The sequence below is a fragment of the Hyperolius riggenbachi genome, chromosome 1, assembly GCF_040937935.1.
Source record: "Hyperolius riggenbachi isolate aHypRig1 chromosome 1, aHypRig1.pri, whole genome shotgun sequence".
Classification (NCBI taxonomy): Eukaryota; Metazoa; Chordata; class Amphibia; order Anura; family Hyperoliidae; genus Hyperolius; species Hyperolius riggenbachi.
In genome coordinates, this window is record NC_090646.1 from 100,903,667 (window position 1) to 101,047,845 (window position 144,179).

The window sequence follows — 144,179 nt, forward strand, 5'->3', positions numbered from 1 at the left end:
TTAGAATTCCCATACTACGACAATTCCTAACTCATCCCTTCTAGCTACCCATAATTCCTATAATGTTGATAACAACAACATATTAAATTGGTTATGCTAAAAGGAGTAAACTTGTGTGATATCGCTGTCGGAAGTCATGTGACAGATGGATATCTCACATGAATGACCGAAATAGAGAACCCCCCACACAGTACAGGAGGTATAAATTCAGCACTGATCTGTATCTCCTGGAGAGGTGAATTCTGTGCAGGGGGGGGGGGGGGGGGGGGTAGGACTCCCTGGAGTGTGATTAATTCTGAATTGCATCACTTTTAGACCCTAAAGTCCAGCACTAATCAGAACACCAGGGAAGTTACATTTGCTGACAGCCTTACCTTGTAGACCATATAAATAGCTAGGTGCTGCATGGAAGCGAGCACTTGCCATTCCTTATGTTCGCTATTAAGAGTTTGCCATGTTTAAAGGGGACCTAAACTGAGAGGGATGTGGATTTTTCCTTGTAAACAATACCAGTTGCCTGGCAGTCCTGCTGATCTCTTTAGCTGCAGTATTGGATGAATCACACACCTGAAACAAGCATGCAGCTAATCCAGTCTGACTTCAGTCAGAGCACCTGATCTGCATGCTTGTTGAGGGGCTGTAGCTAAAAGTATTAGAGACACAAGGTCAGCAAGAGAGTCAGGCAACTGGTATTATTTTAAAAGGAAAAAGCCATATCCTTCTCAGTTTAGGTTCCCTTTAATTTTGGGTTTAGTTGCACTTCAAAGGAAATTTCCACTGTAGTTGAGAATAGCTCATTGCTTTCAATCATGGCTTTACACGTGGCAAGGAATAATGGCAAACATTTTTTCACCTTGATTACATAGGCATAAAACAAAAGCATTCCGGGGTGCTAACAGAAACTGGTAAATATGGAGTATTAAAGTTTGCTTACAGCTCAGTGCAGGAAATTACTAAATGAAAGTGTATTGTTCAGTGCAGCTATTTATGCCTACAGCAAGTAGGGTATTTATAGACAGTTCCTTAGCAACAGGATTCTTAAACATTTTCAGGTCACTGTCCGTTTAGGAAAATCTTAGCTGCAGACTGAGATAGAAAGGGATTTTCAAAGGCAGGAAATAGCAAAAAGACTTGGGAAACATCAAACTACGATTATGGGGTTGTTTAAATATTTTTAAGGAAGAGAATTTCCCCTTAAAAAAAACCTGTACTGTACTGAACTTTAAAAGTCAAAATAAACATACACAAGTCATACTTACCTCCTGTGTAGTCTACTCAATCTATTTTTCCTCTCCTGCGTCCTGTTTGTCCACTGTGATCAATGGAATTCTCCGTCCTCCATTTTGAAAATGGCTATTACCCCATAACAGCTTCCTGGTCAGCACACTGTTAAACTGTAACATCGCCCACTTGAGCCATAGGGAAACATGGACACACCAGTTCTCATCTCAGCAACTGATATATAACTGACAGCAACTGATATATTTCAGTTCTGACAAAATGTTGTCAGAACTGGAAGGGATCACTGTAAGAAGAAAATGTTGAGCTTCTGAGAGGAACTGATGGCAGGGTGACTATGTAATTTTCATTTGAAGTTACCTCATGTGTTTATTTTAAATAATTTTACTCAGTACAGGCTCTCTTTAAAGTGTACCCGAGGCCGTGCGCAGGGGAAAGAGGCAGACAGGACACAGAGGCATGTTCCCTGCTGTAGGACATGCCTCTGAGTAACCCCTGCGCCACTTCCTACCCCCTCCCCCCAACGCCAGGCTATTACCCCCCAAAATTAGCGACAATGGTTTCAAAATTAGTGACAATGGGCATGCCTGCAGGCTTTCCAAAGCTGCCATTGGGCAGCTCTCACTCCCCCGGCCACACTCCCTGCTGCTTCCCCGCCTCCCTGCACACTGCTCTCTGCGAGCAGCTCTTCCAGCATCCCAGGGGTCCCGAAAGTGAAACTGGAAGATTGCAGGCCACAGAAGTGGCAGACGGCAGCAGGGATTGTGGCTAACTGATTCGCACGGCCCCCCGGATCAGGTAGCATAATTTACTTTAACTTAGATCCCCACCTCGAGTTTGCTTTAAAGGAAATGTAAAGTGAAAAATGTCCTCAATTTAACTGACCTAGGGTTTCTTCAAACACCTTGTCGTTCTGGTCCTTCGCTGTCGCTCTGATCTCTGCATCAGCTGTGCTCCTCCAAAAGGTGGACAAGCACACCTTGACGGCTCGCCTGCTCGAACACGTTCCTGTAGTCAGTAGAGTCCTGTGCTTGTGCAGTTCATAAAAATTGGTTAACAGATATCTTGCATAATAAATTAACAACCATACCATATGCCATGAGATCATGGTGTGAATGACAAAACACCCAAAAATAAGGTAGAAACAGTGGCAATAGAAAAATGAATACGCGCCAAAAGCAGTTAATAAAATATAATATATGTCCCAACCACCCAAAGCCAGGACTCAAAGACCACGTATAGCAGGGGTGTAAAACTCAAATACAAAGTGGGCCGACATTGAACACTGGAACCTAGTCGCAGGCCAACCTCAAAGTCTACTGGCCACCTTACTCCCTTATAAGAAAAAAACCCCATACATCCAGGCACATCGCCTCTAGTTAGGACATTAAATAAGTTATTAAGGAAAAGGAGGTGCTGAAGGGGGTGTGGCCAGAAAATTAGCAAAAATCAATTGACCCTTCGCACACTCGCGTGCAAATGTTCAAACAAATGCATTCACAGATTCACTCATCCAGGCACCACTGCTATCCCTACAGCTAAGTTAAAAGCCGGGGTCTTAATTCACAGAAGAATGCATTCTTATGCTTAGTCACCTACACTGCGCAGATGTACCCAGGTAAACATAGGTGTCCTAACTCTGGCCCTGTAACATGAATAGTGCAGACACGCAAATTCACATTTTGTGAATGCATTTGTTTGAACATTTGCACGCGAGTGTGCGAAGGGTTACTGATTTTTACTCCCTTATAGAGTTCCCTGGTGTCTAATGCCCCCCCCCCCCCTTCCAACCCCTATACAGTTCCTTGGTATCTAGTGGTCCTCCCTCCCTAACCTAAACAGTTTCCTGGTGTCTAGAGGTCCCCACCTTCCCCTATACAGTTCCCTAGTGTTTAGTGATTTCCCCCTACCTCCTTCATATGGCTTCCCTGGTGATCTAGGGCTTCACATCTAATATAGCTTCCCTGGTGATATGTAGAGTGGGCCAAACATAATGCAAAGTTGGCAAACCCCTTGAGGGACAAATTTAATGGCTCTGAGGGCCAGATGTGGCCCGCTGGCCAGAGTTTGACATATATGGCGTTTAGAGAGCGGCGCCATCAAAGTAATGGGATTACAGTGTCCAAGAGGAGCACTTATCCCAAATCTTGAGATATCTACTCGGATCCTTGGATCTCTCAGAAGTATTTTTTTCCATAATAAAAACAAATTGTATTCTCCTGATCAATTCAATGCAGGTTGCAATGATCTCCATGTTCTAGCCAGGAGGGCAGCCGAGGCAAAGCACACATGGGGAAACAAACGTATTATCTGCTTTAGATACCTCTACAAACTCGCTATGGAAGAGAGCAGCCCAAGGATCAAGAGGCACCTCACTCTCTAGAACCACTGAGAGAAAGTCAAACACTTCAGTCCAAAACCTCTCAACATGAACACAACTCTACCAGCAGTGGAGCTGATCTGCAGACTCGCCACATCCCCGAAAGCATAGAGGTGGCCATACACTTATAGATTTGCATTCAACCATCAGATAGATTTCTGTCAGATGCTTGTCAAGTCGAATCTGACAGGAATCTGATGTGTGCCACACACTAGGAACAGATTTCCAATAGAGGAAATCGATCTAAATGCATAATTGGATCATTAGATCCAATGCAACTCTATGGGCAATCAATCTGCTGCCAGCAGCAGATAGACTTAGATTTTCCATCCAGTCCGATAGATCAAATTGATCGAAATCGGCCACAAATCGACGGATTGGCTAATTCGATAGGATTGATGGCCGAAATTGACCAGTGTATGGACCCCTTAAGTCATTGGGCATCAATTTCCATTTACATAGTTTGCTAGGAGTCCTAAACCAATCATAAAAATCTTATGCGATTGTTCTCTACCAACGTTATTTACAGAGGACTTGGTCATACCCAGGAAAGATGTCCTCCCATTCTTCTGAATCCCAAATGGCTTGAAGCCTATCCTGCCACCTGAGCATGGAGGGGGAAGTATCAGGGTTTTGCTGATACCACAATTGGGAGTATATACTCGAGATCAAGCCCTGGGATTGTCTGTAAGTAGCCGGAGTGACTTCCCACCTAAGACCCGACTTGGTAATCCAGAACACAAATGCCTTGACTTGTAAATATCTGAAGTATTCAACCCTCTCAAGTTCATAAGTTTTAACCATGACCTAATCTTAGCATAAGCAATTACAGCCTTAATATGGGATATACCCCGGAGCTTCCAGGCTTCCTGTCCCCTCTCCATACAACTCGGCACAAAATCTGAATTGTAGAATAACATACCCTTTTAAAAAGCATATGCAGCTATACAACCGGTTTACCCCCAGCTATGTCTACTAACATCACTTCCTAGAAATCATACACTCAAAAGTTACTGGAGAAAAAGTAACAAAAATGTACCATACATGGAATTGTGCATGATTTAGTATGCCTGTTAAAACAAAATAGCATTGCAAAGCCTCTGGATGGTCCAGAAGCTTCCCAGTTACTTTTTGAGTCCACTGTTTCCCCATAAGTAAGGTCCACAAATGCCCAGTAGAACAAACTGTTCTTACAATCTTTACTCGCACACCCAGTCCAGATGCGCTTGTGCGCGGCAGGAGCACGGCCACGTAAAACATATTAACAAGATCTTGCTGACCCAGCACTGAAACGGCCACGTAAAACATATTAACAAGATCTTGCTGACCCAGCACTGAAACGGTGGGTCCCAAGAGGATTTGGGAAACCTCTGGGCCAACCCGCTAATGAATATCTATTTTTTTTTTTTAATTTCACATCAGCTACGCTTTAACCACTTCACCGCCAAGGGTTTTTCTCCTTAAAAACAAGAGCAAATTTTACATTTCAGCGCTGTGTCCATTCATCTGTCAATAACTTTATCAGTACTTATCACACTAAAATGATCTATAGTTTGTTTGTTTTTTTTGCCACCAATTAGGCTTTCTTCTGGTGGTACTTTTTTCTAATAGCCATTTTATTCTAACTGCATTTGAATGGAAATAATAAGAAAAAAATTCATTATGTCTCAGTTTTCAGCAAATATAGTTTTAAAATTAAATGTTCTACTGTGTATACAACCAACAAGCTTTATTTGCCCATTTGTTTCAGTTCTTACAACAATTTAAATTATGTCCCTAGTACAATGTATGGCGACAATATTCTATTTGGAAAGAAAGGGGCATTTTTTCAGTTTTGCATCCATCACTAATTAAAAGCCCATAATTTGAAATATAACAGTAATATACCCTCTTGACATACATATTAAAAAAAAATCAGTCCCTGAGGTAAACAATTGGTGTATTTTTTTATGCAAAAGTTTTATTAGGGTATTTATGGGAGAGTGTGGGAGGTAAGGAGTTAATTTTAAATTATGCATAGATCTTTTTATTGAAATAAATGTATGTAGGTGTAATTTTACTATTTGGCCAAAAGATGTTTGTCACAATGACCACAGGCATCTCATTAATGCCAGCGATCATGGACACGTGGACTTAGATCAATGAATGGGAACTGTGTTCCCATTCATTGATCTCCCGTCTAACGATCAGTGGCGTGAATGAACTTAAAGTGAACCTCCGGACTAAAAAGCGACTCAGCAGCACTGAAAATGCTTTGTGTTTCTTTAACAGTTTCACAGCATCAGAACTTTGTTTCTCTTCTACAAGCCTCATTTTTAGCTGCATAGAAGGAAACTGCCCGGGCTTTTTTTCCCCTGATGCTGTGCAAAGATGACGGGATTTCTTATTTTGTTGTTCTCGTTCTGCTGTTTTGGTGCAATTTTTTTTTTTTTTTACATTTTGAATTTGAAATTTGAAGCCTAGAGTTGGCAGCTGGGAGGGGTGATCAGGACACAGGGTAGTTGGAACTGTGTCTCCTGCTCCTTGTCACCTCCTTTCAACCAAAAAGATAGCTGCCCCCATGACAAAGATGGCAGCCCCCATGAATCACAAATACTTGCCTGTTCTTTTAAAAAAAGGGTGGGTAAGAGATTATATTACCTATCTATTCTAATTAACATAAGGAATGTAACTTGATGACAGTATGTTTGTTTAGGCTGAAGTTCCCCTTTAAGAGTGAGCGGTGGCAAAGGACGAGTATTTACATCCCTGCGAGATGTAGAGGTGTTTTGCAGGGACGTAGATACTCGTCTTGGGGGAGGGGGAAGTAGTTAGTCCCAATTTTGTCACTTTAGTGTAGAAGCAAAGTCCACAATTTTTTTGACTGACAAGTAGGCCTTAGTTCGTTCTAATCAGCAATTTTATTTACCATAGGTTTTCTTGTACAAAAGTAGCCAGGCAGAGCAGCAGGTGATACCGTAACTAAAAACAACATTTGTAACACCTAGATTTTTTTTTAATTGGAAAAAATATTACTAAGAATTAACCTCCCTGGCGCTAACCCCAACCTGAGTTCGGGGTAGTGTTGGGCGAACACCTGGATGTTCGGGTGTTCGCGCCGAACTCCGAACATAATGGAAGTCAATGGGGACCCGAACTTTCGTGCTTTGTAAAGCCTCCTTACATGCTACATACCCCAAATTTACAGGGTATGTGCACCTTGGGAGTGGGTACAAGAGGAAAAAATTTTTAGCAAAAAGAGTTTATAGTTTTTGAGAAAATCGATTTTAAAGTTTCAAAGGGAAAACTGTCTTTTAAATGCGGGAAATGTCTGTTTTCTTTGCACAGGTAGCATGCATTTTGCCGCCATGCAGTCATAAATGTAATAAAGATAAGAGGTTCCATAAACAGGGACCGGCAACGCTAACCCAGCAGCAGCACACGTGATGGAACAGGAGGAGGCGCAGGAGGAGAAGGCCACGCTTTGAGACAACAACCCAGGCCTTGCATGAGGACAAGAAGCGTGCGGATAGCATGCTTTTTGCCGCCATGCAGACATAAATGTAATAAAGATAAGAGGTTCCATAAACAGGGACCGGCAACGCTAACCCAGCAGCAGCACACGTGATGGAACAGGAGGAGGCGCAGGAGGAGAAGGCCACGCTTTGAGACACAACAACCCAGGCCTTGCATGAGGACAAAAAGCGTGCGGATAGCATGCATTTTGCCGCCATGCAGTCATAAATGTAATAAAGATAATAGGTTCCATAAACAGGGACCGGCAACGCTAACCCAGCAGCAGCACACGTGATGGAACAGGAGGAGGCGCAGGAGGAGAAGGCCACGCTTTGAGACACAACAACCCAGGCCTTGCATGAGGACAAGAAGCGTGCGGATAGCATGCTTTTTGCCGCCATGCAGACATAAATGTAATAAAGATAAGAGGTTCCATAAACAGGGACCGGCAACGCTAACCCAGCAGCAGCACACGTGATGGAACAGGAGGAGGCGCAGGAGGAGAAGGCCACGCTTTGAGACAACAACCCAGGCCTTGCATGAGGACAAGAAGCGTGCAGATAGCATGCTTTTTGCCGCCATGCAGTCATAAATGTAATACAGATAAGAGGTTCAATAAACAGGGACCGGAAACGCTAACCCATCACAGATGTTCATTGTTCATGTTACTTGGTTGGGGTCCAGGAGTGTTGCATAGTCGTTTCCAATCCAGGATTGATTCATTTTAATTTGAGTCAGACGGTCTGCATTTTCTGTGGAGAGGCGGATACGCCGATCTGTGACGATGCCTCCGGCAGCACTGAAACAGCGTCCCGACATAACGCTGGCTGCCGGGCAAGCCAGCACCTCTATTGCGTACATTGCCAGTTCGTGCCAGGTGTCTAGCTTCGATACCCAATAGTTGAAGGGTGCAGATGGACTGTTCAACACAGCTACGCCATCTGACATGTAGTCCTTGACCATCTTCTCCAGGCGATCGGTGTTGGAGGTGGATCTGCACGCTTGCTGTTCTGTGGGCTGCTGCATGGGTGTCAGAAAATTTTCCCACTCCAAGGACACTGCCGATACCATTCCCTTTTGGGCACTAGCTGCGGCTTGTGTTGTTTGCTGCCCTCCTGGTCGTCCTGGGTTTGCGGAAGTCAGTCTGTCGGCGTACAACTGGCTAGAGGAGGGGGAGGATGTCAATCTCCTCTCTAAAGTCTCCACAAGGGCCTGCTGGTATTCTTCCATTTTGACCTGTCTGACTCTTTCTTCAAGCAGTTTTGGAACATTGTGTTTGTACCGTGGATCCAGAAGGGTATAAATCCAGTAATTGGTGTTGTCCAGAATGCGCACAATGCGTGGGTCGCGTTCAATGCAGTCTAGCATGAATTATGCCATGTCTGCCAGAGTCCTGCCAGAATCCTCATCATCCTCTTGTGAACGTTGTGATAGTTGTTGTGATGCATCATAGTCGTCACCTTCTTCCTGGTCTGCTTCTGCTGACCATTCGCGCTGAATTGTGGAAGTCCAACGTGCACCGCTCTGGCCCTCGTCAGTGGTGGCATGAAATTCCTGCTCCAACTCCAGCTGTTCCTCCTCCTCGTCTTCATCATAGCTGCTGGGGCCAGCGTTTCCTAAAGCAGATGGCCTGATGTTGGTATCATCACGCTGATCGTTTTCTCCTTCAGATTCCCCCAGTTGCATCATGACAGCTGTTTCCTTGATTTTCAACATTGACCTCTTCAGTAAACACAGCAGTGGTATGGTAATGCTGACTGAAGAGTTGTCACTGCTCACAAGCAACGTGGATTGCTCAAAATTTTGGAGGACTTGGCAGAGGTCCAACATGTTGGCCCAATCGGATCCACAGAAGCTTGGCAGCTGTCCGGATGCGCCTCGGTACTGCGCCGTCATGTACTGGACAACTGCACTCTTCTGCTCGCAAAAGCGGGCTAGCATGTGCAGCGTAGAATTCCAGCGTGTAGGGACATCACACAGCAAGCGATGGTGGGGGAGATTGAAGCGCTCCTGCATCTTGGCGAGTGCCCCCGAAGCAGTACTGGAATTTCTACAATGTTTGGCCACTCGTCGCACCTTCAACAGAAGATCGGCCACGCCTGGGTATGTCCTCAGGAACCGCTGAACTACTAGGTTCATCACGTGCGCCAAAGCGCAAATGAGATTACTCCCATTATCACACACAACCATGCCCGGTTTCAGGTCCAGCGGTGCCAGCCACAAATCCGTCTGTTCCTTTATTCCCCTCCAAATTTCCTCCCCTGTGTGCTGCTTATCCCCAAGGCAGATCAGCTTCAGCAACGCTTGCTGACGCATGCCAACAGCTGTGCTGCACTGCTTTCACGATTCTACTGCTGCTGGGTTAGCATTTCCGGATGAGGTACAGCTTTGAGATGCGTTGGAGGAGAAGGAGTCAGAGAGGTAGGTGCTGCTGTTGTTATCCAGTGGGAGGGACGGCGGTGCAGCTGTTTGCGGCGTGGGCAACACCTGCGCCGTAGCAGGTGAGGAACCGCTGCCAGGCTCCACAAGGTTCACCCAGTGCGCGGTAAGGGAGATGTATCGACCCTGGCCGAACGCACTCGTCCAGGTGTCAGTGGTGAGGTGAACCTTGCAGGCAACGGCATTCTTCAAGCTTCGGGTTATTTTGCTGACCACGTGCTCATGCAACTCAGGCACTGCAACGTGCGCAAAGTGGTAGCGGCTGGGAACCACGTAACGTGGGATGGCCACTGACATCATGCCCTTGAAGCGGTTTGTCTCCACCACTCGATATGGCAGCATTTCGCAGGCCAGAAGCTTGGCTATGCTGGCTGTTAGTGCCACGGCCCGGGGGTCAAATGCTGGCAATTTCCTCTTGCGCTCAAGCATCTCCGAGACAGACAACTGAACCGTAGGGCTGCACACTGAACGGCTGTTGGTTGTTGTGTTTGATGACTGGGAGACCTCAAGAGCACTATTCCGGAAAGTGACAGTGTCAGCGTCGTCTGATGTTTGTGAATGTTGTTGTGAACCACGCAATGGCTGGGCTACTGCTGCTGCTGAGGAGGGTCTGGTGGTGAGTCTGGTGACCCCAAGGGAGGCAGTGTTGCTGGTACCCTGTCCTGGCGGCCAAAGAGTGGGATGTTTGGATACCATGTGGCGGGTCATGCTAGTGGTGGAGAGGTTGTTAATATGTTTCCCCCTGCTCAGGCGGGTCTTGCACACCTTGCAAATCACCATGGTACCATCCTCACTGCAGTCTTCAAAGAAAGGCCAGACTTTGGAGCACCTGCCTTGCTGGCGATTTCTGTTTGCGCCTCTTTTGAACTTCCACGCTTGTGGTGCCTAAAATTTCGCGACGCCTACCTTGTGGCACAAGGCGAACTCGCGCAGCAGTGGATTCTTCAACAGACTCATCTGTGCTGCTACGACGGCGATGTTCTCCTTCACATATAAAATCTGGGTCTCTGTCAACATTGTCCATACCCTCCTCCTCTTCCATCTCCTCAAACTCGTCATATGTGATTGTGGGCCGCCGCCGTGGAGTAGAGCTCCCCACAACAACCTCTGCGCAGCACACTCCAACGTCGTCTTCAAGATCTTCTCGGCCGACCTCCTGCAATTGAAACCCCTCCTGCCCAACTTGCTCTGGGATTTGGGTTTCAAAGTCCTCCTCGGACTCGCCTTGCATTTCAGTGCGCGGTGCATTTCCCACAGTCAATGGTTGTGAATCCGGGCACAAAATTTCTGGCTGTTCCATTGACCTTTGAAAGGTGGAAGTTTGTTGGGCTGGGAATAGCTCCTGCGAATACCCCATTGTGTCCTGAGGAAATTCTTAGGACTGGTTATTTGGCAGTTGTGTGCGTGGTGTCGCTGCCGGTTGTGTCAGCTTTGTGCCCACTGGCTCCTTGTAACTGGCTGAGGACTCGGACCTCGTGAGTGATGTGCTGGTGCTGCTTAACCCACTGCTGGATGCTTGAGAGGTCATCCAATTAATTATCTGGTCCTGTTCTTTTGGATTTGTGAGGGTTGATTTCCTGGACAACATGGGCGGTATTGAGTGGGTTTTCTTCGGTGCTCCACTGTGGCCTGTACGTGAACCGTCAGGGGGAACACCTCTTCCCTTGCCCCTCCCTCTTTCACAGGATTTCTTCTTCATTTCACTTATCCTTAAAGTACACGCTGACTGGCAGCAGTACAGTGGCAGTACAGAAATGCTATACAGTGGCGGGTGAGCGGTGTACTACTATTCCCAGCAGCGACACAGAGCACAATGCTATACAGTGGTGGGTGAGCAGTGTACTACTATTCCCAGCAGCGACACAGAGCACAATGCTATACAGTGGTGGGTGAGCGGTGTACTACTGTTCCCAGCAGAGACACAGAGTGGCAGTAAACACAATGCTATATAGTGTGACTGAGCGGTGTACTACTGTTCCCAGCAGCTACACATAGCACAATGCTATACAGTGGTGGGTGAGCGGTGTACTACTGTTCCTAGCAGAGACACAGAGTGGCAGTAAACACAATGCTATATAGTGTGGCTGAGCGGTGTACTACTGTTCCCAGCAGCGACACAGAGCACAATGCTATACAGTGGTGGGTGAGCAGTGTACTACTGTTCCCAGCAGCGACACAGAGCACAATGCTATACAGTGGTGGGTGAGCGGTGTACTACTATTCCCAGCAGTGACAGAGCACAATGCTATACAGTGGTGGGTTAGCGGTGTACTACTGTTCCAAGCAGCGACACAGAGCACAATGCTATACAGTGGTGGGGGAGCGGTGTACTACTATTCCCAGCAGCGACACAGAGCACAATGCTATACAGTGGTGGGGGAGCGGTGTACTACTATTCCCAGCAGCGACACAGAGCACTATACAGTGGTGGGTGAGCAGTGTACTACTGTTCCCAGCAAAGACACAGAGTGGCAGTAAACACAATGCTATATAGTGTGGCTGAGCGGTGTACTACTGTTCCCAGCAGCGACACAGCACAATGCTATACAGTGGTGGGTGAGCGGTGTACTACTGTTCCCAGCAGAGACACAGAGTGGCAGTAAACACAATGCTATATAGTGTGGCTGAGCGGTGTACTACTATTCCCAGCAGCGACACAGAGCACAATGCTATACAGTGGTGGGTGAGCGGTGTACTACTGTTCCCAGCAGCGACACAGAGCACAATGCTATACAGTGGTGGGTGAGCGGTGTACTACCATTCCCAGCAGCGACACTGAGCACAATGCTATACAGTGGTGGGTGAGCGGTGTACTACTGTTCCCAGCAGCGACACAGAGCACAATGCTATACAGTGGTGGGTGAGCGGTGTACTACTATTCCCAGCAGCGACACAGAGCACAATGCTATACAGTGGTGGGTGAGCGGTGTACTACTGTTCCCAGCAGAGACACAGAGTGGCAGTAAACACAATGCTATATAGTGTGGCTGAGCGGTGTACTACTGTCCCCAGCAGCGACACAGAGCACAATGCTATACAGTGGTGGGTGAGCGGTGTACTACTGTTCCCAGCAGAGACACAGAGTGGCAGTAAACACAATGCTATATAGTGTGGGTGAGCGGTGTACTACTATTCCCAGCAGCGACACAGAGCACAATGCTATACAGGGTGAGCGGTGTACTACTGTTCCCAGCAGACACACAGAGTGGCAGTAAACACAATGCTATATAGTGTGGGTGAGCGGTGTACTACTATTCCCAGCAGCGACACAGAGCACAATGCTATACAGGGTGAGCGGTGTACTACTGTTCCCAGCAGACACACAGAGTGGCAGTAAACACAATGCTATATAGTGTGGGTGAGCGGTGTACTACTGTTCCCAGCAGCTACACATAGCACAATGCTATACAGTGGTGGGTGAGCGGTGTACTACTGTTCCCAGCAGCGACACAGAGCACAATGCTATACAGTGGTGGGTGAGCGGTGTACTACTATTCCCAGCAGCAACACAGAGCACAATGCTATACAGGGTGAGCGGTGTACTACTGTTCCCAGCAGACACACAGAGTGGCAGTAAACACAATGCTATATAGTGTGGGTGAGCGGTGTACTACTATTCCCAGCAGCGACACAGAGCACAATGCTATACAGGGTGAGCGGTGTACTACTGTTCCCAGCAGACACACAGAGTGGCAGTAAACACAATGCTATATAGTGTGGGTGAGCGGTGTACTACTATTTCCAGCAGCGACACAGAGCACAATGCTATACAGGGCGAGCGGTGTACTATTGTTCCCAGCAGACACACAGAGTGGCAGTAAACACAATGCTATATAGTGTGGGTGAGCGGTGTACTACTATTCCCAGCAGCGACACAATGACCGGGGGACCCTGGCTAGCCTGGCTGGAGAGAGAACTACCCTGCCTGCCTACCCAAAGCTAAACCCACAGACAAATGGCGGAGAAATGACGTGGATCGGGTATTTATTTACCCGAACCACGTGACCTGTTCGGCCAATCAGAGCGCGTTCGGGTCCGAACCACGTGACCCGTTCGGCCAATCACAGCGCTAGCCAAACGTTCGGGTAACGTTCGGCCATGCGCTCTTAGTTCGGCCATATGGCCGAACAGTTTGGCCGAACACCATCAGGTGTTCGGCCGAACTCGAACATCACTCGAACAGGGTGATGTTCTGCAGAACCCGAACAGTGGCGAACACTGTTCGCCCAACACTAGTTCGGGGTAGGAGAAAAAATCCTGCGAGCGGTAAGCCCGAGCTCAGTTCGGAGTAGCGAAATCAACGCTCTACTTTGTGTTGTGGCGTCAGCGCTGCACAGCAGGACTCCAGCCCCTCTCCCCCAGGTGCTGCAGGAATTGTCCGGCTGCCAGGAGACCTGGCGGCCAATCAGATGAGCGGAGCGGCGGTGTGGTGTGACGTCGTGGGGGAGGTGCAGGAAATGTAAAAATTTCAATGCCGATTGGCCCTATTCTGCATGTATTGGATAGACATGTATGAAATACATTTGTATCCATTGCAATGTAGCCATTTGGTTCCCTGCTGCTTGTGGGCAAGTGCTGTGATCTTTGAGATCTGCTGTTCTGCCCGATTTTTGGATTACCTGTGTACCTATTTTTGCCTAGATTTGGTCTACTCTCTTTGCCTGCTGCCTGTACCGACCTCTGCCTGGATTACGACTATTCTTTTTGACTGCTGCCTGTACCGACCTCTGCCTGGACTACGACTACGCTCTTTGCCTGCAGCCTCTGCCTGGATTTGATTTCTCTCTGCCTGTCACCTGCTATGGCGTCAGCCTCAAGGAGTCTCCAGTGACAGTGACGCACCTGGTAACCTGTTGTCTGACTCGGAGAGCGACAGTGACTCCTTAACCACCCACACCAAGGTTAGTGATGTTTGGTTTGGTGCCCAATCGGCACTCCTCAGGCTCCGTTACTTCCCCCATGTTTACCTTTTACTGGGGAGCCCGGCCTGAAGATTGAGTGTTATCACAGCCCCCTGGCCTACTTGCAGCTCTTTTTCAATGATGCTGCCACTGAGAAAATAGTGGTGGAGCCGAACCGCTACGCCACGCAAGAACTGGCTGCTCCACAAGGGCCCTTTTCAAGGAGCAGGAAGTGGGAGCCAACCAACCAAGGAGGAAGTGTGGCTGTTCCTTGGACTAATTATTCTGCAGGGGGTGGTGGGGAAGCCCCTGCAGAAATGATATTGGACGACCAACAAGATTATTACTATCCCCTTCTTTGGCATGGTAATGTCCGAGTACCGTTTTGAACTTATAATTAAGTATTTGCACTTTGCAGACACCACCACCTTCGAGTTCACACACCCTGCACCAAGGTTGAAAAAAAATTTGGGAGGTTTATCAGCTAGCGGTGGAAAACTTCAGAAACACTTATGTACTCGAGAGAGACATAAGTGTGGATAAAAGCCTGATGCCCCTACAAGGGGTGACTTATCCTGGTTACAGTACATTGCATCCCAGAGGCCCCGCTTCGGAGTAAAATCCTATATGCTATGCGAGGCAGCAACGGGATACATTTGGAATAGCATTCTGTATACCGGAAAAGGGACCAAATTTAACCCTGCTTTCAACAGCTATGGACTGGCAACTTAATCTGTGCTGACTTTGGTGGAGCCTTTGATGAACAACGGATACTGTGTGACCACAGACAACTTCTATAGTTCTCCTGAACTTTTTGACATCTTGATCAGAAACAAAAAAGGATGCCTGCGGCACTGTTCAGCCCAACCGGCGAGAAATGCCAACAGCCTTCGCCAAGCAAAAACTAAAAACTGGGGACATTGTGGCTTTGCAGAAGGGAAAAATGTTGGCACTCCGCTGGCATGACAAGGACGTGTGTGTGATCAGCACTGTCCATGATGCATCATCTGTTACCTCCAGAACACGAGGAGGTAAAGTCCTTGACAAACCTCAAGTCATCGTGGACTATAACAACACTGGGTGGGGTGGACAGAGCTGACCAGGCGATCTACCCCGCAGTCCGCAAAAAAAAAAAATTGTCATCGCTGGAACAGAGCCTTTGGAACGTGTTCATCTTGTACAAACAACACAGTGACAGGCCAATTACGCATGCAGATTTTATTTGGAAAATGCACAAATGCATCTGCATGAAGTACCAGACGTCATCAGCAGATGCGAGAGTTGGGCGCCGTGCATCGTACATTGTAAATCCTGAGTGCCTCGCTGGCAGTCACTTTACGGAGTACATGCCTCCCACTCCAAAAAAAAAAAAAAACTACACCAACCAGGATGTGCGTTGTATGCTGCAGCAAGACTGATAGCAAGGGCAAGAAAGTCCGTAAAGAAACCAGATTCTATTGTCCGGATTGTAATGTCGCCCGTGTGTCCTTCCTTGTTTTAAAATATAACACACACGGGAGGTGTACTAGGTATATACTGTACTGAATTTACATACTGTATATATAATCTGCTGCTTTATTTGCACAGTTTTGCTATTATTTTAGTCTATTGATAAATTTAATTACTTCAGCAAATTTGTGTTCCAGTCTTTTATTTATATGCAGAATGTCTACTAGGCTTTTATTCTGGCATATTTTGTCGAGTTATGACTTAAGAATTGGAGGTCTAAAATTCTTGAAAAAAAATGTACAGCTTTTGACTCATTATTCCAGACAGAAATGCACCACCAGGGAGGTTAATGCGCAAAAATACTTTTGCAATGCATACACTAAAGGAAACCATTGTTTGTTTATTTTTTTTCACACAAAAATGGAGCTACTCCTATCTTACCATTAACATCTTTATTCAATGTTGACTGGAACAGAACAGGTCCACAAAAATAAAAACACACACCATAGATTTTTTTTTTTTACTATTTTATAATTTATGTAAAAAAAACATCAGTAAGAAATGAAGATGTTTCACAAAAATATTGACTGTGCAAAAACAAGGGAAATAAAAAAAAAGGCATACACATCAACATATGTGTTATAAATAATAAAAGGCAATGAAAAGCAAATGCTTCAGTAATCAAAATGATAACATTTGGCAACTCGCCTGTATAATACAGGAGAAAAACAAAATACTGATCCAAGCATTAGTTTCTAAAAATAATCTTCTTGTGAGAAACCAGCCAAAAATGTACATGGGGCACAACAGAAGGAAGTTTGGGCTATACAAAGATATATTCAAGGACACCCTGAATAGGTTTACAAATAAAAATTAGGTGGAACGAAAGGCTAACAAGAGTTCTTCTCTGCCTTTCCTTCCCATCACACTGTTTGGAGTGGGAAAAAAGGGTTGGGGAAGACCCAAAACAATGTAGCACATGGCTGTCTATGGGAGAGTTAATCTACTTTATCCACATTTGAAGTGTTAAAGCACAAATCTACTCGAAATATTTATTGTAATTGTGAACACAGTGGAAAAGTGTTATTAACCTCTGGAATTTTAATGTCAGAAAAAGAAATGAGCTATTAGGTCAGCAAAATTATACAGCTCCTGTAAACTGAAGAAATACTATTTTGTCAAACTAAAAGCTTTAGTCAGCAGTCTCCGATTGGACAGAATTTTCTTCATTTCCTGTCCAGACAGGAAGTGGATAATTCCTCAACAGATAAAACCCCTTTTGTAGAATGAGGAAGAAACAGAACGTCTGTCAGGTTTTTTACTGCTGTTCCTCTCCTGGTGACACAATTCAGAGTCCTTGGTTTTAAGAAACCGGAAGTGAGCTGAATTCTCCCCAATGAAGATCCAGACAGCAGTAAGAAACTAACAAAGTTTCTAAGGATTTCACAACTTTATTTACAAAAATAAGTAAAACTTTATTAAAAAAGAAAAAACTGAAGTTTGTGCCTGTAATTACTGCATTATGTTTTTGGTGGAGGGCCTGTGCCAAGCTTGTAGTGTTGTGGGACCCAAGTGGGGAAACCACCTCCACCGTCTATCTGGAAAAAGCAGACAAGATATAATCTCACAGCATTTTTTTCATGCACCGAATGTAACATTCAGTCCTTCTAGTGTGTAGATGAGCAGCACACCCCATTATGCTTTTGTTGAACACAAAAGGGCATAGGTAATTTGAAAGTAGGTGCTGAAGCCTGTCAACATATTTGTAAAATGTCCTTGCCTGTAGAGATTTGCAGCCATCTAGCTTTACTGACAACCAGGAAGATTTCTACCTGAAGATCTGACAAGGTATTCAAGAACTTGATAATACGCCATCTCAAACAACGGCTGGGCGCTGGTGTATTTTGCCATTTCACAAGTTGGCTAGGAGATTCTTGCTAACTCGGGTAAATATTGCTCTAACTCAGGCATGGGAAAAGGTGGCCCTCCAGCTGTTAAGGAACTACAAATCCCACAATGCATTTGCCTTTATGAGTCATGGCTGTGGCTGTCAGACTCCTGCAATGCATTGTGGGACTTGTAGTTCCTCAACAGCTGGAGGGCCAAGTTTGCCCATGCCTGCTCTTACAAATGTTCACTGTCAACTTCTGATGTGCACAGGACCTTTCTACTGTCTAACCACAACTCACCCCCCAGCACTGTCCCTTTCTGAAGACACTTCCGTGAGCAAGAACAACGGAGGTAAATGCAGGTCTTCAGCAGACAGAAGAGGTTCCCTGGGAATGAGCGCTGTAATAACAGCACAGGAGATTTGGGTGCAGTCAGCACCACCATAGACCGTAATAGGAATTACGGCTATAGTGGCGCAAAATGAGCAACTTCGGCGCCGTCAGAAGAAGGAGCTGAAGTTACTTTTAAACACTGTAATTCGTCCGCCAGCAATAGCTGGAAGCCGAATAACATCATTCCCCACCATCCACGTGGACCTAGAGGGGGAATAGTAATTAACGCTGCCGGGACTTGTGCAGGAGCAGGGTAAGCCATATACCGGCTGTATCCTGCGCCCAAGTCTCCCGGCGGCGATTTCATACGTATGCACTGGGAACCACTGCTACAAGAGGAAAATAATCTAACCTTGAGAGCACTAAACAAATAATTGCTTGAAAAGTATAGATTTACAGTCTGATCAATTTCAGCAGACTCAGTGAATTTTTTGCATATTATGGAAACTATTGAAAGCCTGATCTCTACATACAGCAGTGGGTGGACTCTAGTTTATACAGTGCTAATAAGAAAACCATAACTCATTCCCTTCAGATTTGCTAGATCACTTACAATAGCCCTACTGGAGATGCTACAAATCTGGACATGGCTTGGTACATCACCCAATGTGATGTGCAAAGTTAAAGTATATCTGAGCTGAAAAAAAAAAAAATATAAGCTTTACTTACCTGGAGCTTCTGGCCCAGCGTTGCAGCTCCCATGCTTCCTTTGTAAGATAGCGATTTTGCTATCACGCTCCAGTGAATTGCACTTTTGCAATTTAAGTCTCTGTGAACTGCGCAAGTGCAGATCGCTTCCAGACAAAGGAGCTTGATCACGAGAGGTGTGCCCACACATGCGCAGCAGCCCGTGACCCAGCTATGCCCACAAGCCAGCGATCTTACGGAGGAGACAGAAGCACCCTGGAGGGCAGTGGAACTGCAGCACTGGACCAGATAGACTTCTAGGGGACGGAAGACGCCCCAGGTAAGTAAAACTTAACTTTTTGTTTTCAGCTTGAATATCCTTTAAAGCAACCCATCTTCTATTGCTCTGCTTGTTATAAACCCCAGGAAAGGATATATTTGATTGGCTGTTAGTGGATTCTCCATATAACTATTTTCTGCACAGCTTTTTGAAATGGGCAAGATGCAAAAACGGCTATTTTTGAAGCTAAAATGCTATTAAAGCAGATCCGCCTTAAAAATTAAATAATGACAATAATTTGCAAACAGTCCCAATAATAATGAACTCCTTTTTGGAACTGTTAAGAGTCACAAAAAAGCGAGGAGCCTTTATCTGAGGCTTCCCATTCAGGTGTTTGCTTTTCTTTAACGAAAAGTCTTCTCAAGTTAACGGGTTACATAATACATTATGATTTTTTGATTGTTAGGAAAGTGAGAAATCCACTACATGAGTTTCCAGTGGAAGGGAAGAAGCAAGTGTGGTTCTGTACGTTAGTGATGTTGCACCTCCTCCAGGACTAGCTCCATGAAAAGACTAAACACAGGATGTGTATGAAGCTGTAACAGAGTCACCATGCTTTGTCAGAGCACTTGGAAACTAAGTCCTGGTTGCCCCAGAGTAAATGTAAAATGCATATCTACAGTTGCGTCTCCATAACAAAGTTCCTTACATACCGTAAGAGCCAAACTGTAAAAACACTACGCATCTCTCCACAAGGCAGGTCACATACTAGTTAACTAGGTCTTTGCTTCCAGAACTAGTTAACTAACTTCAGCCATCTCAAACAGTATCACTTACATGCAGTCAGAAATGGCTACAGTGTTCCACCCAGGCTCTTTTAGCCAGGTGCTCCATCCGGCTAATTTTGGTGAGCACCCGGCTGTCATTGGGTCACTTCCTCATCTTCCTGCTATGCTGTAAGCAGAGTTGTGCCGGCCCTGTATTTTCCCAATGCGCCCCATCCGCCTACTTCTTCATGCCACCCGGCTGGAAAAAAATTCTGGGGAGAACACTAAGCTACAAGAATCCAGGACTGAAAATGTACATTAAAGTCCTGCTCAGCCCAAAGCCTTTAGTTTTGGATAGAGTATAAAAGGCCAACAACCTACTTTAGCTTTTAATGCAGCCAGTGTACTCATTGTACAGAAATTCCATCAATGTCCAGATATTAAATGGGTAAATCTCATCAACAGAGCCAGCAGCATTGAAGATGATGGTTTATAGAGGTAGTGAGAAGAAATGGAGCTTCTACCAGCTCTTTCTTGCTTCCTTGACTTGTGACACCATACATTTGAATAAATGTTCTTGGTGTCACCGGAACAGGACTAAGGATACCGAAATCCCACTCTACGTACATACACTAGCAGGTTTTAGGAGTAAGGGAACAGGAAGTGAGTAGATTCCTAGATCACTCCTCCCCACCATGAAAACATAGGCAATAGTAGCAAACCACGAGAGGTTCTAAACTCTTGTTCACGGTATCTGAAGCTGAAAAGAAAAGTTTTGGGTGGAGTTGCGCCTTACATTAGGACAATACAGTCAAATATGAAAGATGTCCATGCAACACAATTCTGTTTCTCTCCACAGCAGCCACTAGTGGTCTGTAGACAGACTCCTTAGATAAATGAACTACTGACCTTTTCATTACTAAAATGAATGCTTATGGTCCATGACAAATCGAGACAGAAGTTGTCTGAATTTATAAACTCAATGTTTAGGAATACTGACTGATGACTTTTATTTATAATGCAATCTATATTTTACATATGTATACATTTATATTGCAGTTACCCTATGGGACTCAAAAACTGCTGGAAGGAAATGATCACCTACTGTCCACAGCAACCAGCCGCTTTATTTTCTAACATACCCAGAATGACATCTGAATGGTTGCTATGGGCGATGCCTTTCCTGAACATCAGATATATATATAGCTTGAGGGGTGATCTGTACAGCTATTAAATGCAATGTAACTATGGGGAGCTCCTACATACAGCTAAACTGAGTATGAAAACGGTTTCCCCATATGATAGCAGTAATATAGCATATTAATTTACATGTCTAAGCACCTTTTGACAGACTTTTTACAGAGTGTTAAATTAGAATACAATATGACAAAAATACTTCAAGTAGTATACAATCACTGGCGTTTGATCCTTTTTGCCGCTGGTTCTTCGGAAGTGTGCTGTCCTCGACCTCTTGGTGTTGGTGGACTGCTTTCCAGTTGCCTCTTTGCTTTCCCCGGTGGGGTTTGCTGTGTTGCGGACCTGAGTGAATATGCAACATTTTAAATACTATTATATATGATACTTAATGTAGAAAAAAAGGGAAAAGGCTTAAAGAGTAACTGTCAGGCTGCAGAAGCTAATTTAAACCTCTATTCTCCTGTGTTAAACAGTTTAGAAGGAAGCTCAAAAGCCATTAGTGAAGATAAAAATCTCAGTTACCTTTGATGTGTGCTTATCAGCAAGTCTGTTATAGACCCATAAAGACGCAAGCCGCATACTAAACTGCAAAGCATTCTGGGGCCCTCCCCTCGGCTGCTAATGAGACGTTACAGAAGCTTGTAATCAGTCCAGCGTGTAGCACTGATAAATCTCGGGGCAGAGTACTCTGCAGGAGTTAGCTATTGTTCCTAGCCACATGGCTCATTAATATTCACTGCACACTGTGTTGTTCAAGTAGGAGCTTATCTGTGATCAGGAAGCAGGCAGGACATGACGACACATTTGACAGAAAAACATGGAGCCTGCCATGAGCTGTCAGGAGCATCTATCTCTGCATATACTATATACAAATTCTGTGAAATCCAAACGTGGACAGTGAAATGCATATGTAATGTAAGTACAGCCAATCTTTAGCTACTGATATATGTGTTTATTTTCTCTGAGACCTTATACCTAACAGCTCCTCTTTAAAGTGTACCCGAAGGGAAGAACAGAAAGAAAATTGAATACATAGCAGTAGCAGTGGAAAAACAAAAGCCTTCATCAGTGGAGGGGTGGAAGATAGGACACTGTACTTCAAACTGTTTAGAGAAGTTATACTTGGATTACATTCACACCTTGCCCTAAGGGCAGAGGGAAGCGAATTGGGTGAGGGCGGAGTAAATGGCAGCGCCTACAGCTAGTAGAAACCAGGACAAACTGCAGGGGAAAAAAAAGTGGATTGGATCCATAGGCCAAATACATTGCCTGTGAAGTCAGAGTGTTCTCCCTACTAATTAGTGGCTCTGGGTATTTAAAGTGAACCAGTGTCCAACAGTTTATGGATGGATTTTCATGCCTGAGCTGTAAATTATGCCCCTCAATTAACAGCTCCAATTAGCCAACCGTCAATGAACCACATCCTATCAGCAATATTACTGACTTATATTATGACTAGAGATGCTGACAGTTGACTTAAAGGACAACTGAAGTGAGAAGTATATGGAGGCTGCCATATTAGTTTCCTTTTAAGCAATACCAGTTGCCTGGCGGTCGTGCTGATCTATTTGGCTGCAGTAATGTCGGAATCACTCCAAAAACAAGCAAGCAACTAATCTCGTTAGATTTGACAAAAATATCAGAAACTCCTGATCTGCTGCATGCTTGTTCGGGGTCTATGGCTAAAAGTATTAGAGGCAGGGGATCAGCAGGACTGCCAGGTAACTGGTAATGCTTAAAAGGAAAAACATTGAATTATTGTTGAATGTTGGCAACAACTGGAAACCTGCAGCGATCCCACAGTTACGAATTGATCTAATGACTTTTCAAATAGACTTTGCCGCAGTGTTCTTAATATGTACAGGAATGCGCATTACAGCAGTACTTTAGTAGCATGCAAATGTAACAAATGAGAAATAAAACATGTGCTAAAATAAAATGGCCTGAACACTTGCAAGCATCAAAACAAATTAGCTGCTAAAGGGTTAATATGTTCAGTACTAGAATTCCTTTTACGGAGAACTTAACTCACCTCTTTGCTGCTTTCTCAGTCTTGGAATCAGGAGTTTTGATTTTGCGCCGTCTGTTTGAGGAAGGTGGTGGGCTGTTTAACTTGGCTGCTGCCCGGGTGGTCGGCTTTTTACTATAAGAGAGGCACAATAAATGATGCTCTGATCCCAGCAACTGCAAATGTGATGCATGCTTATCGAATGTATCAAGTAGGATCAATACGATTTAGGTCTACACTGGTTGCAAATATTACATGCCTGTAGAATGTTTAATTGTAATGTTCAATTTCCTTTTATTTGCAAGTAACCTAATGAGCCTGGTTATGCAGAGATAAAATACTTAAAAAGCACCTTCAATACAAAAAATATACGGAATTTGGACTTACCTGAGGCTTCCTCCAGCACCCCGTAGCCCGTGAGGTACCTTGGTGTACTCTAGGTCTCCTCCATGGTCCTCCTGTTAACCCGGCGACTTCAGCTAAAGTCGCACATGTGCGGCCTGTCCACGCACCTGGCGTGATCATGCTCCTGTAGCAGTAAGCTGCCTTTCGAGAACCGTGCATGCGCAGGACGCTTATGGCGCGGATGTGCTGCGCATGTGCGGCTTCAGCCAAAGCCACCGGGTTAACAGGGCCGCCAGCGGGACCATGGAGAGTCCCAGAGAGACCTCACGGGCTACGGGGGCTGGAGGAAAGCCTAGGTAAGTCGAGATTCCGTTTATTTTTTTGTGTTCAGGGTCCCTTTAACCACTTGCCGACCGCACGCTTATACCGTGCGTCGGCAAAGTGGCAGCTGCAGGACCAGCGACGCAGTACTGCGTCGCCAGCTGCAGGCTGATTAATCAGGAAGCAGCCGCTCGCGCGAGCGGCTGCTTCCTGTCAATTCACGGCGGGGGGCTCCGTGAATAGCCTGCGGGCCGCCGATGGCGGCTCGCAGGCTAAATGTAAACACAAACGGAAATAATCCGCTTTGTTTACATTGTACGGCGCTGCTGCGCAGCAGCGCCGTAAGGCAGATCGGCGATCCCCGGCCAATCAGCGGCCGGGGATCGCCGCCATGTGACAGGGGACGTCCTGTTACTGGCTGCACAGGACGGATAGCGTCCTGTGCAGCCCGGATCACCGGGGGGGGGGGGGGGGGGGGGAAAGGTAGGAGAGGGAGGGGGAGAATGTCGCCGCGGAGGGGGGCTTTGAGGTGCCCCCCCCCCCCCCGCAACATGCCTGCACGCAGGAGCGATCAGACCCCCCTGCACATCATCCCCATAGGGGGGAAAAAAGGGGGGCGATCTGATCACTCTGCGTGCACCCTGATCTGTGCTGGGGGCTGCAGAGCCCACCCAGCACAGATCACAACAAACAGCGCTGGTCCTTAAGGGGGGGGTAAAGGGTGGGTCATCAAGTGGTTAATGAAGAACATCTAAATTGAAAGGAAATCGTCAAAGATTTGGTGAATGCTTTAGGGCAGGTGTCCACAACCCCTGGGCCGCAGGCTGTTCTGAGCTGGGCCGTGCTGTCTGTCATGACTCATCACAGTGCAGAGAGAAGTGTCACTGAAGTTTGCCGGAAGCTATAGAGAAGAGCCGTCTGCAGCCATTGTTACTGCTGCCACCCAGTGTCTGTTATTTGTAATGCAGCATGCTAACTGTCTGTCTGGACACCAGGTGGCAGCAGTAAGGATCACTGGGACGCTCTAGTCTTGCCAGCCACAGAATTCAGTCTGCATGGAGGATGACAGCTGATGCTGGAAGCTAGTGTGGGAAGAAGAATGGAGGGGTAAAAGAGAGTGCAGGGAGGAGGGAAGTGGGTGTAGGGAGGAGGAATGGGTGAAGTGAGTGTGGGGAGGAAAGTAAAGGGGCTGTGGGGTGGAGGGAAGGGTAAAAGTGAGGGGAGGCAGATGAGAATAGGAAATGACTGTCAGTAGATAAGGAAGCCCAGGCAGTACCCCCGTTCACATCACCTGAACAACAAATGTACTTTGTGCTGGTGGCTTATTCAGCAGCCTCAGTGCAGCGCAGAAGCATCTTTTCCAAAGTGCTGAGGGTGATGAAGATAGTGGTTAGGTAGGGTTGGTGTTCCCAATGACACGGGCTGTAGAACAAGCCCGCACACCCCCTCTCCCCCACACAATAACACACCCATCCCCCGCATACGCCCGTTCCTTGAAAAAATTGCCTGATGCTGAAGCTGTCCTTGGGTCAAACAAGGTTGGGGACCACTGCTTTAGGGGACTCTTCTTCTTTGTATTCATATGTGGAAAGATGATGTTCATGAATCCAAAGTTAAGCAGGGAGATTGGTGAAGATGACCCACATTCTAGACACAAGTACAATGTCAACAGGATAATTGACAGAGGTAACACTCGAAAAATTATAATATTGTGCAAAAGTCCATTTATTTCAGTAATTCAACTTAAAAGGTGAAGCTAATATATGAAATAGGAACCCTCTGGAGGTGTTTTGGTGGATTAATTAGCTGATTAGAGGCTGACACTTTGAGCCTAGAATATTTAACATTTTCACAATATTCTAATGGTCTGAGATTTTGTTTTTGGGGTTCTCAGAAGCTGTAAGTCACAATCATCAAAATTAAAACAAATAAAGGATTGAAATATCTCACACCTTTGCATGTTATGCGTCTATTTCATATATTAGTTTCACCTTTTAAATTGAATTACTGAAATAAATGGACTTTTGCTCAATACTCTAATTTTTCGAGTTTCTCCTGTATACCAGAGATTGACTATACAAAATCCATAGGATCTACAGGTGTCATAAAGCAAGTAGAATTCAGTTTGCTTGAGGTTGGGGGTGTGAGAAATATTCCACCACTAAGGATGCCTCGAATGTTACCAGCTGATCAGAAGTGACAGCAGATCAGTGTTCTTCCCAGACATTTTTTCCACCCGGGTGGCATGAAAAAGTAGCCGGGTGGGGCAAGATGATAGAATGCAGGGCCGGTGCTTCTCTGCACAAGTCTGCTTATAGTAAAGCAGGAGGTGAGCCGATGACTGCCGGGTGGTCACCAAAACTAGCCGGGTGGAGCACCTGGCTAAAAGAGCCTGGGGAGAACACTGCAGATGTTCATATTTGTAAGGCCTTTCACCAAAAGTAGTTGCCTGTGGTAATGGGTGAAACCTGGACCCACCACTTTGATACAGGGATAAACCAGCAATCTATGAAGTGGAAACACTGGAGGTTACCCCTTCCACCTGCAAATTCTTCACCCAGCTCATGGCACCATTCTTCCGGAATACCAAAGGATTTCTCATAACGGACTTCTTACCACGTAGTTAAACAATGACAAATGATTGCTTCGTCATATTATTTAAAAACTCACATGAAGCCATCAAGAGTAGAGGCAGGTTGAGGCTTGAAACCTGTTTCAAGCCTCATTTCACTAGCCCCAGAATATCTCCCTTTGGTCTGCAGAATGATTATTAGTCACACCCATTTCGTACCTCTGGGCTTCCAGACGTGAAGCAGCTCTTGTCGTTGCTCCTCGAGGTGCATCTTCATCCTCGCTCCCACTTCCCTCCTCATCGTCATCCTCTTCCTCATCCTCCCCAGCAGACTCGGTCTTCTTACGCTTTTTCTCTGGCTCAGACGTTTCTGTGATGGAATAAAGAATATCTTTAAAGATATCTACCACATATTTCTGTTCTTATGATAGCCAAGAAGTATGCATTAGTTGACGTACATTGGAATATGAGAATTTACTTTGAGCATAGAGAAAAGGGAACAGAAATAGGGCAGACGGTACTGGGTGCTTAGGTCACTCAGTATTCTCTGCTCAAGTGTAAAATGAAATGCCTAAGAATTACCACCCATTTATAAAACAAGATTTTTATACAATTTGGTATTAACTTATCCATTTACAGTGGAGAACACGAAGACCTAAGAACAGCAACTGTTTATAAGATGCCAACAATTTCAGCTTGCATGCAAATGAAACGCAAACTGTATGCAGCCTTGAATTGGGCCTGTTACCTGCCTATTATAATTGGACCAACTCCATACCATTTGTATGCAAGCTGGAATATTTTGCCATCTCTATCTTGCCTAATAAAAAAGTCGCTGTGTCCATTGTGTGCATGCACAGCCAACTGCAGGTACGTAAACTACACAAACAACTGTGTGCGTGTGTAGTTTACGTACCTGCGAGCGTAGTTCCATGCATGTGCGGTACGGCTGCAATAGTGATGTATGGGCATTATGACCAAAAGTCAGATTGAATTTGATCAGAGACAAATCTCTTGGATGCCCATACTCTGCAGGCCGATGCCCAATCAATTTCAGCATGAAATCTTCGGGACACCACATCCACCGCTGCCCCCTCCCCCCCTCATGTTATATGTGCCCTCCAGTGCATGTGCATTAAAATATCTCATCTGGCTGATGCAAGTCCACCTGCTCCTCTTCTGCATATTTGGGTCCAGGACTGGTGCACAAAGGACGTGTTGACATCACACACGTGCTGTACACAGTAACGTAGGATCCAAATATGTGAAAAAAGAGCTGGAAGACTTGCGGCAGCCAAACCGGTGAGATATTTTAACCACTCCCCTACTAAGGGGTTTTTCCCCTTCTGCAACAGAGCAATTTTCATCTGTCAGCGCTCCTCACATTCATTCACCAATAACTTTATAGCTACTTATCACAACAAAATGATCTAGATCTTTTCACCTCCAATTAGGCTTTCTTTGGGTGGTACATTTTGCTAAGAATAGTTTTATTCCAAATACATTTTAACAGGAATAATATGAATAAAATATTTCTGTCTTTGAACCATTATAGTATAAATTTAATTTGCCCATTTGTCCCAGTAATTACAACATGTCCCAGTACAATGTAGGGCGACAATATTTTATTTGGAAATAAAGGTGCATTTTTTGTGTTTTGCATCTGTCTCTAACTACAAGCCCATATTTGCAAAAAATAACAGTAATATATACTCATGACATAGATATTTAAAACGTTCAGTTTCCAAGGTAAAGATTTATGTATTTTTTAGGGTTTAGTTGTGATCTGCTGTGTTCGTCCCAACCACATTGGCCTGAGATCTCCCAGCATGTCCGATAGATACATTAGGCAGATTTTAGCCTAAAATCAGTTGAATCATTGATTGGGCATGCTTGTTGCTGCACCAAATTTTTATCCGACTCGATAATTCTCAAATTGGATAGTCAATAAGCTGCAAAACCACACAGTGCATGCAATACAATATAGTAGAGAGGGGTACTACTACTACAATGCTTAGTTTATTATACCTGTTTCAGAAGCACTTTGTGAGAGTCTTTTCCTTCCTCTTCGCTTTGCTGTGTCAGGTCTCTGTTCTGATTCCGTCACCTAAAGCACATAAAAGACTATATCTGAATTGCTCAACAATTTCCGGTTAAAAGAATTTCCAAGTAATCTACGTTGGGAATCAGTGACTTGTCCCTCTCCATACAGCAGCTTTGTTATCATAAGACAACACAGAACTCATAAATAGACACCACGCAATGTGATGTTTGGCATGGCAAATGTGTCTCTTTCTAGGTGTGGTTAGTGAGAATGGATTCACAAGAGGATGAAGAAAGTCTCAAACCAAAAGGGCCACAGAATTTAGGGATTTCTAAACAGGGCAGTTTAGTGTAGTTGGACAACATGAATGAGGTGCAAGCCAAAGGGAAAGAGCCCGTGCTCTACAGATTCCATTGTCCACCTTCAATTGGGTTATTCTCTAGTTCAAAGGGAAACACAAGGAATATGTCCATCCACGCCTGGGTAGCCCTGGCCCAACAGCACAACAGTTGAGGGCGGGCAAACAGTTTGTGGAATTACAGCTTGCACAGCTGTGGAGTAGAAGAAAACCTGTGAGTGAGCAAAATCACAGCTGTCCGATATCAGCAACAACTCATTATCACAGGAGAACATAAACCTCGGATCACCACAGACAACATTTTAACAAGGAAACCGGGCAAGAAAGATGGAGAAGCATGGTATGATCTTTTGGCAGCATGCCATTTTTTCGGAAGAGTCCACATTTGCCCACTTTTCCTGCAGTGGATGCACATGGATGTAGGGACAACCCAGTCAAGAATTCCACGGTCAAACATGGTGGAATTTCCAGATGGTCTGAAGTGCCATTGGGAGCATAGGGCAGTCAGAGTTAGCAGAGTTAGTTAGCACCATCAAAGTCACAAAATACTAATCAAAAAAATCTTATGCCTAGTATGGCATCTACCTTATAAATGTTAATGCAAATCTGAACTGAAGACAAACTGTTTTGTATGTGTAGTAAAAATTGTTTTGAGAACGTTCCTGAAATTTCATTCTTATTTTCAATTTCTTCGAGTGGCACAGTGTAGTGGATAGAAGTTTAAATCCCAGCCAAGGCACAGAGTTTGTATGTTCTCCACATGTCTGCGTGGGTTTCCTTTAGGCACTCCAGTTTTCTCCCACATCCCAAAAACATACAGTTGAGTTAGTTGGCCCTAGACTATGATGGACGTATCACTATGGAAGGTATTAGACAATAAAACTGTCAGAGGAACACTTGGTGACAAGATTTTGTAAGAGTGCCTCAGAAAAGGTCATTGCTATTTAAAAACCAAATAATAAAAGTAATAAAGGCTTAGATGTGAAGTCTGGAGTGTTAACAGCAGCCATGCAAGTGTGATGGACAATCTAATTAATTTAGTTCCAACAGAGAGTTCGTAATTACACTTTGAACTACTCAGCACTAGCCTGCTATCAAGAGTGTTTTTTTTAACCAGATGCAAGTGTTTTGGTTTCTATTTACTTTTCAGAAGAGCTGCCTGCATTAAACTGCTGGTCCAACTGTCTCATTGGAAACCTGCTCCAAGGCTCAGGTCACAAAACTAACTTTTTGTCCATTTTAGAGATCAGCAAAGGCACATGTCTACAGATCCCATGTTATTAAAGGACACCCAAGGTGAAAATAAACTAATTAAATAAACAATTGTATCTATCCTTCTCCTCCTAAAAATGACTTTTTAAGATATTCCAGTTTTATTTTATATTTAAATCTACATTTTACGTTTTTACTGTTTGTTTTTGCTCAATGACACATTCATTGAAGTATGCCAGAGCTAAAATCTATTAACTATTGACCCTTTTTATCCCTTCCCTGCTCTCAGAAGCCAGTTTATGCTAGGAAAGTGTTTTGTAGTTGTAATTTCTCATCAGTGAGGGTCACACTGTAGTCTGACCCAGTCCTGCTTAACTCTTTCAGGCAGAGAAATAAAAATAAAAAAAGGAACACAGCATAGTTATTTGTGTTAAGGTAGCCATACACTGGTCGATTTGCCATTAGATCGACCAACTGACAGATCCCTATCTGATCGAATCTGATCAGAGAGGGATCGTATGGCTGCCTTTACTGCAAACAGATTGTGAATCGATTTCAGCCTGAAACCGATCACAATCTGTTGAGCTGCTCCTTCCGCCTGCCCCCCCTCCCCCCTGTATACATTACCTGAATCTGTCTCCGGGTCCTCTTCTCCGCGCTGCACCCCGCACTGCATCCCAGCGTACACTGTGTCACTCCGTGACCAGGAAGTTCAAATAGAGCGCCCTCTATCTGAATTTCCTGGTCACTGGAGTGACACAGGAAGTTAATGTACGCTGGGATGGAAGCAGGAACAGAGCGGTGCAGCGCGGAGAAGATGCCCGGGAGCCAGCACAGGTAATGTATACCTGTATCGGATAGGCCGCCGCTAGCGACGCGCACCCTACCCCCGGGCGATCGACGGTAATTTCCCGTGCGGCGCGATCGACGGACCGATCTGATTTCGGGAGGAAATCGGATTGACGGGTGCATTTAGCGCGAACGATTGGCAGCAGATTCGATCCCAGTGATCAAATCTGCTGTCGAAACGGCAGCAAATCGGGCCAGTGTATGGCCAGCTTTAGGCACTGTACATACACATGTCTATCTCATGTCACCTTGAGTTTCGTTTAATAGGATCTGTGCACACTTGTTATTTGCAATAGATCCATTGGATTCAGTTCGGGCGGAAAAAGGCCAAGTCCCGACCTGCACAATGTTTATGGATATAGGTGGGTGCATTTTCCATAGAAAAATATGGTTGAAATCATCCACACTGGACTCTACAAGGACCTCAACAGACCACCAGAGCAGAACTTGCACTGTCTGCTCCCGCTGGCTGTTTGTGACCTGGCGCTCGTATGGCCTGAGATTCAATCAGCTGCTGACAACTGGGACTGTAGGAGAAGCAATATGTAATGCCAACATACAGAATCTCCTTTTACATGCATTGGTGAAGAACCTACCTCAGACTTTTTCACTTCTGTGTCATCCTTTTGCTTCTTGGACTTATCTGCATTACAAAGAGAATAACAATCAAATGTTATGTGTTATGCTGCAATCGTAATCCTAAAATTATTTCAGTGCAGTGTTCTTCCGAAACTGAGAAGGTATCCAAAACACCTCACAATCACATTTTCATTTTAGCTTTGGAGAAAGAATATAAATGTTTAACTTTTGACCTTTTTACCTCCCAGGTTTGCTTTAGATACTTGCCGAAGTAGTGTGAAACCTCTGCATGGTCTGCAAGCTGGAATTAACATCTTATCAACCATCTCTAGTTCCAATACTAAACGCAAAATATCCAGGAATTTAACTGCAAGAGCAACTCAAAGTAAACCTGTAGGGAAACAAGTGCCCCTGAGGGGTACTTACCTTGTGAGGGGGAAGCCTCTGGATCTGAATGAGGCTTCCCCAGGCCTCCTCAGCCTCAGGAATCCAGCGTTGGCTCACCTGTAGCAACACTGACAATATTTACATCCAGCAGTGCACACAGGCACATTAGCGACTCCCTACTCGGGCTCTGCAGGAAATTGGCAAGCTATTTAAAGCATATGTGATTAAGCTGAAATACTAAAGAGAGGGAAGCCTCAGGATTCTATTGAGGCTTCTCTCGCTGCTTTGATGTCCCTCGTCGCTGAGCATCCCCCCCCTCCCCAGAAGATTAGGGACAAGGCATTGTTCTTCCTCTTCCTGCATCATTGCCACGCAGCAGTTGTGCAAGCTCGAATGCGCAGTAAACCAGAGCCACAGGCTCCGTGCTATTACTCATGCATGGATGGGCTTGAGTGGCCATGATGTGGAGGGGGGCTGCACTCGGCAAAGGGAGCTTCGGACCAGCAAGAGAAACCTCAATAGGATCATGAGGCTTCCCTCTTTTCAGAGTAATGTCTCATTTTGAACCAGAGTTTCTGCTCAGGATTACTTTAGGTGACCAACTACCTTGTGTCTAAAGTGAATGTTCAGAGACACAAGTACTTCTGTGGCCTTTGGAGGGGATCGGAGGGCTCTTCAACATTAAAATGTAAAAATGTGGGGAGCAGGCATGTGTAGTGGGCTTTCCTGTTGCTCACCGGGGTGAGTGGTGGGCATCAGGAAAGCCCACTACATGTACCCGCTCCCCGGTTTTAAATTTTACTGAAGATTAAGGTAGCCTTTAACTACTCTACGTCCGCTCCACGTCAATGGGCGTGGCCACGGCGGCAGACCCAGGACCGCCTAACGCCAATTGGCATCAGGTCCTGGAGCTGGCTACTGTAGGAGGTCACGCGCAGGATGCACACGCATCTCCTTCTCGGGGGCGGAGCTCCGCCCCGTCTTCAGTCTCCGAGCGGTTATTGCCGCTCGGGAGACTGTTAGACGGCATGATTGCCGTCTATTTACATATTGCAGCGCTGCACTGAGGACAAGAGAGCGATCGGCTCTCATAGGCAGAAGCCTATGACAGCCGATCGCGTGATTGGCCGGCTGGGGGGAGGGAGGGGTTTGCTGGAAAGAAGTTAAAGAAAAAGTAAAAAATATTTTAAAAAGCGAACATAAATATTGATAAAAAACAAACAACTGGGGGGCGATAAGACCCCACCAACAGAGAGCTCTGTTGGTGGGGGGAAAAGGGGGGGGGGGGGGGAGGAAATCACTTGTGTACTGTGTTGTGCGGCCCTGCAGCTTGGCCTTAAAGCTGCAGTGGCCATTTTAGTAATAATCAGCCTGGTCTTGAGGGGGGGGGGGGGGGGGAGGGGTTTACCACTGTGGTCATCAAGTGGTTAAGTTATGTTCAGTAACAGTCCTCTGACTCCACTATCCTGTAAGCAAAATAACAGGGCTGTGGGGTCGGTACAAAAATATTCCGACTCAAACTCCAACTCCTCGACTCAGACTCCTTAGTCTAATATTTAACAGGGCTGTGGATTTTGTACAAAAATCACTCGACTCCTCAGTTTATGAAGCCACGACTCCAACTCCGACTCCACAGCCCTGCAAAATAATCTCTTGGTTTCCTACTGATATTTACTCTATCTAGGGTGTGCATTTATGATTGAGTTCTGTATTAAAGCAGAATGAAACCCAGCATTTCTTCTTTGCTCTAAAAATTATTTACAGCATATTATATACAATGGGCATTTTTTCCCCCTAGAACAGCATTCAAAGGGTTACACACAGGTCTTGAAAGTTCAGTGCAGAGAAATCTAGACGCATCCGAAGTGTAGATAATGTTATCTTGGGGGGCGTGGCCGGAAGTCCATGGAGTAGGATGCAGCAGCGGTGAGCTCCCGCTCCAATACCCGTAATACCTATCCGTATACAAATCCTGTTGACTTTTCTGACCTGCAAACACCACCTGTGCATCGGCAACTGCACCAGTATCCTGTGGACCTAATTTCATGATGGCTCGACCCGGATCGGAGGGAGCAGCTAAACTCCAAAAATTCTGCCTAGACGCACAAGATGGCGACAGCAGAGATGGCAGCGGCATGGGAGAAGAAGACACTCCTCCGCCTTCCCTAAAGCAGATTCTGCAGGGGATAAAGGCCTGCCAAGAGGCTCTCACCCACATCACCACTAAATTGGAGGAGGTAAAATCCGATGTAACACTGCTCAGGGCAGACATGCAAATGCTCTGCACCAGAGTCATTGCAGCGGAAGACCGAGTGAGCGCCATTGAGGACCGGGTAAAGCCTTTAGACTGTGACAACTCTCAAGCACAACACAATGTCCGCATACTAAAGGAACGCCATGAAGATCTTGAAAATAGGAACTGGTGCTCGAATATACGTTTTGTAGGCCTCCCGGAGAAAGCTGAGGGGAGTGCCCCTGAAAACTTCGCAGAACAACTTCTGGTAGACTTATTTGGTAGAGCCACCTTCTCCACAGACTTTATTATAGAGAGAGTGCACAGGGTATCCGCTAAAGTCACTGCACCTGGCCAGGTACCGAGGACTTTCATCATGATGCTTCTCAACTACCGTGACGCCATTCTGCGTGCAGCGTGTGAAAAGGGAGAAGTCACACACAGTAATGCGCGTCTCTCATTCTACCCAGATTTCTCCAAAGGGCGCAGTTCGTTCATGCCAAGAAGAGACTGCGCGATATGGGCCTTACATATGCAATGTTATACCCTGCAAAGTTACGGGTAATAGATTAAGGCCGCACGTACTTTTTTACTCCCCTTGAAGCGGTGTAAACCTGTCTGGATGCTAGGCCTAAATACCGCACTTCATTTGAGCGCTCAAACAAAGCCCATGACGGTCGTGAGTATTTCTACAAGTGCCTTTTTTCCCTCTGTAAACTAACTGAACCTTTTATGTGTTCCTGGAGAGAGCAAGAACTTCCTATTTCCCCTTTCACCATCTCTCTGCTACTCCCCTCCTTCATACATGCTTCGTATGCACGAAGAGACATTGTCGAACAGTTTGCCCACACAGGGAACGTGGGGAGTTGTTTTCAACTTATCTTTTGCCCATGTACTGTAACTGTAACACACTCGCCAGATTCTGATGTCTGGCCATAAGCAAGGGTACGCTGAAGTTAATCGACATTTTTGAATATTATAAGTCCCTATAGAGTAGCAGCACTCCTGCTACTCAGACGGACTGTGAAATATACCTATATCTGAAGTGCAACTACCACGTCTATTCACTGAACAATGTGAAGTATTAGATGCTCCCCCGTCAGTAGATGAACTAAATATAGCAATTTCATCTTTCCCTAATAAAAAGGCCCCAGGCCTAGATGGCATTCCCATTGAAGTTTATAAAACATTTGGTGAGGTAATCACCCCACTATTGCTGCAGACCCTCACAAATGCATTTGAGACTGGCTCTCTTCCCAGCTCGATGCAGGAAGCTCTAATTATTTTCATTCCCAAGCCTGGCAAGGACCCATTGTATTGTGACTCATACAGGCCAATCTCTCTTCTTCCCACTGACATCAAGATTTTAGCCAGAGCGGCCATCACTTAATTCAGTAATACTATCTTATACACCCTGATCAAACTGGCTTCATGCCTGGCAAAAATACTGCCATGAATGTAAGGCGCCTATGGGCGAATGTCCAAGCGCAGCAGATTAACTCCGGTAATAGAGTAGTGGCATCTTTGGACATGGTTAAGGCCTTCGATACACTGGAATGGCCCTATCTTAGGGCTGTCCTTGCCAGGTTTGGGTTCGGTGAGACCTTCTGCATATGGGTGCATATGCTATATGGTTCTCCCAAAGCTAGGGTCTGCACTAATGACTGGATTTCCGATTCCTTTGCCCTAGGACTTGGAACGCGTCAGGGGTGCCCGCTCTCTCACCTACTGTATGCCCTCGCTGTGCAACCCCTGGCCTGTCGCATTAGTACCCACCCTCAAATTCGTGGCTTCTGTACCTCTCATACGGAGGAAAAAAATAGGATTGTATGCTGTCGACACGATCCTCTACCTTGCTGATCCGGGTAAATCCTTGATATGTGCACTTAACACTATTGAGGAAGCAGGCTACTACTCTGGCCTTAAACTTAACAAAACTAAGTCAGTCCTCACGCATTTGGACTAGGCTCCCTCCAACACCTTCCCTTCCCATCAGGTCCTCCAGACAGTCCAATCATTTAAATACATGGGTGTTCAAATAAGCCTTCCTCCACACACTTATTTACAATCTGAAGTTCTTCCCTTAATACAATTAGATTAATCTAAATGCAAAGTATGGTCCAAGCACTACCTCACCATTATAGGTAAAATTAATCTAGTTAAAATGGTATTGCTACCCAAATTGTTATACATTCTGCACCAATCCCCTATATATATCCCAATACACTTCTTCAAATGGCTCCGCTCTCTTATCACTGCTTTTATTTGGAATAACAAGCGAGCTAGAATCAATCACTCCTTACTCATCAATCCCAGTGATATGGGTGGCCTTGCCCTTCCATCAATGCAACATTATTACCTGGCAGCTCAGTTACAACATGTGTCCTCCTGGTTTGTAACTGGGGACCTTTACAATGCTGAGGCCCTGGGGTATAGCTTGGACCCTAATAAGGACAGTGTAGCCCTTGATTTGCTTCGAGGTGTAAGTCCATCATCGCGTAAAACAAATACTATCCTATCCCAAGTCCACAATATCTGGAAACGTGCCTGTAAAATGTACTTTCCCGAAACGTATGACCCGCAGACCCCACTGTGGCGCAACCCATTGCTTTCCGAATTCACTACAATACCGGACCCGTATTACTGGGAAAGGGGGGGGGGGGGATATTATTTTCCTGGGACAAGTGGTTAACCAAGGGAAATTAATTACTCTCTCCAATTTACTTAAGCAATTCCCAACCTTCAGTATACAGCAATTTAGATATATCCAACTACATCATGCCTTTCATAGACAATTTGGGAAAAACTTAGTTCGCATTGCTCTCTACCCTCTCCTTGCACTGTTGGAAAAAGGCCCAGCTAAACACCTTATTGGTGACCTATACAAGGAGATGGTGTCCAGCAAAGCACTAGATCGCATGGAACCAATTAAAGAGAAATGGTCAAAGGAGGGTCTTGAGCTACAAAATGAAGACTGGGAGGATGCGTTGGAAGCCCCTAAGAAAGTTTATGTATGTATCAAAGACAGAGCTACTCAAATATAGGTTTTACATCAGGCATACTTGACCCCAGGTAGAATAATTAAATATAAACAAGGCGCTTCTGACACCTGCTCAAAATGTAGGGCCCAATCACCTACCTTCTTGCGTTTAATCTGGCAATGCCCCCCAATCCAAGCTTTCTGGCTCCAAGTAATACATTTTCTACACGATAAAATGGGATGATCAGTAACTATGAACCCTAACTTGTGTGTTAAGTATAATTTCAGATGAGGGCATACAACTAAACACTAAAACATTTATCCATGAAACATTGTCTGCAGCCAGACAGGAAATCGCCCTTGACTGTTTGGCACCATCGTCCCCTACTTTTGCACGCTGGCGTAAGAGGCTTAACAGAGACTTGCCCTATGAAAAATTGGTATATCTGCACAGAGACCGTTTGAAGCAGTTCCACTTACTTTGGGACAGGTGGAAGGAAGGGACCTGAGCTCAAATACGGATACTAAACTGCTATATAAAAAGGTACAGCTATGCTCCTTGTTCTTCAACTATTTGCTATGGACTCTCCAACCATTTTACTGCACATCACCTGTACATTCACTTGTATCCAGAATTGCAGAATGTAAAGTACATGATAACTATTGCTGTACATGTTTTGTATGCCATAAATCATCAAGTTATGCTCTTTTGTAACAACTGCCCTAACGTATGCTTGACAGTCCCGAATGTTCAATTGCATTTTGTATACCATGACAAACTTGACCAATAAAAACTTGTTTTTGTTTAAAGGCTCGTTTCCACTATTGCGGTGCGGAGTCGCCTGGATTCCACCGTTGATGAAATCGCATGCGGATGCGATTCCGCGTGCGTTTTTGCCGCGAATTCGCATGCGAATTCGCATAGGTGAGGGTATATGCGATTTTAACCATGTCACTGCCTGTGCGAATTTACATTGGTACCTATGTGAATCCGCATGCGAATTCGCGGCAAAAACCGCATGGGGAAAACGCATGCAATTTCCCTATTAAATACATTGTGTGCGATTCGCCTGCATTCCACACGCAGGCGAATTCTGCAGGGTGTTCCGTGCAGATTTTCTTCGCACAATAAAACGCTCCCGCAGACGCATAAGTGGAAACCGGCCCATTCACTTATATTGTCTATGCGAATACGCATACGCAAAACGCATGTGGATTCGTGACAGTGGAAACGAGGCCTTAAAGATAATGTTATCTTGTGTTTACTTAATTGTATCAAGTGAGGAATGTGACATTCTCGGACTGTGCAGAAGCTGCTGGACACAGACAGGAACTCAAAGCATTTCTGCCTTCAATACATAATGAATGAAACCAGTTATAAAGAAAATACAAAGTCAGCACTCAAAGCAAAAAAAAAAAAAACTATACTTTTGAGAAAGTATAATTTCTAAATGAATAATACTTATGCACAAATGCAAATATGATAACCGTATGGCATATAAAAAAGTAGGAAAACAGGTTTTTATTGCATATTATGTCAGGGTTTTATACCGCTTAAAAGAGACACTGAGGCGAGAATCATTCTCGCTTCAGAGCTCATAGTTAGCAGGGGCACGTGTGCCCCTGCTAAAACGCCGCCATCCCGCGGCTAAAGGGGGGGTCCCTTCACACCCCCCCCCCCCCGCAAAATCAACGACCAAATTGGTCGTAGATTTTGCTGCTCCTAGAGGCAGGGCTAACGGCTGCAGCCCTGCCTCACAGTGTGTCTATCAGCGGCGCATCGCCGCCTCTCCCCCGCCCCTCTCAGTGAAGGAAGACTGAAAGGGGCGGGGGAGAGGCGGAGATACGCGCGTGGGACAGGGCTGCGGCGGTTAGCCCTGCCTCAATCCGGAAGAGATCCCCCGCTGCTCGGAGGGGATTTCGGGGGGTCAGGGACCGTCGTTTAGCCGCGGGATAGCGGCGGTTTAGCAGGGGCACACATGACCCTGCTAACTAAGAGTTCTGAAGCGAGATTTATTCTCGCTTCAGAGTCTCTTTAAGATTAAGACAAAAGGTTCTGAAAACTTGCCTTTGTAATAGCTCAACCGATAAAAACGCATCATCTTTACGCTGTGTAATATGTTGGCGCTTTATAAATACAATAAATAATAATAATAATACGCTAAGGCTTTTACATCAAATAATAAAAAGTGACCTCACTAGTGTAAGACACCTTACCGTCATCTGTGTTTGCAGAGGTAGTTAGATTGCGGTTCTTTGGAGGTCGTCCTCGTTTTCTTTTTACTGGCTGTTCCTGTAAAATGGAGAAAGCATGTGACTAAACTGAGGACAGAGCGAAAGCCCTAAGGGACAAAACAGGTAAACTGTAAAAGTTGCAGAACGGCTTATGCAATACACAAGCTTGAAATTATGGTAGGTATGTGGAAGTGAAGGAATATCTCCAACAAGAGTTATAATAAAAACCAGTACTAGTACCACTATCGTGAAAAATGTAAAATTTAAAATGAATGTGCACACATACATATAAGATGTACATTTCTCCCAGGATAATATGCACCAGAAAATGACTCTTCTCCTATGTTGCTGCTGCTTGAAGTAGGTAGTAACAAATCTGACAGATCTGGCTGGCTGTTGACTAGTCCATTCCTCATGGGGGATTCTCATAAGCACTCCCTGGAAAGGATACATACAAAGTTGCTAGCCAGCCTAGTTACTCGTTTGCACACTATTGTGGCAGATGGACTGAGCAACTGCTATTGCGAAAGTGCTTTTGAAAATAAACAGAATCCTGAAAATCCCCCATGGGGGGGATGGACGACTCCAAAATCTGTCAGATTTTTACTAACTAATGTACAGTAAGTGACAGCAACATAAAATATACCTTTCTAGAGCATTTTCCTGTGGAAGAAATGTACATCTTATACACATGCATACGCGTGGATTTTAAATTTGACAATTTTAGTGATAGAGGTTCTTTAACCATTTCCACACTATTAAGAAGCTTGGCTGATGCCTATAGAGAGTTTTACATATCTCGTCTCAGTAACTTGAGGAAATTGTGGAAAATCTATTCCCAAAGGGGAAAAATCTGAATAAAACACAAATAGTAGTTCAAAGCCTTAAAGTGTACCTGAGATGGAATAAAAAAATAAGTGTACCTGGGGCTTCCTCCAACCCCTTTCAGGCTAAAATCCGTCCATCGCCATCTTCGCGGGCCACCTGGATCCCACCCAGTAAATCCGCCAGTCAAAACAGGCTCAATCCAGCCGTGCACACTCCCGCGGCTTGTGAAGTACAAGCGCAGAAAATTTTGCGACAGGGCACGCGTGGCCGGGCTGTGCATGTGCAGTGCGCCCCAATTAGCTGAAGTTCCAGGCAGCCCGGGAGGACGTTGAGGAACCGATTAGCCTGAAGGGGGCTGGAGAAACCGCCAGGTATGTAGAATGTTTTTTATTTTTCTCGGTCTCAGGTTTCCTTTAACCAGCCACTATGGAAAAAAACAAAATAGAAAAAGGACATGTGAAATGCAAGTTTGCTCACCTCCTCAGGCTTTGTATCTGAGCGAGATTCTTCCTCATTTTGCTTTTTAGCTGGACTTTCTTCTTTAGAATTATTGCCAAGCTCTAATGAAAAAATTAAAGATAAACAATTAATTTAGAACACCCACCATGCTTCCTCACAAAGCAGCATCAAGTCAGGTTCCTGAACAAGACAATGCAGCACTTCTAAAGGTCCGTACACACGCCGGACTTTAGGCAACGACGGGTCCGTCGTTGCCTCCCGCTGGGTGGGCGTGCCAGCGACAGTCCGGCGTGTGTACGCTCTGTCGTCAGACTGATACGGCTGTTTCTGAGCGATCCGCCCGGCGTGTGTACGCTCTGTCGTCAGACTGATACGGCTGTTTCTGAGCGATCCGCCCGGCGGATCGCTCAGAAACAGCCGTATCAGTCTGACGACAGAGCGTACACACGCCGGACTGTCGCTGGCACGCCCACCCAGCGGGAGGCAACGACGGACCCGTCGTTGCCTAAAGTCCGGCGTGTGTACGGACCTTTAGGGATCTGCTCCCTAACTTTTCTCAACCACTTCCGTTTTTTTATACGCAACTCTCACATTTGTCTCCCTAAAGAACCCGGGCGTGCACCAGTTTAAAACTGAATGATTGCTCTATAGCAGCAATCGTTCATTGAAAGAAAAAAAAAAGTGTAAAGTGAAAGTGTCTTATTAAAGTGGATCCGAGATGAACTTTTACTCATTGCATAATTGTGTTCCTTTCCTATTGTTTATAAGGCGTTCCTCAAGCCAAATACTTTTTTCTTTTAATACTGTAATTCTCTATAAATTAAACAAGCCATGCCCACAGGTTTTCAGAGTGCACTTTCAGACAGTAGCAAGGGCTCATGGGAGCTCAGTCTGGGCAGGAGGAGGGGGAGGTATTACTAGTAAGAGATTTCAGAGGCAGAGGGAAGGAGATGCAGATAAGCCTGCCTCTGTGTAATGTTTCCAAACAACATGGCTGCTGTCATTGTATCACAGGAAGAAATAATCATATTCTATCAAAACTGTTTGCAGCTAGATTTACTGTGTAAACTATCTAAACTTTAGATAGTATATATAGACAAGTTACTTGTTATAGTTAGTTTTTCATCTCAGATTCACTTTAAATATCATTTTTCCCCACTGTGGTTAAAGTAGTCTGAAACTCTGACATAACATTCAATAAAAATGTGTTTTGCTACTTTTTATTACCCATACAGTTATCATATTTGCATTTGTGCACAAGTAATATTGTCTGTCTACAAATTACAAGTTTCAAAGTATAGTTTATCTTGCCCTGAAAGTTGCCATTGCATTTTAATCCAGCTGCTTTTTATTATATATTAAAATCTTCTAGTGAGCTGTTCTGAACTGTGTGTGCTTGAAGCAGAGAAAGCTTCTCAGAGTGTTTACAGTTTGTTACACAAATGTAACAACATAGGAATGTAAACAAAGATACTGTTATCGCCAGTCTGGATGCGGATTTCAAGCTGAATAGCCTTTCCGTGGCAGGGTAAGGTGCCGTTTAACTGTTTCAATGATGTTCTGCTACAATTTTTTTCTGAGATAGTAGCTTTAAAGCTGTAAGGAATCTTTTAGAGCAAAGTAGAAATGCTGACTTTCAGACCGCTTTCAATGTTAACCCCTACCTAATTAATCCCTTGTGTCACCTATACTTGGCCTTAAAGTGGATCCGAGATGAACTTTTACTCATTGCATAATTGTGTTCCTTTCCTATTGTTTATAGGGCATTCCTCAAGCCAAACACTTTTTTTTTGTTTTTGTTTTAATACTCTAATTCCCTATAAACTAAACAAGCCATGCCCACAGGTTTTCAGAGAGCCAAGGCACTCTCAGACAGTAGCAAGGGCTCATGGGAGCTCAGTCTGGGCAGGAGGAGGGGGAGGTATTACTAGCCAGAGATTTCAGAGGCAGAGGGGAGGAGGGGGGGGGGGGGGAATTAGGTTTTTTTGCTCAATATGCAGATAAGCCTGCCTCTGTGTAATGTTTACAAACAACATGGCTGCTGTCACTGTATCACAGGAAGAAAGTATCATATTCTATTAAAGCCGTTTGCAGCTAGATTTGCTGTGTAAACTATCTAAACTTTAGATAAGATATATAGACAAGTTACTTGTTATAGTTCGTTTTTCATCTCGGATCCGCTTTAAGATTCATGGACACCTGTGACGGCTGCCGTCCACAGTGATCAGATGCTTAGCAATGTCTGCACAGCATTAGGGTCATCAAACTATGCGCCATAGCGATCACATCCAGGCTCTACAGACGCACAGAGTGGAAACAAAATTCTTGGGAAAAAAAATATTACCCAGATAGCCTAACTTGTCCTGAAAAAAACATTATCTGTATTACTTTGGTGGCATAGGTAAAAACAAGTTATTGCTGTATGAATAGTAACACAGCCGAAATGCCAGAATTGTCAGGAACCATAAAAAGGTAAAAACACAGGATTGCGGAGTGGTTAAAGGGAATCGAGCACCCATTAAAAAAATAAAAAAATAATATGTTACAATAACCTCTGCATAAGGGTGGTTCTAAACTGACACTGACAGTTCAGTCTTCCATCTGCCACCCATCAGTGCAATTTGGGTGCAATTTAAATGCAGCTGAATAGCAGCAGTAGTAGTGACACCGCGCGTGCCAAGCGTTGACATGCGGAGGTGTCACTGGGCAAGAGAGGACTGCGACATGCTGAGTTTGAGCGCAGCCACCCTGTGGGAGAAGCTATCTGCACAGCAACGGTAGGAAGCAGTAACGAGCATCTGGCTGGTGCAGGAGAGCAGCTGACAGGGAGTGAATTCACTGTTTGTCAGCTGCCCACGCGAAGTGGCCTTTACAGCGATGGTATTTACAGTGGGTTGCAAAAGTGTTCGCCCCCTTGAAGTTTTCCACATTGTGTCACATTACTGCCACAAACATGAATCAATTTTATTGGAATCCCACATGAAAGACCAATACAAAGTGGTGTACACGTGAGAAGTGGAACGGAAATCATACATGATTCCAAACATTTTTTACAAATAACTACAAAGTGGGATGTGCGTAATTATTCGGCCCCCGAGTCAATACTTTATAGAACCACCTTTTGCTGCAATTACAGCTGCCAGTCTTTTAGGGTATGTCTCTACCAGCTTTGCACATCTAGAGACTGAAATCCTTGCCCATTCTTCTTTGCAAAACAGCTACAGCTCAGTCAGATTAGATGGACAGTGTTTGTGAACAGCAGTTTTCAGATCTTGCCACAGATTCTCGATTGGATTTAGATCTGGACTTTGACTGGACCATTCTAACACATAGATAGGTTTTGTTTTAAACCATTCCATTGTTGCCCTGGCTTTATGTTTAGGGTCATTGTCCTGCTGGAAGGTGACCCTCCGCCCCAGTCTCAAGTCTTTTGCAGTCTCCAAGAGGTTTTCTTCCAAAATTGCCCTGTATTTGGCTCCATCCATCTTCCCATCAACTCTGACCAGCTTCCCTGTCCCTGCTGAAGAGATGCACCCCCCGAGCATGATGCTGCCACCCTCATATTTTACAGTGGGGATGGTGTGTTCAGAGTGATGTGCAGTGTTAGTTTTCCGCCACACATAGCGTTTTGCATTTTGGCCAAAAAGTTCCATTTTGGTCTCATCTGACCAGATCACCTTCTTCCACATGGTTGCTGTGTCCCCCACATGACTTGTGGCAAACTGCAAGCGGGACTTCTTATGCTTTCTGTTAACAATGCCTTTCTTCTTGCCACTCTTCCATAAAGGCCAACTTTGTACAGTGCATGACTAATAGTTGTCCTATGGACAGACTCTCCCAGCTGAGCTGTAGAGCTCTGCAGCTCGTCCAGAGTCACCATGGGCCTCTTGACTGCATTTCTGATCAGCGCTCTCCTTGTTCGGCCTATGAGTTTAGGTGGACGGCCTTGTCTTGGTAGGTTTACAGTAGGGCCATACTGCTTCCATTTCTGAATGATCATTTAAACAGTGCTCCGTGGAATGTTCAAGGCTTTGGAAATCTTTTTGTAGGCTAACCTTGCTTTAAATTTCTCAATAACTTGATCCCTGACCTGTCTGGTGTGTTCTTTGGACTTCACGGTGTTGTTGCTCCCAATATTCTCTTAGACAACCTCAGTGGCCCTCACAGAGCAGCTGTATTTGTACTGACATTAGATAACACACAGGTGCACTCTATTTAGTCATTAGCACTCATCAGGCAAGGTCTATGGGCAACTGACTGCACTCAGATCAAAGGGGGCCGAATAATTATGCACACCCCACTTTGCAGTTATTTATTTGTAAAAAATGTTTAGAATCATGTATGATTTTCGTTCCACTTCTCAGGCTTGATTCACAAAAAAGAGTGCTGTTAACACGGCTGTTTTCGTGTGAATTTTCGCATTGCGTGCGAATTTCCGAGCGAAACGATAAAGTTTTCGCGCGCAAATGCGAATTTTCGCGTGAAACTGATATCGTTTTGCGCAAAAAAAATGCGTTTGCGCGCAAAAAACTATCGTTTCGCGCGAAAATTCGCGATCACGCGCAATGCGAAAATTCGTGCAAAAACGGCCGTGCTAACAGTTAGCACTCTTGTGAATCAAGCCCCTCATGTGTACACCACTTTGTGTTGGTCTTTCATGTGGAATGCCAATAAAATTAATGCATGTTTGTGGCAGTAATGTGACAAAATGTGGAAAACTTCAAGGGGGCCGAATACTTTTGCAACCCACTGTATTTTTATGCATTTGTTCAATATTACACACACACGTTTTCCTTTAGATACAGCTACAATACACTAAAAGGAATCTTTACTGACCTTCATTTTCAGCAACATTTTCACCTTTGCTTGGACTTTTCTCCACATGCTTTTCTGAGCTTGGCAACTAAAAAGAATAGTATTCAAACTTTAGGAATAATGATTATTTAATAGCATACCATAAAAGTGCACTGGCCCAACCCACCACCCTGGTGTAAACAGTAAAGGCTGCATCTGAGCACCGTCTCCCTCTGGCAGGAGGCCTACACAGTGCCCCCTCTTCCACCCGATCATGTGTGTGCTGTACAGGAAAAGACAAAATGGCGTCACCTCATGAAGCGCACACAAATGGTGCACACAAATGTGTGGGAACAGTCAGCTACTTCAAAATAGTGGCTGGATAGCGTAATGGTTAAAGGGGAACTGAAGTAAGAGGTATACGGAGGGTGCCATATTTATTTCCTTTTAATCAATACCAGTTGCCTGGCAGCCCTGCTGGTCTATTTCTCTGCAGTAGTATCTGAACACCACCAGAAACAAGCATGCAGCTAGTCTTGTCGGATATGACTTTAAAGTCTGAAACACCTGATCTGCTGCATGCTTGTTCAGGGGCTATGGCTAATAGTATTAAAGGCAGAGGATCAGCAGGGCTGCCAGGCAACTGGTATTGCTTAAAAGGAAATAAACATGGCAGCCTCCATATACCTCTCTCTTCAGTTCCCCTTTAAGGGCTATGCCTCTGACACAGGTGACCTGGGTTCGAATTTTGAGCCAGCACCTATTCAGTAGTAGACCTTGGGCAAGTCTCCCTAACACTGCTACTGCCTAAAGAGCAGGGCCATGCAGAGGATCCCCAAGGGGGTGGTGCTCAAATTTGAAAAAGGGGCACTAATCAATTAACCGTGCTAAATTGTGTATGTAACACCCCAACTCCAGAAAGCAGTATTAGGCCATCTTAAGACCCCCACCCCACCCTTTCCTTTATAGCAGTATCAGGCAGACTGTCTCTCTCTCCAACCAAGTATTTTGGCTCCACCATGCTCAAATCGGCAGTGATGGGTGCCTACTCTTAAAATGGGCACAATGGAACCTGTTGAAGGCACTGCTCCTCTATTAATACTGGGACCTCTGTCCCTCTTGATCGGCACACAAACTCCTTTTAGGCAAAGAAGAAGTGGTTGCTAAGCATAAGTAGGTGCACAATTGCAGTAAGTGCCTGCTAAGGTGCAGTGTGTGCCCAGGGGCAGTGGGTGGTAAGATGCAAAGGTCCAGTTTGTGTTAACTTGAGGTGGATGCTGAGGTGCCAAAGTACAGTCTGTGTCAAGCTGCAGTAGGTACCAAGGTCTAGCTTGTGTTGGGTGTTTATTTGCAGTGGGTGCTAAGCAGTATTGGGTGCTGAATGCATAGCAGTCGGTAATAAACAGTAGTCAGTGCCATGTAAGTACTAATTGGCACAGGGAGCCATTTAAGTGCTGGGTACAGGCCAAGAGTGGCTACTGGGTGCATGTAGGTGCAGTGGGCAGGACATGAGTGAGTAGGGAGTGCCATGTGTGGTCTGGTTATGTGCCATGGGAGAGTATTGGGTCTCATATAGGTTCAGACCATGGGTGGGTACATGGTGCTATTTGGATGCTGGCCATGGAAGGGTGCTAGGTGCATATAATGACTTAAGATCTTGGTGCCCTGTGAGTACTGTGCCATATGGGTGTGGGTGTTGATTATGGGGGTTGGTGTTGGTACTAGGCGCCAAGTGGTAGCTGAAACTACTGCAGATAAAACGTGTGTGCAGGTACTGAATGCTACATGGGTGAAACACTTAAGTGGGCATTGTGTGTCATGTGGGTTCTGAGTGCAGGTACTTCAGGTGCGGGTACTGGTTATGTGAGTGCAGATAGTAGGTGCCATGTGGAGGCTGTGTAGGTGTGAGTACTGGTTTCCATGTCAGGGCTGGGTGCAAGTATTGTGCCATGTGGGTGCAAGTACTGGGTGCCAGCAATCGGGGGAATGAATGCAAGTACTAAGTGTCATGTGGCTGTTTGATGCAAGTACTGAGTGCAATATGGAAGCTGGGTGTGAATGTGTGGGTGAAGGGGTGGAAGGTAATCTGAGTAACAGTAACTGTGGGTGCTGCTGTGGATGAGAAAAGTGCTGCTAGGAAAGGGAGAGTTCACTGTAGTCTCTGGGGGAGGTAGAGGTCAGTGTGGGTGCTGGAGGAGGGGAAGGTCACATTGGGCCCCCGTGTCCCCTCCTGGCCTCCTGTGACCCCTCCTGGCCCCCTATGTCGTTTCCTATGACCTTTTCAGTGTGGGTGCTGCGGGAAGGGTAGGTTACTGTGAGTGCTGGGGGAGGAGAGGTCACTGTGGGTGCTGGGGGAGGAGAGGTCACTGTGGGTACTGGGGTAGGTAGAGGTCAGTGTGGGTGCTGGAGGAAGGGGAGGTCACCGTGGGTCCCGTGTCCCCTCCTGGCTCCCCGTGACCCCTCCTGGCTTCCTATGTCCTTTCTTGTCGTCCCCCTCCCCCCCAGGTCCCCTCCTTGTCCTGTGTCCTTTCCTGCCCCACCCGGTCCCCTCCTAGCCCTCACGTCCTGTAAGTATCCCAGATGGGGGCGGAGATTCCCAAAGTGCTGGTCAGGGCTTTGTGTATGCAGTGGGCGGGGCTTATAGCGTCTGGGGCCGGAGCTTATGTTGCACCACGAAAAGGGCCTGCTACTGAGTGCTTCCTAGTAGCTGCAGCTCTGGTGCTTTGAGTCCACCAGGATAAAAGTGCGATATAAATGTTATTTGTCTTGTCAAAGTAGCTGCTCTTTGTAGCACTGCAACCCAGCGACAGAATGATCCAGCAACTGTTTTAATTAGATAAATGTGGTGTTTTTTCCCCCTAGGATTTATAAAAAGTAAGCAGGATAAATATACAGTAATTCCGATTTAAGCATTGGAATGTTTAAGTTTGAAGGAAAACTCCACCAATCCCCACAGGATGGCACAGGTCAACATGCATGCAAATATTATATTGATGCTCAGCTCCCTGAAGGCCTTGTTAGCATTTTATTTATAAAAAAAAAAAAAAAAAAAAAAAAAAAAAAAATCAGTGTCTGACTTAAAGGGAACTTAAACCACTTGAGGAGCAGAGGTTTATACCCACCTAGTGACTAGGCCATTTTTAACCATTTGGCACTTCACAACTTTAAAGACACACTGAAGTCTCTGAAAATAAAGCTTTTTATTGCAAAAAGCTGTTCAACATGATTGCCCTAACTAAAACGCTGCATCCCCGCAGCTGTAATCTAACTAAATCCCCCCCAAACTCCCCTCGCAAAATCCACGACTTTCTTGGTCATGGATTTTGCTGCCCCGGGAGGCAGAGCTTTCAGCTACAGTTCTGCCTCCATGCGCGTCTATCAGCGCGCATCTCTGCCTCTACCCCGCCCCTCTCAGTGAAGGAAGACAGAGGGGCGGGAGGAGGCGGACATACGCACTGATAGACGCATGTAGATGCAGAGCTGCAGCTGGAAGCTCTGCCTCTCACGGAAGCGCTCCCCGCAGTGTGCCCCGGGGAGTTTGGAGGGATTTAGTTAGATTTCAGCCTCGGGGATGCAGCGTTTTAGTTAGGGCAATAATGTTGAACAGCTTTCTGCAATAAAAAGCTGAATTAGTCTCTTTAACAGTTTATTGCTCGGTCATACAACTTTGCACCTAAATTAATTTTTCCTCCTTTTCTTATCACAAAGACAGCTTTGTTTTGGTACTATTTGATTGCTGCTGCTGCTGCTAGTTTTATTTTTTATTATTTTAAAGCGGAATATAACCCTGCATTTCAACTTTGCTCTAAAACATTATTTACAGCATATTATATGCAACTAGCATTTTTTTTTTACTAGACCAGCATTGGAAGGGTTACACACAGAGCTTTAAAGTTCCGTGGAGAGAAATGCTGCAGCAGCCGAAGTTTAGATAGATACATTTAAGTAAACACAAAGTAACAAGTGAGGAATGTGACTCACTCTCTCTCTGTGTCCGGGAGCTCCTGCACAGTCAGTGTGTGTGTCACATTCCACACTTGTTACATTGTGTTTACTTTATGTATATATCTAAACTTCGGCTGCTGCAGCATTTCTCTCCACGGAACTTTAAAGCTCTGTGTGTAACCCTTCCAATGCTGGTCTAGTAATAAAAAAAAATGCTGGTTGCATATAATATGCTGTAAATAATGTTTTAGAGCAAAGTTGAAATGCAGGGTTATAATCCGCTTTTATTAAAAAAAGGAAATACCCCCCCCCCCCTCCACCAAAAAACAAAACCATACAGATAAGTTAAATGGCTTCCCCCCTAACTGGCCCTAGACTACGATACAAACACTACATGACACATGCATAGACATATGCCTATGGTAGGGATTAGATTGTGAGGCCCTCTGAGGGACAGTTAAGTGACAAGACTATACTCTGTGAAGCATTGCGTAAGATGTTAGCGATATAAATAAGATCATGATATACTAAAAAAAAAAAAAAACAACAACAACAAAACAAACAACCTGCCAGCTTCAATCGCTGGCTAACAGATCGCTGTGTTTACTGATGGGAGCTTACATTCATGTGAGCGTGAGCTCATGTCAAATCTCGTTCCTTGGGAGATGATGCCATATGGAGTCGCTGAGACCTGAGAGAGCCGCAATCTCGCTGCCATCCTGCATTAAGCGGACTGGAAGCGGTTAAAGGATATATTAACTGTTAAAACCCTATAAAGATTTTGTTATCTGGGGCTTCCAGCCCCTAGAAGCCTGTGCGTCCATCACTGCAAGTCCACTGTGGCTCAGCACTCTGCTATTGCCTTCGTAATGGCCTCTAGCCCGCACGCATGCACAGATTGTTTCAGTCTCTGGGAGCGCAATTGTGAAAGAATTTTTAACTTACCTGGCGCTTCTTCATACCCTCCCTAGTCTGGCAGGGCCCTCAGCGTCCTCCAAGCCCCCTCCGTTCTGCTGACAGCTATGAAATTCCTGTGATTGGCGTTCCACTGCGCATGCCAGGTTCCGTCCATGCACGGTCCATGATCATGGAACGTGCATGTGCAGTGCAGCTTCAGTGACAGGAATTAAAGAGATTCCAGCAGGAGAACGGAGGGCGGAACCTAACGGAGTAGTGAGGAGGACGCTGCAATAGACGACAGAAAGTGAGAGAAGCCGTGGCCCTAGACCGGGGGATCGGTATAGGATTTGTGATATGCTTTTAAGAAGTTTTTTTACATGTACTAACACTACATTTAAGTCTTTATTAAATTGGTGTATTTAGTGTTTATTTTGAGGTGTTCTATGCAATAAAGATAATCGGTTTTGGAAGAACGTGGATCTGCATATGTATGGTCTGAGCGCTTCTATCCTATGTGTATTTTTTGCGATAAGGGGCTCGGGGGACGCCAAGGGACTTGCCGGACTACGGGGGTTGGAAGGAGCTCCAATTATAGAAAAATGAAAAAAAGTTGATTCTTACTTATCTGAAGCTTCTTCCAGCTCCCCTCAGTCTATTAGGTCCCTCACGGTCCTCCCAGTCTGCTCCACGTTGCTGCTGTGACCCCCGTTAAAGTCCACAACTGGCTTAGTCATGGACTACTGCACCTACTCGGCTCTGGTCACACACCTCCTTGATCGTGTCCCCATTTCCAGGAGCGTTCTTCACTTGCGCAGTTTCACAAACTGTGCAGGTGCAAATAGTCCCAGCAAGAGAGTACGATTTAGGAGAAGCTTGCGGCCAGGACAGCACATGGTGTGACAGCGACACGTTGATGTGGACAGGAAGGAAAGTGAGGGACCGGATAAGACTGCAGTGGGCTGGAAGAAGCCCTAGGTAACTCAACTTTTTCCCCCCACTCAAGCCTCTTTTTAACAAGTGTGTCTCTTCCATCCATAGATTTATTTCTAAACATGCAGAAGAGGAAATTAAGTGGCTGGATGAGCCGGGCAGCATTGTTTCACATGTGCATGATGTCATTCACCAAAATCATCAAAAAACAAGCTACTGAGAAAGTCTATGGAGAACAATTAAAGAGTAATGGTTAGAGTCGGGCTTTGAGAAAATGAAATCTTATGTCCATATATGGTTCAATAAAAAAATAGCTTAAAGGACAACTGAAGTGAGAAACTGTTACAAATGGACTTATCCACACAAGTGCAGTTAACTGATGGCCCCACAAAGTGAAAAAAAAAAAAAAATCTAAATTGGACATCCTGTTTAGGGTATTTGGGTAGAAAGCTCCGACTACTGCAGCCCAGTGGTCCCAAAATCCATGTTGGCAGTTGTAAACGAAAGCAATGACCTCTCCCATTTACCAGCGGAGATCGGAAGACCACTAAGCCGCAGTGGCCAGATCTCCATCTTTAGACATACTAAACAGCAGACCCATTTTAATTTTTTGATGCACTCTAGGAAGCAAACTTATAACCTTGTTGATGTGATACAAGTATGGTTATTGGTTATCCTTTAAAATTAACTTGGCATTTTCTTGTAGCTGAATAATCTCTCTCTAATGGCCCTTCAGAAAGTACCTAACCAAATTGTGTAAACCCAGAGTTTCCTGTGACTCAGCGATTTTCATTAGATTTGCAATATACCACAAATTAATATTTTTATGGTAAAGGGTATAGTGTTCCTAATAAAGTCCCAGTGAGCGTTTATTAGAGGAACTCAATGGACACAAGTCACCTGCAGGTGTAGCTATAAAAGAACCTGAGAATCTTACAAAGATGTATAAGCTTTAAAAAAAACAAAACAGTATATTCGACCAAAAAAACCAAAGAAGAGGAGTGGAAAACTTACATGATCTGCTCTCTCTGGCTGAGGAACCTCTTCTACCACACAGCCTGAAATAAACACAAGGGTTTTACATACATTTCACCTGGCTGCTTCAAGATTTTAGAAAAGTAGCTTTAAAAGTAGCACAGGAATAAAAAGTAAAAAAAAAAAAAAACACAAAAAAAAAAACAAAAAACACAAAAAACAAAAACAAAGCACAAGAGACCAGAAGAGCAACACCCCATAGGTTAGTGATGCCCTTCCCCCAACACACACCATTATGAACACCCCTATAGGAGGTTATTTGTTTGTTTCTAAATTCCGGTGCTCAGGTCACTGTAAAGAATAATGACACTTAAATTTCATCTCTAGTCTAAAACATTAACCACAGCATAATGTCCAGGGGGTATCTAGATTGTGTGAGGAGGGCTTTTATGGGGTTTGTCTGGCAGAAAAATATGGCGAGGCTAAAATTTTCATTACTGTCACAACCTAAAGACAGAGGCCGGCTGGTAGTCCCTGACCCACACAGATACTATACTGCTGCAGTAATCACGAGAGTAGTGGACTGGAGCAGGCATGGGGAAACCAAGCAGTGGGTGTCTCTGCAGCAGAATTTTATAGATAACCCCTAGCTATCACACCGTGGCTCCCATATATCCCAAAATATCAGTATCCCTCAGAGATGTTGGTTGACCACACGCTTAGAGTATTAAACAGGGCAACTAGGAGAGGCGACATCTCGCCGCACCCCTCGCCCTTGATGCCTATCCGATAGAATAAGAAATTCGATCTACGATGTCAGAGGGGGGCCTATAGGCAATGGAGAGAGGGGAGAGAGGCTGCAGGTATGTACACCGATTACAAACAATAATTGGAGATATGGGGAGGAGATAACTGAACTGTTGCAAGTCGACGAGGTCGATGTCTGGAGTTTATTTCATTTCAGGCATTTCCTGCTCACATAGGGTAGCAAGGAGGAACTCTTGAGGGAAATGACATAGTTTGAGAAACTTTGTGTGGAGAAGGGACAATCAAGGGGCACTTTGGCGAGGATCTATGCATACCTGGGGGAGGGAGCAGATCACACACAGAATTACAGATGGGAGAGGGAACTGGGCAGGGAGCGGACACCTTCCCAATGGTGGTACAGAATAATTAAAATGACTTATGGTACAGGAATCATGCTACAAAGTGGCAATGAGATGGTATTACACAACAGCCCTGCTGAATAGTATGTGTGTGGCGGACCGCCTCTGTTGGAGATGTAGAGAAGGAAGAGGAGAGTTGTTGCCAGGGATGGGCTTCCAAGTAATTTCGAGTAGCAAGCTACTCAGAATTGAAATAGTAATGAGTTGCTGATTACTCAGCTGTGAGCACGGATGACTAGTTTAAATTACCCAGAAGTCTGTGCAATACTCTGCGGAAGCCCATCCCTGATTGTTGCACATAATGTTGGGGTGCAGGGGACTGAGACATTTTTGGAAGGAAGTTAAACATTATTTGTGGGAGTTGGCAGACGTACCCACCACCGAAGACCCAAGTGTATACTTGCTACATCTTAATTTGGTTTACTTAAAGTACAGAGGCTCCTTGGGTATGCATCTGATGAATGCAGCTAAGATCTCGAATCTCCAATTCCTCTCCAATTGGAGATCTCGAATCGCCCCCTCTATACTCGATTGGTTTGACAAGGTGATGTATATACAAACAATGGAGGAGAAGACGTATATAATACATGGTAGAGAGATGGGAAAGGTGGATGGAATTCACCAGCTTTGATCAATATAAAAGGAGTCGAAGGAGGGAACAAGGAGGGGGGGTTGGACGGCCCAGACCTGGGGTGAGCAAATAACACAGCCGGTTGCAGAGATGGAAGTACGGGGACACTAAGAATATAGATGCCATCTACTGAATAGGGGAGGGAAGGGAAATTCTCTATACTTATTTTTGTTTTGTCTTTCTTTGTCTTTTTTTCATCCATCTTAATTTGCGTCCACAGGTGGATAATAGAAACCCCCCGCCCGTACGTAAGGGATTAACTGGGTGGTATAAGATTCTAAACTGGAAGATGTGGATGTTATTTCATGTTACCCATTTTCACTTATTGAAATATTTTAAAAACTTTTTTTATAGAAAAACAGACTATAGGAAAAAAAAAGATTGGAAAAAATATATGACTGGTTTAATGGTATTGGAAGGGTTATTAGCTCAAACTTCCACTTCATTCAGAATCTAATAATTAAACTGCGTTGAGCTGTATTTGAAAGAATAAACAAAGCTTCTGCTGTAACCAGGGGAAGCAGAGAACCTCTGCTTTGATTGTTCTTCAAATTAATTAATTACATTCCGATAATTTGTTTTGCAACTGGCAATTATATTAATTAGCCTAAGTGAAGTGGAACTTTGCCTTCCAGTGGCTTTATACTTTTTTTTGTTTGTTTTCTATTAGTTTTATGTTGTGTTTAATGTTTTACAACATAGATGCAGTTTTGAGTAGGGATGATCCGAATCTAAAAAGGTTCTCGAATATCTCGAACCTTTCGAATCCCGAATCTAACGAATCCTGCACATAAAAATTGTGCGATCCGTGGTATAGTTGCCCGCAGTATAGGTACCCAGGCATAGGTAGCGAGGTAAAGGTGCCTTCAGTATAGCTAGCTAGGTATGGGTGCCTTCAATATTGGTAGCTTTCAGTATAGGTAGCAAGGTATAGGGGCCTTCAGTATAGGTAGCAGGGTTTATGGGCCTTCAGTATAGGTAGCAGGGTATATGGGCCTTCAGTATAGGTAGCAGGGTATATGGGCCTTCAGTATAGGTGGCAGGGTATATGGGCCTTCAGTATAGGTGGCAGGGTATATGGGCCTTCAGTATAGGTGGCAGGGTATATGGGCCTTCAGTATAGGTGGCAGGGTATATGGGCCTTCAGTATAGGTGGCAGGGTATATGGGCCTTCAGTATAGGTAGCAGGGTATATGGGCCTTCAGTATAGGTAGCAGGGTATATGGGCCTTCAGTATAGGTGGCAGGGTATATGGGCCTTCAGTATAGGTAGCAGGGTATATGGGCCTTCAGTATAGGTAGCAGGGTATATGGGCCTTCAGTATAGGTAGCAGGGTATATGGGCCTTCAGTATAGGTAGCAGGGTATATGGGCCTTCAGTATAGGTAGCAGGGTATATGGGCCTTCAGTATAGGTAGCAGGGTATATGGGCCTTCAGTATAGGTAGCAGGGTATATGGGCCTTCAGTATAGGTAGCAGGGTATATGGGCCTTCAGTATAGGTAGCAGGGTATATGGGCCTTCAGTATAGGTAGCAGTGTATATGGGCCTTCAGTATAGGTAGCAGGGTATATGGGCCTTCAGTATAGGTAGCAGGGTATATGGGCCTTCAGTATAGGTAGCAGGGTATATGGGCCTTCAGTATAGGTAGCAGGGTATATGGGCCTTCAGTATAGGTAGCAGGGTATATGGGCCTTCAGTATAGGTAGCAGGGTATATGGGCCTTCAGTATAGGTAGCAGCGTATATGGGCCTTCAGTATAGGTAGGTAGCAGGGTATAGAGGCCTTCAGTATCGGTAGCAAGGTACATGTGCCTTCAGTATCGGTAGCAAGGTATAGGGGCCTTCAGTATAGGTAGCACAGTACATGTGCTTTCAGTATTGGTAGGTAACTAGGTATAGGGGCCTTCAGTATAGGTAGCAGGGTATATGTGCCTTCAGTATAGGTAGCAGGGTATATGTGCCTTCAGTATAGGTAGGTAGCTAGGTATAGGGGCCTTCAGTATAGGTAGTAAGGTACATGTGCCTTCAGGGTAGGTAGGTAGGTAGGTAAAGGGACCTTCAGTATAGGTAGCAGGGTATAGGGCCTTAAGTATAGGTAGGTAGGTATAGGGGCCTTTAGGTAGGTAGGTAGGTAAAGGGACCTTCAGTATAGGTAGCAGGGTATAGGGCCTTAAGTATACGTAGGTATGTAGGTAGGCAGGTATAGGTGCCTTTAGGTAGGTAGGTACGTATAGGGGGCCTGTAGGTAGGTAGGTATTGAGGCCTGTAGGTAGGTATAGTGGCCTGTAGGTAGGTAGGTAGGTATAGGGGCCTTTAGGTAGGTAGGTATAGGGGCCTTTAGGTAGGTAGGTAGGTAGGTACGTATAGGGGGCCTTTAGGTAGGTATAGGGGGCCTTTAGGTAGGTGGGTATAGCGGCCTGTAGGTAGGTAGGTAGATAGATAGGTATAGTGGCCTGTAGGTAGGTAGGTAAGGATAGTGGCCGGTAGGTAGGTAGGTAGGTATTGAGGCCTGTAGGTAGGTATAGTTGCCTGTAGGTAGGTAGGTATAGTGTCCGGTAGGTAGGTAGGTATAGGTGCCTTTAGGTAGGTAGGTATGTATAGGGGGCCTGTAGGTAGGTGGGTAGGTATTGAGGCCTGTAGGTAGGTATAGTGGCCTGTAGGTAGGTAGGTAGGTATAGGGGCCTTTAGGTAGGTAGGTATAGGGGCCTTTAGGTAGGCAGGTAGGTACGTATAGGGGGCCTTTAGGTAGGTATAGGGGGCCTTTAGGTAGGTATAGGGGCCTGTAGGTAAGTAGGTATAGCGGCCTGTAGGTAGGTAGGTATAGCGGCCTGTAGGTAGGTAGGGATAGTGTTAGGTAAGTAGGTAGGTAGATAGATAGAACCCCCCTCCCCCACCAACCCCCCCACGGCCCCCTCCATCCCCCGTGCCTCCTCCGCTCACCCCTGCATAATAATCTACTCACCTTTCCCGTGGAGCGCAGAGCGGCAGACCTCTTCGTTACTTCCCTGTTCCCTCTAATGGCCGGACCGGCTCTTACTGATGACGTCATTGTAAGAGCCGGTCATTGGGGGGAACCAGGAAGTCGGCGAGAGGTCTGCCGCTCTGCGCTCCGCTATGGATAGGTGAGTGGATGGTAACTATGCGGGCAGGGGGGGGGGCGAGCGGAGGAGGCGCGGGTTGGGGTCGGAGGAGGACGAGTGCGAGCGGCGAAGCGGCGTCGGGATTCGGCGGATTCGTATAGTGGAAAATGGCGTCGGGATTCGAATCCACGAATCTCGAATATTTCCTAATATTCGAGGGATTCGTGGATTCGCCGGATTCGTCGTCCCACCCCTAGTTTTGAGTTTTATGCCACTTTAAAAATAAAGTTACACACGTACAAAATACTAACCTTGGTCAGGTTTGAGGGCAATGCCTTCACAGGAATCATTTGAGGTAGTCTGTGTTTCGTCTGCTTGTTGAATATTACTATCTGAACTTCTAGATCTGGCAGGTCCATCTTGATCATGGTTTGGTTTGTCTGAACTATCTAAAGTACTTCTAGCTTCTGCCTCTGATGAAGCGTCCTTGCCATTATCAGATGATTCGGCCACAAAAGCTGTGTCTTTTACCATATCAGCAGTGACATCAGAATCTTCTTCTGAGATTGTTTGGGCTTCTGTTGAAGAGGAGTTGTTCACATCGTTTAAACTGACTGACTGTGCCTCGGGTTCTACATCAGACATTTGATGTGCCATTTCTAAATTATCTGAAGTTCTGTTATTTAAATGGTTATTGTCTATGGTATTACTATGTTCCGGTGGACAATCTTGAGGTTTCTCAGAATCATCTGAAATGAATTCTTCTGCAGATTCAACTTTGTTTTTATTCTCTGAATCACAGGTGTCTGGAGCTTGAACATTGCCAGATGAACCAGCTTCGGGCACAAAATTAACACTTTCTGTTGAAGGACTAGTACTTTCTTTATCGCTCAAGGGTATAGTGCTATTACTTAAAACTTCTGGTGCTGTGGTAAAGGTTGTAACACATTCCGTAATTCCTGAACTCAATTCATCCACATCCCGATTGACTATTTCTTCTCCAGTGTTCTCAGCCATGTTTTCACAATGCTTTTCAATATTATGAAGCAAACTGGCTGAGTTGTTCTCTGGGGCATTTGAGAATGAAGAATCTTCACCTGGTGTTCCAGAACTTGTAACAAATCCTTCACCCTCTTCTTCATCTTCTTTAGCGCCAGTACTTGTAATGGCACTTTCATCATCTTCTGTAATAACCGCAGGGCCCGTTGTTTCTGATATGTTGACAATACCACTTTCATTAGTCTCTGTACCAGAGCATGAACCCTCATCTTGTCCTTGCATGGCTTTTTCACCATAGTTTTCTTCAGTTATACCTGTACTGGTCACAGTCCCTTCACCTTCTTCTGTCAGAGGTTGACTACTTGTTCCTGCAAGCTCATTATCTGTACCTACATCAGCAATCATTTCAAAAGATGCATTTTCAACCTCTCCTTCAAGATCTTCAGACATTTTGTCATCTGCAGAGGCTTCTGACACTTGGTCTTCATTTAGATCTTGATTACTTGTATGGGAAACAGCCGCTTCCTCTAAAGGAAAATGCACTGTTACATTACATACCTCAGTATTAATAACTTCTGTATCTGCACATGTGACATGACTAGAGGCTTCAGGGTTTTCTTGGCTTACAGAAGGCTCTCTTGCATCTGTTCCAGCACTAGTCACAATGCCATCAGTTTCTCCATCTCCAAGCTCCCTTGTGACTTGTCTCGATGCACTACCAATAAGTTTTTGTTCTTCTGAACTTGCACTGCTGACAGCGTCCTCTTTTTCCTCAGTGTTTTCAGAACAGACATGTATTCTATCTTCAACACTCAGATCAACAGGACCAGCACCATCATTAACATCTGCTTGTTGTGGCAGAACTACCGTTTCCTCAGGGGTACCAAAAGTGGCAGTATCACTATGGAGAGCAACAAAACTTGACTCAGCATCCATCTCATTAGCTCTACAGCTACTTTCATTGCTTTGACTTTCATGTACACCACTAACAAATAACTCATTTTCTCTTTCAGTGCTAGAAGAGGTTGTAGCATCATCAACCACTGGTCTGCCTGTGGACTCTTCAGTGTCAACGGCTTGGTGCCTACCATCACTAAAACCCGAAGAACTAGCTGCTTCAACGTTGTTCAGCAGATCTGAAGCCTGCGTCACAACTTCTGCACTTCGGTCCACTGTATAATCTGAGGATGTTGCATTATCGTCACCACTATCAACTGAAGACCCCATGTTATTGCTTGAACTAGCAGCTGTAGCTTCACTGTTCACATCAGATCCATCATCAATATCTTTAGCAACATCCAAATCAATTGTTGTGCCTGTGGATGTTGTGGCATAGGGGTTACTATTGGAAAGTGCATCACATGCTTTATCATCTTCTATACTGCTATCCATCATATCACTTGAAGTAGCAGTTTGCTCACTTACTTTATCTATATAAACAACATTATCCAAATTTTCTTTAATGCCATCAACCACCATTGTGCTTGAGGAGGCTGGCCCTCTGTCTTTTTGAGTTGTACGGCATCCACTATCCAAAATATTTGAGGATGTTGCAGAAGTTGGCCAGCTACTCAAACCTGCAACATGTCTGCTCAATTCCTCTCCTGTACTGCTGTCCATAGCAACACTTGAGGATGCTGTAGGCTGCAAGTTGTGGTTTACATCTGTAAAGGGTACCCTAGTAAATGAGCTACTTGATGAAGTTGCTGTGGTGTCCAAACTATTTCCCGGAGAACTTCTTAAATACTGCTCCCTACTGTTATTTGTAGCAAAGCTCGAAGATGCTGTGGCTTCGGTGTTGTCAGAATTTAACATGGCTCTTTCTTGCCTGTGCTGAGTGTTATTATTTGTGAAAGAGCTTGAAGATGATGCTGCTTCATCACTAATAGTTTGTGTAAGAACTAAAGAAACTCCGCTACTGGAGGAAGCAGCATTGTCCTTTTCTTTTGCCTCTTCCACATATTTGTCATTGTCAGGACTTTGATCTCCCCTACTGCTGGAACAGCCCATGGTATTTCTAGAATAAGCCTCATTGCTAACAGAGATTGATGCTTCAGTGCTACTATCCATTGAAAGATCAGATGAATTTCCAGGAAAGTCTTTAAATGTGCCCGAAGAGATGACATCTGTACCTGACTCATTTAAATTATGCTGTTGTGTGCTGGAGGTGGCACGAGTATTTTTACTGTCTTCCACATTGTTAAAGTTATGCTCATTTCTGCAGGTGCTACGCAAGCTACTGGAAGAACTTGCAGCATCTTCACCCTCCCTTTCTGAGGGATCTTTAAGCCATTCACCAGAGTCATCACCCATGCAGCTATCCATGACATTACTTGATGATGCAGCTATGTTTTCATTATCTACTTCAGAGGAACCATCAAAGTTCAGTTCCCTACTGCTATTAATCATGCTGCTTGAAGATGTGGCCGGCTGCCCCTCCGACATCCCAAGGCCAAAATTAATACCCGTTGAAGAGCTTGAAGAGGTAGCTGATTGGGTTGTGGTATTTTCAGAAATATCAAATGCTCCATCACTTTGTGAAGAAGTCGCAACATGGCTTACTATTCCAGAAGCTCCACAAGAGCCAGCATTTTCTGTATTGCCATCAGATGATGAAGCTGTTTCACTAACATTGTTGGAAACCTCTGCTGAAAGAAGGTTTCCTTCTGTATTGTCAGATGAAGATGCAGCATTCTCACGGGAGTTTTCTGAAAGCTCCCGATTAATACTTGAAGTAGCAGCTTTAAGTGTAACAGAACCCACTTTTTCTGGAGAGGTGTCTGTTGTGCTCTGAGAACAGGTTGCTGTACCTTCTCTGCTTTTTTCTGACAGAAGTAAAGGGTTCATAAAACTATACTCATTGTAATGTTTTCTATCAGAACTTGAAGAGGTTGTGGCATCTTCAAAGCTGCTTTCCGATAACATTGTAATGTCTCCATCATCTTCAACAAAATTGCCATCTGCAGAAGCAGAAGAGGTATACTCTCTACTGTTATCAAGATTCGTAGCTTCCATTTCAATGCAAGTTGCATCTGTGCTGTTAGCCAGTGGAGTACCAGAAGATGATGCAGAGTCCTCACTGCCAGGCCTTAATTCATTTTCTGTTGCAAAGCTGGAGGAAGTTGCGGCTGCTTCACGTTCTGTCTCCTTTTTAGGGTGGACATCCTCTCCAGGAACAACACCGCTAAAATCTTCTTGACAAGCTCTCATCGCGCTGCTGCCTATATTTTTTTCCATACAGGTCTCGTTCTCAATTTCTTGGGAAGTATAAACACTGTCACTTGCAGTGCTTCTAATACTTTCTGCTACAGACTCGTCATTCTCCATGACGGAAACTTCCCCTACAACCTCATTACCAGTCACTAGGTTATCAACTTCCAAAATTGCTACTGGAATGCTGGCGTTTTCATTTTTGGAATCTTTTATACACCTATCATCCTCTTCTGCGAGGTCACTTGTTGAAATATCACCATCATTTGAATCTGTTACTTCAGAATAGATTTCAGGAGACAAATTGGATGGATCAACACTATACGGGATGGGGGCATGTTCCCTCTGTTCCCAAGCACATCCTTTCTTCCTGCCAATAACTGAAAGGTCTTTGCTAGCTCTTTCATTGTCAGTGTTATTAGATGTTATAGGAGGAACACCAGAATGAGTCTCTTCTAGGTTGAAACTACGCTTTGAACTTAGAATGATTTTTTTACCATCGTCAATGTTTTTGGAAGTTGAAGCATTTGAGTTTTTCGAAGAAACTGGATCTTTTCCAGGACCAGCATTTTTAAAAGTGCCCGTAGATCTATTGTCCTTCGATTCACTTACTCCATATTTTGATTTGGGTTTCATTAAGACAGACTGTTTGGAAGAAGGAGCTTCATTAGAAAGTTGAGGGGCACAATTATCAACATTTATCATTGTAGTTAAATTTGTACCCCTTAATTCTGCAGATGCAGCTTCATTCTCCGGGGCAGAATTTCTTCCACATGTTTTATTTTCCTTGAGATCTTTAGTTTCACTAGACACTGACGTAACAGAAAGCCCATCGCTTTCCGCTTTTGATGCTTTCTTTGAACCATTTTCTTTAGAGCCCTCACCTCTTGGCTCAGAAACATTTTTTCTACTCGACTTGCTATCTGAGCTACAGCTTCGCTCTTTTATCCTTTTGTCATCTGGATTCTTAGTAGATCTTTCTTCTGGTCGCCTTCCATCTCCGTCTTTTCGTTTAGTATCTTTGTGACTGTACTTGAGGTTGGAACTCTTAGAATTTTCTCCAGATGATTTCTTGTCTGTTCTAGAGGATAAGTGGTCTTTGCTGTCTAGGCGAGACCTCTCCTTTGGTTTATCACTTGAATACTTGGATTTGTGGCTGAAGTCTTTTGCTGTAGTGCTTGATGCCTGAGAATGAACACTGTCCCTCCTTTCTCCATCTTTATCATCAGATTTAGGTTTTCTATACTTCTCAGCTGAACCATCAACTACACCCTTATCCTTTTCATTCTTTTGATGTGAACTTTCTTGATCATTTGTCTTCGAGGTCTTGCTATTGCTGCTTTTAAATTTTTCTTTAGACTGGAATTTTTCATCTGAAGAGCTATGCTGTCTTTTCTTTTCTTTATGAATAGATTCCTCTTGCCTGGAATGATCAGAACTGGCAGAGTCAGCCTCATTTTTATCATCAGCAGAATTCTTCGGCTTTTTCTGACTTGAACTATGTGGTCTGGGAGAATTTTGAGATTCTCTATGGTCCTTGGAATCACTGTTTGACCGTTTATAACGGTGTTCAGTTCTGATTTTCTCAGTGGATCCAAGTCTGTCTTTTTTACCGATATCACGTTTAACACACTCTTCTTTTTTGTTAGCATTTTCTGTAATTCTCTCTTCTTTACTGGACGACGATGATTTGCCATCACTTTTTGGCATACTTTTCCTATCAGATCGCTCTTCTGAACTGGTTTTACTCTGTTTGCGTGGATGGATGTCAATTTTTGAAGATTTTTTAGATTTCTGAAACTCAGATTCATCTGTCTTACGTCTATTCTTGGAGTACGAGCGCTCATCCTGCTTGGAGGCTGAACGCTCATCTTGCTTGGAGGTAGAACGCTCATCTTGTTTCAAAGAAAAAAGCTTATCCTGCTTGGATGAAGGGCGCTCATCTTGCTTGGATGAAGGGCGCTCATCTTGCTTGGATGAAGGGCGCTCATCTTGCTTGGATGAAGGGCGCTCATCTTGCTTGGATGAAGGGCGCTCATCTTGCTTGGATGAAGGGCGCTCATCTTGCTTGGATGAAGGGTGCTCATCTTGCTTGGATGAAGGACGCTCTTCTTGCTTGGATGAAGGACGCTCTTCCTGTTTTGAAGACGGACGCTCTTCCTGTTTTGAAGACGGACGCTCTTCCTGTTTTGAAGAAGGACGCTCTTCCTGTTTTGAAGAAGGACGCTCTTCCTGTTTTGAAGACGGACGCTCTTCCTGTTTTGAAGACGGACGCTCTTCCTGTTTTGAAGAAGGACGCTCTTCCTGTTTTGAAGAAGGACGCTCTTCCTGTTTTGAAGAAGGACGCTCTTCCTGTTTTGAAGAAGGACGCTCTTCCTGTTTTGAAGAAGGACGCTCTTCCTGTTTTGAAGAAGGACGCTCTTCCTGTTTTGAAGAAGGACGCTCTTCCTGTTTTGAAGAAGGACGCTCATCCTGTTTTGAAGAAGGACGCTCATCCTGTTTTGAAGAAGGACGCTCATCCTGTTTTGAAGAAGGACGCTCATCCTGTTTTGAAGAAGGACGCTCATCCTGTTTTGAAGGACGCTCATCCTGTTTTGAAGAAGGACGCTCATCCTGCTTTGAAGAAGGACGCTCATCCTGTTTTGAAGAAGGACGCTCATCCTGCTTGGAAGAAGAATGCTCATCCTGCTTGGAAGAAGAATGCTCATCCTGCTTGGAAGAAGGGCACTCATCTTGCCTTCTGGAAGGGCGCTCATTTGGCCTGGAAGGAGCGTGCTCATCTTGCCTGGAAGGAGGACGCTCATCCCGATTGGAAAGAGGACGCTCATCTTGCTTGGAAGAAGGATGTTCTTCTTGCTTTGCAGATAAACATTCATCCTGCTTGCAGGCCGACCGATCTTCTTGGTGGGATGTTAAAAGTTCTTCTTGCCGGCTGGATGAACAGTCTTCTGAGTAAGTCCGTTCACTTCTAGATTTAGATTCTTTTCTTTGAATAATCTTTGCATTATGTATATTACCGTCATTCATTTCTCTTCTTATCTGTTTTTCAGCTTTGTTGGAAAGCCTGAGTTTTTGTTGTTCTTCAGAGTTTGAGTCAATTCTCTCTAATTGCTTCTTTGTATCCTGTATCTCAGTGTCCTGCTGCGTTCTTTCTGTAGATAAAAAGATTTTCTTCTTAATCTCTTTTTCTGTTTTGGAGTCGCCTTTATTCTCCTCTTGTTCTAACCCTTTTTTTAAAGATTTGTCACTTTTCCCAGAGTTCGATTTGTCTCTGGCAGATGAAGGCATTCTCTCCAGTGACTAGTAGAATGGAAAAAAAAATGTTAAAAAAACCAAAAACTTTTGTAACAGGCAAATCCAAACAAATATACAAATCATATGGATAATGAACTGTTTAACTTCATATGTTGACATCACAGTAAATGTTGACTTGAAGGATACATGACAATACTGTGTGGGATTTAAGGATACAGAGATGTCCGGGCATGTCTGTAGAGCTTAACCACGCTTTCTGATCAGGGATGGGCTTTCGAGTAATCACTTGTGATTTAAATGAGGGTTCACTGGCGCAGGTGTGTGGCAGGGATACAAGAGGTTATTTACCCATAATCCCGCCATCTGCCCTGCATTCCTACCAGCTTTGCACGCATCCTATTCGTCACGTTGCAAGCTTCACACCGGCGCACTTCCTCCTTCCCGCTTGAAGGAGGAAGTGTGCCGATGTGAGGCTTGCAACGTGACCAATAGGACGCGTGCAAGCTGTTTGGAACACAGGGAAAACGGTGGAATTATGGGTAAATAACCCCTTGTATCCCCGCCGCACACCTGCGCCAATTAACCCTCATTTGAATCACGAGTAATAACTCGTGATTACTCGAAAGCCCATCCCTGTTTCTGATGTCTCCTGAGAGGCTCTGTTTCGCCGTCAATTTAGTTGGTAGCAGCCGCTACTATAGTAAGTTGCCGACCTTTGACTCAGAGGTACTCGCCTGCCTATGCACAGTAGGTGACGGGACTGCACGCACCAGGAACACAGGAGAAAGGCGAGCATGGACACACTGCACAGGCAAGTACCTATGAGTTCAAATTCAGCGGCTTACTAAAGTCAAGGTTGCTACCGGAGCAGTTAATAGTGAAACAGAGCCTCTCGGGAGACATCAGAAAGTGTGGTAAGGCTCTGCACACGTGCACCCACATCTCTGTAGCCTCAAATCCCATACATCAGTTTGCCTCAGATATTTTTAAAGCTGCTGACATTAAGATCAGGCCTAACCTATTCCACTCCTTGTCATAAATATGAAGAGTAGTCTTACTAACAACCGGTGAAGTAGAAATAAAGTTTAATTTAACAGAGATACCCAGCTTTACAGATTCCAGGGGTAACTTATTAAAAAAGACTAATGCTTCATTAACGCACTGCTGGGTGCTTGTTCAGAGGTTAAACACAAATGTACATAGCTAATTCCACTGATTCTGACACTAAGCATTTATATATATATATATATATATATATATATATTTTTTTTTTCTTTAATTTTGCATGGTTTTCCATCAATTTTTTACTGCTTTACTTTTCAATGCAGTTCAGTATTGTGACTGCAGTGGACTTGCTGCCAGGACTGGGCTCTTTACTCTTAGCAAAATAATAGTCCGCCACTTGTGAACTTGCTAATGTTCCACACCATCCAACTTATCTTTATCCTACATGCTGAGTATTTTCTTATAGCAGTCTGTGAATTAGTGGTTTCTGGAAGAGTTCCTGACCTGAGATTAAATGGCATAGTCGAATATGCACACAGATACTTGTACAAGCATTTACTGGACAAACATGGTGGCATACTAATGGACCCCGACCCCTGAACCAAGTAGTATACCGCTATTGTTTTTTTTTTCCAAGAAAGGAGCATTAACAAATGTGAGTATACATTTTTCCAGATTGCTGCTCTGTAGATAGAGAGAGAGAGAGAAGAAGATAAAATGGCTTCCACTGCTAGCAAGCAAAAATTACCCAAAACAGCTGATGGCAACTCCCATTTATTAAGATCGGGTCCTAGAACAACAGGCAACACCTGTACAGACCTCAGAAAGTTACTTGAAACAGTCGTGGCTTTTGAGGACAAAATGCTAATATCAGTGCAATACTTTACACCACACATTCTCTCATCAACCGTGATGTAAAATCCTACAACTGCCCTGTCGAAACCATCCCTACGAACATTAAAACATCCCATGTTCAATTACAAGGGTTAATGAGAAAAAAAAAATAGATGCTTTGAGAACTCCTTACGTGTAACCCAAAAATATTATAGTAGACCACACACCTCACTTGATTTTTGGGTATCTCTAGAGTCTTCATCAAGAAGGTCATGCTTTATCTTTAAAGACCTAAAGAGAGAAATAATTCATTTTAAATGCATGAACAACCAAACCAACCTTTATTAGATAAAATTATGTAGCCCAATGAATACTGATATTATTCTAAAAAACACGTCTGTAGTATTGGGGACTGCGCATAGTAAAATCTATGCCAGGCTTGTAGTAGCTCCAGTCTAAAGTAGCATAGTCTTAAAGGACTCACAAGGTAAGCTCTTTACTGAATTACCTGCAGCCTCTGAAGATCGCTGACCCCGCATGGGTTGGGGTCTTCTGCGCATGCGCAGTACGCTCCTCGTGATTTGCATAGTTGCACAACCACACGGCACAAAAGATGTCGACCCATCCGGGGTTCGTGATCTTCAAAGACTGACAGGAGAAGACCAGAGCTGTGGCGATGAACACACGTGACTTGTAGGGGCTGCAAGAAGCCCCAGGTAAGTAAAGTTCGTTTTATTAACTCACCTTGTGAGTCCTTTAAAGTGAGACTGAAATGCGGACAGAGAGGGAACATTCTAGATACTATTGAGCCTTCCCTGTTCTGTCTGGGTCCACTCGTTTCAGGGCTGTCACCCGTTATAGCTATTCGACTGGTCAAATACACCTTTAACACAAGCTGTTCTCATAAGGCTTCAGAAGCACTTGTGCCCCCGTGTGCTCCGGAAGATGTGCACCTCCGTAATTTGCTGGAGTTGCCCGTCTAAGGCTGGATTCACAGTGGTCAGTTGAATAACGCAGGTGTTAAAATGTGTGTGAACTGCAACTGAGACTGGACATAGACTTAAATGCAAAGCCTGTATGGAGCAAGTTAGAATAACGCAACCCAATACTGTGAACAGCCCCATAGAATTGTATGGGCTGTGCGTTGGCATGCAGAATTCTTTTGCAACGCAACTGAGCACTGTGAACTTAGCCTTAGAGAGCATTGGGGGAAACAAATGCCTCCGAAGCCTTTCAAGGGCCCACAGAGGTGGCGTAACTTCAGCGGGGGACCAACCCCACCGAGAAGGGAAAGAGAAGGCTTAACCTCCTTAGTGGTAATCCCAAATCAGGCTCGGAATGGAAATTCGCACCTCAGAGTGGTAATCCCGTGCCTGAGTGAGTTATATGCAGGAGCTGCTGCAGATCTCTCTGTGGTATGTTTTTTTTTTCTTTTTCTTCGGTTCTAAAAGCTTGTGAAAAAATTGCATGGATTTTAGACCCTAAATCTGGAAAACAAAATCTAACGCCAGGGAGGTTAAAGAGACTCTGTAACAAAAATGTCATCCTGTTTTCTACCATCCTACAAGTTCCTAAGCCTATTCTAATGTGCTCTGGCTTACTGCAGCACTTTCTACTATCACCCTCTCTGTAATAAATCAATGTATCTTTCCCCTGTCGGACTTGTCGCCATGTGTCTGGAAGGCTGCCAACTCTTCCGTGTTGATCTGTTATGCACACCCCTCTCCAGGCCCCTCTATGCACACTCCAGTGTGTTTGTTATTTACATAAGCCAGCAGCGTCTCTGCTCTTATCAGTGAAAGAGAGCTGGATAAAAGTCCTCCTCTGTTAGGCTGTGAAAGGAGCTGGCTGACACATACTGAGAAATTACAGACAGGAAGAAACGATCAGCCTCACAGCCTGTCACTAGTATTCAGTGGATGAGAGCTGCAGGGGGACAGAAGGTAAACACACAAGTGATCTCTTGAGATTTAAAAGGAAGGCTGTATACAGCCTGCTTGTGTATGGATGTATTTTCTATGTGTGGACATACTGTACATCAACCTACTTCCTGTTTTCGTGGCCATTTTGTTTGTTTATAAACAAACTTTTAAAAACTGTTTTTGACCACTTTTAATGTGGCGGGGAGCGGCGAAATTGTGACAGAGGGTAAGATGTCCCCTAACCCACTGGTAGGTTTACTTTTGTGCGATTTTAAACCTCTTTAATAGGACCCAGAGACTTCCCTCTCCAAAGGTAAGTATCTGACTTTTTTCTCACTACAGATTTGCTTTAACTATGCTTAAAGCGGATCTGAGATGAAAAACTAACTAGAACAACAAGTAACTTGTCTATATATCTTATCTAAAGATTAGATAGTTTACACAGCAAATATAGCTCAGTGTTCTCACCAGAAATATTTTCCAGCCGGGTGGTATGGAAAAGTAGCCGGGTGGTCACACTGTTTGCTACTGGGTGAGGAAGTAAACTAATACTGAGGGCAGAGGGAGAGTTACGCTGGGTCGGAAGAGGTTGGCACCAAGCTGGGTGGAGAGGGGGACATCTCTTTTGGGAAAGAGTCACATTGTGAACGCTCCCACAATGCTGCAGGCAGCACATTAGCGATTTTAAACAAATCACAACTGCAGTATTATTGCTACCATAAAGTAACATTATCCTAGCACTTTGCTGATCACTGTTGATCTGCAAAGCGCTGGAAAACCCCCCAGTGTGAATGGGGCCTTGGTGCCATAGCCCTATCATCACATGAATGACTGACAATGACCAGATAACATTCACCGTGCATGCTAAGTACGGTACATGACTCCTGCTGCTGGACATGCACTAGGAGCCAGAGAAGAGTGCTGACTAACTAATCACACAGGCAGCACCAGGGGTGGTGAGAACCCCAGAAGGGACTAATGCTGGGCATACACGGGTCGATCCGGCGGCCGATTAGCCGCCGGATCGACCCCCGCCACGTCTGCGCGGATCGATTCCCGCTCGTCCCCGCCGGCGCTTCTTTTCACCAGCTCGATTTGCCGCTACTGTCCGCCTTCGGGGAATAGATCCCCGCGGTGATTGGACACGTCGGATATTATCAATCGAGCCATCCTCCCCTCGACGCCGTGTATGCCCAGCATTAGTAAAAACTAGGCTAATTTTAAGCACAGTTATTTGTGAGCATACAAGTTAGATTGTGTGTACTAAGCATTATAAAGACAATGCAATTTTCTGTCAGAATTGACAGTAGTATCGATTATTTCTGACAGGTCTGATCTGATTCTCGATCGTTTTTCTGATTCATTTTGTATAGACATGATTAGAAAAGCGATTGGGAATCAGATCGGACGTGTCGGAAATAATAGATTGGACCGTCAATCAGAGAAAATTGAATTGTTGTGAACTAAGCATAACAACTGAGACCAGGCAGGCTAAACTGAACTTTAAGGGCTCATTTCCACTATCGTGAATTCGCATGCGTTTTTTCGCATGCAAATTCGCATAGCAATACAAGTGAATGAGACTGTTTCCACTTGTCAGGATTCCTTTACGTTTTTCTGTGCAGAAAAAATTTGCACGGCAGAGCCATCAGAATTCGCATACCGCTATGCGAATTGCATACAATGTATTTAATAGGAAATTCGCATGAGGTTTAAGTATGCGAATTTTCATGCGAATTCGCATAGAAACAATGGAAAAGCACACCAGCACTGCCATGGTTAAATTCGCATACATCGTCATCCATGCAAATTCGCATGAAAATTCGCATGAACATTCGCATAGACCGGCATGCAAAATTCACATCCGCATGCGAATTTTTACCGCAGCCATTCACACCGCACAAGTGGAAATGCAGCCTTAGCCATCCATGTGCAGATTCTGAAAGCTGGAGAATCAGGGGTTAATTTATACTAGGGAAAGACATTTGGTGTTAGATTACAAAGGTGTGTGTAATGAGATAGGAGGCTGAGTGAATGTCATGGACCAGGCTTCTCTTGCAGCTGGCTGTAAACTGCTTGTTATATTTCTCATGACACATCCCTGGCATGGGGGTAGGTGCCCATACACTCGTCAGATTGGCAGCAGATAGATAAGAAATGCATCTGATGATCTATCTGATGCGTTTTTAGAACATTTTTTACCAGGATAGAATTCCAATAGATTTCAGTTTAAAATCTATTGAAATTCGATCTGATGGCATTTTTTTTGCCATCAGATTTCCATTAAGGCCAATGCAAACTGATAAGCAATCTCATCAGATCGACCTAAATTTTCCACCCTGCCAGTTCGATGGAAATCCATCAAAATCGATCGAAATCGGCCATCGATCGGTCGATTGGCCAACCGATTTGCAATCGATCTATCGATCGGGATCGATCGGTCGGCCAGAAAATCGGCTGAGTGTATGGGCCCCTTTTAACTGTTGTAAACTCTCATTGCTTAAACGTTTTGATTTGTTAATGAACTCACAGACACAATAAAGCTTATCTGATGAAGGGAAGAGAGGGGTGAAGAGGAAGGGGCTTTGTGTCTCTGCACTGACAGAGAGAGGAGGAGGAGAGCGTCTGCAATTGCAGTGGCCTGGGAGATAACTACTCACTAGAAGGAATAGAGTCACAACCTCTATGTTCCCCCTCGATGTACACCCCGCCCTCTAGCTCCTTCAAAGCTCCCGCGGTCAGACTCCTCTGCTCTGTGCTGTTGGCAGCTTTCCCCGCCCCTCTCCCACGTTGCTGATAGGAAGACGTTGAGGAGGAGGGGGAGATCATGTCTCTGACTGACAGCAGTGGGCTGTCTGCTCTGCGTTGACACAGCCGCCGCTGCTCACTGAAGTAAATAGAGTAGTGAAGAAGATCAAAGACCTTCAGCCAGCCATGGAAGGAGGCTGTAAATAACGTCCGGGCGGTAAAAGCATTTACCCGGGCGGCCCGCCCACTTAAATGGCTCTAGGGAGAACACTGTAGCCGCAAACAGCTTTAATAGAAAATGTGTTTTTCTTCCTGTGATACAATGACAGCAGTCATGTTGTTTGTAAACATTACACAGAGGCAGGCTTATCTGTATCTTGAGCACTAAGCCTGTGAAAAAAAACCTAATCCCCCCTCCTCCTCTCTGCCACTGAAATCAATGGCTAGTAACACCTCCTACTCCTCCTGCCTAGACTGAGCTCCCATGAGCCTTTGCTACTGCCAAGGTTCTCTGAAAACCTGTGGGCGTGGTTTAGTTTATAGGGAATTAGAGTATTAAAACAAAACAAAAAAAGTATTTGGCTTGAGGAATGCCCTATAAACAATAGGAAAGGAACACAATTATACAATGAGTAAAAGTTCACCTTGGATCCACTTTAAAGTGAATGTTTACCGATAAAAAAAAGAAAAAGTCAGATACTAACCTAAGGAGAGGGAAGGCTCGGTCCTAATGAGCCTTCCCTCTCCTCTCCCGGTGCCCGGTCCCGCGCAGGGTCCCCCGTGGCAGTATTCGACCAGTTCGGTCAAATACTGCCACTTCCGCATGCCTTCGGGAGCTTTCGGAAGCCTTCGGGAGCACTCGGGCTCCCGATGACACGGCCGCTCCATACTACGCATGCGCGAGCGCCCTCTATGACGCGCGAGCGCCCTCTATGACGCGCGAGCGCGTACGTAGTATGGAGCGGCCCGTCTTCGGAAGCCCGAGTGCTCCCGAAGACCTCCGAAGTCCCTGCGGCGGTAGACGCGAACGGGGGAGCCAGCGCAGCACCGAGGGCACCGGGAGAGGAGAGGGAAGGCTCATTAGGACCGAGCCTTCCCTCTCCTTAGGTGAGTATCTGACTTTTTCTTTTTTTTACCGGTACCCATTGGCTTTAAAGACAAAGTAGAGAAACAGAATATAAATTTAAAAACAAACCCAGTGTCAATCTTCTTCTTCCTCATTGCAACTTTCTTTTCCAAAAACATTTGTTCTTTGAGAACCTCTTTCATACTAGCAGATTTTGGCTTCTCATCTTTGGAAGATTTTTGATTGGAGAGAGATAAACCTAAACAATGCAGTAATAATAAAAACAGAAAACAGTTTATATATTTAGTATAGTAAAACCGATCTCAGAAAACTGGAGCTGAATTTCTGCACACAATTCACCCTTCAACCTGTATTTAATACATTAAATTTGTAGGGGTAAAGTGATCAATTAATCTTTTGGAAAGTAATCCACTAGATACCCCTGCAACCAATTCTTGCAACCACAGTCGTGTCACATGGAATTGTAACCGAATTTTACTTAAACACTGAAGAAAAAATACTGAGATAATGAATTGTACGTGTAGTACGAATAGTTGATAGAAAATTAGTAGTATAGAAAAGATAATACCATGGCACGTCCCAACGTCGTGTCATGTGATGCCCTGTTTGCATGGAGACGTGGCACGGAAACCGGCAATCAGGTGAGTTTTAAAAAGACTCTGAAGTCTCGAAAAAAAACGTCTTTTTATATAACAAATATGTTTAACATGTTAGCCCTAACTAAACCGCCGCATTCCCGACGCTCTAATCTATCTAAATCCCCCCAAATTCCCTGGGGGGCAATCCGGGCAGCGCTTCTGTGAGAGGCAGAGCCATGAGCCGCAGCTCTGCCTCTCAGCGCGTCTGTCAGCCCGGATTGCTGCCTCTCCCCCGCCCCTCTCAGTCTTCCTTCACTGAGAGGGGCGGGAGAGAGGCGGAGATCTGCCACTGACAGAAGTGTGTGAGGCAGGGCTGCAGCTCGTAGCCCTGTCTCACACGGAAGACTAGAGGGCAACAAAATCCATGTCCAAGAAAGTCGTGGAATTTGCAGGGGAGAGGGAGGGCGAGATAAGGGGGGGATTTAGATAGTTTACAGCGGCAGGAATGCAGTGGTTTAGTTAGGGCTAATATGTTAAACACATTTGTTTAATAAAAAGATTGGTTTTTTTGAGACTTCAGTGTCTCTTTAAGTTCCCTCATTACCGCTCCCCTCGCGACTCTGCAGGGAGGGAGGGGAGAAGGAGAGGAATTCGGCTGCCTGTTGGCGGGCCGGAGTTATAGTGCACTGACCCGCGGGCCGTAGTTTACCCAGCGCTGGGCTAACCTATACTAGTGGCAACAATACTAGCTAACTTAACTGGGGCAATTATACTATCTATACTGGGGCAACTATACTAGCTACCCATTGGGGCATTTTATACCACCTATACTAGGGGCAACTATACTAGCTACTGATACCGGGGAAATTATACTGGCTTCCTATACAGAGGGCAGCAATATTGGCTACCTATACTGGGGTCAACTATATTACCTACCTATACTGTGGGCAATTATACATGGCTAAACTATACCTTGCTGTCGAAAATCATGAATCAAAAATCACAATTTCTGACAGAAAAATGGCAATTCAATCTTTTCCTAAAATCGTCCAGTCCTAGCTGGAAGTATAAAATGTTTGGTGAGAACTACTGTTCCAGTTAAAGGGAACCAAAACTGAGGCCCAGTGCACATCAAAAGCGCTAGCAGATCCACAAAACGATAGCGGTTTTTGGAGCTGATTTCAGAGCGACTCTAGGTATGTTTAGAGAGGTTTTCTAAACATACCTAGTGGTTTTGGGTGCGTTTTTGTGTAGCAGATTACACATATTGTTACAGTAAAAGCTGTTACTGAACAGCTTCTGTAACAAAAACGCGTGGCAAACCGCTCTGAAGTAGCGTTTTTCAGAGCGGTTTGTGTTTTTCCTATCCTTTACATTGAGGCAGAAACGCTTCTGCAAACCACAAACGTGCTGTTTGCTACAATCCTCAAACCGCCGGTGTGCACCATCTCATTGAGGTACATTAACCGAGCGGTTTGACAGGCGAATGCGGCCGGCGGATCGCATCAAAATCCGCTCTGTGTGCACAGGGCCTGAGAGGGATATGGATGTTTCCTTTTAACCACTTAGGTCTATCTGGACAGATATACCCGTCCAGATAACTTGCACTGCTGTGGCGCAGCTCCCGCCGCCTTCCGCTGCCCCTGCAATCAATGAATGGGAATACAGATCCCATTCACTGATCTGTGTCCCCCTAAGAAAAACCTCTCTCTGAAAAGCTGTGATTTTTCTATGTTCCACGTTACCCCTTCAGTTCCTGTAAGTGAGAGCTCTCGCTTACATGACGAAAAATCATAAAAAAATCACTGTGGCCATCTTGTGGCCAAATAGTAAAACTACATCTACATTTTTTTTTTAAAAAAAAATATACACAATCAATTACATTTAAAATCACCTGTTTACATGCCCACTTTAAAAACTCCCCAAAAAATGTTTAAAAAAAAAATTACAATAAAAAAACACCAAAACATAAATAGTTACCTAAGGGTCTGAACTTTTTTAATATGCATGTCAAGAAAGTATATTACTATAATTTTTTAAATTATAAGCTTGAAAATAGTGATGGACGCAAATTGAAAAAAATGCACCTTTATTTCCAAATAAAATATTGACGCCATACATTGTTATAGGGACATAATTTAAATAATGTAATAACCGGGACAAATGGGCAAATAAAATCGTGGGCTTTAATTATAGTAGCATGTATTATTTTAAAGCTATAATGGCTGAAAATTGAGAAATAATGAACGTTTTCCATTTTTTTCTTAATATTCCCGTTAAAATGCATTTAGAAAAATTCTTAGCAAAATGTACCCCCCAAAGAAAGCCTAATTGGTGGCGGAAAAAAACAAGATATAGATCAATTCATTGTGATAAGTAGTGATAAAATTATTGGCTAATGAATGGGAGGTGAAAGTTGCCCGGGTGCATAAGATGAAATTACACTGTAGGCTGAAGTGGTTAAACAATAGCAGTTGCCTGGAAGTCCTGCTGATCTCTTTGGCTGCAGTAGTGGCTGAATCACACACCTGAAACATGCATGCAGCGAATCCAGTCTGACTTCAGTCAGAGCACCTGATCTGCATGCTTTTTCAGGGGCTGCGGCTAAAAGTATTAGAGACACAGGATCAGCAGGAGAGTCAGGCAACTGGTATTATTTTAGAAGGAAAAATCCATGTCCTTTTCAGATTAGGTTCCCTTTAAAGTGTAACTGTCGGATATAAAATCAAAAATCAATTCTTTATTTTTATCTAGTAAACAAGTAATAAGTATGCTAACCAGGCAATCCAAAAGTTAAAATCTCTATTACTTTTCTTGTTTATAAATTATCATTCCCCAGTTACTGTTATTTGGTACGTTGCCGCACAAAGGAAGTCGCAGGGCATGCTGGGTTGTCTTTTTGCTTCTTTATCCCTCAGACTTAACTAATGTACAGAAGCAAAAAAGGACAACCCAGCATGCCCTGCAACTTCCTTTTTGCGGCAACGTACCAAATAAGAGTCAGGTAAACTGGGGAATGATCATTTATAAGCAAGAAAAGTAATATAGATTTTAACTTTTGGATTGCCTGATTAGCATCCTTATTACTTGTTTACCAGATAAAAATAAAGTATCGATTTTTGATTTTATGCCCAAAAGTTACACTTTAAGCAGTTGCACAATTTCTTAGCATTCATCCATACAGTTTAGGGCGCTTATAGAAAATACTCCCTCTGATGTACCTTGAGACTTTAGTTTTAAAGCCTTGATTCTCTCAGCAGCTTTCTGTTTGCGCTTTTCCTCCAATCTCTCTCTCTTAACTTGTCTCCTTCTCAACCGCTCCTCCTTTTCTTTGGCCTGGAAACACAAAAAGCACAAAGGTCAGATCTCCGGACTTATACCAGTACCAGAAGCTTACACTAGTACCAGGAGCATATACCACCTGAGTTATTCATTACTACAATGCATTAAAAAGAATCTGTAAAACAAACAAACAAAAAACAAAACACAACAGCCCCTGGGGGGTACATTTGCTATTATTATTTAGTATTTTTATAGTGCCAAAATCTTAGGCAGCGCTGTACAATATATATATATATATATACTGTCTTGTCAATAGCTGTCCCTCTAAGGAGCTCACAATGTAATCCCTACCACAGTCCTATGTCTATGAATGTATCATGTAGTGTATGTATCGTAGTCTAGGTCCAATTGAGGGGGAAGCCAATTAACTTATCTGTATGTTTTTGGGGTGTGGGAGGAAACCTGAGGGCCCGGAGGAAACCCACGCAGACACAGGCACCTTACAGATGTTGACCTGGCTGGGATTCCAACCCGGGGACCCAGCACTGCAAGGCAAGAGCGATAATCACTATGCCACCGTGCTGCCCTTATCTCAAGAGGGGAGGCCTCTGGATCCCCCGTCCTCTTCACCTTCCAGGATCTAGCGCCGGCAGCCCCCAAACAGCAGCCATCTATTTACCTTCCACATTCCTGCGCATGTACAGTAACAGCTTTCCAATGGGCAATGCCAGAAACAGCCGAACCCGATCAGGACCGCTCTACCTAGCAGGCGCAAGTCCGTCTTAGGCCATCGCAAAAGCCACTACTGCGTCTGCTCAGAGTGTAGGAGGTAAATATTGCAGCCAGTACTGCGCCACAGCAGACAAGTCTGTCGCCTGATTTTTCAGGGCCTGCCAGCGCTAGATCCCGGAGGGTGAAGAGGATGAGGGAAGTCTCTTTAGGATCCAAAAGCTTCCCCTCCTGGAATGATCCCTTGGGCTCGTCGTACGTAGAGCAAGTATCTATCTACTTATATATAGTAGAGATAGTATGGCTGACAGCTCCTCCCCACGGAGAGGGGTATGGATGTTTCCTTTTAAACAATACCAGTTGCTTGTCAGTCCTGCTGATCTCGTTGACTGCAGTAATGGCTGAATCACACACCTGAAACAACCATGCAGCTAATCCAGTCTGACTTCAGTCAGAGCACCTGATCTGCATGCTTGTTCAGGGGCTGTGGCTAAAAGTATTAGAGACACAGGATCAGCAGGAGAGTCAGGCAACTGGTATTATTTTAAAAGGAAAAATCCATATCCTTCTCAGTTTAGGTTCCCTTTAAACAGGACATTCTGTAAACCCCCCACCACCACTACCAAGAAAAAAAAGAGATCTTAATTGCATATAACAATTCATAAAATTGCTTTTTTTTTTTTTTTTTTTTTTTTACATTTACCCCAAGTTCACCCACTGTAAAACATCTTACCTCACCCTGATTTACATTCTCACATTTATCAGTGATGCCAGCATTTTTAGTGCTGGAAAAGTGAATCACTGTAGTATTTTCTCCCCTTTGTGTACTGGCCAGGAACATCAGCCGATGTCCCAGAGTGCTCTTGGGCAGAAAGCTGCATGACATCACAGTGTAGGCTAAACATCACTGGGAAGATGTTACATACCAATATCAGTAATATATAGTCATAAAAAGGGTTTCCATTGACAACACCAGGATAATTAAATGTTAAAATGGGAATCCTGATATTATATTTTTAATTTTCTGTTTTGAAATGTCACAGGTGCCCTTTAAAAACTTACCACAGATAGTCTGCGCTGCTCCACAGTCACTTCATCATCGGAGTCACTGTAGTATTTAGAATACAGGTATGGTTTGTGCACATAGGAATGTCGTGTTCCTTTTGTCTTTCCTTCAGCCTGTTCACCAGCTGATTTCTCTTTGCCGTCTGCACCGGCTTTGTCTTCATCTGTGATGATGGAAAAGGCTGTTTTCAGAACTCTTTCAAAGCAGATTATAGTAGGAAAAGAGTATTTAAAAAGTCATTGCAATAACCGATCTAAGTTGGGTTCACACAAAGAAGAACTACAGTTATGAAAACAACCCACATGTTTATATCTCTTGCTCGGACAGAATTGTGCAGTTTAACCACTTCAGGACCGGCTGCCTAACCCCCCTTAAGGACCAGGGCAATTTGCATGGAGGGGCGTTTTGGGGTGGGGGGCGCGTTTGGGGGGGGGAGGGGGAGGGCGGCCGGATTCCGTCTGTGGCTGGCTGGGCATGGTGTCCCCCATGTAGGCAGGTGTCCCTCCCTGTAGCTGGCAGCCATCACTCACCTTCCAGGCTCCAGCGATGAGCCGCAGAAGCCTCCTCTTCTCCAGCTGGCATCTCCGCTCCAAATGACACTCAGGTCGGGTTGCGGCTTGATGACTTCATCAAGCCGGGACCCGGCGCTGACAGACGGAGCAGAGATGCCGGCCAGAGCAGAGGGGGGCGCCGATCGTCGCTGGAACGGCAGGGAGATGAGTGGATCCTCTTCTTTCCCCCCCTACCGCCGCAGCTGTCAAAGTGATCACTACGATCCGACGGCGATCGTAGTGATCAACAGCAATACGCGATGGCTGCTGATCACTCGGGGGAGATGCCAGCTGTCATATGATAGCTTAATCTACCCCTCCGGGTGCGCAAGATCGTGTCGGGGCGGTTTATTAGCGCGGACGTTGAATCAACGTCCGGTCAGAACCGTAGCACCACCTGCTGGACGTTGATTCAATGTCCGTGGTCCCCAAATGGTTAAGCTAGATTTGCAGGCAACAAACACCTACATGTAAGCTCCTCCATAATGGTGTCCTTAGATGCAGTTATTACCTTATCCATAAATTCAGTTGGAGTGGTTGCTGGCTACAGATTATCGTTTCACACACACCCCCACGCACCATTCTCCATCTCACAGAAAGCAACAGTGCTGCACCCACCGATACACAACCACACAGTCTCCTTACCTTGGCTGTACAGTGTACTGCATGGAATGTAGATTCTAGCTGACATCAGCCTGCAGATGCTTTCATACAGGTCATTTGCAGAAAGCAAACTCACGGTTTACTGCATTTGTCTATACTTGTAAATATAGTAAAGTATAATGTAAACATTTTGGGGTTTTGGAGGGTAGGCTGGAAGCACATGGCTATGGTTTTACTTTAGTATCACGGAGGTAAGTTGTGACATACACATACATCTTTGCTAACAAAAATGTGTCTTATGATGGCCATACACTATACAATAAAACCGTTTGATTTTCCCGTTTATTCGATCTAAATGATCGAATCGAATGAAAGTTGAAAATATTTTTTTTTTTTCGATCAAGAAATTCGATCGATTATCCAATTTTTTTCGAGAAAAATCTCATCGGACATGGTGGAAAAATCTTTTTATTCGATCTAACAGAATAATCGAACTAAATTATCTAATCGAAAAAAAATGAAAAATTGTACCATGTATGGCCACGTTTAGTGTAGCAATAGATTTGTGTTCATCTAATTCCAGGATGTAACAATCCCATCCCGCGTGCATCCCCGTCATCACCGCATGTGCTCGTACTCGCTTAAAAGTGGATGATTGGCTAGGGTGACAGTTCGTGGAGCCAATGCTCTAGAGATGCATCGCTGTGCTGTTGTCTAGCAAGACAAGACAAATAACATTTATATTGCGCTTTTCTCCTTGCGGACTCAAAGCGCCAGAGCAGAGCAGCAGCCACTAGGGCGCGCTCTATTGGCAGTAGCAGTGTAAGGGAGACTTGCCAAAGGTCTCCTACTGAATTAGTGCTGGCTTACTAAACAGGCAGAGCCGAGATTCGAACCCTGGTCTCCTGTGTCAGAGGCAGAGCCCTTAACCATTACACAATCAGCCAACTGCAATATACAGTATCTGTAAAGCACTGGGGTCCCCAACTGTTCACCCTAGTGATCCCATCCAATTGCTACAGACAAAGGCTAGCCTTAATCGTATACTACATGCTCAACTGGTGATGAAGTACGTAATATCATTTTAACTGGGACAAGCCAAATAATATATTTTGAGGTCTTTTCTAACTATGGCACTTGTCATAGGAAAATTCGGAAGAATTAAATATGAATAGAATTCTCTGCATTTACAGGTATTTCTGTGCTGTAAAATGACTATGAAATTAAATAATTCTTGGGGAAAAAAAAATATATTACCAGTACTTAAAGAGCCGTATAAAAATCCTATTTTATCTTCTGCAATATCACCAGTCCTAAAACACTGCATGTCCCCGGCTGTGAACATTATAAACGTGCATACACATCAATACTCTCCTGCACTGTATACTAGACACTTGCTTGACACATTTTGGCAAGTTACAGGAAAAAAAAAAGTTTTAAAAATACATTTTATCACTTTTTGCACAGAAATCCTGGGAAAATTGAACGCCAGGGTGGGTTAAACGCCCCAAATACTGGGACAAAATTCCACGACTTGGAAAGTCGTGGATTTTGCTGCCCGGGGGAGGTAGAGCTTAGCGCCGTAGCTCTGCCTCCATTAGCATCAATCCCTGCTGATCGCCGCCCCTTTCAGTGGAAGAAGACTGAGAGGGGTGGGAGAGGCGGCGATCAGCAGAGATTGATGCAAGTAGAGGCAGAGCTTAGTGCTGTAGCTCTGCCTCTATCAGGAAGCGCTCCCCACATTTTGCACTTGATTCACACTGCACAGATTTTAGTGCGTTATATTGCAACATTATCACGCGATGTGTAGTTTTTTTCTCTTTATAGGCAGACATTACCCTCATGTGAGAGCACAGTGGACTTACAATTATTGACTGCCTGGACTGGATATACCATAGTGAACTCACGGGATTTTTAAATTAGGACTTATGTTGGAGTTGATTATTAAGTACTTGGTCTGTATTTAAGGTGGCGCAGCCTATGGTACTATAGAACAGACATGATGAAAAAAACAGTTAAAACAGATGCTCCCCATAAAATAATGAGCTGATTTGCTTGTACCTTGTTTTAAATGGGAAGCAAAAAGATGTAAGTTCAGCTCTCCTTGTTTTCGTTTAAATCAATGTTTCATAGCTACTTCTGTCAAATTTGAATCAATATTTGAACAAGTGGCCGTCCCACTAAGCTAACTGCCGCTACAATTAGTGGATGGACCTGGTGCCAAAATTACAGCTGATCACGGCTCTTAACATTGCTGTCAATGGCTGCACCCTTTTTACCTGTTTCCTGGTGGGAAAAAAAGCAAAGACACATAAGCCAGATCTTCAACCTGACGGGCCTGTATTTTTTAGACAAAAATGATGGCTTATGCACAAGAATAAAGAGTATATTTTAGGAAACCCCCACTATGTTTTGATATGGCTTACACAAGCAGTGCTCTCCCCAGACGCTGGGTGGCATGAAAAGGTAGCTGGGTGACATGAAAAAGTAGTGGGGTGAGGCGAGATGACAGAATGCAGGGCCGGCGCCTCTCTGCTCACAGCAGAGGAGGCGGAAGAGGAGGTGAGCCAATGACAGCCGGGTGCTCACCAAAACTAGCCGGGTGGAGCACCCGCCTATAAGAGCCTGGGGAGAACACTGCACAAAAATTGTACGTTTTGTATCAACAACCTCATATTGGACAGGTTCAGGTCCGCTTTCTAGGGATTATTTTAAGAAAATATTAGTAACAGGCAAAGTGTGGAAGTTATTTTACCTCTGTAGGGAATTTGGGACTTTTGTTTTAATCAGCATTGAAGATGAAAGGGATGACATAGGAGTTCCATTGCGGTTTATAAGTGAAATATGGTAAAGGTAACCGCAATGTTACTATAATGACCACTCGTAGCAAACGTTCAGAGCAGAAGCAGAACCCCATGTTACAAATCACATGATCACAGCTTTTGGGCTTTGTATTTACCATCGGATGTAATTTCACCCTCTTCTGTACTATCTGACATGGCTTCATCATCATCAGAATCTTCCTCAAATGAAGATAAGTCGCTGGTGTGAACTGAACTCACTGTGATGTCCGAGAGAGCATCCAGGTCTGAATCAATAGACGGGCATTCTGCAATACAAACCAAGAGAGCGGATATTAAGTTTCCCAATTAACTAGGTACTGCAAATGGACAAAAGTCATTTTTTTGCAACATAACAAGTGGTGTATGTCTACAGAGAGGTACTGGGAAGGCCGTAACACAAATCATATAACTTAAAGTGGGATGAAACTCCATATTAACTGCAAAAATTAAAATGAATCATCCAATAAGAATTTATTTAGCTTCTGTCCAGGTGGAAAATTTCGCTCAATCGCTAGCGGGTGGGAGTGCGTGGTAAGCGGCATTCGATGACGACCGACAACAATAATCTCTGCAGTTCCGCCAGCGCGAGTCCCCGGGGCCATGCTGTCCCTTTCTCCGGCTGGCCTTCTTCATCTTCACTTCCTGTCCCGACCTGTAAGAAGGGGAAGTTCAAACAGTAGAGCGCCCTCTACTGTTTGAGCTTCCCCTTCTGACAGGAAGGGACAGGAAGTGCAGAGAAGAAGGCGGCCAACAGGAGAAAGGAACAGCATGGCACCGGGGACTTGCACCGGCGTTACAGGTAATGTATTGCTGCTGCTGGGGGGAGCAGAGTGACCTGAGGCAGGCGGCAGCTCTACAGATCGTGAATTGATTGCATGTTGAAATCGATTCAAAATCTGTGTGCAGTGTATTGGCAGCCAATAGATCCCTCTCTGATCAGATTAGATCAGAGAGGGATATATCTGTTGGTCGATCTGGTGGCAATCGACCAGTGTATGGCTGCCTTTACTGTAGAAAAAAAAAGAGAAAAAGAAGCTTCCCACAATCGTGTTGACACTGCAGAGTTCAGCAAAGGCATATAGATCAGAAAAAAAAAAATTAAAGCTCAGGGTACATATAGGGACCTATTTTAGAAAAATTAGGTTTACATATATATATTTAAGACATTAATTTTAGGCAATTGTTTATTTTTGAATGCAACAACCCCCTTTTAAAAAGGTTACAGGGAAGAGTCTGGATGCTGTAGTGGCTTCCGGTATCCTCCTCACCACACTGCACGGCCGGGCTGCACCCAAGTGGCATGTCTTTTTTAACCCAAGGTTTACCTCAGGTACAGTTTAACAAATAAAATTAATTATATTTTGCCGTATTCCTTTAATATATTATGTAGTAGGTGCTTGCCCACTGTAAAAATTTTCTTCACCCTGATTTACATTTTTACATTTATTATAGGTGGCAACTAGAGATGTGGCGAACATCTCTGGGGGGTTTACAACTTTCCAGGTCGCTCTGACCCGGAGTAGTACGCCTGCGCTGCCCGGCAGAGTGCGTCCTAGATCGCGCTCCTGTTGCCGGGCACTCTCTGCGCATGAGAGTGACGTTGTTCATGACGTCATGCACACGCACAGAAAGTGCCCGGCAACAGGAGCGCGTCCTAGACCGGGCAGCGAAGGCGTACTACTCCGGGTCAGAGCGACCCGGAAGTAGTAAACCCCCCAGGGATTCAGAGATGTTCACCGATGAACGGTTCGGGAACCGTTCGCCACATCTCTAGCGGCAACATCTTAACTGCTGGCAAAGTGCATCACTGCGGAATGTATGTTTGTTGGGTGTTCAGAAGTGAGCAGAAACATCTCTTCTCCCAGAGTGCACTGGGAGGGAGCTTTGTGCCATCACAGTCTAGGAAAAACATTACTGCAAAGGTAGGATTGCATACTAATATACAGCCGTATATAGATTTAGTAAGTGTTTCTAATGCTCAAATTAGGATAATCAATGTAAAACTTGGTAGGTGAACAGAGGCGCCAGAAGGATAAAAGTACATAAAATGTTTAAAAAATTGCTGGAAGTGGTGGACTTGCCTCCGTTAAAAAAGCAGACACCAAGGACTGTAAATATATAGATATACACATTTATTGAAAACTCCCCAAAAATGCAACGCGTTTCGCAGGCACAGCCCACTTCTTCAAGCAATAAGCAGGGGATAAACAACAGCAATTCAGTTATAGCAAGCAGAGCACATCTGTGCTTTTATTTTCAATAAATGTGTATATCTATATATTTAGTCCTTGGTGTCTGCTTTAACGGAGGCGAGTCCACCACTTCCTCCCAGCAATTTTTTAAAAATTTTATGTACTTTTATCCTTCTGGCGCCTCTGTTCACCTACCAATATATTTGAGTCCACCCCAGGTGGAGGGGTGATCTACCACCTTTCTTCCTATCTACAGAGAGCGACTTCTTAATCCTGAGTGAGGACAGGTCTAATCTCCTCACCTGCCTAATGAGTGGTTACCTAGGTGGTAACCCGTGTTTGTGAGTATTACCATCTCACTGTTTCATTTATCCAATCAATTTTGACATACTACACCATATTGGGCTCTCGATTTCTCTTCAACATTTAATGTAAAACTTGATATCCTGAAAAATGTACTACACTCTTTTATATATAGTTGTAGTGCACCTTTAATTAAACCAACTTGTCGACTATAGTTTCACTTAAAAAATGTATTCTATGAGAAGGATGAAAATAGTTACTAACCATCTTTTACAGCTTCAACCACTGCCTTCTGCTTAATGCTGCTCTTTTCAGTGTTGTGCTTTGCGGATTCTGCTTCTGCCTCCCTCTCCTTCATGGACTTCTCTTCCTTCTGCCTTGTGGCCTCTTCAGCCTTTTTCGTGTGGTCATTCCTTTTCTCTGGCTTGCTTTCCTTCTTCTCCTCTTTCTTTTCTGCTTTGTCACAGATCTCCACTTTCTTCTCTAGTTTCTCAGGACCTTTGCATCGCTGTTCTTCTCCGTCGGTAAGAATGTCTTTGCTTAGAGTGGAGCTAACTGCATCAATGACTGGATTTTTTAGGTCTTCCATCGGAGGTGGAATATCATTTGTATCTTCCTGCTTAAAAATCTGCTCAAAGGTTTCAGTTGGAATTTCAGGAAAAGGTCTATCTGTGTCTTGGGTCTCCTCGAACAAGCGGTCTTTCTCCAGAGATGTGTCTACACTCTGCTGTAGAAGTCTTCTAGACACCTTCTCGCTACTTTTATGGATGGCATTTTCAGATAAAGCCCGGGCAGCTGTAGCTTCTTGATTCAAGGAACTAATAGTTTCCAAAATAGACATAGCATCATTGGCTACACTGGTGCTAGGTCCAACTGTAGAGAGAGAGCCTTGGGGAACAAAACAGAACATAGGACATTATTATAATGCTAAATAATAAGGGCCCACTGACATTACGCATAAGAACAGAACAATAGTGCCTTCTGAAGAATGGACACCAATGTTTTAAATGTGGCAGGTTTTACTTTCTACACTGCAGCACACAACACACATACTACACACATTTGTGCAAATGCTTTCCCATATATCAGTATGAACGGCATTGCGCCCACATCGCACTACAATGCTGTTGCAATTAAACATAACCTTTAAACTGAAGTCTGTACTCCTATAACACTGTTGTAAACTCGCTCTTGGTTTTTGTCATTGGTAGAGATGATCAATGAAAGGCAAATTTGTTTTGTAATAGAAAGTGAAGATTCATAAATACATATGGTCCAGTGGGGCAGGTATGAAGACTTCAAACCAACAACGCTATTACATTGTTTATTGCAAGCTTTCAAAACTTTAAGTTTCTTCTTCAAGCATGTTACATAACTGGATCAGAACCATACAAAAGACTCAATTCTGTACACACCTGATCCAGTTCTGTATAATGCCTGAAGAAGAGACTGTTTCAAAAGCTTGACTAAACTATGTAGTTAGTCATTACCTGAATCAACATCGTTTGTTTGATGTCGGCAAAGGTCTACGGAGTGTAGCTCAACATTGAAATAAAATGGGAGGGAGACATCTGGCTAATGTGGCAGGGAGGGAAGCAAATGGGGCAAGTGTCTCCTGTGTAATCTGTCATCTGCCAGTCAACAAAGTGCTGTACAAAGCTAGTGCTCTCTTTGAAACTCCACGGTGGATAGCACTCTCACCTTGCAGCGCTAGGTCCCTGGTACGAATCCCAGAAAGGGCACTATGCGCCAAGAGCTTGCATGTTCTCCCCGTGTCTGTATGAGTTTCCACCAGGCATTCCGGTTTCCTCTCACATCCCCAAAGCACACAGATAAGTTAATTTAATTTCCCACTAAACTGGCCCTAGACTACAATGGAAATATAGCTATAGTAGGGATTAAATTGTGAGCCCCTGTGAGGAACAGTTGGCAACATGACTCTATACTCTGTAAAGCACTGCAGAAGATGTTGGCACTATATAAATACTAAATAATATTAATAAAATAAATGCTAGTGGTAAACATGCATATAAATAGATAAAACATACTGTATTTTATTAAAAATAAAAAATCTACAGTTGTGTTTTGGGATAGTGTTCTGTGGACTGATGAAACAAAATTAGAACTGTTTGGGCCCATGGATCAACGCTATGTTTGGAGGAGGAAGAACAAGGCCTATGGAGAAAAGAACGCCTTGCCTACTGTGAAGCATGGCGGAGAGTCAATCATGCTTTGGGGCCGTTTTGCTTCCGCAGGTACAGGGAAGCTTCAGTGTGTGCAAGGTACCGTGAATTCTCCTCAGTACCAGGAGATATTAGATGAAAATGTGATGCAGTCCGTCAAAAACCTGAGGCTTGGGAGACGTTGGACCTTTCAACAGGACAATGATCCCAAGCATACCTCCAAGTCCACTAGAGCATGGTTGCGGATTGAAGGCTGGAACATTTTGGAGTGGCTATCGCAATCACCAGACTTAAATCTGATTGAGAACCTCTGGTGGGACTTAAAGAAAGCAGTTGCAGCGCACAAGCCTAAGAATGTGACTGAACTGGAGGCTTTTGCCCATGAAGAATGGGCTAAGATACCCGTAGATCGCTGCAAGACACTTGTGTCAAGCTATGCTTTACGTTTAAAAGCTGTTATAACTGGAAAAGAATGTTGTGCTAAGTACTATGAATGAATGTCACTTGGGGGTTGAATGAAACGGATAATGTGAGCACAGAAAAGACATTTGTGGTTATTTCATTATAAATGTTATATTTGTCCGACATACAAGTGCCTCTTTGATTTAATTGTAAACAAGATGACTGAAATGATCAAAATCAATGTCAAACTGGCCAAAACACTCAATTTTAGTGGGGGTTGAATACCGTACTTTAGAATTACAGTATGTGTGAATGATATCCATACAGTTTAAAGCCACTTACACTCCTGTGACACTCAAAAGCTAAAAATGGCCCCAAACACTGCTGATAAAAAAAAAAAAAAAAGTATTAGGACCTAAGCAGCACATACAGTGGCTTGCAAAAGTATTCGGCCCCCCTTGAAGTATTTCACTTTTTTTTGTTATTAAAGAGCTTTATTGAACAGATTATCAAATACAAAAGTGCTTGAAGTAGCAAGACAAATAACATATCCATTTCAATTGCAATTGGCAAATGTGAACACAAACAGCTAATACAGAGATATGTTACTAACACATGCGAAAAAGAAAGAAAATGACCTGAGAGCATAGTCCAGAGAGCTGGACCGCTCAACCTGGGAAATGGGGCACAGGAGTACCTCCGGCTGAGATCCTAGGGATCAGTCCATATCTTGAGCCTTTATGATGATATCATAGTGCTCTCTTTATTATACGTTGTAGAAAAGAGGGAAGACAGAGAGGAAGGTTATCTGATGAAGGCGTGGAACGCCGAAACGCGTTATAACGCAGCCAGCACACAGTTTTCCTTGGGGCATCCAGGGTCACTTTCCATCAGACCCTCTCGACTCCGATGGCCACGGCAGTCTGAGGTGCGACCGCCAAGGAAGGACTTTTAAAGGATTTTACATGCTTGTATTCACCTTACATCTAGTAAGTGAATTTTTATTTTGCGCAATTGTTTTAATAAAGCGATGTTACACTAGGAGCGCTCCTCCTTTTATTTTTTGTCTCTTATAACAAGCCTCTGACAGCCGGGCTCTAAGAGGTGCAGCTAAAGTGTGACGTCATTCGGCCACCCTTGATGAAGGCGTGGAACGCCGAAACGCGTTATAACGCAGCCAGCACACAGTTTTCCTTGGGGCATCCAGGGTCACTTTCCATCAGACCCTCTCGACTCCGATGGCCACGGCAGTCTGAGGTGCGACCGCCAAGGAAGGACTTTTAAAGGATTTTACATGCTTGTATTCACCTTACATCTAGTAAGTGAATTTTTATTTTGCGCAATTGTTTTAATAAAGCGATGTTACACTAGGAGCGCTCCTCCTTTTATTTTTTGTCTCTTATAACAAGCCTCTGACAGCCGGGCTCTAAGAGGTGCAGCTAAAGTGTGACGTCATTCGGCCACCCTTGACTACTGCCCTAGCAGCACAAGATTTCACATCTTTTATACACACTAATGCCCAGGGGAAACTAAAGTCGCCTGTATGCTTTCCAAATATCCCAGATAAGATCAAATCTCTACATATTCTCAAATCTGTAGTAATACACACGATCCATCAACATCATTAGATCTAGGCGCTGAATGACCAGTGCTAGCTCTAGATCAGTGGATTTCCATTTGAAGGCAATTGACCAGTGAGCGGCCAGCAGCATATATCTATATAGAGATCTAAATCTGCCTGGAACATCGCCGTCAGATATATACAAGAGGGCCTGGGGAGCAGCCAAGGAAACAAGAAAGCCAAACACCTCCCGTATCAACGTTTTCCATGAATCCCAAAAACGCTGCGCAATGGGGCATTCCCAAAAAACATGCATCAGTGTTCCTTCCATATTGCAACCTCGAAAGCAAGTCGAGGGGGCTGAGGGGTAGAGTTTATGAATTTTAGTTGGGGTATAATACCACCGACACATGAGCTTGATTGCAGTATCTTTCACCATGTTTGATTTGACTACCCCAGAGACAGCGGTCCAAATAAGAGACCAATCAGTGCGGTCTAGCTGTATTCCCAGATCCTGCTCCCAGGCCCTCATGTATGGCATTTTCTCCTTATCCTCACGACCAAGAAGCAAAGCGTACAATAAAGAAATTAGGCCCTTGCGTCGCGCAAATTCGAAATAAAGTGATTCGTACATCGTGGGGTCATACATTGGGAATTAGGGAAAAATGGATGAGAAATAATGTTTAATTTGACAGAATCTGAATGCCTCTTCCAGGGGAGCATCTTGTCCAAATCGAAGCATATTAAATGTGACTGAGACATCCCTGATCCAAAATTTGTTGGCCGTAAAAAGGCCTCCACCAGGAAAACATCTGTGGGCTCCTAAAGGCAGGAACGAATCGAGGATTGCCGAAAATAGAAATCCTGGAGGAGGGAAAGGTCATGAGTTTGTATGGAGTGGCCACTGAAATCCACAACCTGGCTAATGACACAATCCTGTTCTTGCCATTGAGGTCTGCGATATCTCTTTTAGATACGACTGTAACCAATGAGGATAAATGAAAGGGAAAATTGAGGTAGACTCGAGTCGATACCAGGCAGGAGGGTTAGAAGCTATGCCCCAATCTAAAATTTGACTGAGTTTGGAGGCTAGATAATAATGCCATAAACTAGGTTATCCAATGCCACCTTGCAGGGGGGGGGTCTGTAAAGGACTTGTGCTCGAATTCTTGCCGGTTTGCCATCCCAAACAAAATTTGTTAATTTGAGATTGTAATTTAGACAAGGATTTTTAGCTAAAGTTATTGGAAGCATACGGAACAGGTACAATAATTTAGGTAGAATAATTTTGCATGCCACGCATCTTCCGAGCCATGAGACCCGATATGAAGACCAAGATTTCAAAAGTTGAGTAATGATATTAGTCACATGTCTGAAGTTGACACCATACAGATCCCCATAGCAAGGTGTGAGAAAGATTCCCAAGCATTTAAATTTGGATCTACTCCACTTAAAACCGTAATTTGAGTGTAACGAATTGATCGTTTGAGGATATAAATTAATCGAAAGGGCTGTGGACTTGGATGGGTTAACCTTTAGACCTGAGAAATTGGCAAAGAGATCTAACAGCTGAAATAAATTAGGTAAAGATGTCAAAAGTCTGGTCAAGAATAGGAGTCATCAGCATATAGAGTCAATTTCACATTGTCTGTACCATACCAGCGTATATCAGGGTGTCAGGTATCAGGGTCTAATCGCCACCGCTAGAGGCTCTAACGCGAGTGCAAATAGTAGTGGGGAGAGAGGGCATCCCTGACGGGTGCCCCGTTGGAGACGAATAGGGGCAGAAGAAGCTCCAGGGATGCGTATGACAGTGGACGGGGAATCATACAGAGCTGAAACAGCAGTAATTATAGGGCCAGACAGGCCAAAGCCTTCTAAAGCAGTAGTTAAATATTGCCATCCCACCGAATCAAATGCCTTACTAACATCAAGACCTAGCATCAAAAATCTGGACTTCTTGAGTTCAGCATCTTGAAGAACATTAGCTGCCAGTCTCACATTATCAGAGCCTTGTCTGAAGTTTTCCACATTTTGTCACATTACTGCCACAAACATGAATCAATTTTATTGGAATTCCACATGAAAGACCAACACAAAATGGTGTACACGTGAGAAGTGGAATGAAAATCATACACTATTCCAAACATTTTTTTTACAAATCAATAACTGCAAAGTGGGGTGTGCGTAATTATTCAGCCCCCTTTGGTCTGAGTGCAGTCAGTTGCCCATGGAGCACTGTTCAAGCGATCATTCAGAAATGGAAGGAGTATGGCACAACTTTAAACCTACCAATACAAGGCCATCCACCTAAACTCACAGGCCGTACAAGGAGAGCGCTGATCAGAAATGCAGTCAAGAGGCCCATGGTGACTCTGGACGAATTTGTACTTTATATGATTATGTGCCCTTGTGGACTCAAATACGTGGGGGAGACAACACGGATCTTGAAATCCCGAATCCAAGAACATGTTAGTAATGCGAAGAATTGAAGTTATGTGATTGGTTGAATCTGAAACATCAATAAGTCTTCTAGCTGGATGCTGGTGAAAGACTGCTGCAATATCTGTATCTGTATATGCATGAGACGAACATTAACCAGCTGAGCGGTCTGGACGAGCTCAGCTCGTCCAACACCGCCAGCGGCTGCCGCTCAGGCCCTGCTGGGCCGATTTTGATGAAATAAAAAGCAGCGCACGCAGCCGGCACTTTGCCAGCCGCGTGTGCTGCCTGATCGCCGCCGCTCTGCGGCGATTCGCCGCGAGCAGCGGCGAAAGAGGGCCCCCCTAGCCGCCTGAGCCCTGCGCAGCCGGAACAAAAAGTTCCGGCCAGCGCTAAGGGCTGGATCGGAGGCGGCTGACGTCACGACGTCGGCTGACGTCGATGACGTCACTCCGCTCGTCGCTATGGCGACGATATAAGCAAAACAAGGAAGGCCGCTCATTGCGGCCTTCCTTGTTTATTCTGGGCGCCGGAGGCGATCGGAAGATCGCCTCCGGAGCGCCCTCTAGTGGGCTTTCATGCAGCCAACTTTCAGTTGGCTGCATGAAATAGTTTTTTTTTTATTTAAAAAAAACCCTCCCGCAGCCACCCTGGCGATTTAATCAGAACGCCAGGGTGGTTAATCAAACCGACTCCCAACTTCATAAGCTGCTTTAACAAGTTCTCCATTTTTTGTTCCATTTTTTACCTTTTGTGTCTGTTTCTCACACTCAAGCTGGTGACTTGTTACAATTCAGTGACAGGATTGTGCTCCATGTAGCTACTGATCAGCACCTAGAAGTAGCTAAGAACACTGATTTGAAGTCCTATGTGTTATAGGAAAAACATCTCAGTTTTGTAATGTTTGATGAGTGCTGTGATTGTGAGTGTGTGAAGTCAGCTGACCAGTAGAAACACTGCCGTGTTTTTAAGGGGGGATAAGGGTACACTTATGGGGGTTGTTCAAGATATCCAATAAAATTTTGATACTGTTTTGAAGACACTCTCTGCAAGTCTTTTTTGTTGACTCTGGACGAGCTGCAGAGATCTACAGCTCAGGTGGCGGAATCTGTCCATAGGACAACTATTAGTCGTGCACTGTACAAAGTTGGCCTTTATGGAAGAGTGCAAGAAAGCCATTGTTAACAGAAAAGCATAAGAAGTCCCGCTTGCAGTTTGCCACAAGCCATGTAGGGGACACAGCAAACATGTGGAAGAAGGTGCTCTTGTCAGATGAGACCAAAATGAAACTCTTTGGCCAACATGCAAAATGCTATGTGTGGTGGAAAACTAACTCTGCCCATCACTTAGAACACACCATTCACACTGTTAAATATGGTGGTGGCAGCATCATGCTCTGGGGGTGCTTCTCTTCAGCAGGGACAGGGAAACTGGTCAGAGTTGATGGGAAGATGGATGGAGCCAAATACAGGGCAATCTTGGAAGAAAACCTCTTGGAGTCTGCAAAAGACTTGAGACTGGGGTGGAGGTTCACCTTCCAGAAGGACAACGACCCTAAACATAAAGCCAGGGCAACAATGGAATGGTTTAAAACAAAACATATTCATGTGTTAGAGTGGCCCAGTCAAAGTCCAGATCTAAATCCAATTGAGAATCTGTGGCAAGATCTGAAAACTGCTGTTCACAAACGCTGTCCATCTAATCTGACTGAGCTGAAGCTGTTTTGCAAAGAAGAATGGGCAAGGATTTCAGTCTCTAGATGTGCAAAGCTGGTAAAGCCTTACCCTAAAAGACTGGCAGCTGTAATTGCAGCAAAAGGTGGTTCTACAAAGTAGTGACTCAGGGGGCTGAATAATTACGCACACCCCACTTTGCAGTTATTTGTTTGTAAAAAAAATGTTTGGAATCGTATGATTTTCGTGCCACTTCTAACGTGTACACCACTTTGTATTGGTCTTTCACGTGGAATCCCAAAAAAATGGATTTATGTTTGCGGCAGTAATGTGACAAAATGTGGAAAACTTCAAGGGGGCTGAATACTTTTGCAAACCACTGTATTACATAAAGTATATCAGTGTAAGACAATGCCTCAACCAAATGGTAATCTGCAGCAGTGTCCAGGATTATTTGCTCTTCATTTTTTTCTTTAAAGTGACTGAGAACTGCCACTTTCAAGGAGAAGTTAGGAGGAATCAACCCCCCCCCCCCCCACCACCACCACCACCAGTTCCCCAAGACTCCAGTTCTGTGGTGTACTTACAACACAAATCTACATTTCCCAGTATGCTCCGCTGCAGCCAGGAGATTACCACGATTCATGTGGCACATGATGGCAACCTGGACTGAATCATTCAATTAGGTATAAATAAGACCTATTGTTAATATGCATTTTTAATAAATGTTGACATGCCCTGATGTTACAAAACACTCAGTGCCCTTTAAGACAGAAGTACCTATGTTGGAAATAGACGATTCGGATCTTTCTTCGGTTTGCTCATAATTTGCATTGCCTTCTTCCTTGTTATGTAACGTAGCCAGGAAATCTTGTACCACCTTTTCCACTTGCGGTCGGAACGTGTGGTTTATCTTTGGATCCACCACCTGTGATATGATGCGGTCAATGCCGGCTTCGAGCATTCCCGACCTGAATGGAAAAAGAGGTTACAAGGAAGAAAAAACAAAGTGATAATATATTTGCCACTACATATTACAGTCTAGAGTTTTCACAGATTAGTAAAGAAAAACAATTAATTGGCTGAGTAGTTTACATTTTCCCAGCTAATGACCATAGCTCCCCTGGAGTTAGGGCAACACTGTTGGTGTCTGCAGAAAACAAAACATGTAACAAGTAGTGTACATGTAAAGCTGACCATGCATTGTTCCATCTGCTACCAGATCAACCATAAAGGTGTCCATTAACGATACAATATTTGCATCAAATGTGATTATTCAATTAGATTTGCAGGAACAAAAGTAATCGGAAGGTAATTATCGATTGTTCGCATAAACCGGACTTTCGCTCAATGCAATTTTCTACTCCAATCGACCATAGATTCATTTTACAACAATTTTTTTACACATTGTTTTCACAACAATTCGAGTAAAAATTTGATTGAAAGATTACATGTGAGGAAAACATTGTACTGTTAACGGCCACCTTAAAGGAAACATCCAAGCAGGACAAAAAAACAAAATCCACTTACCTGGGGCTTCCTCCTGCCCCTGACTGCCGTCCTGTGCCCTCGCCATTGCTCAAGTGGCTCCTGGTGTTCCCCGCTGCAGAAGCCGACCTCGCCAGGTCGACTTCTTGTGCGCTCCACGGTGCGGGCCACGTGGTCCGGCTGACATCAGATCTGTACTGTGCATGTGCAGAAGTTCTGCGCATGCGCAGTACAGACCTGATGACGTCGGCCGGACCACATGGCCTGCGCCATGGAGCGTACAAGAAGCCGACCGGACGAGGTTGGCTTCTGCAGCGGAGGCCGCTGCGGCGATGGCACAGGACGGCAGCCAGGGGCTGGAGGAAGCCCCAGGTAAGTGGATTTTGTTTTTTTGTCCTGCTTGGACCTTCCCTTTACGATAGATCCCTCTCTCCCTCTTTAATCGAATATGATCAGAAAGAGATCTTTTGGCTGCTCAAACACCGTACACCAATTTACATTAGATTTCAGCATGAAATCGATTGGAAATTGTGCTGCTGCCACTCCCCAGCTGTATGGTCTGACCAACTGCTTATTGAGTGCATTAGGTTTGGCACAGAAGATGGAGAGTGCCTGTAAGGACATAAAGCTGACTGCTCTGTCTTACTGCAGCCTTTCCTAGTTGCACAGTGGCTGTGTTATCTATGTTATATGATCTAATCTTTTCTCCTCTGTTGGGCTCAGGCAGTCAGACTGGAATGTGCTGTGTTGCTTGTGATTGGATAGAAGCTAAACACACCCTCTCCAGGCCCCTTGCACACTCTGTATGACTCACACACTGAGCTACTCTCAGCCTATCACTTGCTATGTATTTTGTTTGTAAACACTGCATACAACTGGCAATTACAAGCCAGGATTGCAGCAGGGAGAGGCAGAAACAGCACAGAGGGGCCCAGGAGAACATAATGAATAGAATGGTATGCTTTTATTGTAAGAATTTTGCAGTACGGATTCTATTTAATGTCCAAGAATCTTAAGCTCATGCATGGTATTACTGGCTAGCTCTACAATATAACAGTAATGAGAAGCACTAGAATATAAGGCCCGCATGGTTAATAAGAACAGCAGACCACAACATTTCCCGCAGGCATTCTACTCACTTGAGCACTTGCTGTCTGATGTTATTCCTCAGCTGATTCTTGTTCAGATGAGGGCTCCACGTGTGGTTTGCCAAGTGGTTGGAAACAAAATTATCAACTCGCTGTCTCAAATTTTGGTACGCAGGCTGCAGGGGATAGAAATGAAACAACAATATTAACTGCTATCATACTTGGAAGATTCTAGTACTAATACTACACACTACAGAGCACCAGAATTTAAAGCAGTGATGCAGTGTGATGGAGTAGCTAAACATCCCACATGATAAATATCCAATCAAATAAACCTTCACATCACATGGAAATCATGTCATTATAAGGAATCCAGCAGCAACATTTCCTCCTGATTGTGTCTTCACCGCTGTGAAATCCCATACAAAATTCTGATGCCTTCTCTTCATGGTGAAATACATGAAAAAAAGTAATAAATAAATGATCTCTTGAGGATATGGATGGGAATGTGTAAGAAGAGAGCTTGGGACCTGGTAAAATTCCTGCTCATGCAGGGCATGGACATGCAGAAGTGACTCTTGTCCCTCAACACTGGGACAAAGGCAACATGCGAAAAAGAAAATAGAATTTGCTAGCCTGCCTCATAAGATCCCCCCCCCCCCTTTTTGCTGGAAGCCATGTTGGTTACCATTAGATTAGACACAGACCAGACAGGACACAGAACATTGATAATGTGCTTTTCTCCTGGCGGACTCAAAGAGCCAGAGCTGCAGCCCCTAAGGCGCGCTCTATAGGCAGTAGCAGTGTTAGGGTGTCTTGCCCAAAGTCTCCTCACTGAAGAGGTGCCAGTTTACTGAACAAGAAGAAACGAAATTCAAACCCAGGTCACCTGTGCCAGAGGCAGAGCCCTTAACCAGTACACTATCCAGTCACTTAATAGGAAGAAGGGCTACAAAGTTGGTACAGGCTCTCTCTTCCGTATGATAGTATAAGGTGTGAAAGGGAACCTGAGGTGAGAGACATTTGGAGGCTGACATTTATTTCCTTTTATACAATGCACATCGCCTGGCCGTCCTGCTGATACTTTGCCTCTAATACTTTTAGCCATAGACCCTGAACAAGCATGCAGGTCAGATGTTTCTGCCAAAAATCTGACAACTTCAGCTAACTGCTTGTTTAGGTGTGTGATTCAGACACTACTGACCCTACTAAGGATTCACACACTACAGACGTCACGCACATGCGCAGAAAGTGCCCGGCAACAGGAGCGCAATCTAGGACGCGCACTGCCGGGCCAGCGCAGGCGTACTACTCCGGGTCATAGCGACCCGGAAGTAGTACAAGGCCCACAGATTCAGAGATGTTTGCCCGCAACATATCTACTGATAAGCAGGACTACCAGGTAACTGGTATTGTTTAAAAGGAAATAAATATGGCAGCCTCCCTATGTCTCTCACCATCAGGATCCTTTGAATGACTTTGGAGGGGGAAGGAGAGAGGGCTGGTGCGCACCAAGAGAGCTTCTGAGCTCTTTGAGGGTGTTCCCACAGCAGTGTTGTGATTTTTTTTACAAAATTCGAAAATGTGCTGCATGTAGCATTTTTGGAGCGATTGAAGAATGTGCAAAAACGCTCATTGAAAAATCGCTCTGCAAAAATCGCTAGCGATTTCAACTGCGATTTTGGTGATCACTAGCCCAGAGAGAGAGAGATGGCTAAGATAGTAGTCCACGAGGCAGGCACTGCCAATGGCATAAAAATGCTCTTTTATTGAATTGTCATTAAAATGACATCAAGTCAGTAAGTATAGCTCTGGCAACAGCCCACTGTTTCGAGCTAGTTGCTTTTTGTCAAGCCATGCAGCCATGGCTGGATGGCTTAACAAAGAGCAACTAGCTCGAAACAGCGGGCTGTCGCTACAGCTATACTTACCAGAGCTGTGGAGTCTGAGTTGGAGTCGAGGAGTTGGAGTCTGAGCAATTTTGGGTACCTGGAGTTGGAGGTTTCATAAACTGAGGAGTCGGATGATTTTTGTACTGACTCCACAGTCCTGATACATACTGACTTGATGTCATTTTAATGATGATTCAATAAAAGAGCATTTTTATGCCATTAGCGGTGCCTGCCTCGTGGACTACTTGTCATTTGGTCACAAGGTACTATGTGCCAAGACTTGGGAACACTGAAGTCTTGCTATATGTGGCTGGGTAGTGTAATGGTTAAGGGCTCTGCATCTGACACAGGAGACCTGGGTTCAAATCTCGGCTCTGCCTGTTCAGTAAGCCAGCACCTATTCAGTAAGGAGTTTCTTGGGCAAGTCTCCTTAACACTGCTACTGCCTACTGAGTGCGCTCTAGTGGCTGCCTCGCAAGAGCTTTGAGTCCGACAAGAGAAAGGCGATATACAAATACTGCTATTATTATTAATAATAATTATTATTATATGGGTGCTTCTCCAACCTGGTGACAACTTTTTTTTTTTTTTTTTTAATTATAAACATTTTTGTTTTTGTAAGTCACACTGTTTACACACAGCACATGACGCACATGCACACAGTGTAAACAAACATATTTGCCAGGTATCACATGGTATGGACACAGCAGTCTGAACGGGTATGACGAAGAAAACATTCATGTATAAGTACTATTCCATAGTCAGCGGGTCCGACCACAGCTCGTGAGGAGTCAGCAATTCTCTTTAAAATGCAAACTGGGAAACATATGTGCAGCCTGCCTAGTAATCGTGTTTTCTTCTTTCTCATAAGCTCTGTTAGCACTGCAAGGATCGGCTGGTGTCAGTCCATAAGATAACACATGATCATGAGACATGGCTGCTAGACAGCGGCAGATATCAAGGAAAGAACAGGCATTTCATCTTTCTTACATGGAAGCTGTGGGTGCAAAACTGTCATTCTTTACTGATCAATGATGATTTCTCTGAAAGTGCACCTGAACTCTTGCACAGAACAGAATGAAAACAAAGAGAAATGCACCCTGTATGTAGAGAGTTTAGCCTGTCTAATTTCCCTGTCATCTGTGACTAATCAAAAGTTGTAATTTGATCTCAGTTGAGGCAGCTCAGGAATCTCCTATGCTTTGGCAGAGAGCTAATTTGTAAACACAGGATATTAACCTTGTATCCGCTTCCATGAAAGCAGGAAGCAGAAACACTGCAGATATATTGCAGGATTTGTATCAGCTGTAACAAAGATTTTTTTTATTTAAAAGGTTAATATGCTGTTGCTTATCTTTTAGAGCAGGGAAACAATTCTAAGTTCAGGTCTGCTTTAAGCTCCCTGCAATTGTTCTATCTATATTTCAATCAACAGGATTTCCCTCATGCTCATAAATCATTGACATACATTAGTGAAAGCTGCATTAAGCTATAGCTCTGCTCCTCCAGAGCCACATTAGCAGAGGCTTGTCAGCCAATAGAAAATGTTTTCTCCATCTATTTGGTAAACACACAAAAGGAAACATATTCAATACAGACTACCACAAAAACACTATTCCTGTAAATACCAATGCAATTATTATTACCTGCCGATTCACTGCATAAGTTCTGCTTGTTAAAAGGACAATTGTAACGAGAGAGATATGGAGGCTGCCATATTTATTGCCTTTTAAACAATACCACGTGTACACCACTTTGTATTGGTCTTTCACACGGAATTCCAATAAAATTGATTCATGTTTGTGGCAGTAATGTGACAAAATGTGGAAAACTTCAAGGGGGCCAAATACTTTTGCAACCCACTGTATGTGAATTAATGCAGCTTGAAAATAGACCAATCACATTCCACCTTGGAGAAATTCGATTGATCTGTATACAAGCTGCATAAATTTGTCTACAAAATTTGCATTACCTTGCATCACTTCAAAATTATTTACATCTCAATAAGGGTCGGGCAGAGACGAGAGAGGCTCCAGCCTCAGGGCGCAGTGTAGGAGCTGGGCGCAGGGCGGGGCAGAGGTGAGAGAGGCTCCAGCCTCAGGGCGCAGTGTAGGAGGGTGCGCACAACTCACTCAGCTATCATTCCCCTATTGTATTTGAAGCAGAGAAATAGGAAAAGTGCATACATAGTAGTGATTGCAAGCCAGATGACTAGAGATTAAGGTGTTGTGGGCCCTGGGGCGCCTGTTAGTCTAATAGCAATCAGTGTATGATGGCTGAGGTGGGAAGCATGGAGGGGCACACTTTGGTGTCTCAGCCTTGGGTGCTGGAGGACCTTGTCCCGCCTCTGGTATCAATGACCATCCCTAGTCACCATTAGCCTTCCAAATCAGATCTAGTACAGTGTTCTCCCCAGAATTTGTTTCCAGCCGGGTGGCATGAAAAAGTAACCGGGTGGAGCGTAATGAGAGAATGCAGGGGCAGCACTTCTGCTTACGGCATAGGAGGAGTTGAGCCGATAACAGCTGGGTGCTCACCAAAAGTAGCCGGGTGGAGCACCCGGCTAAAAGAGCCTGGGGAGAACACTGTAGTACTCCGGGCACTTGTCTACCTTAGAGGACTCATCAGGAACCATCATAGGGAACATTTTTACAATCACAGTACCCTCTTACAGCACAAAAAGTATTTTCATTGGCCAAATAGAGTTAGTGTAGTTTACTACAACCTATTAGAAACCTAGCAGTTCGAGAGGGTGCCATCCACCTAATCACGTTAGCTGATGTAATCCATGAGGTTTCTACTGGTTCCCCTAATGTTGACTAGCGCCATCCTGGGCAAAAAAAATTGGTTTTAACACTGAGTTCACACCCAACATAGATGCTACAGCTCTAGTCTACTTTAGGGGATTTAGCAGAAAAACTCATAGGGAAATTCTGCTAAAGTGATTAGGTGGAAGGCACCTTCTCAAATAGCTGGGTTTCAGATAGGTTATAGCAACCCGCAATGCTTTGTGCTGTAGAGCAGAGGTCCCCAACCCTGTCCTCAAGGCCCACTAACAGTACATGTTTTGCAGGAAACCACAAACACTCACAGGTGAGGTAACTAGAGTCTCTGCAGAACTGATTACCTCTGTGGATTTCCACAAAACATGCACTGTTGGTGGCTCCTGAAGACAGGGTTGGATAACTGTGGCTAAAAGTATTAGAAACACAGGATCAGCAGAAGAGTGAGGCAACTGGTATTATTTTAAAATGAACAATTCATATCCTTCTCAGTTTAGGTTCCCTTTAAGATGATCCATAAGTTTCAATTAGACAAACAGCTTGGAATTGAACCAAACTCAGAGGCTACTGATCTTAGGCCTCCTTTCCACAAACTGTTGAGCTGTGTGCTCAGCAAGCAGTTACAAGGCATCAACAAGCAGTTACCAGGCAGCAGTGAGCAGTTGAGAGATTTTATTTCACTGCCTAACAACAGTCCGTGGAAAAGAGGCCTTACTCAACCCAATACATTCTGCAAGCAAATCTGAGATGTTTGCACCTGATCATCCCTACAGGCAGGTTTCAGCTGTTCACACCAATTTGCATTTATCCTCACTCAGTTTTAACTGGAGAATCTCCCTCTTAAAGAGGCTCCGTAACAAAAATTGCATCTTGTTTTTTATCATCCTACAAGTTCCAAAAGCTATTCTAATGTGTTCTGGCTAACTGCAGCACTTTCTTCTATGACAGTCTCTGTAATAAATCAATGTATCTTTCCCCTGTCAGACTTGTCGGCCTGTGTCTGGAAGGCTGCCAAGTTCTTCAGTGTTGTGGTTCTGCTATGAACTCACCCTTCCTGGCCCCTCTATGCACACTGCCTGTGTGTTATTTAGATAAGAGAGAAGAGAGAAGCTGCTCTAATCAGCTGGATAAATCCTCCTCTGAGCTGGATGGGCTTTCACATACTGAGGAATTACAAACAAGGGCAAAGCTGTTTGCAGGAAGAAAAGAGCAGCCTGAAACTTCAGTGCATGGGGGAAAGAAACACACAAATGATCTCTTGAGATTCAAAAGGAATGCTGTATACAGCCTGCTTATGTATGGATGTATTTTCTATGTGTGGACATACTGTACATCAACCTACTTCCTGTTTTGGTGGCCATTTTGTTTGTTTACAAACAAACTTTTTAAAACTGTTTTTAACCACTTTTAATGCGGCGAGGAGCGGCGAAATTGTGACAGAGGGTAATAGGAGGTGTCCCCTAACGCACTGGTATGTTTACTTTTGAGTGATTTTAACAATACAGATTCTCTTTAAGGCTGGTTTCACAGTGGGACGTTACAGGAGCACGTTAGAGCAGCCTGTAACGCACCCCACCGCACAGCACAGCAATGAAAAATCAATGGGCTGTTCACAGTGCCCACGTTACGTTACATAGTAATGCTGCGCCACCAGACAACGTACTGCATGCAGTACTTTCTAGCGGCAGAGCCGCGTTAGACTGCTTGCACATGCTCAGTAACGTTGGGGAGGAGCGGAGAGCGGCCAGGCACATGGCTAATTAATATTCACTACACTCAGTGACGTGCAGTGTTTACTTCCTGGAGCGGCCGCTCTGTGCAGCGATTGGCCGGCGGGACCACGTGATGCCGCATGCGCACAAGAGTACGCATCATGGACGCCAGAGTGAGCTGCACAACGCGGCTCACTCCGACGTCCAAAGCAGGGAGCACCAGGCGTTGTGTTAGGGGCACGTTATGCGACCATAACGTCCCCTAAAACGCAACGTCCTGGTGTGTAAGTAGCCTTAGTGATGCTGACATCACCAAGATGCATATAACTGAAATCTGTCAATTACTTCTCACGTTCACCCAGCAGGCACATCCTCTATAATAAAACCCCTGTGTCTCTGCGTCCCGTGTCCCTGCACTTGCGCTACTGCGCATGTGACGCAGGGACACTCTTTGGACAGGGAGCAGGAGAGCCAGCCGGACGTGTGCACGTCGAACGGGCGGAGGCGCACGCGGCGTGTGGTGGGGCATGCACGAGCGCTGGCAGCGGTGACAGACCTAGCCCGTTTTTAAACAGGCTAAGGTCACTAATTTGATATAATGCTGGATACACACAATTTAATTTCTTGTCCGATCAACGGGCAATCTGTCAGGAACATGTCTAAACTGCTCCCAATCAATAAAGGGATCTTTTTCCACTGACAACTTCGTATAATCAATCCCATTATCATTCAGAAAAAGACCAGACATATCAGAAATAATTGTCGATTGGATGGCAGATTGAGTCACGTGTACCTAGCATAGTACACACCATGCAATTTCCCATCAGATTTCAGGGCGAAATCGATAATTTCCCACAGGTGTGATATGATTTCCAAACATTATACTGATCACGTCTGTTCAATATTGATCATAGCACAATCAGTATTCAGATCAGATCTGACAGAAATTATCGATTTGACCCCAAATCTAATAAAAAGGCACACATTTGTCCTTGTCTGCAGGGGAGGACTAACTCCCAATCTAAAGGTGGCCATACACTGGTCGATTTGCCATCAGATCAACCAACAGAAAGATCCCTCTCTGATCAGAGAGGGATCGTATGTCTGCCTTTACTGTAAACAGATTGTGAATAGATTTCAGCATGAAATCAATTCACCATCTGTGGAGCTGTCACACACCCCCTGCATATATTACCTGATCCGGCCGGCGCAAGTCCCCCAGTCTCCGCTGTCTTCTCCGCTCTGGGCTCCAGCTTCACTGTACTTCCTGTCCGGGGAAGAAGTGAAGACTGCCGGAACCCAACGGAGAAAGAGCAGCGGGGACACGCGCCGACGGAGCAGGTAATGTATTGCTGCTAGCGGTGGTCGGACATTCGAACGCCGCTATCAACGCACTCCCGACCCGCTGGCGATCGAGCAAAATCTTCCACACAGACAGATCGATGGGAACGATCGATTTCAGACAGAAATCGATCATTCTGTCAGCGTTTGCGCAACAATTTCACAGCAGATTCGATCACAGTGATCAAATCTGCTGTATATCGGCGGGAAAATCGTTAGGTGTATGGGCCCCTTAATGCTGCATGGCAGCCAATCACAGGAGGGCAGCTTTGTATCCTCGCAGCACACACACGGGTGTCCTCACTGTTCCCCTAGAAGTGACGTCACGCCCACAGCAAGCAGCAGCACAGTGCAGCCTCCCCTCCCCCGGCCTCACCTTCGTGTCCACATCGGCCAGGCAGTCGCGGCGGAACTGGTCGAACAGGCCCTGGCTCTTCAGGTGGCTGACGATGAGGGACACAAGCTTGGGGTCTCCGGGCGGCAGGTTCGCCATGCTCAACACACAGGAACCTCGGGCTTCATCAACCAAAACAAACGCAGCCGCGACATCCGACAGCTGCGCCGGAACTACAGGGGAATTGTGGGAGAGAGCAGAGAGCACAGGAAGCGCAGCCGAGGGTGTCTGGGGGACGGGGAAGGTGGGGAGCGCCCTCTGGAGGCGCCACGTTTAGCTGCTATATGTTTGCTGGAGCAACTTGAAGCCAAGGTGCATGACTCGACATAATGAGGTCTGCACTCTGCACACAAACGCTGTGAGGCAGTGGGGGTAGTGATAGTGGGATGCAGAAATTGCGACTGCACCGGGACCCTTGGGCTAGAGGGGCCCTCCTTCAATGGCAGACAGTATTAGCTCTTTATTGGTCCTGTGCTAATAATGATTACTTCTATAGATGCTATGTATAGTGTTAATCATTACACTGCTTGCACCTATGACACTGGTTGTCCTCAGCAGGTTTTGGAGTGTCTCATCAATAGTTCTGAATAGAGTGCTTTGGGGGGTGGGGGCAATGTAAATTTGCACAGGGGCCCAAAACTCCTCAAGGGGTCCATACACCAGCGGCAGCTTCACAGATTGTGATTGGTTTCATGCTGAAATCGATTCACAATCTGCTTGCAGTAAAGGCAGCCATACGATCCCTCTCTGATCAGATTAGATCAGAGAGGGATCTTTCTGTTGGTCGCTTTGATGGCAAATCGACCAATGTATGGCCACCTTTAGATACGCCACTGCTTCTTGCACACTACATGCGATTCCGATTTTTTTTTTATATGTCCGATTAAAAAATGTAGCAGCATGCAGTATGTTTCTTAATCGGAATCAAAAATCGGATCAGATAAAAAAATCAGAATCGCATGTACATAGCTCCCAACTGTCCCTGCTCGGCAGGAAGTATGTCACTGGGATTCCCGTCAGTCCGCGCTTGCGCACTGAATCGCACCGCTCTTACGTTGTGCACATTTACTGCGTCACCCATTGACTTGCATTACTGCATAATCCGTGTCGTTAGTACAGGTCATGCGATAATGCACTGCATCCTTTGTGTCAGCATTACTGCGATATGGATATTTCCGGCGCATCGCATTATCTTTGCAAGTCTTCTTGCAGTGCAGGAGTGTGCAAGGGGCCTCAAGGTTCTCAGTGGGTGTTGTGTTGCACTCCCTGTAATAGGAAGGCAGCAGAATGGGAAAGCAGCACTCACTTTAGCTGCACATTGCGTCGTCACAGAGAAGAATATAGTCAATGGAAAGTATGCTTTACTGTTAACACGCAAGTTTTGCAGCATTACAATGCCACACATCATTATACCGCACAGCACCCGCATAGGTGTTGTAGTGCGGCAAGCCACGTTGTTATGCACCGCTGAATGTAGCCTTATGAAGGCAAATCCATCTGTACCTCCATCCTCCTCTAATTTCCTTATTTTTTTACCTGGATGTACGTATTTGTATAAATGAATGTAAAGTGTAGTTTCCAAATAAAAAGTGATTTTGCTAAATTTTAAAAATAATCCACCTTTCTCACTAAACAGTAACTGCAGGGACCCAGTAGAGCGCTTTTTGTAGCATGATTTAAAAAAGCACTTTGCCAATGAAAGTGTATATAGTGGGATTTACAAGAGTGAGGCCTGGAACCCACTACAAAACGCTATCGCTAATCGCAATCGCTAGCGTTTTGTATGAGCGGTTTGCAAGCGATTTCATGAGACATTTCAGGAGCGATTTTAAAAAGTGTATTCTGTTTGCCAGGGGTTGTGTAGCGATAGCGTTTTAATTCTGATTGGTCCTTTCAATTAATTTTAATTTTGTTACAGTGTGCAGTAACTTCCAAACGCTAGCAAAATTGCTGTGTGCAGGTTTTAATGAGTGATTACGCCAGCGTTTATATACTTTACATTGCAGAAACACTGATCGCTGACGCTAAACGGCAAAAATGCTGCATGTCCTGCGTTTTGCGATTTGGTAATCGCAATCGCTCCAGTGGAATTTGGCCCATCCATTAACATTAGCTGAGCGTTTAGGGAAATCGCTAGCGGTTTGAATCGCTCCCTAAACGCTCATAAAATCTCTCTAGTGGGTGCCAGCCCTGATTGCGGTTAGGGCAGGGGCCCTGCAGCATTTTGGAAGTGATTGGGCTCCAAATGCTATTTTGTAACGATTTGGGGAATGATTGTGATTTATTATTTAAATAAAGTTTAATACAACTATTGGGTGTCCCGACATCCCCCTGGAGCCCCGCACACTAGCAGAAGTGATCACAAACGCTTCTCTGATTAAAGCTAGAGAAGCACCTATGGCCTCTTGTGCTAGGGGGCAGGGCTACGGGGAGAATGCAGGACATTGATAGAACTGGGAAGTATAATAAAGTTTATTGACACCGCAGATCAGAAGCGCTATACAGCTTACTGTACTTTCGCTTCCAAACATCCAGGAATCGCAGTCGCAGTTGCTATGGGGATCGCTGCACAAAGTGCTTGTGCGATTACAAAGAACAGCAGCAGTCCCCAGAGGATCCCAGGTATGAGGCTAGGTTCACACTGGGGCACTGGTTCAAACTGGGGCATTGTGTTACTTGCATACCCTGTGAAAACAGGATGGCAATGGAGGGGGAAAAATGGCATCATGCGTTACACATGCAGTGTGATGCATACAGTGAAGCATACAGTTCATGAAAAGTATGCTTCACAGTACACGTTGTCCGGTACTGTCCAGCATACCCTCATTTATACTAGTGGATTCTACCTCACTGAACTGCTAACTCGGTAATGTGAACACACCATTACAATATAATTGCATCATGTTAGCAATGCAGTCATATTGTCCAATGCCTCAGTGTGAATGAAGCCTAATGGCTGCATCTGAGATCAATACTAGTGAATAGCCATTTCGATGTTACCACTCGTTCATCCATGAGGTGTGCACGCCCGATTTGTAACATGTTTTCACTAAAGAGCTTATTATAATTATAACTGGTGGTGCCAACCTCTTCTGTTCTTTGGATTCCTGTGTCCATCCTGGTGCACAGGTCTTGGCTCACCACTATTTTGGTCCCTGGTTCATGGTTGCTTGCTCCATCCACATTGGGCTCTAGTCACAAAGGACAGTTCGGTAAGATCCTTTTGTTTGGTAAAATACCTAATTTGGTATAACACTTTTTTCCCAAATTCGCTAGTTTTTCCGCATGAGGCAGAAGTTCTGTAATTTACCGAACAAACATGCCTCAATTCACTAAGCCCTGCTCTGTTATTGTCACTTACCAGCCGTCTAGCTGGGCATTGGGCAGGCAGGGAGCTGTGTGTATGACTCGGAGGCAGAGGCGGGACAAGGTCCTCCAGCACCCAAGGCTGAGACACCAAAGTGCACCCCAGCCGTCACACACTGATTGCTATTAGACTAAGAGGTGCCACAAGGCCCACAACCTCCCCAACACCTTAATATCTAGTTATCTGGCTTGCAGTCACTGCTATGTATCCCCTTTTCGTATTTCTCTCTGCTTCAAACACAATTAGGAATGACAGCTGAATGAATTGTGTGCCCCCTCCTACACTGCGCCCTGAGGCTGGAGCCTCTCCAGCCTATGCCTCGGCCCGACCCTGCTCGGAGGTTTTCTATGCAGCGTATCCTGTCATCCCTTTAGATGTGCTGAAGCCACCAGTGGATCTCTTATGTATACTAGAATACAGATTTTCACATCTAAAGAGATGCAGAAAAGCCCTAAAAATTATCATCTTCCTCTGCTTTGATACAGTGAAAGACCCACCAGATACCCTATTGCATGAGATCAGAGTGAGAAGCGGGCTGTGTGTCTTTCCCTATTGGCTGCCTGGCTCTCCCCAAAGGCTGTCTGTCAAATCCACCGCACAGAGACAAAATGGGGAGAGAAAGTTATCGGGTGCTGTGAGCTGGAGAAAATTACTGAACACTTTTGCCTGGTAAACCAAATGTGGAAATCTTTGTGAATTGCATTTTCTTGACATTTCCTGAGGCAACTACCGCACAGTAATTATGTCAGTCGGTAATTTACCTCACCATAGTTGGTGATATTAATTTTCTGTGCGGTGATGGGTTTAGTGAATTGTAACTTGGGAAGGTAATCTGTAACATCAGCTGTTTTCAGCATTACCAAATGCAGTAATGCTTTGTGAATAGAGCCCATTGTTGATGTTACCACAGGTTCATCTGTGAGGTCAGCTTTGCATGGTAATTTGAGAAAAAATCGTGAGAAGGAGGAGTGAGCAGAAAGCACAGTCACGTGGGGGAGGGGTGGAGCAAGATGGCATTTAAAGGAGAACTGTAGTGAGAGGGATATGGAGGCTGCCATATTTATTTCCTTTTAAGCAATACCAGTTGCCTGGCAGCCCTGCTGGTCTATTTGCCTAAAGAAGTGTCTGAATCACACCAGAAACAAGCATGCAGCTAATCTTGTCATATCTGTCTAAATTTGTCAGAAACACCTGATCTGCTGCATGCTTGTTCAGGGCCTATGGCTGAAAGTATTAGAGGCAGAGGATTAGCTGAATAGCCAGGCAACTGGTATTGCTTAAAAGGAAATAAATATGGCAGCCTCCATATACCTCTCACTACAGTTCTCCTTTAAAGTGTACCCGAGGTGAATCTGGTACAAAAACACACAACTAAGAAGAGGGAAGCCTATACATCCTATAGAGGCTTCACACACTGTCCTCCGGTCCCCCATTACAGAGTAGAAACCCCCTAAGAATTCCACAAGGGCTTGTTGGAATGAAGATGGGGCCTCGCTCCTCTTCAGGCACGAGCACGGTCGTATTGCGCCTGCGTGAATACAGCTGTGCCTGCACTGTAAGCTCATGCTCGTGTGGGTGCAGCACGGCCATGCTCATGCCTGAAGAGGAGCGAGCTCTATGGCATTAGCACCTGCAGAGAAAGGAATCTAAGGCCCTATTCACACTTAAAAGCGCAAAACACTGGTGATTAACGGCAGCGCTTTGCGGGAGTGATTTGTCCACGATTTAACGCGGAAAAATCACTGGACACTGCAGCAATTTTTCCGCGACCGCGTTTAGCGCTTCTATTGCACTGAAACGCGATCGCTGGGAAATTGCCTGAAAATGGTGCAGGCTACACGTTTGCTTTTGCCGATTTGCGTTAATCGCCGGCGATTAACGCAAATCGCCCAAGTGAGAACGGGCCTATAGGGTTTCATTGCACTAGCGCTTGAGCTTTTTGCAGAAATTGCCGGCAAAACGCTCTAGAGTGAATTGGCTATTACTGTTGAAGGAGTCATGGTATAAAATAGCTTTAAGTCTCATTCACAGTGGCATGTTGCGGAGCTGCGTTATAAAGTCTTATAACGCAGCTTACCGCACTGCAATGATAATCCTATGGGACGTTCACAGTGCCACGTTAAAGTCGCGTTGAAAATTTTGCGTTGTGGTAACTCACTGCTTGCAGTGCGTTACCTCTTAACACAGACACGTTGCAACTTTAAAGTTGCATTAAAATGCAACGACCACGTTTTTTTCCTAGACGTCTCCTTTTTCCAATTTCCAATTTCTTTATTTAGGTTCTATTTATTTTACCTGTAAACATCCCACTTAAGTGTGTGTGTGTGTGTGTGTGTGTGCGTGCGTGCGTGCGTGCGTGCGTGCGTGCGTGTAACCCTTTAACCAGTTCAGGACCGTAGGCTTACACCCCCCTAGTGACCAGGCTATTTTTTACAATTTAGTGCTCTACAGCTTTGATAGCTTGCTGTAATGCCATACTACATAGCACACAAGTTATTCCCTCCCCCTCATTTTCTGCCCAACAACAGAGCTTTCTGTTGGTGGGCTCCAGGGCCGGCGCGTCCATAGAGGCAAAGGGGGCAATTGCCCCAGTGCCCCAGAGCCTGTAGGGGGCCCCAAGGTGTGATTCCTCTCCCCTCCAGCTATGGTGACCCCATACATGTCTGCAGGAAATGAGGAAAAGGGGCGTCGTGGGGAGAAGTCCATGTAGAGTGTAGACCATGGTTCTGTGTCCTGTGTCCTACCTGGATTAGGTAAGTCCCCGCTGTGTGTACACTGTGCATTTGTAAAGGAAAGGATGGGAGGAATAATGGGGTGCCCAACTTTTAGGGACATATGATTGATGGACACCTAATGATTTTGTGGGGCTGGGAGTGTGGTGGGATGGGTCCTGGGAGTCGGCTCAGAGGCTTGGGGGGAATTGCTGGGGGGTCCCCCAAGTTACTCTTCCCCCGGGGCCCCATTGTAGCTAGAACCGGCCCTGGTGGGCTCTGATCACTGGTGAAATGTTTGTTTATTTTTTTATTTGTGTTTTTTTTTTTTTTTAATAAATGTGTCTGTTTTTTATTTATTTTTATTACTCATCAGCCTATGAGAGAGGATTGCGATCCTCTCTAGGGGACAACCGAGTGACACAGCTGTCCCCAGTACATCGCTGAAGTACATTGCAGGGCTGTACAATGTAAATAGATGGCAGTTTCACCATTTAACAGTCTGCTGAGCTCCGTCACTCAAGCGGGGATGTGCCCGCGATCCCCTGTAATACCCCGCCCCAGGACTTGACACCTTTCGGCGTTACGCGGTCCTGGGGCTGCCACCTCCCCAACGCCTATCGGCATTAGGTGGTCGGGAAGGGGTTAAGCGACTCTGAAATCTCATTTGTTTACTAGCTTTTTTTAATCTAATCTTGTTAAGCATTATAGCCGCAATCCCGCCACAAAACAAGTGTTTCTTCAGAGAGAAAAAGCCCTGCAAAGCTCCCAGGCTCGCAGGACTTTTAGCTGTAGCTCTGCCTCCTCCGCAGTCAATGTCTGCGTATCGCCGCCTCCTCCCGCCCCTCTCAGTCTTCTTTCAATGAGAGGGGCGTGGAGGAGGCGGAGATCCGCAGAGATTGATTGCAGAGAGGCAGAGCTACAGCTCAAAGTGCTGCCTCTCCAGGGCAGCAGGATCTGCGACCTGCGAAGTCGTGGAACTTTGCAGCAGGTCTTTTTCCCTATGAAAAAACACTCCTATTGCGGCGATTCAAGTAAGGCTATAATGCTAAACAAGATTACATTTAAAAAAAAACTAGTAAAAAATGAGACTTCAGAGTCTCTTTAAAAAGGAACTGTAGTGAAAATGCCATAATAAATAACATTGCTTATTTTTTGCAATATTAACTTATAGATCATTTAGTCACTATTTCTCCATTGTAAAATCTTTCCTCTCCCTGATTTACATTCTGAAATGTATCACAGGTGGTGACATCTTTAGTTCTGCCAGGAGATCTGTGTGGAATGTTAATTACTGAGAGTTCTATGCAGAGAGGGAGATAGCGCTTGCTTTGCAGTTGGAAAAAAAACTTATATTTCCCACACTGCAATGAGGTTTATCAACAGCAAAATGTCAGGGCCATAGTCATGGCATCATACTGTGGGAGAGGTTTCACTACAATATCAGCCACACAGACAACCACCCCCCAATTCACCCCCCCCCCCCCCCCCGGTGGTCTGTTAGAGGTAAATGTTTTTTGTGGGAAAGGGGGTATCGGCTACTGATTAGGTCAATCCTTGGTTAAAGTTCCTCTTTGAGGCCCAGTGCACGCCAAAACCGCTAGCAGATCCACAAAACGCTAGCGGTTTTGGGTGCGGAGTGCAGCTATTTAGGGCAGTGCACACCAAGCGGATTTGGATGCGATCCGCCGGCCGCATCCGCCTGTTAATCCGCGTGGCTATTGTATTTCAATGAGCTGGTGCACACCGGCGGTTTGAGGTTTTTAGCAAACCGCAAACGCACAGCAGGAGGCACGTTTGCAGTTTGCTACAAACCTCAAACCGCCGGTGTGCACCTGCCCATTGAAATACAATAGCCACGCGGATTTACAGGCGGATGCGGCCGGCGGATCGCATCCAAATCCGCTCGGTGTGCACTGGGCCTAAGTCCACTCTCTAATTAGTTGCCTTGTTTCCTTTATTATCTTCAAAAACTAATAAGTGAAGTGTGATTTGAGGAAAAAATGAAAATATGAATTCTTCATGGAGTGTCATGAGTGCCCAGCTTGTAATGAAAGTGTGACAAGAGGTGTGGTGGGGCAGGGGTGGCTCCAGAAATATTTTGGTGATGGGGCTGTTCTTGCTTAGCCAGTAGGGATGAACAATGATATACAAATACTGCTGAATTTATGTACATTTTATGCAAATATAGGCTATTTGAAAATGGACCAATCAATTTAAACATGAGTTTAAATTGATTGGTCCATTTTCAAACTGAATATATTTGCATAAATATGTGCATCAACATGGAAATATTTGCATCTCGTTGATCATCCATATTGGCCAGTGGGGTAGCTGCTATACTTAAGGTGCATACACACATCAGACTATAGTCTTTGGAAAATGAAAGATCACAGACCAATCTTACCACCCTTCATGTAGTATGAGAGCCATACTCTGCACAGTCTTTTCTATTGAGCTGAACTCCCCATCAGAAAAAAATCTTTGCAAGATGCTGCACACACAGATGCTGTACAGACACACAAGATCAGTATCTTCAAAAGATCTGTTCCTGCCAAAAATCCATTCCTGCAAATTGCAATGATAGTCTAGGAGATCTGCAGATCATCATACACACATGATTTAACTGACATTCATCTGCAGATCAGATCTACCAGGATGGATTTTCAGATCTGCAGATGATTGCTTGATCTGCAGATGAATGTCTGTTAAATCATGTGTGTATGATGATCTGCAGATCTCATAGACTATCATTGCAATTTGCAGGAATGGATTTTTGGCAGGAACAGATCTTTTGCCTACACTTGTAGCTGTTGATTGCCTTAGACAGGAATTGATGAAATTCAGCAGGCTTGTCATGCTGCACCACCGACCAGAAACAGTGAGGCCTCTTTTCCACGAACTGTTGAGTTGTGTGCTCAGCAAGCAGTTGCCAGGAAGCAGTGAGCAGTTACCAGGCAGCGACAAGCAGTTACCAGGCAGCAGTGAGCAGTTGTGAGAGTTTGAGAGGCATTTCACTGCCTAGAAACAGTTCGTGGAAAAGAGGCCAAAGCACAAATATCACTTTGTAAAGTGATATTACTGCTTAAAGAGAACCTAAACTGAGAAGGATATGGATTTTTCCTTTTTAAAATAATATCGGTTACCTGACTCTCCTGCTGATCTGGTGTCCCTATTACTTTTAGCCACAGCCCCTGAACAAACATATGCAGATCAGATGTTTGACTGAAGTCTGACTGCATTTGCTGCATGCTTGCTTCAGGTGTGCGATTTAGACACTACTGCAGATAAAGAGATCAATAGCAAGGAAGGTCAATGAGATGCAAATACGGTAATTCCAAGTTGATGCAGGATTATGCACATTTTGTATGAAAATATATTCATCTTAAAAATGGACCAATCAAATGCTCCAAAGGTGGAATTAAATTGGTCCCTTTCAAGCTGCAAAAGTTTGTATACAGAATTTGAATATCAACTCATTTCAGAATGATTTGCATTTCATTGACAATCCCTAATCAGCAGGACTGCCAGAGAACGGGTGTTGTTTATAAGGAGATAAATATGTCCCCATTTCAGATGTACTACAATCACTTTTGGCAGCACATGAGGTGGGTGGGGTCAGTTCTGTGCTCACAGTGAAAGACTAGCTGATACTCCTTCCCATCTCCTCCTTAACTACCAAATTGTGGAGATGACTGAATATTCATGGAGTAGTTTAGATTACTCAGAGTGCTGACTAGTGTATGTAAGCTACCTCTGACATTTGCACAAGAAAAAAGTTTTGCAAACCCAGCAATCCAGGTAATGATAATTAACAATGCAAAAATTATTTCTGTGCAATGCACAAAACTTTGTTCCTTGCAAATTCAGATATACTTTATACAATGAGGTTTATTCAGTAAACTATGTTAATTTTTACGTGTACAGACAGCAGGAGTTACGCATACTACATAATGCACATTACGTAAACAGAGTAACTCGTGTTATAGTGTAGCTGACATGAAGATAATGACTATATTTATACTTACCTGGGCGTGCGCTTCTGCACATGCACGGACCGGTCGTGTGCGCATGGCTACACTCCCGTCCCCCAGTTAAGCATACAGTGGTTTGCAAAAGTGTTCGTCCCCCTTGAAGTTTTCCACATTTTGTCACATTACTGCCACAAACATGAATCAATTTTATTGGAATTCCACGTGAAAGACCAATACAAAGTGGTGTACACATGAGAAGTGGAACAAAAATCATACATGATTCCAAACATTTAAAAACAAAAATAACTGCAAATTGGGGTGTGCGTAATTGTTCAGCCCCCTGAGTCAATACTTTGTACAACCAGCTTTTGCTTCAATTACAGCTGCCAGTCTTTTAGGGTATGTCTCTACTAGCTTTGCACATCTAGAGACTGAAATCCTTGCCCATTCTTCTTTGCAAAACAGCTCCAGCTCAGTCAGATTAGATGGACAGCGTTTGTGAACAGCAGTTTTCAGATCTTGCCACAGATTCTCGATTGGATTTAGATCTGGACTTTTAATTGGGCCATTCTAACACATGGATATGTTTTGTTTTAAACCATTCCATTGTTGCCCTGGCTTTATGTTTAGGGTCGTTGTCCTGCTGGAAGGTGAACCTCCGCCCCAGTCTAAAGTCTTTTGCAGACTTCAAGAGGTTTTCTTCCAAGATTGCCCTGTATTTGGCTCCATCCATCTTCCCCTCAACTCTGACCAGCGTCCCTGTCCCTGCTGAAGAGAAGCACCCCCAGAGCATGATGCTGCCACCACCATATTTGACAGTGGGGATGGGGTGTTCAGAGTGATGTGCAGTGTTAGGCCTCTTGCACACTGCAAGCAATTCAGATTCAGATTCCGCTTTTTAATCTGTTTTTACTTCCGATTCAGATTTGCAGTTTGCTCCTTGCACACTGCAAATCTGAATCTGAATCGGAGGTAAAAAACTGATTAAGAAGCGGAATCTGAATCTGAATTGCTTGCAGTGTGCAAGAGGCCTTAGTTTTCCACCACACATGGCGTTTTGCATTTTGGCCAAAAAGTTCAATTTTGGTCTCATCTGACCAGAGCACCTTCTTCCACATGTTTGCTGTGTCCCCCACATGGCTTGTGGCAAACTGCAAACGGGACTTCTTATGCTTCTTCTGTTAACAATCGCTTTCTTCTTGCCACTCTTCCATAAAGGCCAACTTTGTGCAGTGCACGACTAATAGTTGTCCTATGGACAGATTCCCCCACCTGAGCTGTAGATCTCTGCAGCTCGTCCAGAGTCACCATGGGCCTCTTGACTGCATTTCTGATCAGCGCACTCCTTGTTCGGCCTGTGAGTTTAAATGGACGGCCCTGTCTTGGTAGGTTTACAGTTGTGCCATACTCCTTCCATTTCTGAATGATCGCTTGAATAGTGCTCCGTGGGATGTTTAAGCCTTTGGAAATCTTTTTGTATCCTAAGCCTGCTTTAAATTTCGTAATAACTTTATCCCTGACCTGTCTGGTGTGTTCTTTGGACTTCATTTTATTGTTGCTCCCAATATTCTCTGAGGCCGTCACAGAGCAGCTGTATTTGTACTGACATTAGATTACACACATGTACACTCTATTTAGTCATTAGCACTCATCAGGCAATGTCTATGGGCAACTGACTGCACTCAGACCAAAGGGGGCTAAATAATTACACACACATCCCACTTTGCAGTTATTTATTTGTAAAAAAAAAAAACATTTGTTTGGAATCATGTATGATTCCACTTCTCACATGTACACCACTTTGTATTGGTCTTTCACGTGGAATTCCAATACAATTGATTCAGGTTTGTGGCAGTAATATGACAAAATGTGGAAAACTTCAAGGGGGCTGAATACTTTTGCAAGCCACTGTAAATATAGCTATTATCTTCATCTCAGGTTCCTCAACACATATGTTGCTTGTGTAATGTCCATTACTGACTGACACCCAAAATTTACACGTACACATAACATTTAATGACATTTAGTGATTACACCCCCAATATGCATTAAAAATACACAAGACTAAACTAGGGTTTTCAAACTGCATACAGGTGACAGGCCAGCTTTAAACCACAATTCGGTTTGTTATTACATCACCTGCATTCATAGAAAATACATATGATATATAATCTTTCTTTTCTCTCTGTCTATCTTTGCAGAGCATTATGCTCCCTTTGTGATATACCTAAAGAGCTGGGAAACAGAGACAATGCACACTTCTCCTTTTCCTAGCAGAGTAAACTGAAAGGACATGTTTGTTTTTCTCTGTTAACCAAGGACATGGCTGTTTTTTTTTCCTTTGAGCACCCTGCATAAAACATTTCTTTCTAAATTGAATAAATCTTTTTTTTTTTCTTCCAACCAAGCTTTATTAATGCACATGAAAGATAAAGTTAATGTTACAACAGCATCCATTAAAGTAATAAAGCATTGGTAGATATTCAATTAACAATAAAAAGAACAATAACAACAAATCAGCACAAATCTTTTAAAAAATAGTCTATATCATTATTGTATTTTTTTGAAATTTTCAAATGTTCTTTTTAAATAAAATTGTATGCGAACCGTATTGATGTACCGTATGTGTCCTTTAAAATATATGCATTTATTTAGCTTTATTAACCAGGCAATTAAGAACCAGCAAAAGAATCAACAGTGTTCTCCTTTATTTACAAAGGGAGAAGTAATTTTATACAATTCGGTGAAAAGCCACAGTTCTTAAAGGAAGGCCATTGACAAGCTGAATAGTTGGCATAGATGAGAATGGTGACTAGACAACAGGTCTGTTACTCTGAAAAGAAGCCTTTGATTCCAACTGGCATGTAATGGCCTCGGCGCTGACACCTTTAATACTTCTCAATAAAGTTTCTAAGTGATTTCTGGAACAAAACTGAAATCACGGAGAGGTCTTGCTTCCTGGTTCTCACACTGAAATTAAACAGAGCAATTCTTGTCACTAGCAATCTGTGTCAGACAGTGGCCCAAACTTTGCGGCTCTTTCAAGTGACTGAAGAAAGGATAGGGAATTAAAGGAGGGTTTTTAGAGAGAGCCAGTTCTCAGATGATGATTAAAATGTCCAGTAAGTAATACTTCAAATTGTCATTATCTTTCTGAGAGATAACCCTGCCATCTCTCCATGGATGGCTGCATGAGCTATCTGCCCGATCATTGCTTATGAAAGGCTATTTGTCTGAGCTAGGATTTACTGCCTCATAATGGCCTGTATACAAGCAAGAGGAGATTACTGTACGGGTTCGCGAGAACATAATATTACACAGGTTATTGTACAATTCTGAACTGACACAATAGGTTTAAGGCTATCTTTAGGAAAAGATCTAAATATTTCATCTTACAGCTTCATTGAAAGCCTATATGTTGTTTTTTGTGAGATGAGGCTTCTTTAGCTAAAAATCCTTTATTGAAAAGTTGACAACGTGACCTGACCAACCTTAGTTGAAGGCGTTCTGAGGTTCTGGAAGAAGAGATGCAGCATCAAACTGACAGGGACAGACTGAACTCTGCAAATATTGCAGTCTTCAGGAATGGAGGTCTGTGGAACAGGAAGAGGCCTCTAGCTAGACATGAAGTTTATATATACAGATTATAAAACAAGATTAGGGCCCAGATGCAATTCAGTTTTCTCCCGAGTTTTCTCCTAGGTGATAATTTTTCATCTTCTCTTTAAAGAGAACCCGAGGTGTGTTTAAAGAATGTTATCTGCATACAGAGGCTGGATCTGCCTATACAGCCCAGCCTCTGTTGCTATCCAAAACCCCACTAAGGTCCCCCTGCTCTCTGCAATCCCTCATAAATCACAGCCGTGCTGTGAGGCTGTGTTTACATCTGTTGTGTCAGTCTTAGCTGCTCCCCCGCCTCCTGCATAGCTCCGGTCCCTGCCCCCGTCCCTTCCCTCCAATCAGCATGGAGGGAAGGGATGCAGGCGGGGACTGGAGTTCTGCAGGAGGCGGGGAGAGCAGCAGACTGACACTATAGAGATAAACACAGCCAGCTCTGACAAGCTGTTTGTCAGCAGCGTGGCTGTGATTTATAAGGGATTGCAGAGTGCAGGGGGACCTTAGGGGGGTTTGGGATAGCAACAGAGGCTGGGCTGTATAGGCAGATCCAGCCTCTGTATGCAGATAATATTCTTCAAACCCACCTCGGGTTCTCTTTAATGCAACTTTTCAGCATTTCACAATTGAAATAGTACCAAAAGTAGAAAAAAAGTACTGTCAAAATTATGAGTAATTTCTTGCTTGCTGGGGTTTTTTACATTACACAAGATTATACCTATCCAGAAATCAATGTTTCCTAGAATATAAATTTTAATAGGTAAATAATTCAAAAGCCTGTCTCTGCAGATAACTCAATCATATTCTGGGCAAGGGAGGTTTACCCCTGACGAAGCCCCTTCTTTTTAAAGGGGTGAAACATGTTGGGTTGTGGTGGGGTGATTTGTTTATAGATTATAAATTGTTATATCAGTCTAGGTAAAAGGGCTAGACCACTTAATTTAACTAGCTAACGACTGCTCAACGCCAGTTGGCATGAGCAGCGCCAATTGGAGATTGCAGGGGATCGCGCGTGCCGATGTGCGCGCATCTCCGCATGAATGATGGAGCTCCGCTCCCCCATCAGTCTCCCAGCGGCAATCTGTTAGACAGCAAAACCGCCGTCTATCGTGTACAGAGCTGAAATCTAAGGCAGCGCTGTACTGGGGACAGCCATGTGACATGGCTGTCCCCCTGGGAGAAAGGAGAGCGATCGGCTCTCATAGGCTGAAGCCTATGACAGCCAATCGCCGTCATTGGCTGGCTGGGGAGGGAGGGTGTTTAAAAAAAAATTCATAAATAGGGACATTTATTTAAAAATTATACAAATAAATATTTATAAAAAAAAAATAAACACCCTGGGAGAGATCATTGCCCACCAACAGAAAGCTCTGTTGGTGAGCAGAAAGGAAGGGGGATTCACTTGTGTGCTGAGTTGTACGGCCCTGCAGCGAGGCCTTAAAGCTGCAGTGGCCCATTTTGTAAAAAATTGCCTGGTCACTGGGAACAGGGGGTTTAACACCGTGGTCCTTAAGGTTAAAAGAAGCCAAATACTGGGGTCATGGTCTATATGGTGACTCCTAAGCTCCCTTACCCAGAATAGGTGTTGAAATATAAACTTGGAGAAAGCTTGGAGTTTTCTCCTAGATGATATTTTAACAACTTGTCAGTAAGATGCCTTTTAAGCCACCAGCAAGTGAGCAAATACTCAAAATAAATGTAATAGTACTTTTTCACCAACTTTTGTGTACATCGCCTATTGTAAAATACTGAAAATTTACTTTAAAGAGAAGATGAAAATTATCTCCTAGGTGATAACTTAGGTGAAAAAGTTAATTGCATGTGGGCCCAGGTCTCTAATGGGCTCCTATTGATGCCATGTAGGCAGATTTTCTCCCAGCATGTAAAAATATATTAAATTCACAATAGTGTGATACCGTGTAAATTGTTTAATCTCTGCATAAAATTCAAATATAAAACTCACACCGTTTCATTGTATGTCAGTCAGAGGCATACCAAAAAAAATACATATATCCAGGCACATCGCCTCTAGTTAGGACATTATATAAGTTATTAAGGAAAGGGAGGTGCTGAAGGGGGTGTGGCTAGAAAACAGCAAAAATCTATTAACCCTTTGCACTCTCACATGCAAATGTTCAAACAAATGCATTCACAGATTCACTCATCCAGGCACAACGGTTATCCCTACACCTAAGTTAAAAGCCAGGGTTTTAGTTCACAGAAGAATGCATTCTTATGCTTAGTCACCTATACTGCGCAGAAGTACCCAGGTAAACATAGGTGTCCTAACTCTGGCCCTGTAACATGCATAGTGCAGACATGCAAACACATTCATTGCATCAAACCTATCAGTGGATTAGGAGCACACATACTGACGTCCTCTCCTGGGACAGATAGTGCATCTTACCAATCGCACAAGGGAGCTAACGTTATGTATCCATGTGCACCATGCACATACACCAGCATAAGCTGTGTGCATGCTGACAAACACATACAGGGGAAGGAGGGAGTGCACTGAATTAGACCCTAGCCACAGGGTTCAGTAACAAGAAAAAAAAATACATATATCCAGGCACATCGCCTCTAGTTAGGACATTATATAAGTTATTAAGGAAAGGGAGATGCTGAAGGGGGTGTGGCTAGAAAACAGCAAAAATCTATTAACCCTTCGCACTCTCGCATGCAAATGTTAAAACAAATGCATTCACAGATTCACTCATCCAGGCACAACGGTTATCCCTACAGCTAAGTTAAAAGCCAGGGTTTTAGTTCACAGAAGAATGCATTCTTATGCTTAGTCACCTATACTGCGCAGAAGTACCCAGGTAAACATAGGTATCCTAACTCTGGCCCTGTAGCATGCATAGTGCAGACATGCAAACACATTCATTGCATCAAACCTATCAATGGATTAGGAGCACACATCCTGACGTCCTCTCCTGGGAGAGATAGCGCATCCTACCAATCGCACAAGGGAGCTAACGTTATGTATCCATGTGCACCATGCACATACACCAGAGGCATACAAAAGAGTGCAGGTTTTGAGGGTAATTGGAGACTGACTTGCAAGCACATTAATCCCCTGTTGGCGTTTCCCTGCTCACTTCTCTCATACCTGGCTTGCTAGCATGAGCTGTACCCGACTGGTTTTGTCCACAGTACTTTTTTAAAGCCTGCACTCTTTTGTATGCCTGTAGGTTTCATCACGGCCTCCATCTTGAGCGATGTGGTGCTGTGTGCATCTTGGGCAATGTGCACATACCTAGAACAAACGTTCAAGGGTGTGTACTGTTGTTCTTGATACATGCATCGTGCGAGTTGTTGAGTTAGAAACCCTGATCAGGGATCTAAATGGGCAGCTCGAAACAGTGAGATCCATTAACAATATGGAGAAGAGCCTTGTTCTCACTGAACAAGTATTAGCAGGGATCAGTGGAGAGGAGGGTGGAGTGCAGTGGGGCAGGATAGCGAAGTTGGTCCCTGGATCACAGTAAGGACTGGAAGGGGAAAAAGTTTTACAAATATGCATGATGTTGGGGATACTTATGCCGGAGTAGCAAGTCTGCAGCAGGATATGTCCTCTAGCAACCAGGAGATTGACTGATGCAATGAGAATGGGAGATTGGAGTAGAAAGTGCAGCTAAAGCCAGGCTGGTGTTTGTTGTCAGGGGACTCTTTTATCAGGAGGAGAGAAAGGGTAATTTGTCAGAGAGACCATGCATGCCATGCTATATGTTGTCTCCCGGGTGCTTGGGTTTAGCATGTGGTGAAGACTTCTCACGTACCTCACCCCTCCTCTGGAATGCCCTTCCACAACACATCCGCCACTCTCCCACCTTTGAAATCTTTAAACGCTCCCTCAAAACCCACCTTTTCCGAAAAGCATATTCTCTAGCTTAGGCCATGCACCCACTAAATAACCTAATTGCGCACTGCCTGTACATATACTGTATACATCCCCACCTCTTGTTTCCACCCCATTCCTTTAGATTGTAAGCTCGCAAGGGCAGGGCTCTCACCCTTTTGTGTCATGGAATGTTATTAATTTAATTGCTTGCACACTGTTAGACATTTATACATTTTAGTCATCATGTTAAATCAAATTGTAATCAGCAGTTCTGTATTTTGTATCAGTGTTTATATTTGATGTATATCATTGTCTGTATCATTATGTATCCCTTGTTTGTTTTCTTACATTGTACAGAGCCACGGAATATGTTGGCGCTTTATAAATAAATAATAATAATAATCACAAAGGAAAATTGATGGGCTGGGCTGGATAGGACCCAGCTGTCTTAGTGCACATTGGTACCAATGCAAAGTTAGTGGAAGATGGAAGGTCCTAAAAATTATTTCAGGGAACTAGGAGACAAACTCAAGGCAAGAAAATATGTGGTTGAGGAGTTGGTGCAGGAAGAAAGGGTTTGAGTCCCTTGGGGAACTGGGCAGACTTTTTTCAGTCGGCTACAGGCTCTACTGTAGGGACTGCCTGCATCTAAATGGGGAGGGTGCTGCTGTGCTAAGGAGAAAAGTGGTTAGAAGGTTGTAGGAGTTTTTAAAGTAGGACCTGGAGGAGGGGGGTGAGAACAGAGACTACATGGGGATTAAATAGAGTAGATCAAAAGTGGGATCCTGGGATTATTGAGGCTGGAGAAGCGGGTATGGGGAGCTCAAGAGTAAAGAGGGGAATTACTAAACGAAGGTGAATAAACCTTCTACTGCTTCACTCTGTGCTACAAAAATTAAGTGTGGTAGTAATAACATAAAATGCATGCTAACCAATGCTAGAAGCCTTTCAAATAAGATTGATGAACTTGCTGCAGGGCCATACAACTCAGCACACAAGTGATCCCCCCCCCCCTTTTCTGCCCACCAACAGCTTTCAGTTGGTGGGTTGGGCTCTGATCCCTGCTGGTATGTTTGTTTATTTTTTAACAAATATTTATTTTCTTTTTCAATAAATATTTATATATATATATATATATATATATATATATATATATATATATATATATATATAAATATATATATAAATATATATATATATATTTTTTTCCCAATCCTCCCTTCCCCCACCAGCCAATCACAGCGATCGACTCTCATAGACATCAGCCTATGAGAGCCGATTACTCTCTGTACCTCCAGAGGGGACAGCCGTGTCACACGGCCACGCAGTACAGCGCTGCCTTAGATCACAGAGCTGTAGAGTGTAAATAGACGGCGGTTTCCGTGACGGCGTAGCGGAGCTCCCTCATTCAAGCGGAGATGCGTGTGCATAGGCGTGTGCGATCTCCTGCAAAACTGGGCCCAAGGACTTGACGCCAATTGGCGTTAGGCAATTCTTGGGCTGCCACCACATTCACACCCATCTGCGTGACGCAGTCATTAAGAAGTTTAAGGAGTTGAGTTCAGTTATTGATACGCCACTTTATCATATCTTCTGTAAATCTCTTTCAAGTGGGTTAGTTCCTTATGATTGGCATAACAAAAACAATAATATTTATATAGCGCTTTTCTCCCTGGGGACTCAAAGCGCTGGCATACAGATGATGTTTTCCCCTGCCAGCTGCAGGAGCACGATGGGTAGCGCCACTGCAGCCCAGCCAAATGAGAGCTGAGAACGGGAGAACTGAGGGGAACATTTATCAATAGTGTCTGAGACAAAATATTGGTAGGTTTTTAGAAATCCGTGCAGAACAGTCTCAGGCACCTTAAAGAAAACCTGAACAGAAAACTAAAAGTCAAAATAAGCATACACAAGTCATACTTACCTTCCATGTAGTCTACTCCTCAGTGTCTTTCTCCTGTCCCACGTCCTGTTTGTTCAATGTGATCAAGGGAATTTTCCGTCCTCTATTTTGAAAATGGCCATTACCCACAACAGCTTTCTGGTCAGCACACAGTTAAACTGTAACATCGCCCAATTGAGCCATAGGGAAACATGGACATTTACCTGGTACATCAGTTTTCCTCTCAGCTATAACTGACACAGCAACTGATATTTTACTGACAGCAACTGATATATTTCAGATCTGACAAAATATTGTCAGAACTGGAAGGGATTATTGTCAGAAGAAAATGGTGAGCTTCTGAGAGGAACTGATGGCAAGGTAACTATGTAATGTTCATTTGAAGTTCCCTTATGTGTTTATTTTAAATATTTTTACTCAGTACAGGTTCTCTTTAAGAAATCATTAGATAGTGCAGATTCCTTCTAAAACTCTAAAACTGTTGTAAAATAGGAGGAGCTAGGAAGGTCTCTCAGACAGTGCAGTGTGTGAGAGGGAATTGCTGTTGCTGAGGATTTAAGAAGGTTCTTAGTATCATGCAGAACTGTTCTCCCTGCTGGTTAGAACAGATTAAGAACAAAAAACTGGCGGTAATGCGTTGATAAATCTCCCCCAGAGTGACCAGGGAGGCCCGGCGATGGAGCCCATGGTCCTCATGGGGCTGTAGATCCTCATGCAGTAGGTCTCGTCTCAGGTTTCCTTTAAAGAGAAACTTAGATCAAGAATTGAACTTTATTCCAATCAGTAGCTGATACCCCCTTTTACATGAGAAATCTATTCCTTTTCACAAACAGACCATCAGGGGGCGCTGTGTGACTGATATTGTGGTGAAACTCCTTCCACAAAGAAATTCTGAGTACGTACTCTTGGCAGTTTCCTGTCTGTGAACCTTGCTGCATTGTGGGAAATAGCTGTTTACAGCTGTTTCCAACCGCCAAAAAAACATGCAGCAGCTACATCACCTGCACACAGTAAAAATGTCACCATGTAATAAATGTCGGAATGTAAATCAGGGATTTATAAGTTTTTACAATGGGCAAACACTGACTATATCATTTATACATAAATATTGTAAAAATGAAGCACTTTTTTTATTACATTATTTTCACTAGTGTTCCTCTTTAACATCAGTTGTTTGTAAATTGTTTGAAGGTATCCTAACGGATGTTGTACAAAGTTACTGTATGTATCGCAGAATATTCTTATTTCCGTTTGACAGCATGGTTTTACAAAAGACATGTCCTGCCTCACAAATATGCCCAGCTTTTATGAAGTGGTTAATGAAGATTTAGATCTTGGGAAAGCAAAAGATGCAGTATACTTGGACTTTGCTAAGGCTTTTGACACTGTTCCTCACAATAGCCTGGTGCAGAACCTGAGGATACAGGGACTAAGAGAAAATGTGTGAAAACGTTGATTAGAGCGCAGAGGATTTGGGCGCAGCCGCCACCACCATAGACCGTAATAGGTAATATGGCTATAGCAGCGCACATGTAACGATCGGTGTCAGCACACAGAGAGTATCTGATTATTGGTGATCTGCAGTATCACCGACAATACAGATATATACCTGATTATTAGTGATCTGCAGAATCACCAATAATACAAGTACGGCTAACCTCTGGACACCAAATAAAGTGTAAGTGTTTGGATGCAACCATAACTTTAATAGTTTGAAGAAACCTCACCAGAGGGGCTGGTGAGGTACTATCAGTACACGCAGCGTGCACTAGCGTACAAGTTCCAGTAATCTGGAGAACTATACTGAAGAGGCTGAATCTCCCTGGGAGCGGGTGATTCAGAATATACTGCTGGCAAATGAACACCCGAGGGGCGGGTGAGTCAAGCTGTACTGCAGCCTAAGAGATACAGTAATACTAAAATGACAGATACCTAGTGAGCAGGTAATTAAGGCTGAACTATAGTCTAGCAGAGTTGCTTAACCAGCGGAGCTGGCGCAGTACACACCTCACCAGTGGCGAGGGCCCACTGGCGAGTAGAATGGTCGAGCAGGCAAGGGTCGGTAACAGAGAGGTACGTATCGGTACAAAATCGTGAGACAAGAGAGTAAACGGTAATCACTCAGAGGTTCAGCAACAGGTAGGCAGATAGGCGAAAGTACAGGATCAGAAGGCAGGATCAGAGTCAGAGGTAATAGCTAAGAGTCATACACAGGAGATCAATACAGTAGTAATATCCTAGTCTGGGTGTGAAATCCGTGGCATCAACACCCGGGAACTAGTCTACAAATAACAATAGCAATACAGCAATATCCTAGACTAGGTGTGAAAACCTTAGTATCAACACCAGGGAACTAGCCTAAGGTCTGCGCGCTAACACACAAGTATTCATGACAACAGACAATCCTACAATGAAGCCCGGAGGCTTATGAAGCAGAGGAGACCTCACTGGCACGCCCCCTTGAATCAGCCAATCCCGGGCGCCTAGGGACTCCTCTGACGTCAGCCGACCGACAGGTCAGCTGACCGGCTTCCTCCCCGCATAAAGGTCCCGTCTGTGCGCGCGCAACCCCCTGCCCGAAAGAACGTTCCGTCCTCGGCATCCTGGATGCCGAGGGTATGGATGGCCACATGGGGGCAGCTGCGGCGGCGGTGCTGTTCGCCGCAGCTGCCTTGTTTCTCACAGTACCCCCCCCCCCCTCTAGGCGTGGACTCCGGACATGCACCACCCGGTCTATCGGGATGCAATCTATGAAACTCCATCCTGAGTTCCTCTGCATGCATGCGAGAGAGTGGTACCCAGGACCTCTCTTCAGGACCATACCCTCGCCAGTGGACCAGGTACTGTAAAGATTTCCGTACTCTACAAGAATCCAAAATCTTTTCTATTTCATACTCTGGTTCTCCGTTAATCACCACAGGGGGAGGAGGAGTAGCATCCACATAAACTGCAGGCTTCAAAAGTGAAACGTGGAATGTCCTACCACCCCTGAAACTGGGGGGAAGTGACACCATATAGGTAACATTATTCACTTTTCTGGAAATGGAATAGGGCCCTATGAATTTGGGACCCAATTTCACAGAGGGCTGTCTTAGGGACAAGTGTCGAGTGGAAATCCACACCAAATCTCCCGGTGCGAACTTCCATTATACCGAACGTCTTTTGTCGGCCTGCCTCTTTTGAGTAAAAAAGGCCTTTTCCAAATTTTGCTTCACCTTGTTCCAGATGTCTCTCATAGTCTCAGACCAATGTTCTAAGGCTGGAAAAGGTGAAGCCACCACAGGCAGGGGTGAAAACTTGGGTGATCTCCCCGTAACAACCTGGAACGGGGAGAACCCTGATGAAGCAGACTTTAAGTTGTTGTGGGCGAACTCGGCATACGGTAAGAACTTGACCCACTCAGTCTGGGCATCGGCCACATAACACCTGAGAAATTGCTCGAGAGCCTGATTTACCCTCTCAGCTTGGCCGTTGGTCTGTGGGTGGTAGCCGGAGGAGAACGATAACTTTATCCCCAATTGCTGACAGAAAGCTTTCCAGAATCGAGAAGTGAACTGGACTCCCCTATCTGATACCACATCCTGGGGAATCCCGTGCAGTCTGAAAATGTGGAGAATAAACAGCTCTGCCAGTTCCTGTGCAGAGGGGAGTCCGTTCAAGGGGATGAAGTGTGCCATCTTACTGAACCTGTCGACTACCACCCAAATGACCGTTTTACCCTCAGAGAGAGGCAGTTCGCCCACAAAGTCCATGGACACGTGGGTCCAAGGTTCCTCGGGCACGGGAAGCGGCTGTAAGGTGCCGGCAGGCGCTCGCCTAGAAGCCTTGCTCCTGGCACAAACAGCACAGCTTCCCACGAACTCCTTACAATCAGAAGTGACGGAGGGCCACCAGACACTCCGATTTAATAATTCTAGGGTGCGAGCCACCCCCGGGTGACCAGCATTTTTATGGGCATGGAACGCCTCCAAAACCTTGAATCTCAAATGGAGGGGGACAAAAGAACCCCCTCTGGGTTACCCTCAGGAACTTCTTGTTGAAAAGGACCCAGCTCTGAGGCCCAATCCAAGTCAACTTGCGCCCCAGAGGGTTCTGGATCCAGTTTACTGGTTCCAAGTACTTGGGCCTCATTCACCGCAATGGGAACCAGTTTCAAACAGTGGTCATGACAGAAGGGAGACCAGCTTATAAACTGTCTGGTACGCCAGTCAATATCTGGGGAGTGCTTTTTTAACCATGGCATGCCTAAGATGACTGTGGATGTGGACATCTCCAATACCAGAAACTGCATTAGTTCTCTATGTAGGGCTCCAATCTGGCATACCACTTCAGGGGTCTGAGTGATGGTGACAGGCAGTGGAGAATCGTCCACCGCAGTAATTTTAATCTGCTCCCCCAGTGGAAGCAACGAAAAACCAAATTGACTGGCGAAGCTTGCCGACATAACATTAACAGCAGATCCAGAATCTAAAAAAGCTTCAGTAGTGTGAACCTGACTCTCCCAGGTGATTGTACAAGGAAGGAATACACGTTTATTACTTGGAGGTATATCAAGATCGCCTAGGGTAGTACCTCCGGCTACTCCTAGGCGATAGTGTTTTCCGCCTTCTTAGGACAAGCAGAAACCATATGCCCTTTATCGGCACAGTATAAGCATAACTTCTCGGCTCGCCTTTGATTTTTCTCTACCTCTGAGAGCTTGACCTGCCCAATTTGCATTGGCTCGTCAGCCGGTGGAGAGGTAGGCGTAGGTGCTGAGAAAGTACAAGAGGAAAACTTTCTTGGGGGCTTAGTGTTTTTGATAACGAACTCATCTATCAATCTTGATGGCCAAAGAAATGGCCTCATCCAACGTTTTGGGTGCTGGATGGCCCAACGTAAGATCAGACACTGTGTCAGACAATCCGGACAAGAAACAGTCCAAGGGTGCATACTGCCCCCACCTGGCTGATACTGCCCATCTCCTGAACTCGGCAGCATAAACCTCAACGGAACTCTGACCCTGTCTGAGGGTTTTCAACTTCCTCTCAGACATCACTGCCAAATCTGGGTCATCATAAATTACGGCCATGGCTTTAAAGAACTCCTCTACCGAGACCAAGGCCTCATGCCCCGTAGGGAGACTGTAGGCCCAGGACTGGGAGTCTCCAGACAATAAAGTATTATTAATTGTGACCCGTTGAGCTTCTGTACCTGAAGAAACGGGTCGTAGTTCAAAATAAGACGAGCATCTATGCTTAAAATTGCTAAAATCCGAGCGATGCCCCGAGAATTTTTCAGGTGGAAGTACTCTCGGCTCGATGACAGAAGGGGGAGACACTCGGGTATTAGGGTCCAATAAACGGTTAACTGACTCAGCTAGCTGGTCAATCTGAGTCTGCTGAGCGTTCACCGTTTTAATGAGTTCATTAACGGTGACAGTTAACACGTCGACCCGTTGACAGAGTGCCTCCATAATACTTTACTGGTCTGTTGTTCTGTAATGATCGGTGTCAGCACACAGAGAGTACCTGATTATTGGTGATCTGCAGTATCACCGACAATACAGATATATACCTGATTATTAGTGATCTGCAGAATCACCAATAATACAAGTACGGCTAACCTCTGGACACCAAATAAAGTGTAAGTGTTTGGATGCAACCATAACTTTAATAGTTTGAAGAAACCTCACCAGAGGGGCTGGTGAGGTACTATCAGTACACGCAGCGTGCACTAGCGTACAAGTTCCAGTAATCTGGAGAACTATACTGAAGAGGCTGAATCTCCCTGGGAGCGGGTGATTCAGAATATACTGCTGGCAAATGAACACCCGAGGGGCGGGTGAGTCAAGCTGTACTGCAGCCTAAGAGATACAGTAATACTAAAATGACAGATACCTAGTGAGCAGGTAATTAAGGCTGAACTATAGTCTAGCAGAGTTGCTTAACCAGCGGAGCTGGCGCAGTACACTGGCGAGTAGAATGGTCAGGCAGGCAAGGGTCAGTAACAGAGAGGTACGTATCGGTACAAAATCGTGAGACAAGAGAGTAAACGGTAATCAGGCAGAGGTTCAGCAACAGGAAAATACGTATCGGTACAGAATCGTGAGACAAGAGAGTAAACGGTAATCAGGCAGAGGTTCAGCAACAGGTAGACAGATGGGTGAAAGTACAGGATCAGAAGGCAGGATCAGAGTCAGAGGTAATAGCTAAGAGTCATACACAGGAGATCAATACAGTAGTAATATCCTAGTCTGTGTAACGATTGTGGAATTCTCTCCGTGATCAGCGAACAGGACGTGCGCTGACACTGCGGAAATCCTCCACAAGCGTATAATTTATGGGAACCCAGCAAAAGGTGCAACGCACCTGTAGAGGGAAATTCCTGTCGGCAGGTGGAGCTGTGGAGTGCTGAGGAACAGCTCCTCTGCCCTGCCACAGACGCCAGACAGGAAATGTACGAAGGGAAGAAACGCAGGGCAAGATAGCCCTGAAAGAGAGAGATCAAAGAGACAGAGGGTATGTGTGTCCACCAATCTAGTTGCCACCCTGCGATGATGAACACACAACCATGAAGACCAGGTGAGAAGGCAGTCGCCAGAGATGGCGATTGCTAACAGCGACACAAGACTTAATAAGCACAGACGAGGAATGTATGTATGTCCACCAATCTAGCCGCCAACCTGCGACGGTGGACACACAACAGAGGAAACCAAGTGAGAGCGCAATCGCAAGAGAAGCGATTGCGAAAGAGAATGAGCACAGAGACAGAATGTATGTATGTGCCCCAATCTAGTCGCCAACCCGCGACGGTGCACACACAACAGCAGAAACGAAGTAGGAACGCAATCACGAGAGAGGCAATTGCCCGAGGTGACACAAGGCTTAAGCAAGACAGGGCATGAGAGTAGCAAAGGCACAGCAATAATACAAGGAGAAGATAAGGAAAATAACAAATGCTAACTAAACACGAACACCGCACTCATTCGCATCAGCGAACGCATTTACTGCGTGGTCTCCGCGTGTTAAGCACAACAGAGACAAGCACGCCTAACTAACCACCGACAGACAAACATGAAACAAAGGACGCGAGCGCTTGCTTAACGGTTACCTCACCGAGGCTCCAGCAAGCGTTCGTATCAGACAAGACAGATACACGAAAACAGGAATAAGAGAGAAATACGATCCACTGCTCTTTCCGCCAGAGCGAGTGCGACCCAAGTAAGGCAACAGGGCTAGCAGGATCCACTGCTCTTTCTGCCAGAGCGAGTGTGATCCAAGTATAGAAACAGAGCGAGCTGGATCCACTGCTCTTACCGTCAGAGCAAGTGCAATCCAAGTACAGCAAGAGAGATGTAGATCAGAAGGATCCACAGCCGCTACTGCTAGAGGCTAGTGTGATCCAAGCATGACAGACATACAGAACAGGCAATACAAATAATACAATCCTGACTGCTCTAGCAAGGATGCCTAATGCAGTCCCAGGAATTACTCTAAGATAATCTTCAAACGATAAGCATGGCTGACACTCCAGGAGTGTTTCACAGGACAAACCCTTATGACCAGCGACGTACTGTGGAATCACATGGTATATATAGAGCAAGCCTACAAAGGATGTGGCTAGGCAATTTGCATGACAAACGTATGCAAATTCCTCAGCAGCAGCAAACTGCAAAACTGACAAAAGGTCTCCTTTCCAGAGACCTGCAGAATGCAGACCTGAACAGTGGTCAAAAAGCTGCCTGCCTACGCAGGCAGCTGAGCGGATCATTACAGTACCCCCCCCCCCCCCCCTCTAGGGTCGGATTCCAGACGACCCTCTAAACTGATATTTGCAAAAGACTCTAACTGAAGACTCATGAAGGTCGGGACAGCCCGACAAGGCCCAATTCCAGAGTCAGCCCACCCGAAACCGACCTCATCGGAAGGAGAAGCCACCGAAACATGCCCATCAGTACCACAAGTCTCAGTGTAACACCCATCAGGACTGTGAATGCCAGAGAAGAAGCCATCGACACCCACCGAGCCATGCCCACCACCTTCCAGGGACCGTCCAAAAATACCAAACCTGCCACAATACCCATTCGAAGTGTCCCTTTCCACAAAGCACCCACTGCTGATCTCATCCAAGGTACCAGGAAATATTTCTCCCAGGATCCCCCAGAACACTTTGAAGCTCCGCAGAGATCCCAGGAGGGCAGAACGATCACCAGGCTCACACGGAGAACTATCAAGAACCCCTATGGAACCAATGACAATTCCAGATTCAGAATTACCAGGACAAGCATCAAGACCAGGGCCTTCAGGGACCACCTCTGGGCATGCAGGCAGGCAGGCAACATCAGAACAGGTTTCCACCGAGGAAGCATCAGAGCAGGCTGGCAACCGAGATACACTTGGGCTTTCTGGGTCACAGAACACATCGGGGTACACTAGCCCAAGGGGAGCCTCAGGACACGTCGAGGAACTGCCAACCTCATAGTCCGTTACGACAAGACCAAAACCAGAACCGGGCAGAGAATCATCACGAGCAGTGGTCACAAGCACTGGACTTCCAAACGAAGGCTTGGACTCAAACCTAGAAATTTCTGTGACTATACTGGTATCTACCCCATATTCATCATTGACTACACAAGACTGAAGCTTTTCCAGAGCTGCAACAGTAGTCAGCACAACAGCAATGCCCACAGAGGTGGACAAAACCTCAGACGGATCTGGGGGGCAGGAGGTATCTCCTAGAAGTTCTGCACCCTTTAGGAGGGACTTGGAAACCTCCAAAACATCAATTAAGACCTCAGAAATGTCATTTTCCAAGTTTTCTATGAAGGGTTCTGAACTATCCATGTTACAGGGCTGCACATTAACTACCTCCTGCAGGCAGGGCAGATGTCCCAGGAATGGTTCCACCATCAGCTGAGACTGAATTTCATCATCATGAGCGGAATGTACAGGAATATTTACTGGAACACACACTGACTCCCTAACTTCAATCTCACTGCACCCAGAATTCTGTGTGGCAGTCAAACTAGCTTGCAACTCCTAAACTGCAGAAAAACAGGTGAGAATAGTAGCAATACCTAGACGAGCCTCCAGGGACACTGCAGGGGATTCTAAGCAAGGCCATATTGACTCATCCAGAGTACAGGGTGCAGAATCAGCATTTTCCTCAGAGCAAGAAAGAGACTCACAACTGTCAGTGCGAGTGGAAATCATATCTTCATTCATGGTACATGGCAGGTTCAGAGAAAGCTTCTCTGGACAAGACAAAGAAGCTTCAGCATCAGATTCGCAAAACCGAAGCGCTGTCTCACTCTTAGATTCGGCTAACAATGTCGAATCCGAGGAGTCAGAACGCAAAACTTGCGAATCCAAAATTGCTTTAGGTTGTGAAACTGACGCTTCCATAGCGCAAACCTCCTCAATCTGCGGAGCAGACCGCAAGGCGCTCCGGACAGAAACACTGGAGCAACTGTCACCAGGCAACAGGCCCTTACAGGTGTGAACAGGGTGAGACAAAAACTCATTTGTAGAAGAAATAGCGACAACAACAGGAGAAACTTATTAGACATATTAATTTTACTTTTGACGCTGCATAGTCTAGGAATTTTCCCCATAGCAAGATCACAGATGGAAGATCTTAAAGATCTGTTTCTAAATGACAAGGAGTCCCACACATCCTTGAGAAAACTGGCACATTCATGCTGATTACAATCTGCAGGAACATCCGAGAAACAGGCATTAGATCGCACAGATTCAAACTGCACACAGTCAGGAGAGAATCTTTCAGGATTCGCAGAGGAATCAACCACAGTGGTACACCCATTCATTTCAGATCGTACAATGTCAAGACTCACATGCTTTACCCCAGAAAGGCAGGAACAATCATCCGACAACGATGTCTCTTTATTAGAATCAATTGATTGGTGTGTGTGCAACTCATCCAAAATCGTCTGCCACACACACATCACTGGATCCACAAAACACCTGTCACACTCATCAGAATCTATCAAAGTGTACACAGAATTTATACAAGCGTTTAGCGTCTCTGCGCTTTCTGCGATATAGAAATCGCAAAACGCTTTCCAATCTATCTCGAATTCCTCAACCATAGCTCCCATATCCCAGGGAGCAAATGGTGGCTCAAACAACCCGGTATCTAAGTAGCTCTCATACGGGTTGGGGTCAGGTACATGCATAGACTCTTTTACTCCTTTAACATAGAAAATAATTCTGCCCATTAAAGGATCCACAAATGCTTTAGATTGGGGTGAAAAATCCTGACACTGAGCAACATCATTAGAAAACGTTTTATTCAGATGTTTGTGTTTCTTAGATCTTTTCTTTTTAACAGCTCTGGGTGACTGCTGTTTAAACGCAAGAGAGGAATCAAATCGTTCCTCTTGCATTTGTTTAAAACCTGAAGTGGCAACAGAAGCATTCAACTGATTGTTATACTGAATGGTTTTGCCTGGAAGGGATAGATCAGCTGACTCATTAACAGCTACAGACCCAAACAGAGCAGGTGGTAAGCAAGGCAGCTTAAACCAGTGAGAGAAGATCAATGTAAGAAATTGATACAGATTATCATTCCAAGAATTGTCTGTTAACACATTATACGCCCAGGAGAACAGATCCCCTTTCAAAAGCACATAGGTAAACTGAAGAGCCGATGTGGACGGATCAGAAATCTGAAAGGTGGGATTCAGGCAAAATCTCACACATTCAGAGAGAAACTCCGCCTTGGTCTCTGAGTTTAGCCTTTTAAAACTCTTAAAGACACAGGACCCATACTCATCCAAATCGTACAAATCGGAAATTCCCTCTACACTGGGAATTTCGGTTTGGCTGGTCATACTGTAACGATTGTGGAATTCTCTCCGTGATCAGCGCACAGGACACTGCGGAAATCCTCCACAAGCGTATAATTTGAGGGAACCCAGCAAAAGGTGCAACGCACCTGTAGAGGGAAATTCCTGTCGGCAGGTGGAGCTGTGGAGTGCTGAGGAACAGCTCCTCTGCCCTGCCACAGACGCCAGACAGGAATTGTACGAAGGGAAGAAACGCAGGGCAAGATAGCCCTGAAAGAGAGAGATCAAAGAGACAGAGGGTATGTGTGTCCACCAATCTAGTTGCCACCCTGCGACGATGAACACACAACCATGAAGACCAGGTGAGAAGGCAATCGCCAGAGATGGTGATTGCTAACAGCGACACAAGACCGAATAAGCACAGACGAGGAATGTATGTATGTCCACCAATCTAGCCGCCAACCTGCGACGGTGGACACACAACAGAGGAAACCAAGTGAGAGCGCAATCACAAGAGAAGCGATTGCGAAAGAGAATGAGCACAGAGACAGAATGTATGTATGTGCCCCAATCTAGTCGCCAACCCGCGACGGTGCACACACAACAGCAGAAACGAAGTAGGAACGCAATCGCGAGAGAGGCGATTGCCCGAGGTGACACAAGGCTTAAGCAAGACAGGGCATGAGAGTAGCAAAGGCACAGCAATAATACAATGAGAAGATAAGGAAAATAACAAACGCTAACTAAACGCGAACACCGCACTCATTCGCAACAGCGAACGCGTTTACTGCGCAGTCTCCGCGTGTTAAGCACAACAGAGACAAGAACGCCTAACTAACCACCGACAGACAAACATGAAACCGAGGACGCGAGTGCTTGCTTAACGGTTACCTCACCGAGCCTCCAGCAAGCGTTCGTATCAGACAAGAGAGATACACGAAAACAGGAATAAGAGAGAAATACGATCCACTGCTCTTTCCACCAGAGCGAGTGCGACCCAAGTAAGGCAACAGGGCTAGCAGGATCCACTGCTCTTTCCGCCAGAGCGAGTGTGATCCAAGTATAGAAACAGAGCGAGCTGGATCCACTGCTCTTACCGTCAGAGCAAGTGCAATCCAAGTACAGCAAGAGAGATGTAGATCAGAAGGATCCACAGCCGCTACTGCTAGAGGCTAGTGTGATCCAAGCACGACAGACATACAGAACAGGCAATACAAATAATACAATCCTGACTGCTCTAGCAAGGATGCCTAATGCAGTCCCAGGAATTACTCTAAGATAATCTTCAAACAATAAGCATGGCTGACACTCCAGGAGTGTTTCACAGGACAAACCCTTATGACCAGCGACGTACTGTGGAATCACATGGTATATATAGAGCAAGCCTACAAAGGATGTGGCTAGGCAATTTGCATGACAAACGTATGCAAATTCCTCAGCAGCAGCAAGCTGCAAAACTGACAAAAGGTCTCCTTTCCAGAGACCTGCAGAATGCAGACCTGAACAGTGGTCAAAAAGCTGCCTGCCTGCGCAGGCAGCTGAGCGGATCATTACAGTCTGGGTGTGAAATCCGTGGCATCAACACCCGGGAACTAGTCTACAAGTAACAATAGCAATACAGCAATATCCTAGACTAGGTGTGAAATCCTTAGTATCAACACCAGGGAACTAGCCTAAGGTCTGCGCGCTAACACGCAAGTATTCACGAAAACAGAAAATCCTACAATGAAGCCCGGAGGCTTATGAAGCAGAGGAGACCTCACTGGCACGCCCCCTTGAATCAGCCAATCCCGGGCGCCGTGGGACTCCTCTGACGTCAGCCGACCGACAGGTCAGCTTACGGGCTTCCTCCCCGCATAAAGGTCCCGTCTGTGCGCGCGCCCGCGCGCTACGGCAACCCCCTGCCCGAAAGAACGTTCCGTCCTCGGCGTCCTGGATGCCGAGGGTACGGATGGCCGGTATGGAGGCAGCTGCGGTGGCGGTGCTGTTCGCCGCAGCTGCCTCGTTTCTCACAGCACAGTTAGTAACTTCTCCACTGTCAGAGGACGGAGCTGAAGTTACTTTTCAAGCGCTGTAATTCGGCTGTCAGCAATAGCTGGAAGCGAAATTACATCATTCCCCTCTATCCACGTGGAGCTGGAGGGGGAATAGTAATTAAAGCCACCGGGACTTGTGCAGATGCAGGGTAATCCGTATATCGGCTGTATCTTGCGCCTACGCCACCCGTCGATGATTTAACTCATACGCAAAATTGTGTGTATGTGGAGAGAACTGGCTAAGGGACAGAAGGCAAAGAGTGGTGGCAAACGGAACATAGAATGGGAAACTATTAGCAGTGGGGTAGTGCAAGTAGGAGTTTACCTCTATATCTGCATTTAAAGAGGGTTTGGATGCTTTCCTAGCATTGGCGTGCATCCACAGCTATAATTACTAGGTAATTCCCAGGGGAGTTGATCCAGAGATTTATCTGACTGCCATCTAAAGTCGGGAAGGAATTTTTCCCTTTTAAGGCTAATTGGACCAGGCCTTGTAAGGTTTTTCACCTTCCCTTGAGGATCAACTGGCATATGTGCAGGTTTGGGACAGTGTTGGTTCTATTTGTTTTTGTTCTTTCTGGTTGAACTTGATGGACATATTACTTTTTTCAACCAAACTGTGAAGTTGTTCATTAATGTTATCGCGCTGACACAGCACTAGTTAATTCTTACAGCGCGAGTTATGTTAAGAATTATATTAGAATTAGAGCAACTTCATGCTAGCTCCTGTGCACTACTCGCAGTACTAGCAGTATAGCGTTCGCTCCTTAGTAAAAGCTGATCCTTCTAGATGCCACACCATAGTGACGTAGCACGACTGTGACACTTCACTAGAGTATCGCAATTATACTACTTCACTATCGCGTGGCATTTAGAAAGATTAATCGTTACTTAGGAGCGCACGCTACACTGCCAGTGCCGTAAGTAGCATGCACGCACTAGCATTAAGTCGCTCGAACATAATTAACTTGCGCTGTAAGAATTGACTAGCAGCTGTGTCAGCACGATAACATTAATGAATCAACCTCCATGTTACTATGTTAGCCTTGCCTCCCATGAAGGTAACTGCATCTGCAAAGAGCTGTCGGTGAAGATCTCACTGCTGGCAGCTTGCAGTCTAGGCCTTGCCTTTTTATAGTGGAAAAGCTGAATATTTTCAAAATAACATTTTCAATGCACTATTTTATTTTTATAATAATATTTTCATAGAATTGAATTTGCTAGTAACTCAGTTATAAGCTTCAATATGGGCGGTTTAGCTGGCCTCATTAACAGATACAGAAAGGCAGGGTGCCAGATCTCAATTTTTGTGTAAATAACAGAGGATAATTGCATAACCAAAGGTTTTAGGCTTGCTAAAACACTGCAGTGAATTGCTTGTGGCGCTCGCATTTAGATCAGGTCAGTAGTTTAATCATTTTACGTTTGCCACCTGTGTCAAAAATGGTTATTTATTAAACGATTTCCAGAATTTGCCATCAATATCGAAAAGCTTTTAATCCAACACATGCCCATTATTTTTCATTTGATCTGATTTCATGCTAAACTAAACTCGTGCTCACAGTCTTCCAGAAGGTGGCACCATTTCCCTTTTAGCTTCTGTAAGCTTCAGATCTGCATAATATTAGATTAAATCCCCAATTAAAATGTTATTGTGCTTGCGGCGACCTGCAAAGTGCTGAATGCATGGCGATTAATTTCACCGCTCCGTGCCAAGTTCACTCAAGCTGCAGAGGAAGCTTGGCTTTTGTTATTTTGGTTGTGCGCCCACTTTAGCTATGAAGATGACCTTTGTGAGAGACGGGAGGCGAGCTTTCTAACGACTTATTTCTCCAATGATCTGATTAAGGCCAGAATGTTTCAACATTTACATTTTTTTTGTTTATTTCACTGCACTTTATGATTCAGAGGGAAGCTGCTGATAACTGACTGCTTTTCTTATTGAAAGTTCTAATTAGCCCTGTGTGGTCCACAGGCTGCAATGGGTCACGGTGATTGATAGATATTCTGCTTTTTACCTTCAAGCGAACTATGTCTGCTGTTGTGTAAATTAGTTACAAAGTCATAGTTCTGCAAAATGTAACTTCTTGTAAAAGTCATCGGGCTGAGAGGGAGAGGAAAGGAACTCAGCTCTGAGATAGAGAGAGGAGTGAAGACCCATTTGGTAGAGTAAACTCAATTGGGGGTGCAGCCCCTGCAACCAAAGGGGTGCTTGTTGTTGGGCACCAAATACTCACCCTCCAATCAATACAGGCTCTCTCCCATCATAGCCGTTCCTTTTTATTTATTTATTTATTTATTTTTGCTACATGTATTATGGGTGGAAGGAAGGAGTCAGGGGCATAACTTTGGTGCCCTGCCCCCCCCCCCCCCCCCGGCAGGAGTTTCATGGTGGGTTCCGCAATGACTGGCTGGATCATCTGTTTTGCCCCCCCCCTTCCCCATGCAGAGGGTGCAGTTATATTTGCCCACTCCATGCTGCCTCTTGTCTTCTCTTCCTCCCCAGAATAGCTGCCTCCCTGAGGCTCCTGATGGCATGCAATGGGGGACAGTGGATCTCGTCGTACTGCACATGCAGATGCCCAGAGGTAGAGAAAACCTGATGCATTGTGGACTAGGTACTATGCCGAAGTACAAATACTAATCGTTGCTTCCGCTCAGGTTTCCTTTAAAGAGCCTCTGTAACTTTAAAAACATTCCCTGGGGGTACTTACCTCGGGAGGGGTAAGCTTCTGGATCCTATCGAGGATTCCCCTGTCCTCCTCCGTCCCACGGTGGTCTCGCTGGGCCCCCAAAACCACAGCCAACAATTAAAGTCAGCTGTGGCGCAGGTGCAGTAGTGCCTTTAATATTTACCTTCCCCGGCTCCGGCACAGTAGCGGCTCTCCGCTCAGGGTCAGGTGGTCCGCTCTACTGCGCAGGCGCAATTTGCGGATCCGATCGGGATCAGCTATTTCTGCCTGACCCTGAGCGAAGAGAGCCACTAATGCACCTGAGCTGGAGCTGGGGATGGTAAATATTTACATGGCTGCTGTACGGGGAGCACTAGCAAGACCACCGTGGGACGGAGGAGGACGGGGAAGCCTCGATAGGATCCAGAGGCTTCCCACTCCCGAGGTAAGTACCCACCAGGGGATGTTTTTAAAGTTACAGGTCTTCTTTAAATGTATCAAGCTATTAAATAGCACCATCATTTCTACCATGGGCGTAACAATAGGGGATGCAGCCCATGCGCCCCCTCCGGGGGCCGGCTCGTGGCCGTTTTGAGGGGCTGGAGGGGTGGCAGCATGAGGGAAAGCTATGGCCACACTCGGCGGGGAGGGGGGACGGTCCCCCCCTCCCTCACCTCGGGCTTTCCCCTCTGTGCTCCCCTCCAGCTTCAATAGCTATATAAGTGCAGCGGAGCGGCGAGCAGCGGCAGGCAAACATACCTTCCGTGCATTCCAGCGTGGACACACTGACGCGACTTCCTGTATAAAACAGGAAGTCGCGTCAGTCACTAGAGCGAGAAGCGTCCGGACGCACGGAAGGTATGTTTGCCTGCCGCTTCCCGCCGCTCCGCTGCACTTTTATAGCTATTAAAGCTGGAGGGGAGCGCAGAGGGGAAAGTCCGAGGTGAGGGAGGGGGGGGGGGGACGTCCCCCCTCCCCGCCGAGTGTGGCCATAGCTTTCCCCTTATGCTGCCACCCCTCCAGCCCCCCAAAACAGCCACGAGCCGGCCCCGGGGGGGGGGGAGCCAGCTCAGAATTTCTGCACGGGGGCCCGGGGGCTCTTAGTTACGCCCCTGTTTTCTACAAATGAGTCACAGAATTTAGGGCTGTTAGAGAGGAATCACACTTGTGTCTGTGGAGCCGCACACGATTCCCCACAAGCGTTTTGCTGATGAAAATGTACACAGGTTGCATCTTTTCTTGAATGCTATGCAGAATCACAAATGCCTCCTGAAAAAACAGTGGCCCCACAGACTATTATTGTATGCCATCACATGCGTTTCCCATTGCGGCAAAATGTAGCAGATTTTACAAGTGTGATCCCTCCCTAACAGCTTAAATCAACCCAATCTGTAAAATAATCAGCCGAATGAAATTTTGAGATCCAGGTTCTAGAACATACTATATTTACCATTAATTAAACACAGTCCAGGTGGACCAGGGGAATACGTATGGAAAAAAACTGATTGATCCTGTGATCAACAAAGGGCCCTATAAGTTTTAATACGTCACTTTGAATAAAGACTTTTAACTCACCAAAACGGAGCCAAAAAAAAGTAAAAAAAAAACCAACATGTTTCACTTCAATATTACAGGGGCTTTGTCAGGGTAAGGATAATAAGGTGCAAATACATAAACACTTTGCCAGACGATCTGTGATTAGTGAGCAAAGTAGGTATAGACCGGCACTCCATGTAAATTCAAGAGCATTTATTTGCTACTAACAATCTATAATACAATTTAACAACAAATTACGATTTTTGATTTTACTGTACATGTAGTACCAATCTATACCTACTTTACATGCCTCAGTTGATCCAGTGACCATGACCTGAGCACCCACATTACTTTAGGGCACTTAAAGAGAAACCGTGACCAAGAATTGAACTTCCTCCCAATCAGTAGCTGATACCCCCTTTCCCATGACAAATCTTTTTCTTTTCACAAACTGATCATCAGGGGGCTCTGTATAGCGGATATTGTGGTGAAATCCCACCCACAGGGGGATGTCAGGACCATGGTCCTGACAGTTTTCTGTGTGGGAACCTCATTGCATTGTGGGAAATAACAGCTGTTTACAGCTGGGTCCATCTGCCAAAAAAGCAAGCAGCATCTCCTTCCACTGACATCACCTGCCAACAGTAAAAATGTCACTTGTTTGTACCTTTGAAAAGGACTATATATACTATAATGCAATCTCAGAAAGGCAAAAGATGTCTCTTGAAAAAACTTTATTGACACATGTAGAAAAGTAGAAAAATTGGTTCTTCAATATCACAATAATAGGTCTTAAAAACACATTGATTGACTTGAAACGACAAGTGGCTGTGGCTTTGTGGGCATTTGAACTTCAAGGCAACGACACATGTTCGTTTCGGGCTTTTGTATAAAATTATATGTGCCCTTCATCAGGCCGTGATGCCCAATTCTATAAATAAGAACAATACATAACAACGCATTAGAATCACAAAGTATAATTCATCGATTGCGACAATGAGATTTGTCGCAGAGAAGAAAACCACCACCAAGTGAAATTATTGGCATGTACACCAGGTTCAAGCCAGAAACCTACATATCTAGATAGTTCCGAGATAAAATATGTGATATAGACAAAAACAATAAAAAATGTTTTTAGACCAAAATCCATGATAACCAAAGAGTGTGTCAAGATGAAGATAAGAACAAGAACCAGTAGGAATTACTTAGAATGAGAATGAATAGGACCACCTTGTGAGAGCCAGTGAATATCGGTCCCCACGTTAGCAGGCTGGTCCACACGAAAGACAAATAGAGACATGCAACCCATATAACCCTGTTCACTGGTTCATGTGACGCTTGATGTCACTTCCGGCAGGCGACTCCCCTTCTCCTGCTCTCCGCCAATCAGGGGATGTGCTCTATTTTGCACGGACTCCGTGTCCGGATGCTGCATGCGTTCCAAGGTGGTTCCGTGCCTGCTAGGCTCTGGATTGGCCGCTGGTCTTAGGTCACCGTTGCCTGCTGGGCTATTTAAATGGCACCCTACGCCATTCTAAATTGGGTTCCCGTTTCGCAGCACCGTACCATAGCCTCAGGGAAGGTAAGCTCGTCTATGCATTTGATATACTTTTTTCTCTTGCTTTTTCTACCAGGTCAGCTTCTGTTGTATTGTTTGTGCTGACACTCATCTTCACTGAATTTTTTTATGTTGTTGAGCGTTCCTCCGCATTGAGCCCTACCCACTTCTATTTTTGTGATATTATACGCATAGCTCTAGGGTGGTGCTCTCTGCGGGGCAATACCTACATGTACCATCATGCAACTTATGCTTCAAGCACACCATTGGTAGAGTTTGGGTTGGTAGCTGTATACAGGACCGTATTGCCTTATGAGAGGGCCTTGTGGGGTCCCTATTTACATATATCTGCTGGGCATTTCATGGGGTTTTTTGTATTTTGGCTATGTACATTGCAGGAATTTTTCCTCTTCCTTTTTTTGATTGCTGTGTAGGAGACAACCCCCTATTTTAGTATAGGAGACAACCTCATGTTTTCTTATATGCCTCGACACTGTATACTATTTTTGGGGAGCTTTGTTTAGTATTTTTCTTACTGTTTTAGGTTTAGTGCGTCTGGTGAGTTCAGACGCCCCCCATTTTTTGGCTCTTCGTGCCTGATTGGTCTTCCTCTGGTTGAGCTTCGCAGGTTTGCCGATGATCATTTTTCTACTACTTCTTCTGTTCACCATCTCCTTTATTTCTATATTAAAATCTTTGGCATGGTAATTCTCTATATGGGTTGCATGTCTCTATTTGTCTTTCGTGTGGACCAGCCTGCTAACGTGGGGACCGATATTCACTGGCTCTCACAAGGTGGTCCTATTCATTCTCATTCTAAGTAATTCCTACTGGTTCTTGTTCTTATCTTCATCTTGACACACTCTTTGGTTATTATGGATTTTGGTCTAAAAACATTTTTTATTGTTTTTGTCTATATCACATATTTTATCTCGGAACTATCTAGATATGCAGGTTTCTGGCTTTAACCTGGTGTACATGCCAATAATTTCACTTGGAGGTGGTTTTCTTCTCTGCGACAAATCTCATTGTCGCAATCGATGAATTATACTTTGTGATTCTAATGTGTTGGTATGTATTGTTCTTATTTATAGAATTGGGCATCACGGCCTGATGAAGGGCACATATAATTTTATACAAAAGCCCGAAACGAACATGTGTCGTTGCCTTGAAGTTTAAATGCCCACAAAGCCACAGCCACTTGTCGTTTCAAGTCAATCAATGTGTTTTTAAGACCTATTATTGTGATATTGAAGAACCAATTTTTCTACTTTTCTACATGTGTCAATAAAGTTTTTTCAAGAGACATCTTTTGCCTTTCTGAGATTGCATTATAGTATATATAGTCCTTTTCAAAGGTACAAACAAGTGTCATTGGGCAAGGTGGATTGCCCCAAAAAGGACTGTGTTTTTTGATCCTTCACAATATAAAGGATTGTATCCCAGAATCTTTTTTTATAAAACAACAGTAAAAATGTCCCCATGTGGTAAATGTCAGAATGTAAATCAGGGAGAGGAAATATTTTACAATGAGAAAACACTGACTAAATCATTTATACATAATTATTGTAAAAATGAAGCACTTTTTTATTACATTATTTTCACTGAGTTCCTCTACCTACTGCTAACATAGTAACATAGTTACTACTGCTAACATAGTAACATTACTTTAGTTGAAACATGACATGACTGGCCATCAAGTTCAACCGGAACGAAAAAAAAAAATCACTGTCCTGAACGTGCACATATGCAAGTTTATCCAAGTGAAGGCGAAAAATGCTTACAAAGCCTGGACCAATTTGCCTTAAAGGGGAAAAAATCCTTCCCGACTCCAGATGGCAGCCAGATAAATCACTGGATCAACTCTCCTGGGAATTACCTAGTAATTATAGCCAAGGGTGCCCTTCAATGCAAGAAAAGCATTTAAGCCCTCTTTAAATGCAGATATAGAGGTTGCCATAACTGCAGGTAGTCCCCGACTTACGAACGCCCAACTTACGCACCACCTGCCGATACGAACGGCATGGATTCAGTGTTTCCATAGGAACAAGGCAAAAAAAAATTAAATTGGAGCTTTTGAGAAAGGCGTCAGCAGGTCTTAAGTGGGTTACCATGGAAACGGCTGCTCGATCGAGCGGCCTTTCCATGTCAGTTCACGGAGGGTGTCTCCGTGAACAGCCGGAAAGCCGCCGATCACGGCTCGCCAGCAAAATGTAAACACGTGGGGAAGAAATCCCCGCTGTTTACATCATACGGCGCTGCTGCGCAGCAGCGCCGTAATGCAGATCGGCGATCCCCGGCCTCTGATTGGCCGGGGATTGCCAGCATATGATAGGCTGAATCCTATCCTACAATGCACAGGACGGACATCCGTCCTGTGCCGCTCACAGGGGGAGAGAGAGGGAGGGAGAGGGACGGAGCACCGAAAACGCTGCGGAGGGGGGCTTTGAAGAGCCCCCCCGCAAAGTGCAGCAAGCCGGCGGCGATCAGACCCCAGCAGGAGGACATCCCCCTAGTGGGGAAAAAAGGGGGTAAGTCTGATCGCCCTGGCTCTATCCTGATCTGTGCTGCGGGCTGGAGAGTCCACGCAGCACAGATCAGGCAATCCACCCCTGGTCCTTAAAGGACTTACGAGGCCAACGGTGGAAAAAAAGTGAATTACCTGTATCGTCGTTTCAGGCACGGAGGACGCTGTCCGCGCCCTCCGTGCCGATCCGGCGGGTCCCCCCGTTCATTATCCCCCCTGGCTGGCTCCCGACCCCATGGCCCGGGTCGGACTTTCCTGCCTCTTGAAAGATGGCCGCTTACTCTGGCCACAGCTGCGCAGTCCGCCTGGCCGTGAGTGCGGCTGCGCAGCTCTAGGACCAACCCCCCGATCCACGCTACGTCCTTTAAGTGGTTAAAAAATTCTAAGAAAAAATGGCTTTTAAGCTTGTATAAGCAGGTACAGAGGCAGAGGTGACACAGAGGGGGACACTGGAGGCACAGGGGGGCACAAAGGAGGTACAGGGTACAGAGATAGCACATTGTTCCAACTTAAGAACAGATTCAAGTTAAGAACAATCCTACAGTCCCTATCTCGTTTGTCAACCGGGGACTACCTGTACTTCCTGAGGTA

General features: G+C 44.8%; 1 protein-coding gene across 1 annotated transcript; it reads right to left on the reverse strand.

Moving 5' to 3' along the window:
• Positions 1-20,852: 20,852 nt before the first annotated feature.
• BOD1L1 (biorientation of chromosomes in cell division 1 like 1) lies at positions 20,853-103,238 on the reverse strand. The gene is made up of 19 exons (XM_068277552.1): positions 103,036-103,238; positions 94,983-95,107; positions 93,136-93,326; positions 84,359-84,982; positions 81,716-81,865; positions 77,599-77,765; positions 75,747-75,861; positions 72,056-72,185; positions 66,418-66,481; positions 57,199-64,396; positions 52,050-52,093; positions 45,303-45,369; positions 40,485-40,567; positions 39,162-39,237; positions 31,362-31,408; positions 28,331-28,409; positions 26,522-26,672; positions 23,089-23,199; positions 20,853-21,398 (listed from the first exon to the last, which is right to left on the reverse strand). The coding sequence occupies exons 1-19, from the start codon at positions 103,150-103,152 to the stop codon at positions 21,272-21,274; spliced, it is 9,666 nt and encodes a 3,221-aa protein (XP_068133653.1). The 5' UTR covers positions 103,153-103,238; the 3' UTR covers positions 20,853-21,271.
• Between the last annotated feature and the right edge of the window lie 40,941 nt (positions 103,239-144,179).

What these genes read in the sequence shown, in the direction of transcription:
- BOD1L1 (XM_068277552.1), bottom strand. Translation starts at nt 103,152, where the DNA reads ATGGCGAACCTGCCGCCCGGAGACCCCAAGCTTGTGTCCCTCATCGTC. An exon ending in TGGCCGATGTGGACACGAAG is followed by an intron (nt 95,108 to 103,035) that starts GTGAGGCCGGGG and finishes TATCCCCTGCAG; the next exon opens with CCTGCGTACCAAAATTTGAG. An exon ending in GGTTGAAGCTGTAAAAGATG is followed by an intron (nt 81,866 to 84,358) that starts GTTAGTAACTAT and finishes TTTGTATTGCAG; the next exon opens with AATGCCCGTCTATTGATTCA.